Source organism: Larus michahellis, chromosome 16 (assembly GCF_964199755.1).
Source record: "Larus michahellis chromosome 16, bLarMic1.1, whole genome shotgun sequence".
NCBI classification, from domain to species: domain Eukaryota; kingdom Metazoa; phylum Chordata; class Aves; order Charadriiformes; family Laridae; genus Larus; species Larus michahellis.
Window position 1 is genome coordinate 985,292 of NC_133911.1, and position 121,662 is coordinate 1,106,953.

The window sequence follows — 121,662 nt, forward strand, 5'->3', positions numbered from 1 at the left end:
GCACCCTACAGCTGAGCTTCGCACAGCATTTCCCATTACAAACGGGGCTTTTTTATTTCTAGTTCGGATTCGTCCTCTAATGGGGCGTATTTGTTTACATTAGCCTTCATGAGGAGGTTTCAGGAGCCTTGGGATGGGCAGATCAGGCAGTGGGATTTCTAGGGAGGTCTAATCCTTCCAGTAATCCCCGAGCTTTGCAAATTAATTTATTTGGGGAAGTCAAATGGAGCCTCTCATTTGCCTCAACGATACAAGAAGATTAGCAGGTTTTGTCTCCTGTTCTCAGTCCTGAGCTGGACGGACCTCCCTAATCCCCTAAAAGCCCGTATTGGTGGGACGGTGTGCCTGTGTCTCTTCTCAAGTGTCACCTATCCTGCTCTGGTATAGCATCCCCTGGGGCAGGGCCATATCCTTCCACTCGTAGCCATGCTGATGGGCCTCACTGGTGCTTAAGAGGGGATTTTACTGAGCCCTTCAAATTGTCTCACTCACTAATTAATGACCGGGTTTCAGTTTCGGAACATGCACTTAGATAAACTGCAAAAGCACATTTCATTAATCTCAATTAATGATTTAAATGCTCAGAAGCCTCTGCTAAGGCCCTGTGATTGATGGCAGCCAGCTGGCTGTATCACCGTGCGTTGGTCCCTCAGCGTCCTCGACTGTACAGTGGGGACACGGGCACTGACCCTCCTCGCTTCCCCCTTGCCTGCTGCCTTCAGATCCAGGCTGGTCACCTTTCCGGAAGGTTTTACGTAGGTGCTTGATCAGAAAGTGAATGAGTGACAATTCATACCTTGTGTTAGACAGGACACCTTCCCTGAATTTAAACTCTGTGTGTCTCTGTGCGTGCAGCCACAGCAGCAGTGCATGCCAATAGGAGAGCTGGTCGAAAACAGGCTTTGCAGACCACCGAAGGGAAGAGCTGGGCAAACCAGGCAAGAAATTGCACTTCAGTCCCCTGCAAAGCACTGTCCACACCTGTGCAGGGCTTGGACAGCCCATGGGGCACAAAGCATGTTGCGTACCGTCCTACTGGATGTGGCACCAAGGGCATTTCCCAGTGCTGAGATGCTGAGGAAAGACCTTCCATCAGATGCACAAACGCAGCTGTGAAATTGCTCGTAAGCATGAAGTTAAAGGGGGGAAGGACCCCCCCTGCACTGCCAAAATCCTGCTGCTGAGCCTGAACTTGGAGAGCTGTGTCCTGCCTGCACTCTTTGTGCTGGAAGGGCTCTGACCAAAGTTGTTCCTCCCACAGTCCTGACTCCTGGAGCGGTTAAGATAGAGGTATACATACATACCTGCACACATACAATTAAAGATGAGAGTGTTAAAAGCTCATCTGCACACCCACAAAGGAGCACAGAGAGACAATGGCAGGATACCCTGGGGCTACTCCCAGGCTCATCACAGGAGAACCATCAGCCCATCAGAGACCAACCTCCACAAGCCCAGAGGAGCACAGGGACACAGTGCCAGGTGGGAACCCAGATCACAGATTCCCAAGGAACAGACACCCTGTCCAGGGCCCCTTCCAGAGCTGTCTCAGCAGAGCCATCAGCTCCACTGTTGAGGTGTGAAACCCACCACTATGAGTCGCTGGGAGCTCCCCAGGTCACCTTTTGGACCAAGGGAGTTGCTGCCTGAGGATGTGAGATCCATCACGGAATGCAGGGGAGAGCATTTTTGGATTTATTAGGGCAAACTGGACAGATCCACATTGTACATATATGTGTGTATGTACATGGAGAAAATATATATATTCTCACCACTGGACCTCCATCCTGCTCAGCCAGAGAGGGGAGCAGGATGAGGCCATTGGTGCTGTCAATGTTCATGGTGCTTTCATGTTCATTCTGTCTGTGACCTGTGTGGCCAGCGTGACCAGTGTGAAGTACATGTGTACATATACGGGGAACACACATCTTCAGCCTCACTGCTTGGTTGGACCCAGGGACACGGAGCTGCAGCAGCTTCGCCTCTCAGCTGTTGGATCCAGCATGTTTCCCACTAGCAATAAATACTGAAACCAACAATTTCACAATGAAGAGATTGGGAATCAGCATAGGGACCACCTGCACTTGTGTCCGCTGTGGTTAGAGGGATCCCGCTGCAGACTCTGAGAGCTGCATCTGCTGGATATACAAACAAGGAAAGAAAAATCCCCTTTTTGGAGAGAAGACCAAGAGACTCAGCCCATGATGTTGTTCTTCCAGGAGATGACCATCCTCCTGCTCCTCTGGGATCTTGCTAGCTCAGCGCGTGACAAGCAAAGCCTTTCTTTCAGCATCCCAGTTACTTTGTGGTTTGGATTTGGAGGTGAGAGAGTTTTGTCTGCAGCCCTGCAGTGATATCTGCTTGACTTCTCATTGAGACCTGGCTCCTCAACAGCAAAATTGCTGTTCCGTCTCTGGCCAATGCCCTTCTCTCACAGCAGAATCAGGAAGGGATACTCCCTTTCTTTCAGGTCTTCTGATAAGGATGTATTTTTTAAAGCCCTGCTTCTTCGGGTCATGATATTAAGCATAAAACTCAGTTTCCACCTAAAACCTAAAACCATTTTTGCCCATCTGGTGATGGAAGAGCCCCGAAACATTATCAAAATGCTGCTGTTAGTTTGGAAATCAAAAGGTGGAGTTGAGAATACAAAATCAATAATGTTTTTTAAGCCAGGCCTGATTTGGAGGTCTGGAATAAGTTTGGGGCAGAGCAGGGGGTCCACCAGCACCCCCAGGGTGACACTGAGGAGCATTTCTAAATTTCTGGGAGATGTAGAGACATAGGCTATAGATGTCACTTGGGGTGGTGGCATTTCCCCTGTGCCTCTGAGGTCCAGACGTGTGCTGAGCAGCAGCTGTGACATTCTGTATGTCCTGCGTGCTTGAGGCTGTACCTGGGGTTGGGGAGCCTTCCCTCATAGGATCACAGAGTCGTTATGGTTGGAAGGGACCTTCAGGATCATCGAGTCGAACCATTAACCTAACACTGCCCAAACCACCACTAAACCATGTCCCTCAGCACCACGTCTACCCATCTTTTAAATACCTCCTGGGATGGGGACTCCACCACTTCCCTGGGCAGCCTGTTCTATGCCTCAGGGTCCCAGGGCTGCAGAGCTGACAGCCTGGCGCTTGGGATGTGTTGCATCTCCTCACCCTTTATTAAATATCGCATTTTGCTTCAGATGCTGCTTAACTCCTACTCAAACCTGTTTGCCAATGGTCCTCTCCAAGCCCCCAGAGCTGTGCTGCTGAGGCCTTCTGTGTTTCCAGCTTCTCCAAGGCAGCATTTCTCCTGTGCCTTTCTGCCTCAGAGTGCTCACAGCAGAGCCAATCCTGCAGCTTTCTCACCCAACTTGGCAGGCTCTTCGCAGAGGAGGAACAGACAGGGCGTCCACCCCGAGGGAAAGCTGGCAGGATGGCAAGCTGGAGAGAAGCACACTGGGGCATCCATCGCCACCAGACATCTCCCTCTTCATGAGTGCTAGCGTTAAATCTGCACCAGTGCACTTCACCATGCCATCTGGCGGCTCAGCCCTGCTCTCCGGGCAACCCCAGAGCCCTGCGGGGACGCCGTGGTCTGCAAATGGTGCTCGATGGTCCTTCACGAGGTGACCCCTGGGAATGCAAACTCTCACTCCAGCGACCTAAGGAGGAGCTGCTGCTGTCTGGTGGTGCTTAGAGGGGGTGTTATTTAGATCAGACTGAAGACAGGTAAATAATCTGCATGCAAAGTGCTTTCCTCATGCACAGCTGGTTCACATGACAGATACAGGAATCAGGGAGCCGGGGAAGGTTTATTATACCTGGGATTAAGAAGTGTCTGACAACTGCTTACTGTAAGCCGGCCAGAAGTATGGGATGTGCTGCATTTTGATGAGACCCCTGCGTGAGTGAGCAGCAGCAGCAGCCGGGGAAAGGCACCGCTGGGACTTGCTTTCCTTGCGGATTCCAGGGCTTGACAGCAGCAACGGGCCAGCCTGCAGCCGGGGCGGATCGGCCGGGGGAGAGCGCGGGAGGAAGAGGCTGCTGGAAGATGGGGATGACGCCTGCAGACACCTCCCAGCCGGGGTGGGCTGTGCTGGGGATGTCGTAGCGGTCTACCCTGTCTGTGTCCGCCGGGGGACCTGGCTGCAGACCCTTCTCTGTCTCTCCCGCACCTCAGCGAGCTGCTGCCCGCGCTCCTCCCTGCCTCCTTTCTTGGTGCGGTAACCCTCCTGCCGCAGAGGCAGATGCATCCTCTGTGATGACAACAGAGGAGAGGGAGCAGAGCCAGCCCCAGCTGGGCGGAGGAGCTGGAAATAGCCTTTTGTGAACCGTTTTTAGCAGTTCATTTGGAGTTGTGTTTTGCCAGCAAAACTTCCGCACGCTGCCCATCTCTCTTATCGGAAGGCTGTTATTATTGCAAAATGAAGCAGCAGGTATGCAGTTCCTCGGCAGCACAAGGCCGGTCATGCAGCAGGAGGGACGCAGGCGAGCACAGAGAGCGGCTTCAAAGTGCCATTATTAATTCACGCTCACATTCTTTGTGATAACACCTTGAATTGTGTCAAATTTGGCTGGTGTTAACCACTCGGTGCAAGCAAGGGTCTTTCCAGGGGAAGGGGATTGTGCAAAGGAGCACGCTGGCATTGCAAATGCCACTCCAGGCCTGCTCAGCGAAGCAAGAGCGGAGCAGTACTGGTTTTACTGGTGGTGGTGGCTTTGCTTGTCCCACAGTTTCTAGTTAGTGGGCACAGAGGTGTAGTCGTGATCCTGTGGACAGGGATGGCGCGTGGACATGGATCTTCGCTGAAGGTCTCAGATCATCTCTTCCAGCCTTTGGGCCTCCCCCAGCTCTTGGTTCAGGGATGGCACTACAGGCATAGTTTTCTTTTTGGCAAGGAAGGGGTTATTTAACCCACCAGCGCACTCAGCCCAGCCCATCTTCCTGTGGGGGCTGCGTGGAGGTGGAGATCTGCACTCCCCAGCTAGGACCTGGGAGCTGCTCAGGCCAGTGGGTTGTGGGGAAAGACCGACGGTCCTGGTCCTGTGCTGACCCCAAACCCTTCTGCCTTGACTAAGGGGATTAAAAGACACTGGCAAATTGAAAAGCAGGGAAAGTGGCAAAGCAGTCTTGTTTTTCAAGCTTTTAATAGGCTTTTAAGCTTAACTCCCTGCTCTGGGTCTGATGGGAGGACGGGTCCTGAGAGCCAGGAGAACGAGCACGGACTGCAGTGGGCAGAGCTGTCTGCAGAGCACACGCACATGCATCGCGCGCAGGCACGCAGGGTGCAGCAGGCTCTGCCACGCACGGCACACACGCAGGATGCAGCATAGGAGGAAGTTCCTCCTTCCACATGAGGAGGAACTTCTTTCCTTGGAGGGTGGCAGAGCCCTGGCCCAGGTTGCCCAGAGAAGCTGTGGCTGCCCCATCCCTGGAGATGTTCAAGGCCGGGCTGGACGGGGCTTGGAGCAACCTGATCTAGTGGGAGGTGTCCCTGCCCAGGGCAGGGGGGTTGGAACTAGATGGTCTTTAAGGTCACTTCTAACCGTAACAATTCTATGATTCTAACTAGAATGTGCCCAGGGGAACAAAACATGCCATGCAAACATGAATATACCTATTTTTAGATAAATTTGCTCATACAAACCACTGAGTGCTAGTCACCTGCTACCACAGGTGGATGTGCTCTCCTTCTCCTGATCCCACCACTCCACACGCTGCCACCGTAACGGCTCAGCATCCTGCTCCAGGTCAAAGCACAGGGTGGACACGATGGGTGAGGGGAGGCCAAAGTGGCAGGAGCGGGGACAGGGAATGAGGGCAGGGGACAGCATCACTTGATCCCCATGGCCGGATGGATCACAGAATCACAGAATCACAGAATGGTAGGGTTGGAAGGGACCTCTAGAGATCATCTAGTCCAACCCCCTGCCAGAGCAGGGTCACCCACAGCAGGTGGCACAGGAATGCCTCCAAGCGGGTTGGAATGTCTCCAGAGACGGAGACTCCCCCACCTCTCGGGGCAGCCTGTGCCAGGGCTCTGCCACCCTCACAGCAAAGAAGTTCCTCCTCATGTGGAAGGAGGAACTTCTTCCTATGCTGCATCTATGGTCCCACCTATGGTGGAACTTCCTATGTTCAAGTTTGTGCCCGTTACCCCTTGTCGTGTCACTGGGCACCACTGAGAAGAGCCTGGCCCCATCCTCCTGACACCCCCCCTTTCAGTATTTATCAGTGTTGATAAGGTCCCCCCTCAGCCGTCTTTTTTCCAGACTGAAGAGACCCAAATCCCTCAGCCTTTCTTCATCAGAGAGGGGTTCCAGTCCCCTCAGCACCTTGGTAACCCTAGCAGGGCTGGCCCTAGCAGGGATGGAGGGAAGCTCCTTCCTAATCCTTTGTCTTCCCCATGCACGTGGAGGCCATGTGCTCTATGGGGTGGAAGGGAAACCATCTATGTGGCCCTTTGAGCACGGAGCCATCACTGAGCATCAGAATGGTCACTTCAAGGGCGATATGGGCAATGACGATCAGCGACCACAAAGCTCTGGCTTGGCTTGAGCTTGAGGCACCTGGAGCTGCAAGTACCTGTTTGTATAAAGAAGCTTCGCTGTGGTGGAGTCCTTCCTCTGGCACCAAGGAGGTCCTGCATCCCTTTCCTCACACAGCGACACTATCCGCCTGTCGGTCACTCCTCTCTCAGACCTCGGTTTCTCTCTGCATGAACTCTGTAGAGGTCCATGTCTTGCCGTACAGTGAGGTGGCAGAGCTCCGCTGCTGCACAAGTGCTGGTTTTCATGGTGAGCTAATTCCAGACTCACTAATTTAATGATGATTAATGACAGGTACACCACCCTTCCCTTCCTTCTTTCATTGATTGAGAAAAAAACCCCGGAGCGGAGCCAGAGATTAATTAATTCTCTCAAGCGGAGGGGAAAGTAATCAGACTGAAATCAGATCGAATTCAGGACTCCGGGGCGAGCAGGAGGATGTGCTGAGTGACGTGTAAATGAGAGATGCCCCAGCCCATGTCGGGTCGGGAGGGAAACAGCTGCGGAGCAGATTCCTCAAGAAGGGATGGCAAAAGCGTTTGCAGATGTAGCAGGCGGAGCAGCACAGGACACGGCACCCAGGCTGGACCTGCCTGGGGCACGCGGACAGCCTCCCGCACCAAACCGGAGTGGGGATGTCAGTAATTCGGTGCAAAGCCTGGCGTTCGCTTAACTAGGGTGCTCAGGGCTTACCCTCTGTCCTTTCCCCACTGCGACTCCAAAGCCACGTTTCTCTTTGCTACAGACCGCATTGCAGCATCACCGGAACCGGTCACGAGCTGCCACAGAAAGTTGCATCCTGCAAATCTCTGTGACTGTAGGTTGTTTTTTTTCTGGTTTTCGTGTTTGCTTCACCTGGGAATACCAACGTAGGGCTGATCAAGGCTGTGGGGGTTAAGCTGCCAGGTATCTCACTGTATTAAAACCACACGTCCTCCAAAAACATCTATTTCACCTTGAGAAAAATATCTCCTCCCCTTTTTTCCTGCAAATCTAGCAGGGCAGAATTGAGTCTTACAGCTCGCTGGGGCTCGGGGCTGCAGCAATCTCCCAAGTATTTAAGCATGACTAATTGGCTTGTGCCTACCATACCAGGGATTTAAAACCTGTATCCTATTCAGGTGCTGGTCAGGCCCACAACTGCTCAATTTCTAATAGCATGCACACTCAGCCATCAGCAAGCGCCTTCCCCTTTGCAGTCCTGCGCAGTGTCGCCTCATATGAAGAATGGGATCATGAGGTCACCTAAACCTGTGACCTCAGCGAAGCAGTCAGTGATACCGTGTCAAAATCTTCTGACATGATGCTTCAAAAGAGCGTCTTAAAGAAACTGAGCTGTCTTAAATAAATTCAAATAAACAGTAGTTTTTCATCATGAAGAGAGGTTACCAACTGGGCCCATTCTGGGACGTGAGCAATCAACATGTTCATAAACGACTGGAGAAAGTTTTCTGGTGACACAGATCTCCAGTTTGGTCAAGGAAGGCTGTGTGGGTCAGATCAGGTCAGCACCACAGACTTCAGTGATGAAGGCTATCCTCAGATGGGCTACAATTAAAAAAAGCACAGCCAGCACATCAAGGAAAGTCATCGTTCCCTCTACTCAGCACACAAGGAGCCACAATGTGCCACTATGCCCAGTTTTGGCCACCCTACCATATGAGATGCTAAGTCCAATGGAGGCCACCAAGATGGTCAGGAGATGGAGCACAGGACATACAGAAAGAGACCAAAGGAAACTACACCTGTTCAGCCTCAAAGAGGGAGAGATGAGTGAGACCTAACTGACTTAAGTGGTGGTTTTAAAAGAGGCAGAGCCAGAGGTGTAGAGTGAAAGAGCAGGAGGACGCAAGGACAGCATCCAGCTCAACAGGACATAATAAAAAGTTCTTCCCTATGAGAGCGGTGCAGCCTCAGGACCGGTGCTCAGGGAGCTTCTGGGATCTCTGTTCTGGGATCTCTGTTCTGGGAGGTTTTCGAAACTCAACCAGACAAGACCCTCAGAAACGTGATCTGGCTTTGACACTCTCTGTCCAGGAGGCAATAACACTGGCTGTACAGCCCAAATCACTCCTGGAGTTAGTCGTTAGCAGGATACAGGTGACACGTAAATGAGAGGTATGGGTGACATCTCCTGGACGACTCCAGCTCTGTCGGGGAGAGCAAAATCAAACACAGTCTTGGGAACTGCTGGAAAGAGAGGCAAGAGCAAACCAGCAACATAATTACTGCTCCTGCATGATCAGGAGAGACTCATTTACACACTGAGTGCCTTAAATGCCCTGGAGACAAAGGTGTGGGAGTTCACTGGGGGTCTGCGGGGAGACCTCGAGGGCAGGACAGGGAGGGGACAGCAGGCAGATGGGAGCACTTTCAGTAGGCAGGAGACAGGCATGAAGACGAGGAGAGAGGCGCAGCATTTTGTAGGCTGGTGTGGCTGAAAACGGGTCCAGGTCAGACCCCTTATGTCACATCATTTGGTCTGCCACCATCAGAGAATTGAGCGGTATTTAACAAATCGTTTTCTGCTGTGTTTTATGGAAAGAGCAGAAAGATGTATCTGAGCCAGATGCTGCTCTCCGGTCCCCAGACTGGCGCCGGAGGATGCTCCCTGCTGTGTGCCACAGGGGCGAATGGTGACAGAGGGTTGCCACAGCGTCCCTGACCTGCTCGCTGCTGCTGACACAGGAGCAGGAAACAGCTTTGAATTATGGTGCTCTCTAAGAAGGCTCAGCAAGGTTGTGCTGTCTGCTAGGTGACTTCAGCTGTAGTGGGTCTCTCGAGGGGACGCGGAGTGGCATTTCCTGAGCTGGACTTGGGCCAGGGCATGCGGAGGAGGGAGCAGAGGGGAGGGTGGGACACTGGGCAGGTGGAGGGAAGGAAGGGAGGACCATCCCTGGTCATTGCCTGATGTCAAAGCCTCCTGCCAAGAGAATGAGCTCACTTGGAGCCATGGTGCCAGGGGGCAGAAGTAACAGCCCTCCTGGCTGCCTCCTGCAGCCCTGCCCTGATGAGAGGCAATGCATATCTTGGCAAGTCTAGCAGGGAAAATGTGTCCCTGAAGCTGCTTGAAACCCACCTCCAAGGGCGAGTCTGAACCCAGAGGTGACCAGTGATGCTCTCTGAGCTGGGCTGGTTCCTCCCCAGCTATCCTGCGCTGCTTCCTCTGCCCACAGCATCCGTCTTAGCACACTGTGCGATGCCTGCGCCATGGGCAGGCAGGGCTGCCTTCCACCCCAGGCTCGGGACAGGAATAGCAATGAGTTGTCCCCAGCACCCGCAGAGCATCTCCTGCCCGCAAGAGCTGCCAGCCCGGCAGGGTGCAGGCAGGGCTGAGCAGCAGCTTCCAGGCTCCCGTCGGGAATGATCGCTGCCCGTCCAAGCAGCCCAGATGCTCTCCTCCAAGGGCTCCGTTCCCTGGGGCTTGGCACAGGAGCCTTGGCCCTGCTCAGAAGGAGGATGGGTTTATCATTTATTATTGATTGTTGAGAGTGGGGAGTGCCCTGCATGGCACGGAGGACGCAGGGAGGCACGCTGCCTCTCCCAGTGCTTCTGCAGCAGTGCTGCTTTGTGATAAAAGTTTAATAAATTGAAAGGCACAGTTTCCATTCCATTGGTAATTAACTTCTGCTGCTGTGTTCCCTCCTAATTGTCTCTATTACTCCAGATAAAACTGAGATCAATAGAAACCAAAGTCTGGAGGCTGGGAGAGTCGCAATTAATTAATTATCTCTCTCTTGCATGCATCCTCCATCTGCTGGTAATCAAACAAGACTGGCTGGTCCTCACGCAGGTCCTGGGCCCTCCATGGCTGCTGGCGTCTCGTGGGGATTTTGCAGTGGGCTGAGAGTGCATTTTGGAGCGGGAAGGCAAGGGGACAGCCCTTACTGTGCCACTGTGTCCTTCCCAGGCTCTTTGCCTCTCCAGGCTGGATTCCACAACGGACCGCTTCTCCAAGCGTGGTGGCTGCATGTCCCTCCCTCAGGCTCTGCAGTGTGTGCTGGGACACAAGCACTACTGAACACCTGGAAGGCAACAGCGCGCACACATCTTCTGTCAAGGCCCATCACTGCCTCCGGGCTGTGACTGTGAACAAGGCTGAGAAGAGCCAGGAATTCTCTCTGCATGTAACTTCTGAGAGCCTCCATCGGTCTTTAGCGTGCTCCATGACACATGGACTAAACCACCTTGCTGCCAGTCCCTGGGATGAGCTGATCTCTGGATCCTCTTTAAAGTCTGGAGTATTTCTCCCACTCCTCCCTACCCTGCTGCATGCAGAAAGTGCTTCTCATGGAGGCAGAGAGCCCCAGGCCGTTCGTGGCTGATCAGCTCCCCCAGCCAAAGCCCTGTCTACTCAGAAATGCCCTGCTGTGTGAGCGAGGACAGCAGCAAGTCAGATCTGCAACCTGCACAGCACTGACCTAGTGGCCAGACTTCTCCTGTGTCCTGGCTCGGCTGAGGATCTCGCAGGAGGCAGCCTTGGAGACAGCCTGCTCTTGAGAATGGACACTTGGTAAGGATCTGTACTAATTTATACCAGTGTTCAGAGAAAATAGTACCTTCCCCATGAAGAGGTGAACACAACAAACTTACAGAAGAGCCAAGACATGGACACCATCCGTCAACATGTGGCCAGGCACAAATAGATGGTGGGTCTTCATGACCCAGACCCCAGGCCATGAGTCCTGCCACCCCACTGCCACCCACTCTTTGAAAGCCGGAGTATTTCTTCCCCTCATGTACGAGTGGATGCTGCCACATTTGCAGACACCCAAGCGAACCTGAGCATCTTTCTGCATGCTTTGAATCGCCTGTGGTTCAGGAGGTACAGGCGAGCTGTCTGGGAGGGGTGATGCATGGTTCCTTACCCCGACATCCCATCTATATTCTCCTTGCAGAACTGCTCTCTGTGGTTTTGATATCATTTGCTAGGATGTGGGTGCTGCTAAATTGAGAATTTAAAAAGAAACTCTCTGGTGTGCTGTGCTGAATTTCAACACATCTCTCCCCTTGCACCAAGTGCCAAGGACCTTCCTCATCCGCCTCTCGGGACTTCTCCATCAGGGGCCTTTGCAGGGCGTGGCTGGCACAGAGCTGCTTTAGATCAGCTCCGCGATGCCCTGTGGGACCCTTCCCAGCACAGGAGCTCCACAGACATCGAGACCATAGCCATGTGTGAGGAGAAAGGTTCAGGGGTCCCCTGTCTTACAGCGGTCTCCGTCGACACAGTCTGTCGTCTTGTCCTGTGCGTGGTGCAGACCCTTTTAGACAAAGAGAGTTTTTGTGTCACCCTAACCATATATTTTTCCCTCAGCAAGGCTTCCCCAGCAGTATCAAGGTGATCCTTTCTAGTCTTGTGCTTATTTTGGTGTCTAATGAAGACGTGGGATGCTGATAGGAGTTGGCTGGAGTTTCAGCAAATTGCTGCACTGTTCAAGCTTCTTCTATGTCAGCTCTCCTCTTCTTTAAGCCTTAAACACCTAAACACCTTCAACATCTTGGACTGCAGAAACGATCCCTAAGGACACTGGCTGCAGCTCCACCCTACACCACCTCTGGCTGTCACTTGCCCTATCTTGTTGTCCACCTGTTCATCCCTGATTGCTTCATCCAGGTGCCCTAACGTCATCCTTTGCCCTGTCAGAAGAAAACAGTGTACCTGGATCAGGGGGTCAAGGAGAGACTGGACCACCCGAGTCAAGCCCAGATCCCCACAGTCATGGTAATCACAGATGTCGGCTCCAAAAGCACATTCCCTGCACGTTCCCGAGTCTTGTAAAATATTAAGGCAAAGGCAGGGTATTTTTGCAAAGCTAGGCAAGTATGAAGGAAGAGAACTGACAGCAGGCAATCCCTCTGAGGAAAATTCCAGCTAATCCTGGGAGAAAGAGGGAAAATCACAGTGTTTCTGCCTCTCTGGCTGGGAGAGCTTCCTTTCTGACCTCGGTTATGGTGACAGAGTTGTCAGGCCTGGCAGGTCTTATCCCGCACATCAGTCCATCCGTCCAGCTGCTTCAGTGCTCCTGCAGGGAAGAGAACCAAGACACTGAGTTATGGGGAAAAAAAAAATATTATCAGGGACAAAAGTTGTTTCTGGCCCTGCAGGTGGTCAGCAGGACCTGACAAAGAGATGCTCACAGGCAGCGATGGACCCACCTTTCCAGCCTCTCTGGGGGACATTGTTTTTCTGGCTGCATGAGCACTCGGGATGCAGACCTGCCTTTCCAACACCGGGCTCGCTCCTGCCTTGACCCTTTGCTACGGTATTAATCCCAAACCTCTTCGTCCCCTTCTCCCTGCTTGGGAAACCCTTTCCCTTTGTGTGTTTATGAATCTCTTAATTTTCCGTGTCGACGTGGTCACAGGCAGTTTATGCAGATTTTATGCGCTAACAGAATTGTTACTGAAATCGGATAATCCCTTTCCATATTTAAAAGATCGCGATCTCCTTTCTCGACCCTGGTTGCGTCAGGCCAAGGTCTCTGTGCTCCTCCAACCCCCCAAATCCTCCCAGCGCTGCTGGCAACTGCCGTAGCTGTAGATTGTAATGTAAGTAAGATCTTAACACCGCCTTGTACGTCCCTGTCTCTGCTGCAAATGCTCTGTCTGGTGCATTGTGTGCCCGCATTAGCCACAGACTATTGGGAATCAAATTAGATTAGAGGAAAAAAGAGATATCAACTACCCTTGATCTCTGAGGTTTGAGACCAATTGTTTGTGACTAAGATCTTCACTAAGCCTGATTTGAGAGGCACATATAATTTGCCTGGAGTGAAACAAATTAATGGAAAAGCCTCTCAAATGAGGTAAATCCATTTTGGGGTCTTGGTCGTGCTTGTTAGTCCATAACTGCCTCTGCTATCTTCCGATATGATAAGCCGTACTTTTAGGGCAGTACTATACTACTTTTTGCAAAAACCTAAAAATGTAAGCAGTGTTCAAAAACTTGTAAAACTTCTGCTTTGCCGTCAGCTGTATATTAAGCTGGAGAAATGCTCTTTTAAACACTGTAAAGAGGATTGCTAGGTTTTAAAAGGCTACTATGATTAAACTGGAAAGTGAACCAGTTTCTTAGAAACAAAAAGAAAGTAGTGTCCAAATGAGTAAAACAGAAATGTGCCCAGACCCTGGGAAATTAAGCGCCAAACCATAATGGGTCATATTAAATATTTTTTTAAGAGCAACTTGCTAGTACCTTAAAAGCTGAGAATGCAATTTTCCCCACAGTTTAGGAGGAGAGATTGTCAGGAGGCTGTCGTCTCTCAAAGACGACAATTTGTTACAGGAAGAGAGGAAGAGCACATAGCTCCATAGAAAAATAAAATGAAACCTTTGCAGTGGCATTTTGCACGTCTACGATCAAGGAGGTTCCCACATCATGAGAGCCTTTCCAGGGGATAAACCTGAGAAATTGCCCCAAAGAGAGGTGTCAGAGGAGGTGTTAGAGCAAAGCGAGTGCCTGAAGGGTTTCAAACCATGCAAATGACATGGCCAGGACCATGTGGGACTTGGACAAGACTTCCAGAAAAAATCAGATCAGCTACAAACTCCAGTGTGTAACCTCGAATCGGTGTGGAAGGTGACAGATGTGACACCAATCCATACAAAAATCTCTGTGGCCATCTGGACAACATATGGCCAGCAGGTCTGAATGCAACACCAAGGAATTGGGGCAAACTACAGTGAGGAACAAACTTAATAAACACCTGGATAAATATAATTCATTAAGAAAGTGCCCTGAGATTTTCTGTAAAGAGGAGTCAGGTCTCTCGGACTTTGTAGAGATCTTTGAAGAAGTCAAAAAGGACATGGAGAAGGATGATATGGTCAACACCATGTACTTGGATCTCAAAACGCTGTGCCTAAGGTGCCTCAGCAAAGGCTCTTATAGATGATATGGTGCCGTGGTTCAGTCCTGTGGACTAATAAACAACTTAAAGGAGAGAAAACAAAAGCTAGGAATTGATGTCCAGTTTTCATGATGGAAAAGCTCATCATCAGAGGCCCAGGAATTTAGACAGAGCCCTAGGCTTGTTAGCATGTTTGTAACACCCAGAAAGAGATGGTGAAAACCGAGGCAGCAATGCAAATCTATTCAAAATGTTCGGATCTGAAAGTGACCATGAAGAACTGCAAAAAGGGTCAAAATGGTGACTGGCTGGGAGATAAAATGGCACCGTGAATCCATGCCGAAAGACACAAAGGAATTCAGATAGAAACGAAACCCGAATTAGCAATGACCACACAGAAAGGATCTTGCAGCCACGTGGAGCTCCCTGATAGTATCTTGAAACTATGCCCAGCAGCAAAGAGAAAGGCAAATTTAATAAGAAAAGTATTGAGAACAGCACAGACACTTTGGTTTAGCTCCCATGAGTTGAACAGCATGTGCAGTTCTGGCATTTGCACCCAAAAAAACTGACACTTTACAACTAGAAACAGGACCAAAGGAAAGAGGTGGGATGGTGGGAGAGAGAGAAGAGCTCTACAAAGAGAGACTGAATGGATTAGGGCTGTTCAGCCCAGGAAGACGCGAGTGAGAGGGATGTGATGGAGATCTGTGCAGTCCTGCCAGGTGCGGATGCTGAAGGGCTGGGAGTTGGAAAGGGGAAGGAAAGCGTTTCTGGAGGGCAGCTCTGCCGAAGGTGTTGGGCTGGCTCTGGGCGTCCCTGTCCTGTGGATTGCTGTGCTGCTGTGGGCTACCTGCGGTGTGCGCTGCTGGTCCCCATGCCACACACAGCCCCGCTGGCTCCATGCCGGTCCTGGGCTCAATCAGCGCTGCTGCTTCATGCGAGACAGGTTGGGCAGGCAGCTACAACCTCTCAGATGCCCCACCACAAGGTGGAAAGGGACTGGGAAAACACGTGCCACGAGCAGGCAGTGCACGAGTCCAGGCCAAATCCTTCCACTGAGTTTGCTAGAAAATTTTTTCCCTGAACTGCTCCTTTGCCCCTGATAATGAAAATTAGAGAGGGGTTTGTCAATTGCTGGCAACCCAGGAGAGAAGGTCTGATTTCTTCTGCACTTGATTTGATGGAGCTTTCCAAATCCTTGCAGCCAGCCTCCGCTCCCCTCTGGGTAACTTTGGGGGTGCATTGGCATCAACCTGGACTAGCAAATACACTTGCAAGACTCCACATGAGAGCAGTCCAATCCAAGCTGAGTCACTGCTGGCACAGGACAACTTCTCACGGGATGGAAATAGGTCTGTCCAGGATCTCCATCCGCATGTGGATCCTGATCTTACCTGGGGCCAGGGTCCACCCCACTGAGACACGAGCAGAGGTCCCCCAGGCCAGGAGGAGAGGACATATCCTGTCCCTGGTGTGCCCCTAGACCCTGGACTTCTCAGGGCAAGGTGCAAGCGTAGCACAGGATGTGCTCCCAAACTTGGGAAGCTCCAACAGTTTCAGCACGGTCTGTGCAAACCTGCCCTCATCCCGCCCTTTCTCTGGCTCTGTGCAGCCACGTGGGCAGCGGCGCCAGCTGGAACACGGAACTCACACATTTAGGGCACAGTTGCCAGCATTATTTTCTTTCCTAATTTGAAAGCTCGTATCTTTTGTGCTCCTCATATCCATCACTTCTTCCAGCTGTACCGCACCACCCCCTGGTCCCCCCTCTCTCCTGAATACAGCACAGGTGATAGGGATGCTGCAGTGAATGGCTCTGCCCATCACCCCTGGTTTGCATCACCCGACACCCCACCTCATCCCTGTGACTTTGCCAGGTACTGGCATTGCGCAGCCCTCACCTCTGCTGAGGCTGCACCGTCTCCAAGGAAGACAGCACAGAAATTCTCTATTGCAGCCATTTGCAAGCCTGCTATACCGTACCTGCGTCCTCCTTTGCTCGTCCTCTGGCTCTTCTCTCACTGCATTTGCACAAATCCCCTCCTGCCCGTCTGCTGCCAGACTCTGAATTCCTCCTTGTTCTCTGTTTCCTCTTCCCTTATGGACGCTCCCCTCCTTTTGTCTCACACCTGAATCACAAACCCCTAATTACTCCCACTGTGGTCCCCGCCTCTGATCTCTCTGTAAAAAGCCCTACCCATGTCTTCTTCTCTTTCTTCCTGACACTTTTGCCTTCTCTTCTTGTACCTTTCTTCCCCACAGCCCCTGACAAATATTCCCTTCAGACCCTGGGGGTTTTGAAGGCTTTGCTTGGCCTCGACTCTCCCATCCTCTCCAGGTCCTGGCTGTGGACACCTCTTGGGGCACCCTCCCTCCCGGCTGCCCCATCCGTAATGGGACTGTTGCTCATTAAAGAAGCAGAGCTACAGTCCTGTCAAGAAATACCATGTAAAGTACTAGATATGTTGGCAAATGCACAGCGGATTCTGGAAACAGCAAAGCCCTTTGTTTTGTTTCAACGCCATAAATTAATTCCAACCAAGGGCCTCCTGGGCTGTGCTCTCTTCTCCGCCACCCAGCCAGCATCTCCCACAGTGCTTGCGGCAGTGGTGCGTGGGGTCCTGCAGAGTACCGCAGCTACCAACCTGTGTGGGGGTGCCACAGCACCCCATGAGGACCCGAGTCCATGGGGCTTAGCGCTAGCTTAAAATGAAGTGATTAATTTTCACGGCTGAAAAACCTTCCCATTTCATCTCATTTTGCAAAAACTGCTGATAAAGCCACAAACTCCACAAGGAAAAGGGTTATCTTGACAGTCAGCCTTATTCGCCCTCCTCCCAAGCAAACCTCCCCAGGTCCCCGGCAGGGCAGAGCTGCGTCTCCCCTGGCACAAACATTTTCAGCCCAGACAATGCTGGGGACGTGTCCGTGGGAAGTGGGTGCCTGGTCCCAGCCTGCCGCTGACACCGAGATGACATTTCCCCTCGGTGCCGGGCAAGGCTGGAGAACCGCAGCTGCACCCAGCCCAGCCCACCTGTGTTGGCAGGGAAGATGAAACCTCTGCAGGAAAACCGGGGTTGTTTGTTCACAAATACACTGTTTTGCAAAGGAGCTGAGCAGGGGGTGGGGGTGGGAGTACTTGAAAAGCAAATGAACTTATGTTTTATGCTTTTTAAGATGTCTAACAGAGTACAAAAGTTCATCTTTAATAGGAGGGCAACACAGAGTGCTTAGAGCTGTGGTTTGACACAGATACAGAGCTCAAATGCCTTTGAAGTATCTTCTGATTCCTCATTCTGCCTGAAGTAACTTTAGATTTATGCAGCAGATGGGAAATAGTCCCTCGTTACGTGGCTCTCTACTCCAGCGCTGACTCCAAGATAAGGCAGCCTTATTGCATCTGCACGCCTTAGAAGAGCTCTTAGACAGCGCTTTAGTCTTCAGGGGCCTGAGTCTGTAGTTTGCATATTTTTTTTCTGTTTTCCTCTAAAATTAGTCTTGATAACTCCAACATGTTGTGAACATCTTCAAAGGAGAACGAGGGGGAGAAAAGTTTGTCTGTGGAGTAGAGGTGATTCATTTCAATTCGTTTGAAAACGAATTGTGTGTTTTGGGGGAAGAGCTCGCGGAGAAGCGACAGGGAATGGCCTCGCTGTGACCCCAGCCTCAAACACACCAGCTTTGAAGAAGTCGCTAAAAAAGCTTTCCTGCGGCTCTAGCAACTGCGAACCACACCCTCGCCCGCGCCGAGGAGCCTCCGAGGGGCTGCGACGCAGGGGACGCTCCCCGGGGGGGTGCAGAGAGAGGCCAGCATGTGCCGCACGTGCCGGCACTGGGGATGGCCCGGGCAAGCGGAGGAGATGATGCTTTCAGCTTCCGTTAGCCACGTGCCTGGCAGCCAGCAGGCAGAGCCGCCCTGCCGGCACACCGGGGCTGCTCGCACAGTGGCAGTGCCGAAATCCATCTTTCTCCTCTCCAAGGGCAGGTGTAGATGTGTCAGCCTTGTGGGCTTGATTTCTCCACCCGGACCTGACACCAGCCTTTCCTCCAAGGGCTTCAACCCTCCCCGCCCCACGTCTCTTCCTTGCGAGGTGAGACGAAGCCCCTCGCTCCCCACTGCACATTCCACATGCTTGTCTCACCCGTTTTAACCCGGCCCCTATCACAGAATCCCAGAATCCCAGACTGGCCGGGGCTGGAAGGGACCTCTGGAGATCACCCCGTCCAACCCCCTGCCAGAGCAGGGTCACCCAGAGCAGGTGGCACAGGAACGCCTCCAAGCGGGCTGGAATGTCTCCAGAGACGGAGACTCCCCCACCTCTCTGGGCAGCCTGTGCCAGGGCTCTGCCACCCTCACAGCAAAGAAGTTCCTCCTCGTGTTGAGATGGAACTTCCCATGGTCACGTTTGTGCCCGTTACCCCTTGTCCTGTCGCTGGGCACCACTGAGAAGAGCCTGGCCCCATCCTCCTGACACCCCCCCTTTCAGTATTTATCAGCATTGATAAGGCCCCCCCTCAGCCGTCTTTTTTCCAGACTGAAGAGACCCCAAATCCCTCAGCCTTTCTTCATCAGAGAGGGGTTCCAGTCCCCTCATCATGAGAGAGGTGTTCTAATGCCCTGCCGTGTTTTCATGCACTGAAGCACTCCTTGTTTCATCCAGCATGGCCAGGACAGGGCTGACGAGTCCTAAGGGGTGGTCTGGCAACTGCTCCCAGGAAAGCCCAAGCCAGCCTGGCTCAGGGTGCTCCCCGTGGGGCGCTCACTGCTCCCACAGACGGTTTGGGCCACTCCTGTGCTTCCCCGGGGCTTGGGTTGGATCATGGCCTACGGGTGCTGTAGGGGACAGAGGAGTGATACTGCCGTGCTGGTTGTCACCAGGAAACCTTGTGTATGATATCGCAAATTAACTGAAGTAATTGAGGTTGTGCAAACACAATTTATCCTATCAGGATTCGCAGCTGTGACTGAATTGGCTTTGTTTTCAGCTTTGAAGTTTTCCCTGCTGACCAGCTGCTGAGGGTTGTGTTGTTTGCCCTCCTGCAGGAAGGCATCGTTTTACAGACGGCTTGGCATTTCTCTTTCTTGAAAGTTGCCCTGGAATACACCGTGCTGGAGCATCACTCTCCTCACATGCTGCCATACGACTTTTGAAGCCTCCTTAGCCCCTGGCCCCTGCCGGCGTCCATCCGGGCAGGTGAGTCCTGCTCCCTGAGACGGAGCTGCAGGAGCTGCTCAGCCCGGCCAGCTGAAGGTACCTCACACCCTCCTGAGCTCCCAGGGCTCTTATCACTGTGAAAGGCAACTGGTGATGTTTGGGAGGAGGCACCACTCCTCTGGGGCATCCACTGGCAGGCCCCTCTCCAGGGCTGCCCTGCAAAGGCTCTAGTATGTATGACATGGCTTCATGCTCAGCCTGATGCAGGATGGTCACTTCACCTCTTCATTGCTGCCCTGTTCCTGCCAGACTGTCCCTGCCTTCTGCCTTTGAGCCTCACACTGGAGAGCTGTTTCAACCAGGTACCCCACAGGCATCCCTGAAATTGCTTGTATGAGTGGGGAAGGGGGGGGGGGTTCACTTGACCGAAACAATCCTTCTTTCAATCCATCTTCTGCAATGTTTATGCCTCACGCTTTGTCTCTGATGTTTAGAGCGAGCTGATAGCCACAGTATTAATAACTTGTTTGTACAATAATTGCTGCTTAAGATAAATGATTCATAAAGTCCTATCAGTCTTTGAAATGGTGTAAACAGGGAGAGCAGCTGGAGGACAGCAGTGGGATGCTAATGAGGGACCACCATGGGGAAGTGAATGTATGAAGACTGGGGAGCAGGGGGATTAATCCAGCCCCCAACGCTGGAGAGCATCCTGGTTCCAGTGCTCACCTGAAGCACAGGGGCAGAGCCCAAGCAGGGCATCAGTCCCGAAGCGAGATGTCTGCAAGAGAGCCACAGTAAACCACAAAGGGCAGGGAGGATATGAGATCTAGAGCCAGGAGACAACGCGAGCGGCTCAGACATCTCAGGAATAAGGGGGGAGACGGGGAGACAGAGGGGACAGGGCTGGACAGCCATCCCCGGTCAGCAGGAGGCAGGCTGGCAGGTGGGACTCGCAACATCTGGCATGGAGGATCATCGACCTCCCAGCTCAGCTGAGACCCTGAAGCAGGTAAGGAGGTGGCCTGCTGTTGAACGGGAGCACACAGGCCATCTGCTCCACCGGCTCTGCGTGGCTGTCACCAGCTTTACAGCTCCAGGTTTAACCCTCCACGTTGACAGAATACAACAGATCGGGGTGGAGGGCAGAGAATAATTACAACCCTGGTTTCCAGGTGACCAGAAAAAAAAACTTTGGGAGCAGGAAGTTTTTTTTCCACGCACCAGCATACGTACTCCTGTCAATTCTACTACTAACAGCATGAGCCGTGGTGGCTGCTGGGTGGGAAGTGCTCTACTTCAGCCATGGGACTAGTCCAAGGACAGGTTACAGGAACAGCCTTCTGGGGTCGTGTTCACTTGGCAGGAGGCAAGAGCAGCGTGAGGATGGGCTCTGACCTGCCTCTGCTGCGCTGCTCTCCTCTGGGTGCCCAGGGAGAGTGGGCACTCCCAGGAGGTCTCCAGGCACCTCCTGAGCACCACTTGAAAGAGACCAGACGCAGGCCAGCATCCCAAGGCAGACACTGGAAAGAACTTTGCAGGGTGTTCATATGTGCTGAACGTCCCCCGTGGCCCCCATCAGCTCCGACACAGATGGCACCCCGTGGAAAGGCAAAGGGCTTCCTCTGCCCACTGCTCTCCAGGCACCTGTTTACTAATGAAGAGAGGCTGCAGGGAAGAGCAAACCAAGATATGGTATTATTCTGCCTCTCATCGAAATTAAAAGAGCTGAAACTGGCCACTCTCCATCTACCATAAGAACATTAGCAGAAATACATCTCTTTATACAAGCGGCCTAAGCACAGTCCTCTGCCAGCATCCATCGCTCAGCTGCTGGGTGTTGATGGAAAGGCAACACAGTGTTAGTGTGGCAGTGGATTTTTAAGGCAGATTGCTGTTGAATAGCAGAAGTTATCGAGAACAGCAGAGATCACCTGGGAAGAGCAGCTTGAAAGTGAGGCAGAAGGATGAAAATGTCGGGGGGAGGAGGGGTCACTGCCATCATCTCTGAGCCAGGCTCTGTGGGGTCCCTACGGAAGGATCCCTGTAGGGTGTGAGTAGGGTGCTACATCCAAACACAGCCAAAAACCCCTCAGTGCTCACCCACCTTCAGGCTAGCCCAGGCGCTGGATAACCGAGGGTGCAAATCGAACACATGGAGGAAGCAGATGGACTACAAATAATAAGCTCCTTGGGACACACGGGTCAGCAACACCGAATAGCAAACCCATCTTTCTGCAGCAGAGGACCTTTCCTACCTTGTGCTTCTGATGTGGTGCTCCAAGAGCGTGATTTCAGGCTGCATCCCAACAAGAGACCACACGCCCATCCCTGCAGCACCGTCCTCTGATTGCACGGCATCCAGGGACCTTCCAGCCCTCCACAGTCTCAGTGCTGTGGCCCTTTGTAGAGCAGCTGGTACCTCCCCATTCCCAAACAAGAAGCCCTTGAAAGCAGCTGAGACGCTGACAGAGCAAACGGTGAGGGTGACAGTGTTTAGCAGGGGGGCAATCCTGCTGCAGTCCACCAGCCTGGGCTGGGATGCGAGCAGAGGTGAGAAGCAAAGGAGATTGCAAAGAAGATCTTGGAAACCTGACCAGGGGTTGATCAAGAGCTGAAGTTCATTTAAACTTTTTCAGACTGATTCCCATTTCAAGGACTCAAGTGTGTGCCTGTGAGCTCCAAGGCAGAGGAAAGGGGTGAAGCACGGGGCTGTGCTCCCCGTCTGCGCTGGGACCCGGGCTGGGAGAGGCTGAGGCAAAGGTTGTGGGGTTCTCTGCCCCACGCCCAGCTGAACATGCCGGCCTCCGAGAGCACAACTCCTCGCTGCAGGCTGCCAACACCAGCCCTCCATGCCACCAGGTGTAGTATTAGGAGAGGACAAGCAGTGGCAGCAGCCCCCACCGGCACCCCTGCAGAATGGCCAGGCATCCCGGTCCAGGCCCCTCCCAAGCCCCCTCCAGCCCAGGGCCAAGGTGGGAGCCTGCTGAGAGGGGACACACTGCTGGGGGATGCCTGATGCAGGCAGGCACCAGGGCGGCGTCTTGTCCCTTTGCTTAGTGCAAGGTCTCCTTTCGAAGGACTGGAGATGATGCTGAGCTGGAGGAGCATCCATCACCCTGGGGCAGCCTCAAGCCAGGACCTGGCTGAGCCTCCAGGGATCCAGAAAGCCAGGTGCCCAGACAGCCGCCAGGATCTGGCCCGAGGAGAAGGGACCATGCATCGTGCATAGTGCTGGCTGTGCTGAACCCCCGGAGCCTTGGGACAAATGAAGAAAATGACAGACTAGAGGGAAATTAATAGAGCAGAAAATTTGAAATGATGTGGAAATAATTCCCCCAGCTTAAGGAGAGCTCCTTGTATGCTTAATTTCAGAATGCAACTGTTTTCATGTTGCTAAATTACAGTATCAAAATGAGGGGCCCTGACTGGAGTTTATGGGACATGGGGACATTTCCATACATGCGTCGAGCTCTCCCATCCAGAGCAAGGCAAGGGCTGGGGTGACCTTAGTTTGCCCAAGGGTTGGGGGTATGTTGTGGTGGTGCCTGTCTTGGAAAAGCCAGTGTGCTGCTTGTCGCCTTCATGAGGATTTGTCCCGTTAACGTTTCATCCCTAATTTGAGCCTGCCATAAGCAGCTGTGGGGCAGGACAAGGGGATGGGGGGACGGTCTTTAAGGTGTCTGCTGGCCCCAAATTCTGTTTCCCCTTCTCCATGGGGGTTTCTGTCCTCTCTGCCAAGTAAAGAGGCTGATGCATAGCCAGGCTTGGGAGCCGGATGAGCCAGGAGGGATGGAGGGAGCAGCCGTCATGGGAAGGGAGGAGACAGACACTCGTGTTTTGTGGAAACCTGAATCCACCCACTGTGCTGGGCCTGGTTGCAGTTGCAGGGATGCTGCCGATGTCCTGACCTGGCCCTCCGCCCAGGCGTTTAACAGAATCAGAGAATCACAGAATGGTAGGGTTGGCAGGGACCTCTGGAGATCACTCAGTCCAGCCCCCTGCCAGAGCAGGGTCACCCACAGCAGGTGGCACAGGAACGCGTCCAGGCGGGGTTGGAATGTCTCCAGAGACGGAGACTCCCCCACCTCTCTGGGCAGCCTGTGCCAGGGCTCTGCCACCCTCACAGCAAAGAAGTTCCTCCTCGTGTTGAGATGGAACTTCCCACGGTCACGTTTGTGCCCGTTACCCCTTGTCCTGTCACTGGGCACCACTGAGAAGAGCCTGGCCCCATCCTCCTGACACCCCCCCTTTCAGTATTTATCAGCGTTGATAAGGTCCCCCCTCAGCCGTCTTTTTTCCAGACTGAAGAGACCCAAATCCCTCAGCCTTTCTTCATCAGAGAGGGGTTCCAGTCCCCTCAGCACCTTGGCGGCCCTTTGCTGTCCCCTCTCCAGCAGTTCCCCGTCCTTCTGGAACCGGGGAGCCCAGAACTGGACCCAGCGCTCCAGCTGTGGCCTCCCCAGGGCAGAGCAGAGGGGGAGGATGACCTCCTCGGCTGTCACCTGGGACAGGTGAGGGCTGAGCTGGCCCTGCAAAGATGTCCCACCCCTTGCAGACATCTGCATGCCTGATCCTGTGTGGCTGAGCCAAAGAGGGAGAGAGCATGGGAGACCCAACTCTGCCCCTGTGCCAGGACTGGTAGGACTGGGATGAAATTCTCTCCCCACTGTCCAGGGATATGCGGCCTCTTGGGAAGAGGCCACAAAGAGTAGAGACTGCAATGACCTTGGGGAAAAACACACATCCGTGAAAATGGTGCCCCTTGCACCCCAGCCCAGGGATCCCCTGCCCAGGGCTCGGTGGCAGCCCATGGGCATGCTCTGCTGACAGGAGTTGGGGGAAGCAGGCATAGGGAAGATGCTCTCTGAGATGCTGGAAATCTGTTGGGAAGTCCCCAGGGAGCCCCAGGGAGAGAGAAATGAGCTTCTTCCCTGACAAAAGAAGTTTTCAAGGTGTCCTTTAGGCTTCACAGCGCACAGTGAGATTGATCTGTGCTCAGCCCCCCAGAGAAAATCACCAGTCTGTATTTTCTCTTTTCTCACACATAAATGGGCAGGAGCTGCCCACACGTCCCTGCCAGCAGAGCCGCGAGCAGGCAGCCCCAGGCAGCCAGGAGAAGGGGTGCAGGCAGGGCCAACCCTGCACCCGGCATCAGAGCTGCATCCAGTCCTGCCCTGAAGCCAGGGCTTGGTTTCCTCCTCTCCCTGCAGCAAACACAGCTGGCTACAGAGTCCTGCCGTGCAGGGTATGAGGGGCATGGACCGGGAGAGACACAGCCCTGGGATGTGGACAAAGGAGCAGGGGCATCCCATCTGGACACACGGCCCCAGACTACTCGGGGAGAGTGCTGGCAAGAGGCAAAGCAGCTTTTTGCTGCTAAAGCACTGCGGACCTGTCCTGTGCATGCTCGGTGCATGCGTGACCATGTAGACCTGCGTCCCTGATGGGACACTCCGTTAGGAAATCGGGGTGGCAGCTCCTCTGGTCCCTGGTGCTGGGCACCCGGGCAGCACATGCACACAGAAAACTTTCACGTAACACAGGGATGCAGCAAAAAGCCCTGACTGACGTGAGTGATGCTGGAAGGACCAGCTGGAGTGGCCTCTGTCCTCTTTCTGCTGAGCTACACCGCTCCTGGCATCGTCGTTAATCAAGCTGAGTGGAGGTTTCAGCCTTCCTGGGAAATACCTATGCCTCCCAAGGCTGTATCCACAGCCCAGTTCCTCCCTGCCTGCCCTAGTTTCATCCTGATCACTGCTGAGCACCGGCAGTGCCACGCGTTTCCCCAGCACAGGCAGCTCAACATAAGCCAGGGAAATTTCACTTTTATTACAGCAGATGGAGTCCGAAGCCTGATGTCCGGGAGAAGAGGAGTGCACCCACCATCCTCTGCAGCCACAGGCTGTGCAGGGCTCACCAGCCACCCCACCGGACCGTGCCAGGGTGCAGAGCATCTCTGGGCAGGGGACCATCCTTCTGCATCCCCCCAGGGTCAACATCTCTGCTCTGATAGCTTTGACATGGGCAACCAGAGGTCCCCCCTAACCATCCTCTTGCACACATCAGCTATTTAACCTTTGGTAGGCAAATTTCAGCAGCATGGGCTAGTGCTTCCCCTTTGGTTAGGACATTCCCAGTTCCAAAAACCCTGAATTTCCTGCCTGGACTGGGTCCTCTGCGGCATCTCCTGTGCTTGGGTGGCCACAGCTGGCATTGCCTCCACAGCACGTCTGCTGTCCTTCCCTTCCAGCACTTGTAGCATCTAGTGATGGTCCGCTTGGCAGAGGCACTCAGTCTGCCCTCAGGGGTCCCTGTCCCTCTTTACTGGAGCTCTGAGCCCCAGATTAGGCTTGATCTGGCTGACCACGGTCACTTCATCCCAGACGAACTGCACCACAGACAAATACGTAGAGGAAAAAACATATTGAACCCTCTGTGCACGTAAATGACCCCAAACTGAAATGCAAGAGCTGGAGAAATGCCCCAGGATTCAGGAACACCTGGAGGTGTTATCACCCCATGGTAGACATAGGGTCTGGTCATGCTTTAGGCTGGGTACAGCAGAATGGGTGAGGGACCACGAAGAGCTGCAGGGTAAGCGGAGACCTTCCAGGGCAGGACCATTGTAACCAGCACAGGAAGGGCCTGGATTTGTACCACCAAGTTTGGCCCACGGTAGGGCTGTCAGTCCACTGTCCGCTGGAGCTGGGAGAAGACAGACAAAGAATGATAAATTCAATTTGAAAAATGATCCATTAACCATAGTGGGCTGGTGGGGTGGCTAATTGCTTGCTATGGCTGGGATGGTCATCTCCCACAAGCGATGTTGTGGGGGGAAAGCCATCCCCATCCCCATCAAGGCTTCACTGGTGGCCTGGGGCAGCTGGACAGTGAGGACTGGAGGGGAAGAGGAAAGCAGAGCAAAGGGAGGGGAGGCAGAGCAATGAGCTGGCTCTGCTGCCATTCCCCCGGCCTCTGATGAGCACAGACCGCCAGAGCAGCACCCGCTGGCTTTGGTATGATGGCTGGGAGAAGGATGAGCCCAGGGAGCTGCAGGGGAAAGCGTGTGTGTCAGAGAAACCCCTGGCCGCTCACTGTGTTGTGCCAGCAATAGCGTGTAAAGCGCTGTCTGTGCGAGAGGAATCGCGTGTCAAGTGCTCCCCAGGGCCGCGGGATCGCTGCTCGCCGCTGCCTGCCTCCATCCCTGCCCTCCCCGCGCAGGAGGCAAAGGCAGAGCGGCGGAAAGCGTCTGGAAGCAGCATCCCAGCAGGCAGCCCACCCGCTGGGCAGGGAGGTAGCAAAGGCTGCTGCCAGGGAAGGGCTGCATCCCTGGGTGATGTACTCCCAAAAACAGATGCCCCAGGAGGGGCAGTGGGACTGGGCGGTAAGAACTAGGTCAGCCCTTTGGAGGCTGAAGCGCTGAAGTCAGTGCATTTAGGCTGCTTTACAGCGTCTCAGCTCTTGGCCCGTCACTACTCCATTTATTTCAGCAGACTGGCTTATACCTGTCATGTGTTGGAGGTCGTTCCTGCTCTGTCACGTTACCTTTCCTTGGAGCGTGGGCAGAAGAGCGTGGAAACCCCTGCGCCCTTGGCTACGGGGCAGTGCAGGGGAGGCACGGAGAGCTGGCGTAGGCGGTCCACCCACATTAACGGTGCCACTAGCATTTCTCAAACTGCACCCAAGAAGTCACACCACGTGTGGGCAGAGAGAAAAATTAGCTGTGGAGCTAACTGCTCCACCTTCTGAATTGCACCCATTGAAGGTCAATGAGTCTCTGGGTGGGAACAGAGCTGGTGGGGCACGGCTGCGACTGAAATCCACGTGTAAGAAAGAACAGAGCTTTTCCCAGGGCAAAGCAACACCAGAGAGGAAGGACTGGATTGTTCCAGCAGGGAAAGAGCAAAACCGCACAGCCCAGAGGGTCTGAGTTGCCAGGGCTGTCACGAAATGAGGCTGAGCCAAAGATTTGGGTTGCAAGGACCTCTGTGGAGGTCCACAGTCCGGCCCCCAGCTCCAAGCATGGCTGACTTCAAAGTCAGATCAGGTTGCCCTGGGGCAACTGGGAGCTGAAAATCTTCACAGACGGAGATTTTTTGTCCCCTGTCAGTACTGCCCGGGAAATTTTATGTGTGCACGTGATGAACAGCGTGGATGCAATTCAGGGGTGCAAAAGGCAGAGGGAATGTTTTTAGCTGCAGAATTACCCAGCCCTTTGTAGACACTCAAGCATTTAATTCTGTGCAAAGTTCCTGTGCCATTGATGCCTCCTGCGGCTGCTCACGTGGGAAAGAGACAACCAAGTTCCTGCTGAGCGCAAGCCACATGCTTGTGTGTGTGGATGGAGCCAGGGAGGAATGGCTGCTCTTGCACAAAGAAAGCTGAGGCAAGTTGGGATGCACGAAGTTTTAAAGCTGATGATACACACAGGCTTCAAGGTTACCTTACGAAAACACAGGGGCACAGAGAGAGACAGATGCACTATGATCTTTGCTGCGTCCCCTTCTCCCTGCCCCACAGAGCAGCTCTGGGGAAGTCCGTTAGCGCTCACATTGTCCCAGATAACTGAAAAATATGAACAGTAGGAACGTCCTTGCTAGGTACAATTAGCTGCCTGAAATAACCCAGCTGAATTCTCAGGAGCCAGGCTTATTCTGCAGGCCTGGTCATTAGGAAAATCATCAAGATCTTGCTGAAGAGAGAGCATTTATCAGCCTGTTTGGGAGCCGACCCTGTGTCTCCGGAGCAGAAGCAGAAGCTGCGTCCTTCGTGCAGGAGGAACCCGGTGTCACACCTTGACCCACGGTCTCCACACTGGGCAGGGTCTGACCAGCTCTTCCCTTAGCAGAGCTGCTCCGTGTCCGGCCGTATCCAGCCCCATCACATTGTGAGAACAGCCCTGCCTTCGGCGTAGGAAGCGCCCGCAGTGAATGCCAGCCTCGGGAGAGGGGGAAGGCCAGATGCCGGCGGCGGCAGCAGGGAGAGCAGGCTGCAGGCAGCGGGGCTGGCTCCAGAGCGGCAGGAGGTGGCGGGGTACAGCGGCGGGCAGGGGCAGGGGCAGGGGCAGGAGGGAGGGAGCGGACGGACGGACGGCAGGCAGGAGCAGCGGCAGGCAGCGGGTGGTTAATCAGCCGTCTGCTTCCGTGACTGAGCTCAGCGTTTGCAGCAAAGGGCTGTGGAGAGGAGAAAGCCTCTCGCTCATGAAAGAAACATCAGTGCTAATCGAATCAGGGTCCAGCCCAGCAGCACGCGACAGGCTGCGGCGGCTCATTCATATTTCATGCTTTGCTCCACTTGAGCAGATAAAGCCCAGTGCAAAAGGTAGGGGAGCCCTGTCCGGCGTGGGAGGGAGCCCAGGACCATGGCAGGGGGCCAGGGGAGAGGGGAGCCACGGGCTGAGCTGTGCATGGGCTGGGGCACAGCTGCAGGAGGGCAGCTGAGACTTGCCAGTGAGTCAGTGATGTCCCAGGTAAGCTCAAGTCGGTGCTCACCCGCTCTCAGGTTCTGGCCTCTGAAGATCAGCAAAGCAGTGGGTTGTACAGGGCTTTGCTCCATCTCTTCTGCTTCTGGAGGCTTTTCTTGGCCCCTGGTTGTGGGGTAGTTGCTCCTTGATGCTGCTAGTGGTGGGTGGGAGCCCAGGGAAGCCCAAGCTGGTCATGGCTGGCAAGATGAGTGTCCAGCTCTGGAGCCCTCAGCACAAGAAGGACATGGACCTCTTGGAGCGGGGCCAGAGGAGGCCACAGAGATGATCCAAGGGCTGGAGCCCCTCTGCTGTGAGGACAGGCTGAGAGAGTTGGGGGGGTTCAGCCCGGAGAAGAGAAGGCTCCGGGGAGACCTTAGAGCCCCTTCCAGTCCCTGAAGGGGCTCCAGGAAAGCTGGGGAGGGGCTGTTTGCAAGGGCGTGGAGCAATAGGACGAGGGGCAATGGTTTAAACTAGAGCAGGGCAGGTTTAGGTGAGACATTAGGAAGATGTTCTTTGCACTGAGGGTGGTGAGACACTGGCCCAGGTTGCCCAGAGAGGTGGTGGAGGCCCCATCCCTGGAGACATTCAAGGCCAGGCTTGATGAGGCTCTGAGCAACCTGATCTAGTTGAAGATGTCCCTGCTGACTGCAGGGGGTTGGACTAGATGGCCTTTAGAGGTCCCTTCCAACCCAACACATTCTATGATCCTATGATAAGACAGGACCCACGGCAGACACCAACTAGGCTTCAGTTGCCCCTGAAAAGTGTCTCTTTAGGGGCTTTGCCTTGTCAGCAAGAGACTCCAAAATCCCTGTTGCTGTGGGATGGGAGTGTGGGATGCAGATCCCATCAGCAGGCTGCACAGAGCTGCTGCCGGTCCAGGGGAAGCAGATTGCAGACCTCAGCCTGCAGCAGGAGCTGAACCAAGGTCTCTGCCGCAAGAGCGAGGGGACGTGAGCCGCTGCGTGGGGTGCTTTGCCGCAAAGCTCTCAGCAGGGACAGTGGAGGGAGGCGTGCAGGGAAGGGGAGGCTGACGGAGCCCGTGATCAATGCTGATAAGCAGGAAGAGATAAAAACAGGATTAAAGGACAGGCAAGCTGGGACTTAGACAAATGGGCAAGCAGCCATCTCCACTCCTCTTGGAGCTCTGACAAAAAGGGCAGAGGACCTAGACAGAAAATTCCCGTTTTAGCTCCAGAGGCTTGGCCCTTTACTGGTGCCCATCCCCAGCGCCCCCATCCCAGTACACCAGCAGGTAGCAGCTGGGGACCCTGTCACTGGGGAGACCCTGCTGCCTTTCCCTTCCGTGTTGGGCTTCTGTCTCCCAAAACCACTCTCTGCTTTTGCCTTTCACACGTTTCAGGGACCCAGCACGGACAAGTAACTGGGTTTGATGGAGATACTGGTGCTGGCTGAAAGCGACTTATGGGTGTCTGCAGGACACTCCATCCATCCATCCCACCAACCTTCCCTCCCTACCTCACTTCCACCCCTTCTCTGAGCCCATCAGTTTTGTCAAGAGCACATAAAATACCAGCAGTTTAGAGATTCACAGGCGGTTCAGTAGCAGCTGGTGGGTCTTGCCCTCCATGAAGCATTACTTGGCCACAGTCCAGTTGTCTTGAACCCCCCTGGCTGCACTCCAGGAGGGCAGGGGCTGCCTGCTGCTGCCATGCCAGCGGTGCAGGCTCCAGGGGCAGAGTGCAGGCAGAGCCGGTGAAAAACCTGGGCGCCCCTGCACCCCCTGCTTGCAGGCAGCAGACACTGCTGGCTCCCTGGGACTGCCTGCACTGCGCCCTGCTTTCAGCCAGAAGCCATCTCCTGAACTCCCAAAACTTTTCACCTACACCTGATGAGACACTTCAGCGTCAAATAAAGAGGTCTGGAGGCATTCCCAGGCAGCTCCCCCCAGCCCTGCCGTGCCAGGAGGGTCACTGGCAGGGAAGACACCTCCTCCCCAAAGTAGATCTGTCCTGCTCCAGGAAGATATGGAGGCAGGCTAATCCAGGCTCAAGGGCAGCGGAACAACGCAGAAGCAGAGCAATGTCCCCATGGAGGAGGAGGCAAAGGAGGGACTGGCAGCAGCAGTTGCTGAGGCTCGGGCTGGTCAGGGATTGTCATGAGGCTGTGGCACCTCTTCCCCTCCTCCCAGGGCCACAGAGGATGCTAAAGTGTTCTCGGCTAATGACCGAAAGGGTGAGACGCTGATTGAACTCGACAGGCTCCGGGCGTCCCGCAGGGTTGGGAGGTAGGGTGGCATCCTGCACTGCTCAGCCTGCACAGCAGTGTGCACGCAGCAGGTCCTGTGGTGGGACCTGTGCACAAGGAATGGTCTGGACCCAGGGACCAGCATCCCCACTCGTAGCCTGTGACAGCAAGAGACTCACCTGAGGGCAAAGGCAACCTCCTGGAGGTGACCCAGGGCAAGACACACACATTTTGGCCCCCACAAGCTGCCCGTTTCCTTTCCCCTGCTGCCACAAGGGAAGATGCTGAAACCACAACAGGGAAAAGAAAGGTTTGGGGCAAACAAGCAAAAATGCTTGCAATTTCCTGCACAGCACCTCCAGATGGAGCCTTGCCTACCTCCTCTCACCATCAAGTCTGTAAACTCACGACACGTCTGTCTGTATCTTCTCTCATCCCACGCTTCAGCTCCCAGCACCTACACAAACACACAGGCTCAGCGAGAGACAGCCACTTGGCAGAAGTGAGAGCTGTGGGCTGCCATCACAAATGCCTCCCACGGACACTGAACAGCCTTAGAAAAATGGGGAATCTCACCCCAGCTGTAATGCTGGCCCTTGAAAAACGGTCCCAGGTGCCAACCCTGTGTACCACAAAGCGGCCTTTGCTGTTGTGTCCCTTTCATCAACTACTCTTACATTCCCCTCTTTGCAATGCACTGGGATTTGAGAGGGGCTTGAAAAGTAAACGTGAACATAGAAATGGTAGTAGGCTTGGAAAAACAAGCAAGAGCAAGAGCATGCAGGACACTGGAGAGATGTACCTGGCACAGACCTACCCATCTTCCCAGGGGAGTTTCACCAGGCTGGTGGACAACTGGGGGTGGACCTGGCACGTCTCACCCTTGAGCATCTTCATTTCCCCAGTAACAGCTTGTTTGTCACCCCCAGCCTTTCTCCTGCCATTATAGGCTGAGAGAACAAAGTTTTTGCCAGGCTGCACGGGAACCCTGAGGATGCTCAACAAGAGCAGGGCGGGCAAGGAGGACTGTGCCCGGAGGGAAGGACTGAGTCCCCGTGGCAAAGGAGCGGTGTTGAGGGCTTGGCTGCCAAAAATGAGGATGTGTAAAAGCTGAGGAAGAGATTTTGTCATCAGTGGGAGCAGTCCTGGGAGAGGATCAATCTGAAGGCACCGCTTTGCAAGGGCAGAGAGTCGGCGGCCGTGGCTGTCAGCGCTGAAGCCAGAGGGCTTATTAAAGCGCAGGGAGCTCCCCGCAGCCCACCACAAGCATTGCTCAGCCCATCCACGTCCATCTGTCCATCCTGTCCTCCCGGGGATGGGCGTCTCTGACAGGCACTCTGCACAGAGAAAACAAAAACCCAGGCTCCCCCCAGCTCAGTGCCCCTCCTGGCTCCCCGGGATGCGTGTGCAGGGAATTTCAAAGAGGCTGCGACTCTGTTTTTCCCAGGAAGGAGCTCTGCGTTGCCACCTTCTCGCAGACAACACATCGTCCCCATCACAGCTGTCCTCCCTGGGCACTGCCTTGTTCAAAGGACGCAGGCAGGGGGGTGAAACCCGGAATAACCCGTGGTTATGAGCACCGTGAGATCCCCTCACCACCAAAGATGTTTCACCACCCTGCCCATTGCCCCCAGCAGCTGTGGGGCCAGCCCGGGGGACCTGAGAGGAAGGTGAAGGGGAGGTGGTGGGACGCTTTCAGGGAGAGCTGAAGGCACAGTGTCAGGAGAGCAGGGGACAAGGATAAAGTATGGAAAACCAGAGCACATGAGGTACAGGTAGTCTCAGAGGCACTTTCCTTCAGGATGGTGTCTCAGGGCTCATTCAAACTTGAAGCAAAGCTTTACCTGCAGGGACCTGTCACAGGTCCCTTTTTCATGCCTTCTCCTGGACATATGTAGACGCAAGCTGAGGCTGCCACCGTCTTGTCTGCGGGGGCACTGCCACATCGCACGTTCTTTCTCTGGCTGTCATCTATTTCCATAAAGCCTGAGGAAAGACAAGCTCCTCCGTGCTTGCTGTCCTCTGTCACATTTGTCTGAAACCCACCGCTGCTCTGGGATGGGGAGAGAGATGCAGGACAGGCTGTGGGGCGATGCTGCCTACGACTGCATCGCCGAGCCCTTGCTGATAAAAAAGGTGAAAGGCCTGGAAATGTCTCTGAAAGCTGTATCATAACTTCTTAGTGCTTCATGTACAGCATTTAAAGGTGAGATCTGGTGCTTAGAGATATTCCACTGCCTGGAAATTTCACAGGATCCATCAGGGCTGCCGAAAGGGACCTCCGAGTTGTCCTGTCCGGCATCACTTTCATGGTGGGGCCGTAGCCTGTCACAGATCAGGTTGCCCCCACAGCACCATGTTCCCCTCAGACCCCTCCAGGGATGTGGCATGCCCTTATTGCGCGTGGCTGGGGTTCTGCCAGCATCTCCTGACCACAGGCCCTTCTGCTGCCTCCCCTCTCACCAGCACCAGCCACTGGGGCTCTCTGGACAGGCAATGCCAGGGCACTGCAAACGCAGATATCTGGTGGCACCTGCCCATGGTGTGGGCAAAGGACCCGTAGGCTGGAGGGGTGAGATCTGAGCTCCTGGCTCAGGCATGGGAGCAGGACTCTCAAAGGGCAAGGGAAACCGAGGCAGGGAACAGCACTGAGACTAACGCTTCACCCCAGGCTGGATGTCTCGTACCCCAGCAAAGCCTGAGAGAGCCTGTGCTGGGAACCACAGGCCGCGTCTGTGACTATTCCCTTAAGCACCATGCTGTTGATAAAGGAGTGAACTGAAATCAAAGTGCCTGTAAGAGTGGGGATGCAGGGAGGACCGTCAGGCACCGACAGGAGGAAGGCATGGGATTTTTTCACATGGTGAGAACACGCACAGAGATGTGCCCGTGTCCAGAGAAGGGTCCATGCAGCAGCAAGTCCCATCCTGTTTTCATCTCTCTGAGCAGAGAAGCCAAACATTTTGCTAGAGGTTTTTGTTTTTTTTTCCCTTTGCAACGTTTATACTCAATAAGCCATTGCCTCTCGTCATGAAAAGCCTTTTTCCACACCAGGCATGGCTTGCCCTGGCCTCTTACTTTAGCTCCCGCCCCACTCAGACCTACCCTGTGCTCTTCAGCTCATTCCAGTTCCTCCTGCCTCAGCTCTTCCCAAGTCTCTCAGCCACATCCTAGTTGACCCAAATCTGTCCTAGTCAGCCTCCTTTTCCCACCACTCATCCCTCCATTCTCTCTTGAAGAGTCGCATCGCTCGCACAAGATGCTCCTGTATGACGCTAACAGCTCTTAGCAGGGCTCAGCAATGGAAAAGCATCGATGGAGCTGGTGGGACTTGTCTCTCCTCTGGAGCATCTGGAGTCAAGGAGGCTGTTGCTCTGCTCCTGAGACCCTACAGAGCCCAGAGATTTCCAGCTACCCAGGTTCACTGCTCCCCGCACCCCAGCAGAGAGCCACATCAAAGAGCACAGCCTTTTGTTTAGTCCCTGTTTGAAGTTTGCTGCTGATTTTTGGTATGCATGCAGTGGTGTTTGGCTTATGCTCGTTCACAGAATAAATGCTTGTTGCATTGCTCTTAAATGATTGGAGACCTCCAATTTTAATCTTTTATTCATAATCTTCTTCCAGCTCAGACACAGAAAAAAACATGTAAATTCAAAACCTGTGAGAATTGAAAATTTCATAAGTGCTGCTGACCCTTCGCTGGCAGCTCTGAATGTGAGAGAAATAAAGGAATTGTAATGAGGAACCTCATCTTTTGATAACAGGTTTAGAGGAGCCCAGAACTAAAAGGGGTTTTATCCCTCCCTGCGGTGTGTCCACGCGGGATGGGGTCAGTCCTGCTGGGCAGGTGTAACCCTGCTGCTCCTGCCCCTCCATCACCTCCTGCATCTCCATCTGCTCTCCTCTGCGCTGGGAGGCGTAAGCTCACACGGTGCCTTCGGAGCACGCCCTGCCGGTGTTGCACATCAGTCCCCGAGCTTGTGCCCCATCGGTGCACCCAAACTGCCTCCCTCACCCCACGCTCTCTCAGCTCCTGTCCTGGCACAAGATCACCGCTCACCATCGCCTGCACCGCATGCCCTCGCCTCTCCTCTTTGACACCCCCCCATTAGTTTGCACCCTTCTCTGTGTTTGGGAAGGATATCTTATCTGCTGCTGTCTGCTGAACGCTACCCCACTCACACTCTCCATCCCACCGTCCGCTCCTTACAAGGGCCACTTTTCATGATGACTTCTTGAGGGGGAGATGGGAAGGCAGGGAGGAAATTAAACATACGATGAGTAATGAGAAATCCGTATGAGTGAAAGACTCGGGTCAGGAAGAGGTCAGTGAGTGCCTGGGAACAATTTCGCCTACTTTCAGCAGCAGCATAATGAAGTGCTGTGGATGGGCATCTGGATCAACATGTTTTCAATGTCTTTACCCCTTTCACAAGTTTCCTATGCGGTGTGCAACGCCTCCATCTTTTCTAAATCAGTAAAAAAATTCTTGGTTTGTTTTGTTTTTTGTTTTTGTTTTGTTTTTGTTTTGTTTTGGGTTTTGGTTTTTTTTTTTTTTTTTACTTCCAAGAATAAACAGCACGGTGTACAAGGGAAGTTTTCACGGCTTTGCATGCAGAAATCTTCCTGGCACCTGCAGGTGCTCTGCAATTCCTTGCTGGAAGGACCAGCATAAGCAGGAGATGCAGCAATGGTGCACTGGCATTTCCCAAGACACAACTTCCAGGAGTTTTCATCCAGGACATTTGGAAGGCTCTGTTGTTTGCCTGGATATTGTGTGTATTTGGCAGCCCGCTCAGAAGAGCAGGTGTGATTGTGCCTGGGTTGCTGGATGAGGGACCCACAAACCGCTGAGAGTGCAGAGAGCCGGGGATCCTGCTCACGGGCTGCACAGCACAACCACGAATCCCAGGCTGTGCGGGCGGCGGCGGGGTGGGTCAGGGGTCCCTGAGGAGCTGGGCTGTGTGTGTCTGGGGATCTCCTGGTGCTCCCCTCTGAGTGAGATGCTTTGGGTTGCATCCCATGGACCAGTAGGACCGCCCTGGAATCAGAGGTGGGATGCATGTCATGTAACTCGTGGTACGTCGCGGTAAGTCCAGGTTCCCTTTTACACCCCAACGGAGAGAGGAAGGCACCTTCACAGGGCAGGTGAAGTGCCATCCGTTTCTGTCTTCTCCCACTGAGTGCAGCAGGTGACTGCTCAGAGGGAGACCTCCCAACCCGAGAGACCTGTGTTTCTGCTCTGAAGCCAGACCCATTCCCGGCCCCCGCGGCAAAGTCAGGGTTGCTGTGGTCCCGACTCATCCCTCCCCAAGCCCAGCCTGCTCAAGGTGGGGAAACCCTGCCCTGATTGCAAAGCAGCTACTTCTGTCAGTCTCTGTTCATCCTGGGATGAGCTGTGCCGCTATCTTGCTGCTTGGGATGGTTTCCAAGACGTGACCTATGGGATACTTCAAAACCCATGCAGAACTTAACCCATAGCCCTTCCAAGGGTTAAAACAGCAGCTGTGGATGATGTTTCTATCTTACATCAGTTTATCCTGAGTAATTTGCTTGGACATGATGCTAAACGACCGTGCTAAAGGCAGAGAGAGAAGGTGGTTTGGGAATACAGCTTTTGTTGGCAGACTAAGCTGGTATGTGATCAGACAGGAATCATATCAGTAAATACGAAGCAGAGTTCACCATCTGTTAACACCATCCACGGAGTGCATCTGACCCCTGCAAACCTGCATAAAGTTGGCACAAACTGAGCGTGGGTGCGGAGCTAAGACGGGTGGCTTCATGCAGGGCTCTGCAGGTGCTCTGCAAGTCCAGACTGCCACCTCCAGGCACACAAAGCTCGCAGAGCCTCACTTGCTAATGACACAGCCAAATCTGGCCTGTACAGCTGTAAATGAAATGCTTCGGAGATGACTTATTGGTACCTTGGGGTAATACTGGGTGTGACTAGAAAAGGAAAGCTGTTTTACTGAGGAAAGACCAGTTCCCGACGGTGCAAGGTGGAACAAAAGTATCTTGGGAGACATTTAAGAAAGTGTGAAAATCCTGATGGCTATTTTGATGAAGGGGTTTATTTGCTGTCATACATAAGCCAGTTTCCATCCCTTCTCCTCAAATGGAACAGTTTGCCTCTTGACCAGCTCCTCTCCCTGAAAAGATTCCTCAAGCCCTCTCCACAAGGTTTTCAATCCTGAGCTGGTTGCCAGCATCCCTGGTTCCCAGCCCTGTCCCCAGCCTGGCCAGCCACTGCCTGTGGTGGGGCTCAGCCTTGGGAACGTGGAGCAACGCATGAGGTCTGTAAATGCGGCTCTGTGTCCTGGAGAGACAGGAGCCCCCGATGCCTGGCCCTTGCCAGGACTGCACTTTCCTGGCAATTTCTTCCAGAAGGGGAAGAAATCACCTATTAAAAAGGACACAACCCTGTCTCATCTTCCTGGGGGTTGTGAGTGGGGTGATGCCCTGGGCATGGTCCTCACAGTCTTTCACAAGGTGATGGTGTAAGTAGCTGTGGAGCAGCTCTGAATCTGGGCCAGCCTACCTGAGTGTGTCTGCCCCTGCCTGTACCCGGGGGAAGGAGCCAGGCACCAGCATCATCCAGCCTTCCATGGATCAAGTGTTTGCTTTGGGACTGAGGAATGTAAGAAAACTTTGTACGTTTTGCAGAATGCGGACGCTGGCTTTATTCATAACCAAATTCAATTAGTGAAATGTGGGTCCTCGCTGAGCACTGTCGTGTCCCAGCGTTCCCAGGCTGTCCCACTGTGGCCAGTGCCAGCAGTGTACCATGAGCAAGGTGTGACGTGGTTGCTGTCCTTCTCTGTGTGATGAGGTGAGGGTCTGTGCAGAACCTGCACAGCTGTGTGCACTGGATATGCACATGAAGGAGCAGGATGAGGTGACCTTCAGACCGTATTTCTTGAGTCATCTGGCAGATAGAGGCTCCAGCAAGCCAGAGAGGTGGAAGACGAATGCCTAAGGATGTGTTTGGGAGGTGGTGGGGAAAGGAGGTGGGTCCGGGACAGGATAGCAATAGGAGGAGCAACGTGCATCCTGCAGTCATGTGTGTGGTAGTGACGAGAAATGCAAATACCAAAATGGGACGTGTAAGGGGGGACACAGAGTGCGGGGCTTGTGAGCTCAACCCTCAGCACGGGGCAGATGGCCCAGGAGCAGCTCACTGGGCCCAGGGGCTGGTGCTTCGGCAAAGGGGGCTCCGGAGAGAACGGTGAAAGCGGAGACTGGGCTGAAGGGCGCTCTGGTCGGGGCTGGCAGGATAACTTGGTAGCACACAGACAACTGGTGCAAGGGGGGCTGGGGTGCCTGGGAGGGCTGGGATGCACAGCACCATGGGGGAGCCAGGCTGGCCTTTCCCCACAGTGGGCATGTGGAGCTGGGCTTCACTGCGGGGACTGGGGACGGTCACCTCCATCCCTGAAGGGCTGCTAAGGCTGGGGGCATGCAAGCAGGCAGTGACGTGGATCCCACCCTGTGTTGCAGTGCCCTTTTGGTTTTATATGGCAAGAAAAATATGCTTCTTTCCTGCAAATGCTGGTCTTCTCTTTGTTCCTGCAACTCATATGCTGGTAAATCCTTCACTGGAGGGCAGCTGGAACCACAGCTAGATGCCTACAAGAAGGGTTTTGCAAGCTCACTTACAAGCTACTTCAGCTCAGACTTCAGGGGATGAGGGTTGAGGTTTTAGTGGTTTGGTTTGGTTTAGTTTTTTTTGCTTTTAAAAAAAAAATCCTGAATTTCCAAGGGAGGATAAGCCTGAGTCTGGGAAAACCTGCAAGAGACCCTCGAGGTTCAGAGAAACCTCGGCACCAGTATGTCCTGTGCTTGCATGATCTCCTGCATGAGATGCTCCAGTGTAGCAGCGACTTGGCTTTGGGGAGGCTTCTCCCAGCCTGCAGCACACCCCCACCCCTACAGGGACCCTACCACTGACCAGCACCTGTGGGCCACCCCACAGACACTCCTGCTCCCCAGGGCAGCAACCGTCATGCGTGGGAGGTTTCCTGGAGCAGAGGAAGATGGTGGCTAGGTGGCCATCTCAGTGCTGCCTCCCCTATGCCTCTAAGGCAGCCGTGGAGGCCTCCATGCTCTCTGCAAGTGGTGAAGCCGCTCTGTGCATCACAGCAACAACACCAGGCAAGAAGACGGCCCATGGGAAGAAGGAGTTTTATTGTCCAGGAGGAGGTGAACACTCTGAACAGAAAAGGCAAACCCTGCCCCACCATCCCTGCAGCCGGCAGCTGCCCAATGACCCCACGCTGCAGGATCTGACCCACGAACCACCTGGAGAGGGGCCATCTGGCAGCTCCCAACCTCAGATCCTGCAGCCCACGTTACCAGGGTTGCCCAGCAAACCCCAAGGACACAGGTCTGTGGCACTGGCCTGACCTCTGCTCTCTCCGGTTTGTCCGTGGTAGACTCACCCTCCGAGGAGTCCCAAATGTTGGGAAGAGAGGACGCAGCCAGCGCCCATCGTCCTGTGCTGCAGGGCTTGGGGTGACCTCCGTCATGCTGCTGACCGCAGGGCGGGTGTGTGACAGGTCTGAGTGCAGGACACAGGGTGCAATACAAATTAAACAACACATTGCATCTGTCCCCCATTGCAAAGAGCTTCCATAGGAAGAAGTAAAGTGCCCGCCACAGTCAGAGAATCCATCAGGACGTAAGCGCCCTGGATGGAAAGCTAAGCCAGCCCCAGAAAGGCCAGTTTAGACAGGATTATTGCAGCTGAGAAATGGCTTTAACCCTCCCCCCACCCTCCCTCGTGCCCAAACCGCACTGGGAAGAACAAACCTCAGGCCAGATCCTACCAGTGCTTGCATTTGAGTGATGCTGGATTTACGGTGCCCGTGCTAAGGACAGGATGCTGTGGGCCAGGCTGGTCCCTGGCAGTCAGCCTGGCTCCCCTCCAGCACTTCTCCTTCTCCAGCAGCCCCCCTCCCCAGCCACACTCCCAGAAGATTTTTTTTGCAGTGTGTTCAGCCCCACAACTGAGGCTTCTGTGCTTTGAGACCATTTTTGTGTATGTAATATCGTATTTCAGTAAAATAGTTCCCAAACCCATAGAAAATTCTATTTACATCCAAGAGAAACCTTCCCGGGCCACAGCCTGTCCCCCCACCCCCTGCACATCTGCATCTCTGGAGCCACCTCAGCCTCTCAGACCAGTTCTGCAAGTCTTTGGAGGCCACTGCTCTACACCAGGCAAGCTGGAGAGAAGAGATGCTCCTGTGGGGGAGAGGAGGAGTTGTGGAGGAAAGGCCAACTGCCCAGCCTCCGGGCTCCCCAGCTGGCTACTGCTGAAGACCCTCTTTGCCCAGACCCCCTGTCCCCAGCCGTAGGGCTGCGTGATTGCAGCTGGAAATGTTGCTCAGGCCACCTCCTCTGCAGATGACACGGCAGCCCTGGGCACAGGTGGGTAGCGTGGCAATGAGACAGCTATGAGGTTTCTCTAGGGCAATATAAGAACAAAGAAGAGCTTGGCAGAAGTCTCTCTGTCCCTCCATCACGTGAGATGGGAGTAATCTCTCCCACTCCTCTCTGTTCTTGTGCAGCTTTGGGGAGGACAGAGGACAGGAGATGCCTTTTCTCCTGGGGGAGAAACTTGAGTTTGTGGCCCTAGAAAATGTGCCTGGGCTGCTCCGGGCTGCCTGTGCTGGATCCAGACAAGAGCAGTTCTGGTGGGTTCAAGAGGTGGAGAATCTCCTGCAGCACCGTGGGGCTTCTTGAGGCTCCAGATAGCAGACTCTGGCCACCTCTCCTCCATGCCGGGGAGGTCTCCTCTGCACACAGAGCTGGGCATTCCTGGCACTCTCAGCTTCTACTCTGTCCCCTGCCCTCCTGGGCTTGGTAGAGGTAGACCGTGAAGTCACCTGCAGGCTGGTGCAGTTCAGGAGGTCCAGGCTGGAGTACGCTGGAACTGGGAAGTACTGGGGGCAGGGTTGTCTCTGCTGTGTGGCAGCCCGTGGGGCCCTCCTCAGTTCAGAGATCCAACAGACTCCCCAGCTGTCAGATCTAAAGGAGCTGTGTGCCGTGGCATGCCCAGTCCCGCTGCTCCTGGTATCACAGTTGCATCTGCTGCCCCTTCAGCTGCAGGCACAGTGGGGGCCATCCCGCTGCATGAGGGGTTACCACGTGTCCTGCATAGTTGTGTGTGGACCCCCAGGAGAGGATGGAGAGAGGCATGACATGTCCTTGGCCCACTTGGAAGGCTGCTCTCCCATTCAGATGGGGGAAGGAAGCAGCAGGACCATCAAGGTATCTGGAAAGCTATGTTTCTACCGACACTGGAATCAAAGACATACTGGCGGCGCTCCAGGTCCTGGTCTGGTGCCCCTTTTCCTGCTCACCACCCTGCTGCCCCTTTGCCAGGGTAAGTGTTAAGGAATGCCCAATGCGGGTCTGCAAATTTGGTGATCAGAGATGCCTTCTGGGGCCATTTGTGTTCAGCAGCTGGGATCGCATGGCCTGGATGCTGCTCAAGATCTTCTTCTGGTGGCCCATCATGGTGATGCCCAGACTCCGAACATCCCTGGGGAACAAGGACACTGTCAGACACCCCCTGGGCTGGACCTGTGCTGGGTCCCAGGGAGACACTGCTCCTCCCCGTGTGCATACCCCATGGACCAGCCCTGGACCTCACAGCGGGCTCCTCTCCGCTTGCTCATCAGCACAAGGCTGCTGCGGCTGAGGGTCCATGGGCATCCTCCCAGGGACAGAGAGGCTGCCGTTGACTTGGCACATCCTCCTGGCAGGGCTGCTGTGACAGCCCTGGGGGGAGCAGCAGCGGGATGGGGATCGCTCCTGACAGGCTAGTAGGTGACAAGATCGATGCTCTGAAATTGGATTCAGTTTTAGCAAGATGCCCTCAGATAACCCAGTCAGAAAGACGGATGGGTGATGAGCCTTCCCCACTCAAAAGCTTCCCCGATGTGCATGAGAAACAAGGATCAGTATCAGCTCAATCCCGCAGCAAAGGCCCCACGTACAGCCCCCAATCAATGCACATGACAGCCCTCTGTCTGCATCTCTCCATCTTCCTTTTCACTGGCTTTACCTCTACCTGCCCCACCTCAACCAAGGCATGCACTGTCACATCTTTCGGAGTCATGGGAGCAAACGTCTGGCAGCCCCATGCCTTTTGACAGGGAACAAATCTCCTCAGAAGCAGAGAGGTTGTTGCCAGCCCTGGCACTAATGCTAACAGCAAAAGGTGGGGAATGTAAGCCCAGGGCAGGAGCAGGTATAGTTGCCACCTTTTCTGGTGCCGCTTGGAGCATCAGCTACCTTGGAGACCCCCTAGACAGGTGGCAGCGCAAGCTCCTTACAGCAGGAGGAGGAGCATGGGTGGTGGGACACATCTTTCCCAGCTCTCCTTACTTAACCCAGCCTTGGTCGCTTGGCTATGACCTTCCACTCGCACCAAGGCCCTGGATTTTGCCTTCCCGCCTAGCTGCAGGGAGTCAGTCCAAGGCACTGGGGTCTGAAGAATCTCCATTTGTTTCCCAATGATCCCAGAGAAGCTGCGCAGTATGGCACAGCCACACTCTGGTCCAGACATGCTTTTTGCAGGGGAAACAAAGGTGAGAAGTGCAAGGAGACAGCAACCTCATAGCTGACCCTGCTTTGAGCAGGAGGCTGGACTATAGGACCTTCTGAAACACCTTACAACCCAAATTACAAATGAACCTATGATGACATTGGAAAGCCACCACAGAGCACCAGAGGTGACTTGGTACTCACACCCTCTCAGTACAGCTCCCACACCTTTTCTCAAAGGTCAGCACAGCCTTGGACATTGTCCCACGTCTCAACACCATTTCCTTAGGAGTGTGTCTCTGGCATCAGGGATCAATTAGATCAAGCAAGCCAAGGCAGGATGGTCACTGTTCAGGGGCTAGTGGGATGGTGCAGGGCAACCCAACTGATGCTGTTCGTTCTCTGGTACTCACTCAATGTTCATGCTCATCACCATGCCCAGGGAGGAGTACCCTGCCATGGCAAAGTTGTCCCGGTAGTGCCCCAGCCGGATGGAGTCCAGCCAGTCCTCCACTGTCAGACAGCTGGCCAGGTCAAGGAGACCCCTGTTGAAGGGTGTTTGGGTGAACCTGGGAGCAGGACAGAAGGGGTTAGCTCAAGAGGTGATGGCCCTAGGTGGCCAGGCTGTGAGGTCCACCTCAAAGAGCCTGTTGCCGTGCAGGGAGGGCAGGACAGAGAGTGCGCTTGCAGGCTGGTAAAGGCAGGCACGCCACTGCACAGGCACTACTGCACATGCTTGTCCAGACCTTGGCATGGGGATGCCACGGTGGTAGCAAGGCACTGAAGTGCAGAATGCTTCCCACTGCCTACCACAACCTGTGTCCATGGGCACTATGCGTGTCCATGATTGCAGGGAAGCCACTGGTGCTAGGGTGGGACAGAAATATCCCTTATTGTCTGCAACCCACGTGCTCTGCCCAGCACCAGCTGTCTAACCCTGCTCATCACGGCAGCTCAGGAAGCCCTTACCGGTTCACGGTGGCTGTGCACTTCAAGTTGTCAGGGTTGCGGATGAGCTTGTCCAGGATGCCCACAATCTGGGAGAAGCGTGGCCTCTCGCTGCGATCCTTCTGCCAGCAATCCAGCATGAGCTGGTGCAGGGCCGTGGGGCAGCCCATGGGGGCAGGCAGGCGGTAGCCTTCCTCCACCGAGTTAATGACCTGGAAGGAAGCCACATGCGGAAGTGGAGCTGCACTCCCACCCAGCTCGGAGCACCCCGGACGGCATCCCACTGGGAAGATCCCTGGTGTGTGAGTTGCTGGGGCCATTGGATGGGGAAGCAGGGGGTGTACACAAGGTTCATGCTAAATGACAAGTTCTGTGCAGTCTCTGTGGAGAGCTTGAAGCAGGCTGGATACCGCACACATACACGAAATCACTGCTATGACAGCGTATTTATTAAGTGGCCCAACAGGCCTGAAATATTGCAGCTTCCCTCCAGCAGACAAGCCACGAGAGCTGCACTCACATTTAGTTGCTCTACAGCCTGGACTTGCCAGTACTCAGCAAGGCTGGAGGAAAGCCTGCTCGAAGGAACTCTGCAGAGGAGGTAGTGTAAACCACTGCCTCCATGTCCTGTTGTCACCAAAGCCACTTTCTAAAATAATAAGTAGAGAGGGGACTCTCAGGACTCCCAGAGCATGGAGAAGGCAGATAGGTTTATAGTCCCCATAGGTAAAAAAAAAAAAATAAAAAGGAATCCTGTGGTTCTGCAGAGTCAAAATATTCATTTTATTGCCTCCTTTTGGAAATTTTCCTCCCAGGTTGTGCTTAGGAACATAACCTACATTTTCCTACGGGTTTTATGCTACTCTTGATGTAAGAGTGGCTCCCTCTGACTCTGACAAGCCGATAGCCTGCTGCCAGGTGTTGCAAGCCCGGGGTTCTCAGCAGCCTCACGTGGACAGGGGAGGGGATGGACCCCCAGCACCGGGACTAGCAGGCTAATGCAGCGGGGCTGCAGTGATCCTAGGGAAGCCCTGACTACTCCCAGGGACTGGGAGAAGCGGCACAACATGTGCTGAAGCTCTCCAGCCAGCAGAAAGGCTTTTACAGAGCAGCAAACGGGGATGGGGAGACCCGCAGTGCACACAACCAGGCACAGCCAGGAGTCATGTTGCTGCACAGGGAAAGGCTGTATGGTGCGATGATGGGTGACACACTGATGTCCCCGCTGAGGGGCAAGCACACTGTGCACGGCCCTGCGGGGATGTGAGGAGAGGCAAGGGTTGCTCTTTGGGTCCCTTTTCCCCAGCACCCCCTGCTAGGCTGGCTTGGGTGAGGGCAGGAGGAGAGGCAAGCTTGCCACCACACTGCTCTGAATCCACTCACGTCCCGGTTGGTCATATTCCAGTATGGGCGCTCGCCATAGGCCAACACCTCCCACATGACGATGCCGTAGCTCCACACGTCGCTGGCCGAGGAGAACTTGCGGTACGCGATGGCCTCCGGAGCCGTCCAGCGAATGGGGATCTTCCCCCCCTGAAAAAGTAAGCGACAGTGGAGGTTCAGAGCATGCAGGGCTCAGGCACCCCTACCTCTCTGCAGCTGGGACAGTGGGTTAGACAAGCAATAGGCTGGGATGGCATCTTCTGGAAAGGACTGAGGAGGCAATCTGCACAAGATAAGCCTAGTGGCGTACCTGAAGGGTGACTTCAAGGTATTTCCAGAAAAGTAAGGAGAAATCTGTGCTGTTTTACAAGGTCTTCTTCATGCACAATTCTGGCAGTGTTCAAGAGAGAGGAATTTGAAGTGATGAGGCAGAGTCAAGGGCTACTGGAGCACAAAGGCATGGAGTTGACGGGGGAGCAGGCAGAGAGCCTGACTTGAGCAGACAAGGAGAGCGATGGCATGTGCTCCCTGTCCATTACTGCCTTGGCAGGCAAGCACTGAAGAGGAGGACTTGTCGAATTAAAGGATCATGCTGACAAAAATCAGCAATAAATGGGCTAAGAATACATTTAAGCTGCAAATGTGGTTACCAGCCACTTGAAGAGGAAAGTCGTGGCACAGGGAACATGGGGTGGGTTTCCCAGAACAGCTGCGGCAGGTGTCACATGCCTGGGAACACCTTTCAGGTATCCCTGTCTCGGGAGAGTTGCTTCCACCCAACTGAGTCCTGCCTACTCTGGCACACTCTTGATGGGGACTGAAGATGAATGATGTGACCTTTAGGAGAGTCTCTATTGGGAAGACATCTCCTGAGCCGGTCAAGAACAACAGAGGAGGAACGTAGGACACCATCTTATCACAAGTTTCTGAACAAGAAATCATCTTTATTTTCGGTATACCCTGACTGAGACCTTGCCAGATATCTTGTGCTCCTGATCCTATCACTGCATCCTTGTGGTACAGCTTTATCCAGACTATGCACCCAGTCTTCCTACAGAGCAACGGGGTCTACTGAGTTGCACTGTGCCAACATACCTCAAAGCTTCTGCTTGCAACATGCCCAGTGGCTGCTCCACCCTCCAGTGACCTCCTTGCTTGCGCTCACACTGGGAACATGAGGCAATGTCTCTAGAAACTGGGCAGGACTGGAAAGGGTCAGCAGGTAGGTCAGTTCATGGGCTCTGGTCACTCAGGTCACCTTCCTGACCCAGTGTGGTCATTGACATACTGTTTCTGGAAATTTGTTTGCAAGGATTAAAATCACCGGGGGAAAGCTCAGAGGCTGGTTTGGTGGGAGGAAGGGCAGGCGGTATGTGTCTCTGTAGGCCACAGACAAGGAGATGGGCTGCCTGACGGATGTTGGGCCCCTTCTTACCCGTCCTCCGAGAGTCCCAAAGCCAAGATGCAGAAGATTATGTACTTGAACCAAGCAGCAGGAACCTTCCCCAAAATTAAAGGATCTGAAATATCAAGTTATTCCTTGGGAAACCAAAAGGAGCAGCTGAACACAAAGACACAGATGGGACACATTCTGTCTCCCTTCACCACCTGGCTGAAGTCAAGACAGGAGCATGAAGACCATGTTCTCCAGGCTGGGCTACTGTGCACTCATCCCTCAGAACTGCAACCACTTTGGGTCCTGCTCTGCAGTGCTGTGAACTATCCCAAACTAGCCCGAAGCTCTTTCTGCTTCCCTAGTCCCAGTCCTTCAGAAAACTGATGCTCAGACTCCTCAGCTGCAGCTCCAAACTGACCTCCATTGAGAAATGAATATCCACAACATTTGCCCCACCAGAGGTGTGCCTGGTGGGCACACTTAAGTCCTTTCATGGCCAGAGAAGTGCAAAAAGAGCACATTCCCTCAACGTATTTCATTTGCCCTCCAATGACCTCCAGTGGAAGCGTGCATCAGGCTCCAGAGCTGTCATGTTGGCCAGAAAATCTTAAAATTATTTCACAGACAATAGTGTCCTATTGTAAACAAAAATTATGTAGGTTGCAAAGCCAGTTCCTACCCTTTCCATTCCCTGAATGAGGCGGAGTCACAGGGAAAAGCTAGTGTGTGGCCACACTCCTGAGAAGTGTACGAGAACACTGACCAATGCCCCTAGGACAATTGAAGCACTGGATGGAGCTACACAGCTGTCCTGGTTTCAGCTGGGTTAGAGCTGATATTCCTACTAGCCTCTGTGTTTTGGATTTAGTATGAGAATAACATTGATAACACATAGCTGTTGGTAGGTAATGCTTATATTAAGTCAAGGATTTTTCAGCTCCCCATAGAAGCTGAGAGGGAGCATAGCCAGGACAAGCTGGCCAAAGGAATACCATAGACGTCACGTTCAGTATATAAATGGGGGTTGGCCGGGGGGCAGGAATCCGCAATCACTGCTCGGGATGGGCTGGACCATTGATCATCGGATGGTAAGCAATTATATTGCGTCACTCATTTCGTATATTCTTTTATCATTATTGTTATTATTATCTTCTCTTCCATATATTCTATTAAACTGTCTTTAGCTCAATCCACAAGGTTTCCTTTTTTTGCAGTTCTCCTCCCCTATCACACAGCAGGTGGCGGTGAGTCAACAGCTCATGGTCCTGGTTCCCACTTGGGATAAGCCATGACAACAGTCTAGGGAAGGACTCCAGCAGGGACATGAGAGTGTCCCTGTGCAATGGACCACGGGTGGGGACAGGAGCTGTTGGCTGGGGAGGTCTGATCACCTCCCTGCTCTCCCACCCTGCTTCTCTTTGTTCACCGCACACTTCAGTTCTGGAATGTCCCTGTACTAAGGACAATGCATTAAGGCTCAGAAGCTCTTTGGGTTCGTGCTCTTGGTCCAGATATCAGCGGTGAGGTGACTATTTCCACTTGTTCCCTGCCTACCTTGACTTGAGAGTGTCTAACTTGTCCATCTGTCAGTGGACCGGGGCAATCACTGTCAGTAAGGATCAGCGAGACTGCTGCGCTAGGAGCCACGCACCGTGGTGGTGTACGCAGCATCGGGGTCATCCTCCAGGATGCGGGAGAGGCCAAAGTCAGACACTTTGCAGACCAGGTTGCTGTTCACCAGGATGTTGCGGGCGGCCAGGTCCCGGTGCACGTAGCCCAGGTCAGACAGATACCTCATACCCGCTCCGATGCCACGCAACATGCCCACCAGTTGGATGATGGTGAACTGCCCATCGTGTTTCTGGAGAGGAAATAACCCAGAGTTCATGATGATTTTCACCAGCATCCTATTGATGCTGCTGTCATTAAACTGACCCCGTAGTACCTCTCATCTTTGGCTTAGCACCTCCTCTAACCCAGTGCGTCTCTCTTGTCCCCCCAGCCAACCTCCTGCCCTCCCAGCGCCTCTGACACACCGCTCCGGCAGGTGGCCCTGCCTTTGCAGTGTTGCTTCGGGGAGCCAGCCAGGATGCCCTGGAGCTGGTGTCTGCTGGAGAGGTGAGAGCCCAGAGCACACCACTGTCATGCAGGGGTCACAGCGGCCGTGAGGCTGAGGAGCAGAAACCAGCCTCTCCTCCAGTCACTCAGCCCAGGGGGATGTGCGATGAATAAAAATACAAAGAGCTCTTTACCCTGAGGAAGGTGTCTAGCGAGCCATTCTCCATGTATTCAGTAACAATCATTACCAATTTGCCTGCAGAAGACAAGGGAGGTCAAGTTAGCAGAGAAGTCACCTTCCTCCGGGAAGCCCAGTGCCAGGCTTTTACTGGGAGAGACATGAATCCAGGCCCATGGATATCCTGCAGCCCCGCAGAGCGGTCTCACCCCTGCACCACGCAGGACCGGCACAAGGGTGGGGATGTGGCAATAACCCTGACACTTACCCCTCCCTCCAGGTGCTATTGATGTGGCTAGCTCAGCTTTGTTGTCCCGCTGAAATTTGCATGCCATTAGCATAACACTTTGCATCAGAATGTGCCTTTTTGAAGGAAGGCTTCAAATTATGATTCAATACAGGCAGCCTTTAAAATAAATGCTAATGGGTAGGACATCTCCTAAACCAATAGCCCTGACTTGGGGCGCACTGCGGAGCAAGGAGAGGAACTGCCGCATGGAAAGTTTGTCCTGCAAGAGAAGGCAAGGGGGTGGGGTGGAGGGGGCCCAGGTAAACGGACATCTCACTAGTGAGCAACCGGGGCAGCCAAAGGATGGAGGGCACCCAAAGTGGTCCCTGACCCCCATCTCCCAGGGTGCCCACAGGGAGAAATGTCCCAACTCTGCCCCACCATAGGGTCCCGTTTGCGCCAGGCACATACTCCTGGTCACCACTCCCTCCAGATGGATGACGTTGGGGTGGTCAAACTGCGCCATGATGCTGGCTTCGCTAAGGAAGTCCCGTCTCTGCTTCTCTGTGTAGCCTGCTTTCAGTGCCTTGATGGCCACGGGAATCTCCCTCTTCCCTGGCAGCTTCAGACGGCCGTAGCACACCTCTCCGGACTCTCCTGCAAGGCAAGGAAAGGTGAGGGCATGGGGAGATCCTCAGCTTCTCGCACTGACCCACCAGCACCACAGATCACCCAATCTGCCAGCGTGCTTGCAGCATACTCCAGCCCCTCAGGACTCCTGGGCTCCTTGTGCATCGCTGCCTCTGAGTCCAGAAAGGATTGCCCATCCCCAGCTTCCAGTGGGTCAGAAATATCAGAAGCCACCTCTCTCTGATACCTTTTACTGAAGGCAATGGGCCAAGAGCAGTGATTACACTGGCACTTGCTTTACCAGTTTTAATGAACAAATCTGGGGGTCTCTTAGAGCAGCAGGTATGTCATTCAGCCAGGCTTCCTAACACTGCTCTGGGGTAAGCCCTTGAGGTGCTGCTGGTGAAGTTCCAGCTCTGCGTTTGCCCTATGCTTCCCTGCAAGCCCCTATTCCTATGCAAAAATCCCTTTTGTTCTGAAAACTTAACAGTTTGATTGCAATTTCTCTTGTATTTTGTCACTCCAGATGCTTGGTTCAAGGTTTGAAAGCAGGGTGGCCACCTTGGAGCACCCATGCAGGACAGGCTGAGCCATCTGCTGTGTCAGCCTGAGCCATCGGTGCCACAGTGGCTGAGCAGCAGCCCTCTGCTCCAGGATACCTCCAAAGAGTTTATTTCATGCCCTGGGGACTCACCAGACCCAATGACCTTTTCAATCTTGATCCGTGATGCCTCAATTTCACGGGTGAACTCATGCACGGCTTGGCAGGGGTCCTCATATGTGTGGGGGTCCACATAGAACTTGGACTCAGGGAACTTCACTGCCAGGTTTCAAAGGGGAGAGAGGAGATAAGCTCTTTCAGGCAGCCCTTCCAAGAAGTAGGGGCACCCAGCAGCTGGGCAGAGGATGGGCAGTTGTAGGACTTCTTGGGTTGACATGCTGAGGGGCCACAGAGGCTGCAGCCCAAAGGAAACCCAAGGCACTCTTTGGCACAGCGGTGTGCTCAAAGCAGTCCAGGATGTGGCTACCCAGGTATCCTCCGTGTGATTGTCCCCATCCACCAACCCCCCATCCCTCGCCTGTGATGAATTTTCCACTCTTCTAGCCTGCTGCTACCTGGGATGAAAGTGCTGCAGTCCCATCTCACACTGTGCAGCCCTTCAGCCCCATTACCTGGATGCCCCTGGGATCAGAGCCCCTGCTCAGCTCTCCTAGACACATCCCCAGAAGCAGTCAGTGGCCAAACCCCTTACCCCTGGAAAGCACAGCAGTGCCAGGGGGTAATGGTCCAGGTCCCTGCCCATCCACAGGGCTGAGGTCCTTCACACCCCAGGGGCAGCAGCAGGGAGGGTCCTACCTTGCCCGTTCTGATAATGCATCTTCTCCTCATCGGAGTCCTGGAAAGCCTTGCTGTACCCGCAGTGCCTGCCACAGGGAGACTAGGGTCAGAAGAGGCGCTCCTGTCCCTTGCTCCCACAAGCAGCCCTAAGGCAGGGTGGAAGACTGTGTGCCAGGGCTGTCGGCAGCCCAGGAAGAGCTGCAGCTAACACTTGGCCCTCTACCAGCAGCATCCCTGCACCTTGATGGACAGACACTTTGGCCTGGAGCAAGGTACCTTCCAGGTGCTCTCCAAGGCTTGGCAGCGCTAAAAGCTGCTGCCCTTTTGTCTCCTCTAGGCAGTAAAAAGTGTGTTCCAGATGCCTGGCTCAGCCATGCTGAGATGGAACAGCACACAGTCCTCCTTAGACTTTTCTGGTGGAGTAGAGCTCTTTCCACTCCTGACCTTCCTCCTAGCCCATCCCTTCAGCCCTCATACTGGTATAGGTATTGCCATGGCTATCGCTATTGCTATTGCTGTTCAGCCTTCTGGCATGAGGAGAAGGTCTGGAGACGGTTCTGCCCCAGGGAAGGTGGAGGCACAGTGACTTCTAAATGAAGTCTCCTGGTTGCTTATTAACCGCTGACCTATGGATGCTCTGGACAAACTGAGAGGAGCCAATTTGCACCCAAGTTCTCCCATCCCTCCTGCCCTGCTTGGTGACAAGCTGCACTGACCACCAGAAAACACTTACCTCTTCTTGCAGATTAGGACCACCAGCAGCGCAACGAGGCCAGTGATGAGCGTCAGGCAGATCCAGACAATCGTCATCGTGTCATACCGGAGAGACACTGGAAGAAGCAGGGTAAGAAGGAGGTGAGCTGGAGTGAGGAGCGCTCTGCTGTGCTCAGAAACTCACCTGCCCTACTGGGGTCGTGTTCTTCAAAGATAAAGCACCATTCCCCATCCAGCCCCAGCTTTTTTGTACAGGAACCATTTACACATGGGGAAACCAGGCACAGATCTGGGAAAGCCGTGGTGATACAGCAAACCAGCGCAGAGAGGAGTCTGGAGCCTCAGGACCCCACCAGGTCTTCCCCACCCTAACTGCTATGTCCTTCCTCCCCTATTCTTTCTAATGTATAAGCACATCTCTGGAGGGCTACCTCAAGCAAGCCCTGCAGCCTGAAACCCCAGGAGGTGTGCCTCCACCCTCCCTCCTGGCAGAGGAACAATGGCCACAGACAAGGAAATCGCCATCCCCCGTGCTCCCTGTCCCATATTTCCCACATCCCACAACTGCACACACTCACCTGGCTTCCCCGTTTCCACCTCCACAGTCTGGCTGAACCTCCCGCAGCCGGCAGAGGTGCGAGCCCGAACCTGGAAAATGTAGCGGGTTGCAGGCTTGAGCCCGGAGATGGTGGCAGTGGTGCCCTTGGATTTCAGAGTGGAATAGCTCTGCATTTCCTTGTCCTGGGGAAAAGCAACACCAAAAGCCTTGCTGCATCAGCACAGCAACACAAAGTCTTCCAAAATCGTCCTTTGTGCAAGGCTGGCTGATAGCAGCAGTTGCACCAGCAGGATTTAAACTGTATAAATTCACCACGCTGGGACCGTTTGCGGCAGCAAGCTCAGCATTACCTTCTCGTAGTACTTGATCTCGTACTCCAGGATGATGCCGTTGGGCTGGTCTGGCTCTTGCCACAGCAAGGTGACACTGTTCTGTCCCGTGCTCTCCTGACGGACCACCACCACCTGGGACGGGGCTGAGGGTGCAGACAGCAGGGTGTTAGGTGCCTGCTGGTGGGGTCCTGCAGGGGTGAAGGCAGCAGGACACAGCAGCAGGAAAGGGTGGAACCGGAGCCCCATGCAGGACCCCTGGTGTAAACCATGTTTCTGTTTTAATTAAAGCCGCGTGGACATGAGTGCTTTGAAGGACGGGAGAAGAGGCTTGCAAGCGGGCTCTTGTTCACTTCAATTGCCTGGATCTCTTTCCCATGGAGTGAGCAGTCTCCAAGGACATGAAAGAGGAGAGCACTGTCCCAGCACACACAGGAGGGGGACACTGGTGCTTCGTGGTGATCTGAAGCCAGAAAGGAGAAGGGGCCATGGGTCTGGAGGCCATGGAGTTCCCTGGCAGGACCCTCACCCCTCCTGCCCGACCTGGGGAAGGGGGAGAGGGAAAGGGGAAGAGGGAGAGGGGAGATGACAAAGGCCCAGTGGGGTGGTCAGGGTGCCTAAAGGTCTAAAGGTGCCCTGGGGGTGCTCTCCTGCCCTGAGATACTTGTCATTTGCTTGGGCCTGGGTTGGTAGCCCGTGAATCAGTCCTTGTACCTACCATGTCCGAATTGGAGCTGCCAGGGCTGGAAGAGCCAACTCACCAACCTCTTTTCCCGCTGGGAAAATCCACTCTGGAAGGACCCCAAAGAGTGCCAGCTATTGGGTCCAACTTACGGGAAGGGGTCAGGCACCCTTTACGACCGTAACTGCCAGATGAAAAGTGGGATGTGGCAGCTCTGGGGAAGACAGAGCTGCTCTCTGCCATGGCTGCAGCAGCACGGAGACCAAAAGGGGCCGCAGGGTTTGCGGCAGCAGTGGGGCACCCAGGGACTGAAAGGTGGCAGTTTTAGCTCAGTTCATCTTTGGGCTGCCTCCTTTAAGAAGCAGAAACCACTGTTGGCACACAGAACCCCGGGGGAGCTGGGACTGGGTGGGATGGAGGGGATCAGCTAAACCCTGCAGGAACCTGCAAACCATCTCTCCAAACAGCCCCAGGGCACCTCCGCTGCACCTGCGCCTGCCCTGCTCGGCCACCTGTGGCTGGGGGGACAAGAGTGACCAGCACCCAACATGGGCAAGTGACAGTGCAGTGCAGCAGGGGTCCCTCAGCCCCTCCTGGCGGGCAGGGATGCTCTGTCATGTGCAGCAGCTGGAGCACCACGTAGGCATGGCAGCTAAACTTCAATCACTACCAAATTCCCAACCCTCCTGGTTTCACAGCACTGCTCAGTATCCACTTTCCAGCAGAGAGGTTCAAATGGGAATATTCATCACTTCCCAAGAGCATCCCACTACGAGGCATCACGCTGATGCCGCTCGTCAGCACTTGGAGGGATCAGGCAGGAGTGAGCCGGCAGGACCGAACCGTTTCCACGTGGGCTCGGTGGAGGGGTGAAGAAGTGCCACAGGCAGGCATTGGTAACAAAAGGGCCTTCTTCTCGTGCCAGCCATGAGCTAACCCAGCGAGACTCCCCGGGTTTCTCCTGCTGGCACCGCTGCCGTGAGAGCAGAAGGGGCTCGGCATCACAGCAAGTTCCCGTGGGCTCGTTTCCAACTGGGAGGATTAACAAGAAGGGTCAGTCCCTGCCCTGTCCCCTCTGCCTGCAGCATTCTCCATGGAACGGGGCTTAGCTGGGCTCTGCTCCGGGGAGATGCCCAGGTGACCCTGGAGCAAGGTCCTGGCCCACCTGGGAGTAGAGCATTGCTCAGAAGTATTTCCCGGGGAAAGAGCATTTCACAGCAAGGGATTTGCAAAGATGAGACATGCATGAGAGAGGCTTTTCCCAGCAAACGTTGCTGTCACCTGCCAGGTCCTGGCATTGGTGTGAGCTAAGAGCAGACCATGAACTGCTGCTTGGCCCTTTGGGAAGGGACAGAAGGCTGGAGGAACAGCCTGAAAGATTCATGCTCCACTTAGTGTTCCTGTCAACAAACAAGTGTTCTCCGTGCCCCCTGTCTCCTGCAGAAAAGGAGCCTCCACCAGCGGCTGCAGGCTGGAGTGGAGGGAAAGGAGAATGAAAAAGGATACCATGAACCAGAGAAGGGTAAGAGTTGCCTTGGGCAGCAGCTTGTCTCCACCTCCATCAGCAGAGAGGATAGGGGTCCCATCTCCTGGGGGTCCCATGCCCATCACCAAACCAGCCCTTGGCTGCTAATGGAGGTTCTGCCTCCTGCAGATACTGGCTGGGGCAACGTCGGAGCAACATCAACATCACCCACACGGGCAAAGCCTGGGGGGGTGTCTGCTCCTCCTACCTGCCTGGTTTGTCGTGATGTTGGCGACTGCAGCCCTCCTGGACTCCAGGCTGAGGTCAGAGACGCCGTTGACCGCCTCCACCCAAAAGGAGTAGTTGGTGTGGGCCAGGAGGTTGGTCACCGTCAGCGCTCCCTGCACCAGGCTCATCTGCTGGGGCACGAAGCGGATCCCGCTGCCGCACGCCTCGCACTGGCCGGCGTCCCCCGCGCAGCGCCTGCAGACCACGTTGTACACGACATCAGCGCGGCCGCCTTTGTCCAGGGGCGGGCCCCACTCCAGTGTCACCGAGGTGCCATTGACACTGGAGATCAGGTTCACAGGAGCAGAGGGGGGGCCTGGAAAAGAAGCAGAGGTTCAGGCAGAGCCGCGGCTGCCGAAGTGTGTTGGGACTGGCGGGGCATGGGACCAACGGGCAGATGCACCTTGGGCAGCATGTACCTGCACGTACAACAGTGCTACAGGGAATACAGAGCTGCCCGGAGGGGAGAGTGCTCCAAACAGAGGGCAGCAAAGACCCAGACAGGTCTCAGGATGAAATGCCGTGGAGGTAAGATGCTCTGCATCAGGCTGCCAAATGCCAAGCAGGCAAGAGCTGATGTTTGTTCTGGGGGGAAGCAGGAAGCCATGGGGCTGCATGAAGCTTTTGGGGGAAGAGACAGGGCGTTGATGGGCTGGACGGTAGAGAACAGGACCTGCTCACCTAAAGGGACGGCAAACTCACATTCTCTGGGGAGATTAACAATCTTGGGTGGATATCCCCGAGGGAAGCACAAGTCAGATGTTGCTGACCTGTCTTTCACCCTGGCTTCAGCTAGCAGCCCCACACCTTTCTGCCCTCCTGGAACAACTACAGAGAGGATGACTCCTCCTGGGATGTTCTTGTCCCTTTTTAATAGCACCAGGCCCCTCAAAGCAGCCTCTTGCAGAGAGCTGAACTGGAGCCACATGACCAGCCCTAGTGCCACCGTCCACCCACAGTGAAGGGGAGCACAGCAACACTTGCATTGCCCCGTGGGCCCCCAGGGGTCCGACCACCCGTAGCATTTCTGCAAAGGACAGCAGCCAGCAAGTGGTCGGTGCGCTGGCTGGTGCGTGAGCAGGCAAGCTTGCCGTCAGAGCCATGGTCTCACCCTCTTCTGCTCCAGCACAGGAGAGAGCCCCAGGAGGGAAGCAGACTCTGGCCAGGGTTGCTTGGAGAGCAGCAGGATGAGGACGAGACGGAGGGCAGCGAGGGAGCGCAGCTAAGGGCGTCTCAGCTCTTGCGCCAAAGAGAGACACGGGGTTGAAATGCTGCCACATCGCCTTAGTGGGCATGCAGAGAGGGAAGGGGGCACGCTGGCCTCAGCCAGGGAGCATCTGAGTGTCTGAGGACGCGGCGCCTGCCCTGCTGCAGCGCAGACGGGTGCCTGGGCAGCCGGGGTACTCACGCGTGCAGGCAGCCGAGGGGGGGTCCTGCACCGCCCTGTAGAAGCTGCTGTCGCAGCGGCACACGCGGGCCGCCCGGCTCTCCGAATGGCTGTGCAGGGGGCACTTTGCACACAGCTGGTCCCCGGGGGCTGACTTGTAAAATCCCAGCTGGCAGGCTGCAGGGGAGGGAAGGGGCAGAGATCAGTGGGATGCGCCTGGACGAGGAGCATCCCACGACTCAGTGGATCCCACCAGCACAGAGCTGGACCCCACTCTCATCCCTTTCCCAGCGCATGAGAAACCAGCCCTTCTCCCCAGTGCCTGGTCCGGCTGAAAAACGGGCTCTGTGAAAACTGCTTTAGTCTCCCCCAGGATGTACTTGCTGCCGTCCTGGTACCCATTCCCCACTGTTTCAGAAGCGGACTTGGGTGCCTCCAGTTTTCGTGAGCTGCAGAGCTCGAGGTGCCCTCCTTGCACCGTGCCGGCTGCCCAGAGCTCTCCCCACTGCAGCCACCCCGATGGGCCATTGCCTGGCCCCGGGGCACTGCAAAGATCCAACCAGGCAGTACTGGAAATCACCTCGTTAATTATTCTAAGAACCGTCATTTATGGGTCAAATTTACGGCACAGTCCTCACTTCACAGCGCTCGCCGCGCCATTCATGCTGGCTGCGCCCAGGTGCCCCAGAGCACCCGCGTGGGTGGTTTCAAGAATTAAAAGCTCCACGTCTGGGACGTGGTGCGCATCCCTCTGCAAGCCCCTGACGCGCTGCTGTACAAAGCAACAAGTTTCCTTGCACAAAACAAAGGGAGAACACCCTCTCTTGTTTCACGTTTCGGCAAACCGGCAGTGCACGCACGCTGCCTGCTCTCTGCGGAGGACAGCAAGGCCAAATGAGCCAGCCTGAGCTTTTTCTGACAGCACGACCCGCCTTCGGTTGCTCTGACACCTCCCGGTGCTGGGGGCTCTGCGGCAGGAGCACACGCTCATCCCACGCCGGGGCTGGCATCGGTCTGCTCCATCCTACCCCCACCTCTCCCGGCAGCCCCTCGGGTGAACCATTTGTCACACAAACAAGCAACTCGTATCTCATTAGGAAAATTGATTAGCTCAAGAGTGACATGTGGCATGTCAGGTATCTGTCTGGGGGTGGAAGGATCTGTCCTCTCTTGCAGATTTTGATTCCAAGTAAGGAAAAACAGGCTCTGTCTGTGTTCCCGTATTTATCAAGCACTTCTAGGACCAGTTCCAGTGATTCAAGCATTAATCCTGGCTCTGAGTCATTTCTGTTTTCCCCTACTGAGGTAGTAATACCTTCATTTTCCCGTCTTTACCCCCAGTGGCCAGCTCTGCATACAGCCTCAATTTTTGCTTCCAAGCATGTAGAAGGGTTTTGTTTGCGATCCAGCATCCCCGGTGGTCTGGGTCCCTCTGTGCTGTCTGTTTGTTCTGCTTCTAGGTGCCGATTTGTTTTCTTATATAATAACACTCTTTTCCTTGCCTCGCCACAGATCTCCTTGGCGTGATTGCTACCGAGATATTTCACATATCACACACTGCACAGTAATACAACGGCCTCTTTACGGCCAAGCTACTTCCAGCAATGGCAGCTGAAGGCAGTGCTGCAGCCACACACGTCCCTGGTGGCTTGCTGGTCCCTCTGCAGACTCTGTCACCAGCTTCTGTGGCAGTTTTGCACCTAACACTACCTTAAAGACAGGGCAGCAATACCCCCAGCAGGACGTACACGTGCCGCACACGCCAGAGATGTTGGTATCGCAGGTTGGTATCATCACATCTTGGTACAGCAGGCTGGAAAAAGCCAAGGCCAGCAGCTCTGGAGTTCATTCCTAAATTCGTCATTCTCCAGTGCCCAAAGGGCATCAGAGCAAGGAGCAGAAATGCCCAAACTTGGGGGTGGAAGGGAAGGAGGCTGTGATGCACGGGGAAATTACAGCAGCTCGGGGTTTGCTTTGCTGCGCAGCTCTCTCCACACCTTTCACCCCATCGATGGCATCAGAAGAGGAGCCAGGGACTCTCTGCCTTTACCGAATGCCCTCTGCCTGATGCCGCAACACTCGTTAGTCTGCAACGCCTTCTTTTTGGGTGTAAGACTGAGACGAGTCCTGTTACACCCTCTTCTCAGGTGGGGACAAATTTGGGAGGTAGCCAGCTGCGGGGGGAGGGGAAAAACAACAAAAAAAAAAACACCAAAAAATATCTCAGAGAGAAAAGTTCCCAGTTTTACTGTGTGGGAAAGGATGAAGACACGGCACGAGCACAGCCCCCCAGGTGGGAACCGAGCAGTGAGACAGCCCCGCTGCCTGCGCTGGGCAGCGTGCATGGCAGGCTTTGCTGCCTTCAACTCACGTGAATCCCCCTTGGACCTGCGCGCCACCACCACCTCTACCCGTGCAGCAACCAGCAGCTCTTGATTCAAGAGGCACTGGAGTGGTTCCCCCCACCAGTATTTAATTAAGGGCAGAGAAATCAGTACCACATCAGGTATGGCGAGACAGGCCAGCAGGAAGGACAGGAACACAAAGCTCAGCAGATTTGCACCAAGCAACTGTAATCACTTAGCATTTAATGCTGTAAAAAAATCCCTGTTAATTACCTGTAGCAATGATTCACAATTATTTTAGATGCACTCAGGGGGAAAATTACCCTAAACAACAAATTGCAGGTGAATTTGTGCACCGGGGCAGAGCCGTCGGGAGCTACGTTCCGGCACCTGGACAGCAGAAGCACGCGAGGAGGCCTGGAGAGCCGCTGGGGCCGGGGCAGACGCTGCCCTGGATGGGGTCACGCACCTTTGTGCATCTCGGTGCTTGCTTTAGACGCAAGCAGGACACATGTGCAAAGCCTTTCACAGGCATGGGAGAGGGCACCAGCTAGGAGCCTGCGCAAGATAGGAAAACCCTACAGTACAGGATGACAGGCATGTCCCGCTCTGGATTGAGCTCTGTCGTGCCAGGCCAATGGCATGTAGAAGACAAGGACCTCCCTCGTTAGCTCTGGTAGGAGCAAATTGTCAGAGAAGTGGCCAGCGAGAAAAATTCAATGAAACGCACCAGGTCTAAAATCTACAGGGCTCCACAACTATGGTTGTAGCACACACTGAAGCTGCCAATATCTGAAGCCACCCATCAGGGAGGCGCAGAACAGTTGTCCTGCTGTCTTCACTGCAACCAGCTACTGCCACCCGCCAGAAGTGCCCTCCCAGGAGCCCTGCGGAAGGTGGTGATTTTTTTTTTTAAATTATTTTATGCAATTGATCCCCTTGCTCTCTGTCTGAGGATCTCGGGTCCTGCCTCCTTGTGGACAACCAGCAGTCCTGCTCCTGGTGTTCTCCTGTCCCCAGTGCCGTTCCCCCTGCAAAACCCAGCCGAGGCTGCCTGTCCTTGTAGTCTCCTCTCACGGTGTGGTTCTGCAGCGCACAAGGGACGGCAGCAGACCTTCACCCACAGCCCCAGCTCAAGACTTGCACATCTACACTGGGCTTGCTGCCCAGACACCTGGCTGGTCCCAGTATCACAAGCAGAGCCTACAAAAACCAACACTAAACCTTGTGCTTGGCACAGCACATCTCCAGCCCTCTGTCGCATAGGTGGGTTCCCAATTATCACCCCAGCCTGTTGGGGTCAATACCAGGGGGCTTCCACTGATCCCCCCACCCTGCACAGCACACCTTACCTGTTTTTCCCAGCCCACCAGCCCCACTCTCTCATGCGTCGCCTGCCCAAGGGACCCTGGAGCAGCAGGCTTGTCTCAGAAACAGCGAGCTCTGCCAGCCATCTGTAGTTCGGTCCATTTGTTTCCCTCCCTCTCCGTCCTCTGGGGACAGGACAACATCTGCTAATAAGCTGGCAGAGCTCGGGAGATGATAGATGAACCTGTCGAGGATACACTAGCCGGGAACAAGCCACTCTCCTCAGGCTGAAGTCACCGTCTGGGACAAGTGCTCTGCAGGTGGCCCTGGCGGGACCACCAAGGGCTACTTCAGTGGGGCTGCAAATGCAAGCATTGACGCCGTGTCACTCCCTCTGGGCTCCATCCTCAGCCCAGGAGGTTTGGGCAGGGCAAGTGCGCAGTTGGGAGGGTGCCGTGGGGCAGTTCTGTGGCAGTGGTGCCACCAATTGCCCCCTTCCCTGACCCTGAAATAAAGCTGGGCATCAGCAAGCACCAGAAGAGCAGCCATGTACCTCCCTTTGGCAGTGCTGGGATGAGATAGAGATGGAAATAAGGGCGTCATAGCCACTGTGACAGCCAGAGACAGGCACCGGTCCCAGAGCCCTCCAGGCTGCGAGAGAAGCTAACACACAAAATCCCAGCTCCTTTCGATCCAGTTTCAGCGTGATGCCTCCACTCTCAGCTCCCACATGACACAGGCACTGAAACAGAAGCACGTTATTCACAGTTATGTCTGAAAAAGAGGTATCCACCCGATTTCCCCAAACCTCATGTTTTTGCAATGCTGTGTTCCCCTTTCCCTGCAATCCCAGGTCAGCCCAGGCTTTGTCCCCAGGTTGGCCGGTCTGGAGGGGGTTCTGGGGGCTGGCTGGGCCGGTTCTCTCGGGCAAAGTCTTATTTCCCACGGCTGATGCTCTGTACATCCTTTGGGTGCTGCTTGCCCCTACACTGTCTCACACGTCTGACCACTGTCCTACCTCCCATGCCTGAGCACCACCTTACAGCCCGTCACACAGCCCACTTCCTACCTTGCAGACCCTTTGTATAGCTCACAGCCCTTCCCACCTCCAACACTTACTGACGTACAGCCCGTCACACCACTCCGCACACCTGAAGTCGTCTCATATCACCCCAGGCTCCACCTCATAAAATCATAGAATCACAGAATGGTTTCGGTTGGAAGGGACCTCAAAGCCCACCCAGTGCCACCCCCTGCCCTGGGCAGGGACACCTCACACCAGCCCAGGTTGCTCCAAGCCCCATCCAACCTGGCCTTGAACCCCTCCAGGGATGGGGCGGCAACAGCTTCTCTGGACAACCTGGGCCAAGGGCTCACCACCCTCACAGCAAACAATTTCTGCCTCAGATCTCATCTCAATCTCCCCTCTTTCAGTTTGAAACCATAACCACTCATCCTATCACTACACTCCCTGATCAAGGGTCCCTCCCCAGCTTTCTTGTAGGCCCCCCTCAGGGACTGGAAGGGGCTCTAAGGTCTCCCCGGAGCCTTCTCTTCTCCACGCTGAACACCCCCAACTCTCTCAGCCTGTCCTCCCAGCAGAGGGGCTCCAGCCCTTCGATCATCTCCGTGGCCTCCTCTGGCCCCACTCCAACAGGTCCATGTCCTTCTTGTGCTGAGGGCTCCAGAGCTGGATACAGTACTCCAGGTGGGGTCTCACCAGAGCAGAGCAGAGGGGCAGAACCACCTCTCTGGATCTGCTGGCCACGGATCTTTTGATGCAGCCCAGGATGCAGTTGGCTTTCTGGGCTGCAAGTGCACATTGCTGGGCCGTGTTGAGCTTCTCGTCCACCAGCATCCCCAAGTCCTTCTTCTCAGGGCTGTCCCTGGCCCTTCTTTCCCACAATTCAACCCATCTCACCCTCCTTCACACCCCTAAATGTTGCAGAGTGGGAAACAGGGGGAATTTTCACCCACCAAGGTTTTGCAAAGCTGGCAAAATCCTACACATCAGGCTGCGAGCAGATGGCACATGCAGCAAAGGGCACTCTGCACAGCTTCTTGCTCAACGCCCAGCTTTCAGGCCTGCCAGGACAAGTTGTATAAGGAGGGCCCTGCACTTCCCAGTGGAGTAATTCCATTTGTGGTTCTGGGCAAACTGGTAGCATGGTGGTCCAGACCGGCAGCATCCCAAACTGGACTTGTGCATGGTGCACAAGAAAAATCAGCCGGTCTCACTTCTTGCCATGAAATCAGCACTGTTGACTCTGCCCTGCTCTTGGGGGCTGGACTAGGTGATCTCCAGAGGTCCCTTCCAACCCCTGCCATTCTGTGATTCTGTGATTCTTCTTCCCTACATCTTTAAAAAAAAAAAAAAAGAAAAAAAAGAAAAAAAAAGCAGGAAACATCCAAATCCCAGTTTGCTGCGAGTGCTGCTTGGCTGCCCGGTGCAGACATCCTTCTGCAGGAGCAAAGTCGAGGTGACACTGTGCAGGCTTATGTAGGTGAGACAGCCTGGCATGCTCTCGGAGCAAAGGCTTTTTTATAAAGCTTATCTGGGGAAATGCTACAGCTTGCAGGAGTCGGATGGAAACAGACGGCCTAACGCTAGAATTAGAAAAAAAGCTGTTTCCAAATCTCAGACTTGTCGAAGGATTTTAGACAGAACTATCCAAGGCTTCTGGAAAAAAAAAAAAAAAACAAAAAAAAAACAGTTTTCAGCAGACCAAAAACAAACCCAGAAAACGCTGTGTTCGGGAAGGAGCGGGGCTGAAAGGGAGCCCCCCCTGCAGATGATGGTGCTGGAGGTAACCCTGCATCCCTGCTGCAAGGCTTCCGGGAGCAAAGACGCATACATGTAGAAAGGACACACAAAACACCAAGAACTTGATCCCAGCCCCTGCAGGAACCAGTATGCAGCTTTGGAGGGTTTGTGAGCCCTCTCAGCGCATGCTTATCGCTGTGGATATATACAGGGGCTGAGCTTTGTAACAAGGGTGCCCAGCTCTGGGGCAGAAGCAAGTGAAGAGCATCGCAGGGGCCAGCGCAGCCCTCGCCCTGCACAGCTGAGCGCCACCAGCTTTTGGATCCCTTTCTCCTTCATAGGGAAGTGTCAGCAGCAGCATGTTGTTTTCGGGAAGGGGGGAGAAGTCGGCACCCAAGGAGCAGGGACATGGCTGGGATCTGGTTCTCATGCCAAGCACAGAACAAATTTTTGGCATAGTCTTGATGCTCTGTGGGAATGAGGAGCATCTTCCCCATGCAAGGCGGCGACACCAAACCTCTGAACGTGTTGGCAGAGAATTGAAGGTCCCCAGCCTCCCATTGCACTGCACCATCCCCCGTGTAAGTACTGGTGCAAAACGCTGGGTCTTTCCCACAGACTTTATTTCTAAACTTCCCAACAGCAGTTTCCCAGGCACCTGCACACTCTGAATCCAGAGCAACAACCTGTGCTCATGACCTGAACCTGGCCAAATTCTGTGGAAGAGTTCAAACAAAAAAACCAAACAATCCACATTCCAAAACTGCTGAAGGTCTTTGAATGCTGCCAGATCCATCTATCACAGTCCAGCTGCTCTTCGGCGCTCCTTATAGGGGCTACAGAGATCTACCAAGCACAAACGAAATTTGTTTCATCCCCATCAATACCCTGCACTCCAGTCTAGCATCATTCTCACCCTTCATCTGTGTCAGTGACTGAACGCAGCAAACTCAGGGAAAAGTGGCAAACAATAAAATATTCAGCCAGGGACAAACCCCATCTTGTTCTGTTGGTGGGGAAAGGGCGGCTCTGCAGTCATCTTTGTTCTTTTTGTTTCTTCCAAACCAGAAATAAAAATAAATGGGTTTAGGTGTTGGTGGGGGTGGGGGGCACTGCTTGGTTTTGTTTTCCTAGTAAATGCAATTGGTCATTTGCTTGAATTTTAGAGGAGGGATTGAAGGTGCTGGAGATACTGAAAACACCATGTCCTGCGCCCTGCCTTCTCCAGCATGCTCACTGTGCTGAATTATCCACGTACACACAGCGCAGCAGAACGGGGATCCAAACGGACCGATTAGCAGCCGGGTCTGGGACCGTAAGCTGGAAGCCCTGGTATGAGGCAAGTATGAATCCCGGGATCCCATCCCAGGGCTGGATAATCTTCCCGGGGAAGAGGTTTTTCCTAATGTCCAAGTAATTTGGACAATTTCCTAATTGCAAGCAATTTGTGGCTCTGACACATCTTCTTTGCAGTCTGTTCCCATCTGAAGTCTGACACCTGGATCCCGAACAGTCTGAGCTTATGTGGTTTGGAAAACAAACTGTTTTCGGTTTTTGTGTGTATGACGCGGGGCTTTGCATGGGATAAACAGAAGGCGATATAATCTTACCAGTCCGTATTGCCTGTATTTTAAAAAGCAGCTGACTGGCTGGCAAACCAGCAGCGAAAATCTTGTGAGTCGCTAAGTGTCTTTGATTTTCTTGCCTGGCAACGCTGAAAGGACGTTTGCGTAACTCCCATAGCGCATTATTGAAAACTATCCCTGCTCCTGCCCTTGAACGGTTGATTTCGGTTGACCCACGGCAGAAGCCGTCGGCGGTGGGCTCCCGGGGCATTGGTGCAGCCTAGCACGGGGTGTGACAGCCTGGACCCCTGCCGGCAGGCACGGGGGTGCTCCGAGCAGGCGTCCCCGAGGTGCAGCACAGCCACCAAACCTGCAGCTTGGAGCTGGCACGTGCGCGCCGGGACTCGCGTGGGGAGTCTCCTTGAGACCCACACCAATTTGCAAAGGAGCGTGAAACACTCCAACGTGCTTGCTTGGAGTCGCAGTGACAGGGTCTTTTGACACACATTTATCTGTCAGCTTGGTACGTGGTACGCGTGCTTCCAGACAGGACCTAAGGCAGGTGGAGCCCAGCCTGGCAATGGGTGCCCGAAATCCCAGATTTGCTGGTTGACAGAGGCATGTGTAACACCCACACACACACATTTTTGGGGGCCCGGTGTAGCCCAGAGACAAGAAGATGGAGTGTTCTTGCAGTCAGCCCAGCCAGACCAGTGTCCTGTTTCCAGCTGAGCAGCCTGTATTGGCAGTTTCCCATGAAGACACAACACAAGCTCACGGTCGCACCCAAGCCCAAGGAGTGCAGCTCACGTGCTTTCCTCCCCTTCCAACACCGGCATCTGGACCACATCTGCTCACACGGCTGCAAAGGTTTGCTGCCGTGGCTGCAGGTGATTGCCCAGCCCAGCACAGCTGGAGTCCGAGTCTCTGACCTGGCTTCCCCTGCCAATGGCTTCCCCTGTGTCGTTGTGTCCCCCGGTGCTTCTAGGGCTTGCCCTGACCCTGTCTGGCCAGGGCTGTGCTCACCAGCACAGTACACGGGTGATGGGGTGAAGCTAGGTGGGGTTTCCCCTCCTCTCACGCCACGTAGCTCTGCTCCCCACTTCCCCACCAGCTGGAAAGTCAGTCTCCACTGACTTTCTTCATAAATGTCCATGGATGCAAAACTGTATTCACAAGCACATAATTGCCAAGCTGGGTATTTTCTCCTCTTAATTAGCAATGCTGTGGTGCTTTAATTGCTCGATTAAAGTTGCCCACAAGGAAGGTTTAAGGTACATTAAATTTGCTGATTGGTTCATCAGCATGAATCCCACCAACTGAAAAAAATTAACTGGCTTCCAGATTGCTATCCAGACTCTCCAGATCGACTTCCACCAGCCGTGTGCCACAGGAGGCAGGAGAGAGCCCAGCAGCAGAGGGGATTGTCCACAAAGGGCCAGCAGCCCTTCTCCCCATTTGGGAGCTAGAGGGGAAAGGGTCCCGGCAGCGACAGCCTCCCTCTCTTCTCCTTCTCCAGAGGACACGGGCCTTTTTTCAGCTTAAGCAGAGCTGGGTAAAGTCTGCTCCACATGCATCAGATGCCTGTTTGGTAGCTGTTCTCGCTCGGGCCTGGCAGGCTACAAACACCCATCCTCATGTGCAAATGGCGGGCTGACGGAGCAGCAGTTGCTTAATTGTTGCTCCTTCATCCCTGTTTTCCAGCCAAAGGCACCAGCCAAGCTGCAGCCTCTGAGCACCGCAGTGGGAAAGCGGCCAGAGCATTCAGGACACCCAGAGGCTAAGATGCCTGGTCCCAAACTTTTGAACAGCGAGTCCCGCTCCTGAAACCCATGGATATACTGCAAAGGTGCTCTTTGGGAACTGCATTGCTGCCAAAGGCTCATCCACCTGCTCTGACGGCTGGGAAGGGGGCCTGTCCCTTCTGTTTTACTCTTTTTCACTTGTTCATTAAAGAAAAATCTTCCTGGGAGATTCTGCACTCCTGGAGGTCTCCATGGCTGGTGGCTGGCTGGCTGGATTGTGTCAGCTCCCAGAGAGCAGCACCATGATCCATAGCCGTGACTCTGCTACCGATGGCCCAAACCAACTCTCTGCGCGTGTGCAACTCGCAATCAGCTAAACAGATTTTAGCCCAGCTTTCCAGTTTTGCTCACTGGTAGCTGGTGACAGGCACAGCCCAAGGAAGAATTCAGATCTGCCCAAAAAGGAATTCAGATCCATCCCAAAAGGCTCACGCCGACGCCAGGGCCACAGCCCCAAAGCCTCGCTGGCTCAGGACCCCAGCAGCCCTCCCCAGAGAGGTAGGAGTGGGGTGGGCGAAGAGCCGCTGTCGCCACCTGATCCTCCCGGTACATCTCTGCATCCACCCAGGGGACGGTACACCTCTGCATCCACCCAGGGGACGTGGTGCACGTGTCCCAGCCCTGTGTGAGGGGGTGGCTTGTGGGTTTCTTCCCTTCCCACAGAAGCAGCCCCAGGGTCAAAGTGCTCCCCTTTCCCATCTCTCTAATTGCACTGACCTTATTGAAATGGGTCTCTGTTTGTCCTGTACAGCAGCTGCATGTAAACAAGGTGAATTATACTGATTGTCTTCTTATCTGATAAATTGCTGGGACAGATCCTTTTCACCCACGCAATTGCTTATTCTGCTATTCAGGCAGAGCAGTCGCTGTTTGCTGTGTGTGAGAGATACTAACGTGTCTTGCTGTGGGCTGATAGGTTTCAAGGAGGAAAGCGCAGCACATCCAAGGCTGGATGCGGGTGACAGGGGATGAGGGAATCAAAGTCCTTCAGAGCCTTGAAACCAGAGGGGAAAAGCGAGTGGGGCAGCAGGACTGCGCTGCCCGGGGAGGGGGACCCCGAGGGGTTTCATCCTTGGGGTGGCTGTGGCAGAACATGCCATGGGACCAGAAGCTGGGAATGTTCGGAGCCAGCAGACCTCAGGACCCCACCAGCAGCTGTGGCAATTCATGCTCGATCCCAGTTTCTGCCCAGTAAGGGGGCAGCTGGAAAAGGGGGTCCTGTGCCTCTGAGGATGAATCAGGCAGATGCATGAGGCACAGACGCAAGGGACAAATGTCTTGTGCGATGCAGGGCTGTGACACATCTGATGCCAGGCTTAGCGTGGTCCTGACCCCCAACGCCCGTGGGCTGATGTCTGGCCCCCTCGTTTCCATGGGAAGTGCCCCTCACATCCTTATGGCAATCACCAGTACATCCCAAGAAGATGAAACGTGTGGATCCCGCCCAGGTAAGCGCAAGGGGCCAGAGATCCCAGCCAACACCCCTCTTCCCAAACAAAGGGACATCCGAGGTGATAGCGGAGAGTACGGGGGATGAGAGGCAGCAAAGTTCCCTGGATCCCTACACATCCTCCAGCACGTCCCACCTCTCCCCGTCCTTCCCAGCTCTGTGGCACAGCCTGCCTTCTCCTCCGAAGGGCTGAGAACAGCTCTGGCCATGATCTGGTTTCCTGAGCTGTCTTCCATCACTCTGGCAGGTCCTTAGAAAAATGAACGTTAAAGAGGAGGGAGAGAAACCTCCACTGTTCAAACATCTTTAGCTTTGACAAATAAGGCGTCCGGCTGTGAAAGGCGAAAGGAAATTAATTTGGAATCACATTTTAAACACTGCCATAGAGGCAAAGTATCTTCTCTTTAATTTTTTTCCCCCCAAGCAAAAAATGAATTTCCCTGATATTTATAGAAAGATTATTAGGGCCACAAGGAGTGATTTATATCATCTCATCCCTCTGACAGAGAATGAAAAATTGCTGGGGCGACAGCCACTGGAATCCTGCTTTTGTCCGCCTGACAATTAAAACGGCTAATTTCCAACTCCGACGGATCCGCTGGGGTTATAAATCATTCCGGAAAGGCACTTTTCACTGTGAAAAATGAACTCTGCCCCAATCAAGCACGAGAGGCTTAGATCAGAGATTTGCATCTGTTTGCTTTCCTGTGTAAATATATGTACTCTGGCTCCACGTCCACCCACCAAAGGAGACGCCAGGAAGGAGGTGCTGCCCCTGCTTGCTTGATGCTGAGCTATTGAACTCCCTGTGCTAGGAGCTGCTAGGGATAAATGGGACAGGGAAGGCAGGGGGGCGAAATGACACTGAGGTCAGAGAAAATCCAGTGACATTTCTGTTCTGACGCCACAAGCCCTGGAAAGCTTCACCCGAGAGCATTGCTGGTTGGGCAGCGGGGGCTTGAGTCTGCGTGCATGCAGAAGGGCCAGCTTCTGCCCGTGTCCACCCCATCCAGGGAGGCAGGTTGGACCACGCTGCCTCCTGCACAGCACCTACGGCCGGGGCAATGCCACCAGGAAAGGGCAGGAGGGCGGGGAAGGATCTCTCCTACAGCTTCGCTCCCAGGAGAGAGAAACGTGTCCAAGCAAAGACATTTTCCTAAATGAAGCAGATTTAGCACAACATGGACCCCGGGGCGTCCCTCTGCCTCCAGGCTTTGGGGTGGTGATATCCTGGGGCAGAGTCTGCTGTACAGGACTGCAGGAGGCAAATACAGGGAAGAGATGTTTGGCCCTTCTGAACCAAACCTCCCACTCGCCGCTCCCTGCAGTGATGGGGCTGGGACCCAGCTGTCCAGGTGGCCCATGCCAGTGCCCCCTCCCACGGTAGCACGTGCCTTGCCCCAAGCACACTTTGCACCCACTTTTTAGCATGGAAGGAGAAGACACTTTCTGTATTATCAGATCTATCTCAGGATGACTTTCAAATCAATGGTCGCAGACAGGAGGAGTTTCTGATAGAAGCATTTATCCTGCCCATCCTTCCCACTCTGCGTAGCTGGGAACCCACTGGGGCCGGCACAGGTCCCAGCAGCACCTGTATCCATTCCAGTCTGGCGTCGGACGCCCTAACCTTGTGTCAAGTCTCCCTAAGATAAATGCTCCACTTGGCGTTTCCACGAAAGTCAAACAAAGGCCCCGCACTCTTATTTGTGCTGCTCCCCTGAACACGTCCCATAAAGAAACCAAGAGCAAACAAACCTGTGCAGAGGGCTCTCACGGGGAGCCCCGAGCGCCGTGCTCTGTACACACACATCCCCGTGCCTGCTGCACGGCTGCTGCTGGTCACCCCGCTTCCTTATCACAGTTTGTACAGTCGACAGTTTGAAGTCTGCCCAGCGGCACAGAGGACCCCGGGGAAGTCTCTCTGCACCCCGGGATGGCAGGGCTCTGCAGCAGCCCCGGGGAGGGGCGATGGATGGACGCAATAACCTTGTTTCATAAAAGCTCGGTGTTTTACTTTGTGCTTTCCTCACTTTCAAACGCTCCGCCAAAGGGAAGCGAGCAGTGGGGCATGTTGGAGAAGCCAAGTTGTGCTTTGCTGGAGCACACCAGCAGAGATCTCAACCAGAGACACCAACCAGAGCTGCTGGGGGCACTGGGCTGGGATGTCTGGGACATGCGCTCCATAGTAAGGAAAGATGGAGCCAGGGCAGCCCCTGCCCTGATGCCAGTCCCCGTCGCAAAGCCAGTCCCCGTCGCAAAGCCAGTCCCCATCCCAAAGCCATGCCCTGTGCACCAGGATCTGTCACAGTCAGGCTCACAGGAGCTCCCAAGGAGCTTGCCGGTGGTACCAGCGACACATTTTGGAAGCATGAAGCCAGCCCAGCAAAGGCTTGAGCAGCCCCTGGCCTCCACAGAGGCTGTCCAAGTTTTTGCAAGCAGGCTTCTGTCCTCAGCCCTTCCCCAAAGAGGCAGGAGACCCTTGCAGCCACCCCTCCCTTGCAGGCACCACCAGGAAGAAGCAGGGACTCACCCATGCAGGAATCCCGCTGCTCTTCGTAGCCAGCACTGCACACGCACTTCCCGATGGGCACCAACCATTCTCCCTCGGCACTGCAGTACATTTTGGGGGTGTCCCTCTCCTCCGAGTGGCCCACGCACTCTCCCCGCACTTCCACCAGGGAGGACGAGTCCGCCCCAGTCACAGCCTCGGAGAAGGATGCCAAGTTCCTCACCATTGCCGGGCACTTCTTGTAGTACACCCGCACCGAAACGATGGCGATGCAAGCACCTATGTCCTGGAAGGCCAAGTAGAAACCCCTCTTGCTCAGCGGCCCTACGCCCCGTACCTCTGTGTTCAGCTTCAGGCGCCTCACCCCCAGGTCCACGTTGGTGAAGCTCTCATCAGCTGCGATGGTGTCGATCTTCATAAACTGGCTCTCCCGCGTGCTCGTGCCCAGGTCCCGGTCGGACTCCAGGTAGTAGAGGTTGAAAGTCTCTTTGCAGGTGCCCAGCACGCCCGGCATGCTGTTACAGTCCCGCAGTGTGAATTTAATCTCTGCATAGACCCGCCGCGCGCCGTCCCTTTGAACCCAGTTGGTCCGTAGCCAGTTGTTCTGGTTGGGGGTCATGACATTACAGACCTGGTAGGTGTGGATGGGGCTGAAAAACTCATCCATTTCATTGATCGAATCCCACTGTGGGACAGAGAGAGAACAGGTCATTCCAGATGTCCCCAAACACCGGGTGAGCACAGGGCAGGCAGAAGTCTGTGCCATCACCCACCCTGGGATGAATTCCCTCTGCTCCTGCAGCTGCGTCTGGATGAGAGATCACTGCTGCCACAGGCCAAAGGAAAATGAGGATGAACAGACTTAACCCGGCACTAATACGGGCAGTAACTGTCACAGCCCACCCTGATGCAGAGCTGGGTGAAGTGCCCCCGTGTTCGCAGGCGGGAATGCTTGCACAAGTCGGATCTGACAGCAGAAACTGATGGCAGTGTGTGTTTGGGAGGGCTCCAAATGCTCCAGACCATGTCTGCAAGTCCCTTCTCTTGCTGCTCAACCTGCCATTCGCAGCCACAGTGGGAAGGCACCTGCACAGTGCTCCCCTGGGTCTCTTCTGGCTCATGCAATCTCCATGCACAAGCTGAAGAGGCTGCTTTCCAGCTGGACAATGAGCTTCAGAGTGCATACCACGGGGTGAAGGGGAAGCATGCAGTGAACAGAGAACTTCCAGCAAGAAACAGGGGTCCGCGAGGGCTCAGAGCCCCCTTCTTCCCAGGCAAGGTGAGGTCAGTGTGATTCCTCGGTGTGAGCCCACCGTGCTCAGCCCAGCTGAGAGGCTCGGCTGGGGGCCGGCTCTGGGAACCCCGCCTGGGTAAGCCCCTCTTACAGGTTGACAGGTCTGGGGTTAAAATTCAGTGGCAGCAGGGTGAGCCTGGGGAGGAGATATTGGGCAAAAGCAGGTTGCAGCAAGCAGAATTGCAATGGAGGGGTGGTCTGGGTGAGTTCAGAGGAACAGGGACATTTGGATCATCCAAGGGATGGATGTTAAGTAGTTGTGACTGATTGGAAGTGAGAAGTAGTGAGATTTCGGATACAAGTGAGCTCCATAGCTGAGGGACAAGTTGACCTTAGTTGGTGGGGGCTACAGGACGCTTCTTGGGGGCTCACTCTTGCCTCACACATCTCCCTCTCCAGACCCACCTCACCAGGACACATGAACCTTTCCTTCTCTGGGGGCTTCCCACCACCTCTTCATCTCACATTCCTGTCCAAACCAGGCACCCCGATCACATCTCCCATGCACAGGTCTGGGACCCCTGAATTCTTCGTATGGGAGAAGGAGGAGGAGGAAGAGGAGCAGAGGAGGACTTAAAACCTTCTGACTTCTCCCTGGACTTAGCAACAGGCTTTGAAGATGCCTGAGTCCCACCACCATGCCCTTGTCCAGCTGTGAGGGGCAGCCCCAGATGCAGCCACGCAGAAGCTGGGGAAGGTACTGGCACCCCTGCACCACTTGCTGCTCTGCCTACCAAAGCACCCCCCGCCTGCACCTTCCTCGGGTTGCCAAAAATGGTGTTTTCTTATGCAAGTGGTGACCCAGGGTTCATTGCGGACCCAAAACCAACAGCAGCCCAGAGTGAAGGAGCCTGATGCTCAGCTCAGAGGGGATGAGCCTGAAGACATCACCCCCGTGACTGTGGGAGCTGGCAAGGACGCAGATCTGCCGGGACAGGCACCCAACAGCCTCACGATGTGGCTGCCAGCACTGCAGGGACAGGACGTGGCTAGGGGATGGCATCACATCTCCAGAGTGTAAGAGATATTGGAAAGATATTATCAGTGACAGGACAGCCCGCTCCCTTCTCCCCTCTCAGATGGGAAAGTCCTTCCTCATTTAACCTCCTTGACCTGCAGCTCCTGGGGAGGAGGTTTTGCTGTGCCTTCTGCTAGTGCTAGGGTGATCAGAGCAGTCATTTCAATGATGTACATCTTCAAAACTCCCCCAGCATCTTGCATTTAGGCGAAAACTCTGCTTCTCACTCCTAAAGAGCTTAAAGCAACCTGGAGAAGGCATCAGCTCCGGGTGCAAACTTCAACGAAAGCTCATTCAGAGGGGAATTAGCAAAGGGTGTGAAAGTCAAGCCACTGCCAGGAGAGAAAATATTTCTGGTTCCTTTAAAAAAAAAAAAAAAAAAGTCTTCTGAATTCCAGAAATGCCCAGGTTTGTCCTAGGATCCCTGAAGACCTGCTCTTCACCCCAGCACTCTGGTAGATGACATGGAAAGGTGCCAGGTTACCTGTGTGCTTTGATGGAGGGGTGAGCGGCAGCACCCCTCTTATTTTGCCTCAACTTCCCCAACCACAGAGAGGAGCCCGTAGGAAGCGCTGTGACAGCCAGGATACACTCCTGCCGCTCGGCTGAGGGGTGCAGGGGTGCCCCGAAGTGTGCGCACAGCTCCCTGCACACCCCTGCACCGGGGTGGGAGCCAGCCAGCTCCCCACTCCTGCGCCAACCTGCGCACGCGCCGCGGTGCTGCGGAGGGTGTGGAAGCCGTTGTCGAAATTAATCGAGCACAAATTAACACAACAGCTGTTCCCTGTCTTTTCCCTGCTGAGTTCCCTGGGGGGGGAGTGAGGCAGAGCCGTGCGCAGGAGGAGACGCGGGGCAGGGGCAGGGCTGCGGGTGGTGGGCAGGGATGCTCCTGTGCCTGTGGGGCTCGGGGCTCTGCAGGGCTGTCTGGCAGGGGAAACATGAGGTTATTGTGTGCACCAAAATGCCTCGGCCTCCAGCTAGTATGCTTTCTTTGGGTCTCCAGGCATTCCCTTCACTCCCAAATCTGGCAGAGGAGACAGTGCTCACGGTGTCCCCACACCCCTGTGGCACTGCCAGAGCTGGCAGTGTCCTCACCGCTGGCAGAGAGCTAAATGCCCATCTCCGAACACTGGCAATGGTCACCGTCAGCCACAGGGGAGAACTTGGAGGGTTTGCATTTGCAGCGTCACACTTTCAGACTCGGTGCTTTTTTTTGCGCAGTGGCTGGACTGTCAGGTCGTACGCAGTGCCCTGGGATCCCAGTCTGAGACTAGCCCAAAACACCACACCCGCACCACTCGCCTACAGGGCAAGTGCTCCACTATCACTGGAAATGCAGGGAGGGAAGGCAGGCCACATGGCTCAGATGCCACAGGTGCATCTTCCCAGCGTGTCACAAGGCAACACGGGTCCCACGAGCTCTGCCAGATCCCAGGACCTACCGGGCAGTTGGGATGGAGGGACCTGCTTCAGGAATCCCCATGACCCGAAGGGTTTTTCTGTTTCGCTTTAATTACAGGTTTTTACAGCCAGGGAGAGGAGTCTCCGACGCTGGGTACCACCAGTTCAAGAGTGCAGGCAGGACGCACGCACCCCGCCTCCCAGCATCGCCCGTTCTCGGCTGACGGCTCGAAGTGGCTTTTATTAAACGAAGCTCAGCCCAGCCCCCGTCACTGCGATAAGATCCCCCAGCGAGACGGAAATGAGGACATCATAATTAACGTGGTGAGCGCACACTGGGGGGGGGGGGGAACATGATTACATCTGTATTCAGGGGCTTGCCTAATAGTTTAAATTAAAGTCAACACCAGTTATAAAAAAATTTGCCAGATTACGAAAGGAGAAAGATGCGAACGCCAGATATCTGGGCAGCTGAACGAGGTCTTAGAAGTCTCCCAGGGCCTGTGCGGCGCAGCAGAGTGGGGAGGAGGAGGAGGAGCAGAGGGGGTGAACACGCAAGGAGAGACCACGTCCTCCTGCAGCAGCAGCTCAGCCTCCCACCACCCTTGCCATGGCCGTGGAGGGAGCCAAGGGACGGGGTCACGCCAGCCCTGGAACAGCTTCCAGGAGGGATGCCAGGTCCGCCTGGTACAGCAAAGCTTTTGCTGCCACTGGGACATCCAGCACTTTCCTTCCTCCCGAGAGCAAGCACTAAGCTACAGCACCTCCCAAGGAGCTGCCAGGTCCCTCACACCACTGTCACTGGGTGAGGTGGGGGGGGGAAGAGAAGGACGTTATTGCAGCTATAAATCATTAGATGGGAGGCGTTAATGGAGATAATCCCCATGAAATCAGTCACTGCTGTGGCTAAGGAGGGATTTGTCAGGCAGTTAACTACCATGAGCTTCACTGCAGGTGATTAACTCCTGGTAGTGACCAGCATCTGGGGAATTAGCAATAACCCAGCATTTACTGAACAAGCACTGGGAGATGAGCTTTTATCTCAATTACTAGTCTAAATCTTTATTTTCCAATGCTCCATTCCTACTCATCTTTTTTTTTTTTTTTTTTCAAAGAAAATGAGTTTCAATGCAGCTTGCCCTGTAAGTTGCTGGTATTTCTGTATCCAGGCAGAGGATCGGATTGGAAGAGAAACCCAAGGAATGGCACAAGAGACAGAGGGCAGAAGACATGGCCTGGGCAGGTGGGAGAGCCCCAATACCTGTTGGTGCTCCGAGGAGAAAGACGTGACCCTGAAGGGGGTTGAAACGGCAAACCTGCAGCACGGCTCGGACCGGTGAGAGGTTTTTTGCAGACTGGGGTTGGGGCAAAGAGAGACCCAGCCCTGTAACAGCGCTGGCGTGTCAGACAGGCTTCACCCAAGCCATGAGCTGGCTGTTGGCCGCAGGACCAGAGCCAGGCAAAACAAGTCCCCTGCTGTGTGGGCTTTGCTCCGCAAACAGTTCAGTCCCGAGATGTTTATGGCAGGACTGCACACCGGCATGAAACCCCCACCTCTGACGGGCAAACACTGTTGGGAGACCACCCTACAGGCAGAAATGTGTTGTCTGTGCTCTCAGCCGGTGGTTTAAGCAAATCTGGTGCCTTTCTGCCAGTTTTCTCTCTGAGCTGCTGCAGAATGAGGGGAGAGAACTCTTGGCTAATCGTGCCCAGGGCCCCCAGGGTATGTCCCTTCCCCAGGAGTGGAAGGGCAGAGATGGGGAGGCGCAAACCACCTCTGAAGATCTTTCCTGGTGTTCCCACCAGCAAAGGCAACGTGGAACATGCCAGGTATTGGGGCGGCTGCCTGGGTTGCAGACGCCCACCAGCTCTCTGGGCTGACCCCAGCCCCGGGTGGGGGATGCCGTGGGGCCGGATGGCGGAGGCGCTGGTGGGGGGCAGGGAGGGAGGGCATGGGCAGCATGGGGGGGGCCTTTCTCCGGCACTCAAGGTGCTCCCATTATAATTAGCTTTTGCGAGGCATCATTCAAGCTCCTCAGATACCCTGTGTCTGAACAAAATCATTTCCTGTTTGACTTTGTAAATCAAAGTAGACGATACAATAATTATTAATAATATGTTGACTTATCTCATCAGCGTTTTAATTAGTCAGTAGAAAAGCAATTTGCAAAGGGGCCGATCAGGCCCCCTCTGATCCAATAGGTCACGTGCCAGGCAAGGAGAGGGGAGAGAAGGGCACTGGGGCACTGGGGCGTTGTGCTGGGGAGAGCTGGGAAACCGGAGGCACAGAAGGGGAACGGGCAGCCTCTTTGACGGCACTGATAAGAGTTTAATTTTCAATGCAAAGGGAATTGTTCTGGAGATGGAGTGAGCTGCAAAGCTCCTGGGAGCCCTTTGATGTTATAATTGAGAGGAGCCGCAGCCTGCGGGACAGGGATGCTCCTGGTGACCCTTCCGCTTCCTGCACGTGTCTCCGGGGTGGAGGTGAGGGGGGGACGCAATTAAACCCCTGAGCGGCAATTACAGGCAATTACCCCTCAGTTAATTGTCTGGCAAGAGGAAATGTCAAAACAGGCCATGCATGCCTCCCTGACGGCTTGACACTCCCCAGGGACAATGGCGCTGCTGACCCCCTCTGTGCCCCTTGCTCCTGGCCTCCTGCGCCTCTGCTCTTGCTGGCCACAGCAAACCCAGAGAGTCAAAAAACTGTCCTGTGAGGCAAGTTCACCTTGCCCACAGGTGTGATGAAAACATCGGGACTTTGCAAGTGGTACCCTTCCAGATTTGCACTGCTGATGGTTTGGACTGTTTCCCTGGCTGCGCGGGCAGCTCTTAGGTTTCCCAATCCGTAAGAGGAGACCTCTGAGGCTGCCGCCTTTCCTCTGGCACCCCCAGGAGCCCCCGAGAAGTGGGACAGGACCTGCAGGTGCTGGAAAAGCAAGCTGTAGGGCACTAAGGACTGAGCTAGTGGGCACAAGTCCCCTTCTTAGGCTCCTCAGGCTGGGGACTGGGGCTCTGTGCCATGCAAAGACCCAGCCACAGCTACTCACCTCCCCACTGTCACACCTGTGGTGGCCCTGGGCTCACACAGGGCTTCAAAGTGTGACTTCAGCTGGGGAGCCAGGGTCAGCAACGCCATTCCTGGGCAGGAGGATGCTGTGACAGATGTGTCTGTCCGTGGATGGAGCAGAGACACCGCAGGGAAATCCTGCATCCTCCGGCTCAGGCAGGACAGCCAGCAGGCAGCAAGGGAGGACAGCACAGAGGGTGTGCTGCCACCTTTTTTCCAGCAGGATTATCTGAATCAAGGAAATGGCAGCAAAAATAAGGGACCCCAAATGAAATCTGGCTTAACAGTACACCAGCAACTGGGCTCTACCCAGCCCGGGGCTACCGGAGTTGCAGTGTGCCGCAGTGGGCAGGGACAGTCCCAAGGACACCAGCAGTACTCCTGAGAGGGCGACCAGCAAACGCAGTCCCTTTCCCAGAGCAGAGATCACACAAGGCTTGGAGCCATGTGGACCCGAGCTACGAAGCCTGTGAGTCACCCAGCCTCTCTCCTACCTGGATCTGAACCCTGCAGCCAAATCATTGGCACTTGGAGTAAGTGTCTCACAGCAGCTCCTCTGAGACACCAGCACCCCATCACACCTCCAGTTCACTACCCAAAGGCAGCTGAAGAACTGGTGGGAGGGTAAAGGGATGAGATGCTTTTTCAGGATGAAGCAATGCAATGGCCCACGGAGGAAGAACCACGGTCCAGAAAACTGTTCAGAGGCGTCATCGAAACATCCAGCTGGAAAAAGATATGCAAAGCTCTTTGTGCGACGAAGTCATGTTAGAACCCAGGCACCCTCCTTGAAGGTGTCCAAGCCAGTTTGCACCCAGCTGCACGGTTGTCCTCTTGGTAACAAGGCCATGAGTTGGGCAAAAGCACAGGGTAAGCAAAGAGTGGTGTGACCCCATGACTTACCTAAGACTTGTAGGAGGACACAGCATCATAAGATGTCCAAGATGTGGCTTTGGCGTTAGGCATTATAGAAGTATTTTTATTTTTTTGTCATCCAGTAATAACTATTCTTAATAAACACCACCAATAAAGTGGAGACTTCAGACATATATTTGGATTCAGGAGCTGCTGGGTTCTTGGTGAAGGGCTGCTGGGCATCTGCTGCAGTGCAAGAGAGCAGCAGAGCAGGGACCGCCCTGCAAGCCAGCTCCAGCACTCTGTGGCCACCTAAGGCACTACACCTGACAGCCCTAATGGGTCAGGGCCCAGGATTCTTCCCCTGGATTTGCAGATGTACTATACAGCACCTTAGCTGGTCATGGAACTCCCTGATGTGGTGAGAAAGAGGCACCTGTAGGCTCAGTCCCTTGTCTGCTGTGGGAGTGCAAGGTCCTGCCCAGCCATGCCCATGTGTCCCCAGAACAGCCAGCTCAGGTGGATTCACCTTCATCCAAGCCATCTAGGTGATGTGATGGATCCCATCTGTGTGTCTGACAGCCAGGCAATGGGCCTGGGGATGTGATCACACAGGTGTCGGGAGAGCTGGACTCATGGTGGAGAATCCAGAAGAAGGAGGGTTATCCAGAGGAAGGGCAGCATGTGAGCAGTGCAGGGTCTGACTATGGGGAGGAATTGCTTAGGATGCGGTGAGGAGCAGAGCAGTGGAAGTGGACAAAGGAAAACAGCCGTCACTCCCAGAAACATCCTCCCTCCCAGGGGAGCAAAGGAAGCCCTGGTCCCTGACCCCCTGAACATGCATCGGGCCCCTCCAGGATGCCAGGACTTGGCAGCAGGGCCGGGATGAGGTGGCAGCAGCAGGGTGACAGGACAGGGATCCGCATAACTAAGGGCAGCCTGTGCACGACCACAAAGAGGAGGACATCTCCCTCACCCAGGCAATGGCAGAAGAGGGTCCGGTGGCTGGAAACAGAAGCCAGGCAAAACCACGCAGCAACGGGCTTTTACCAGCCGCCTGTTAACAACATCGCTACGGGACCTGGAGGATTTACCACCGCTGGCAATTTTGTTGTCAAAAATGTTTTTTTTCCAAAAGCTGGGCTTTTCTGAGATGCAAGTGAATTGGCAGGTCTGAAGGCCTCTATTTATGCAGGACATCACATCACATTAGCTCTGCAGCCCCCTCTGACCTTGTAACCCTGAATCTATTACATTCCAGGATAGTCATCATTGCAACAGCTAACTGCTAAAATTAGAGCTGAGTTAATGATTTAATATATTTACATATATGATAATGTCTGATATAAATCTGATCATTGTTATTATTACAAATTCACCGTTCTGATCACTCCCGCTCAAACAGCGCGGGGACCAAAAGTCTCAAGCAACAGATCAATGAAAACGATTAGAGGCCTGGGAAGACTTCTGTAGGAGGCAGAATTGAAAAGATTAGGACCGTTTAGTTCAGAGAGGGGATGAAAAAGAGTGGACATGAAAAATCAACACAGCAGCAAAAGCCAGGTGGGCACCCCGATTTTGCACATCTCCTGCGTGTAGCAAGTCCCACTGTGCCCCGCAGTTGGTCCTGTGTGTATTTATGGGATTGTTTCCGTTCGCTGAATGAATGAGCAAGATCTTTACAGCCAGGTCACCGCCGCTATCGGAAACTGACAATTTCCAGAAAGCTGCTGCAGCAGGAAAAACTGGCCTTGGAAATGCAAGTGAAGGGAGCGTGCCAAGAGGATCCAGCCAGCAGAAATGTCAGACTCGCATGGGGGTCACCACCCCTACATCCCTCCCACACGCACCGCAGGGCTGTGCGTTTACAACCCCATCCCTCGTAAGAGACCATCCGCAGGGATTCCCCCTTGCCCCCCTTGCCCAGTTCCCACAGAAACTCCTCTGATAACAGGAGGTTGAGAGCTTTCCAGCCATTTTGGGATGTTCCTCCAGATGGTCCCCTGGTGGAACAAGGAACAAAATGCTTCTCAGCCCACGGCTGACCCAGTTCTTGAGTTCCCTCAAAGCTCAGGACCTGGTGACAACCTGGTCCCTACCAGGGGAAAGGAGCAGTTAAATGGCATTTCCAAACCAGCCGCATCCCACTGCTAGTCTTTCAGGCTGTCATTTTCCAAACAGAGAGGGTCTCTTTGCCCCGTCAGCACTGATCAAGGCACAAGCCTGGGCCTGAGATGTCCACCCACCCTGCCCATGGGGACCTGTGGTGACCCGTGCCACTGGGGTCCCCCATGTACCAACAGTTCATACTTACCCCGTGCGAGGGATAAGCCATCCAGCCCCAGTCCCCCAGGATTGTCGATGTGTCTAGCAAGTTCACTGAAAAACACAGGAGCAAAACGCTGCATTAGAAAGCTTGCTCCCCCTCCCCGAGGGGTGGGGAACCGAACCACCAACAGCAATCCCTCCTCTCACCCCACTTACTTGACTGTCCCCTGTGCCCATCGATCCATGGGGCTGCTGCCAGGGACCTGCCTGCCTGCGGCTGAGGCAGATATGGAGTGAGGGGATGGCAGCAAACGATGCTCCCCAGAGCTGTGGGGTCAGGGTAGAGTTGAGGTGGGGCTGTATCAGTACCAGCCATAGGAATAGGAGCAACGTGTCCTTTTGGAGGCAAGGGGGCTGCAAACAGCAGGTTGGAGGGGATGCAGAGCAGATCAGAGGGGACGTAAAGCAAGGGGGAGCTGGGGAAACAAACTGCAAGCATCACCTTGTCCACCAGTCCCACCCTGGGCCAACACTGAGGCAACCAGAGCATCGTTCCTTGCTTGGACACTTCTCTTCCGGAGGCTCTTCTGAGCCTTTTACGCTCACATCCCTCCCAGCATCATTGGTTTGAAGCCTGCACTCCAGCAGCCACTCTAATTACGCACCACGGTGCCTGGCTCCAGCACAAAGTGACCCCCCCATGGTCCTGGCTGACACCCCACTGGAGAGGCCAGAGCATGGGGGACAGGCTACATGAGGAGGCCCATCAAAGCCAACCATTCAAAAGCCCTGCCACCACTGGAAGCCCAGCTTAACGAGGAGACGCGGGCAAATCTGCAAGGAGAGGGGAACGGCTTCTGTGGGGGGAGAGGGGAGGATGCCTTTGAACGTGCTCAGGAGCTTCCCGTGGAAACCTGTGCAGTGTCAGCAGGGAGGAGAAAGCGGGATGCCACGGCATTGCTGCATGCACAGGGTGAGCTGCCCCTGAGTGTCATCTGCTGCCCAGGAGCCCCACCGCCAGCGCCCGCAGCATCAGGCGGAGGAAAGCCTTGCGTCTGCCTGATAACCCCCAACTTGCTCAGCACCTGGGGAAGAAGCTCAAGCCCCAGCTCCAGAGCGCAGATCCACAGGGATGAAGGCTCAGGAGAGGGTGCCAGCAAGGTGCCCTGACCCTTGGGAGTGAGCGCAGTGGGCTCCGACACCAGCGCGCCCATGCCTCGTCACCCCTCGTCAGCACCGGGCTCCCCCAGGGACTTCCAGTGCCCCCAGCGCTCCCCAGCACTCCGTCCTGCAGACACCCTGTAAGCTCAAGCCCACACGGGACGCTGCGTCCGCGCTGTCTGCTTTTCCTCACTCCCGAGCAGCGCGTTAAACTGGACCTCGAGGCAACCTGGGGCCAACGTCCCTGCTGTGGCTCCAGGTCTCGGCTGGTCCCCGGGCTCTGGAGGGATGGTGGGCACGGCACGGACGGGGCACATGGGGACAGCGGCTCCAGCCCTGGCAGAGGCTGGGCTCGGCGTGATGCTGGTCCCCACAGCCGCAGGAGCGGGTGCCACTTTCATTTACCGTTACCAGGCAGGGAAGGAGAGCGGGGGGAGAGAGGAGCAGAGACGTGAGCTGGCTGTGAAACGCCCCGACGTCATGCTCCTGACAGAGCAGATTAGGAGCTTTTGAGGCATTTATTAATGTTAGCAGAACAATTTGAAAGAATTTCCAGGGTTTCTTGTGTGACTCCATTGGCCCAACAGCAGGCCAAGCCCCTCCACTCCCTGCACGACGCTGCTCCCACTGCTAAAGAGGCCCCTTGCCCTCAGCACGGAGTAATTACCTTGGAGATCTCAAATCCATTTTTATTTGTTATTGTTAATCTGAAGATTTTCTGCCTATTTTCCCCGGGTAATTCACCCAGCAGGAGCCTGGGCTCGGGAGTTTCCCTGCTCGCAGTGCAGGAGCGCGGTCCCAGTGACCCTCAGCGGGCAGGCTGCGGGGAGGGGACCACTTTCGCAGACCCTCTCTCCCCCCCGCCGCGGTCTCTGCACCTTCTTTCCCACGCCGAGATGCTCAGTGATGGATGCGGCTGCCTCTCGCTGCTCCCCAGGCAGCACGAGAAGCCTGCACAGACTGGGGTCCAGCTGGAGCACCACGCTGTGGGGAACCACGCTGAGATAGGAGCAGGCACGGTGGGACGCACTCCAGGCTTGCCTGCACAGCGGTGTGTGGGACCTGCAACCAGCTTGCTACGCCCCATCCCATCGTATGGACCATATGGTTGTCACCCAACCGCATGTAGACAAAGGAGCAGTCTCCTTGCGGGTGCTTTGGTGCACAAATAAGTAGACAAGTTTGCATTCCCTGCAACATGCCCGTGGAGCAGGTTGCTTGTGCGTCTTTGTAGGAAGAGGGCTAAGTTATTTCTTTTATTCCTTAGCCAAGCGCATAGGAGTCCGACGCATTAAGCCCACTGCAGTGGGCATTGCACAAATATAAAGGCATTGCGTGTCCAAGACCTCTTGCGTTAATTCATGGTACAGCACACGTCTGTGGAGATGAGTATCCACCTAGAAGCACAATGTCATGCTGTGCTCAGATATGGGGAGACCAATACTCTCCTGAAACCGAACCGTCCATGTCAGGGAAAGGCTACGGACCAACACCGAAGGGAAACTGCCGTATTGCAAGCGACAGCTTCCCCGTCCAACCCCTTGCAGGTGATCTCACGGCTGCGTAACTCCTCCCGGGGCGATGCTCAGGAAGAGCCTGCCCTTGATGCCGGAGGGTGGGCAAGACCGCCACAAAGAACCCCTTTCAGCTGAAACGTTTCTCATAAAACGTGCCGGTTTGGGAGACCTCTCTCCTACAGCTGTGCAATTCTGTTTGATGTTATGGACTGTCTGCACGTATCAGTCTCAAACTGCGAGCTCCATTTTGTTTTCCTGAGCACCATTTTGTATTTCCCCTATTCTGTGCCTTGGCCTTGGCTCGGCGTATTGAGCCAAAACACCAGGAGGTGTCAGGGGAAATACTTGCACTGGTGGAAAAGCTGTCAAGCCTGATTGCCCGTTCAAATGGAAGCACCTAGGAGCAAGCAGGTCGCTTCCCCAGCGCCAGCTGGGCTCTTGAGACGGAGTCTCGCACAAGGCGGACCCGCTTGCTCCTTTATAAAGTTGCATCACGTAATCTTGCGTGAGTAGTGCACATTGCAATCTCATAGATGCAGATTATGCAGGCGTCAAAGACTAAGTGTATGTATGTGTATATGTTTAATTTATTTATATCTACGTCTTTATTTTTATGTCTATATATCTGTATCTATATCCGTATCCATAACCGTATCCGTACCCATATCTACCAAATTCTAAGCACCGCTCAGGATGAGTGAGGAAGACGAGGCAGGGATGCTAATCCAGAGGATGTTCATTTTGCCTGGGTCCATATGTCTCTTGCCATATATCTCTATCTCTATCTCTATCTCTATCTCTATCTCTATCTCTATCTACTATATCTACTATATCTATATCTATATCCATATCTATATCTATATCCATATCTATATCTACTATATCTACTATATAGATATCGATATCGATATCTATATCTATAAAAAGTGAGCGGTCAGAAACCCTTCCCAAAACTTGAGCTGGTGGCTGCGTCTCCTGCAGAGGTGTATAACATCCCTACAAACGGAGGTGACGGCACCATGGGGTCCCACATCCAGGCATCCTGGGCTCAGGAATGGTGCCGTGGGAGCCACGGCTGCCCAGCCCAGGGGAGGCTGTGGACTCCCCCAGCCCACCCTGGGGTGTGAGGTGGGGGATGTCCTGAGCCCCATCGTCTAGAAGAGCAGTGGGGGACAAAAGAGGGGTCTGAGCTCCCTCACTAATTGTTAACCCACTGCAGTCCTCACTCTAATTACTCCGCCATCTCCCTCCCAGGCAGGGGCTTTGTAGCTGAGGCGTGGGGAGGAAGGGTCAGTGGGAGCAGCCCTGTTCCCTTGGGCTTCAGCTCCTCTCCATCACAACTTCAAAGGCCTCCCAAGATTCACAGCAAGGCTCCCCCCCGTCCAACAACGCCTTTTGCATCGATAATTAAACTCTTATCAGCACGCTTAGGAGCTCCTGCTCCCTGCTACCCAAAGACCGGCAGGCTCAGTCCCCGCAGCCCCACACGGGTCTGCACACCCCGTGCTGGCCCCACAGCCCCAGCCCCACTCGGTGGGGGCACGACATGGGGAGGGTTATCCGCAGCCGGAAAAGAGAGTTGAGTATGGGAAAGGGGCAGGGAGAGGCTCCCTGAGAGGAGGGAACAAGGGCCAGCGGCATTCATTTCCTATAAGCCCAGGCAGGACTTTGAAGGGGCAGGTGGGGCCGGGGTGGGTCAGCTATTTGTGTCCCACCATTTAATCCAGGGGCGTGCTGAATAGCCAGCCGCAACCTTTCCAACTCGGGATGCAAAGCCGAGCAAGAAAGCTGTATCCTACTGGCCTCGGAGCATCACGAGGGGATGGGACGGGATGCTTCGCTTTCAGCTTCCCCCCTCTCCAGGGCAATATTTACCTTTAAAAAGAAAGAAAAAAAGTCATTTATTGACCAACACACGGGGCCAACCGTTGCGGCTTTGAGGTAAAAGCAGCAAGCCTGGAGGGCGGGTCAGCTCTCCCCCGTCAGGAGCTGTGCGCAGGGGATGCGCCCCACGGATGCGGGTTGGGGCCGCGGCAGTGGGGTGACGCACACCAGCGCTCTGCTGCGCTGCCGCCGTATCCAGGCAGGCTGTGCCCAGCAGCTGCTGGTCCTGGGGGCTGCGTGTACGAAGGGCACAGCGGGGATGGTGCTCGCATCGGCGCCCGCCGGCCTCAGCCGCCCATAAAGGAAATATCGGAAAGCGTTGCGGGTAAATACAAAAGATGTCACAAAATCCAGCAGGAATGCGGGATTTCCACATTTCTGGAACTGCCAAAATCAGGCTGAAGAAAAAATATAAGAATTAAAAAGCAACATTTTTCAAACAACTGCCATGAAAAAGCAGCGCTGCTTTTCAGATATGCCCGAATTCCCGTTTCAGGATTTTTTCTCAGACCTCTGGATTGTTGCCGTGAACTTTCTGTATTTAATTTTATATCGCTTTGTAATGCATCAGGAGTGGTAATACCTGTAAGGATCGGCCCAGAGGGTCACCCCTTTTCAGTATACCAGGAGCAGGAAATACTTTGAAGTAGGAAGAAAGATTGTTTGTTCAATCAGTGCTAACAAAAAGCCGTAGTTCGGGTTTTAGAAATAAAATGATCAACCTGATCCTTCCAGGCCCTGCATGATATCATGTAAGATAATGTGCAAGCGCAAGAGCATAACCTGTGGTAAGACTGAGATGTCGTGAAATAATGTAAAAAATGAAGAAAACAAAACAAAACAGCCCGAACAAGGTATTTCCAAAGCTAAAAACCTTGAAATTACAGGGCAGAAAAAAAACACCACACATCAAAAGCCGAACAACAAAAAAATGTTCCCTCTCAGAAATATAGATGAGAAAATACAGATGTAAAAGTGCTCGTGTTTCCTACTTTGTTTGAGACTCCTGATGCTCATGTGCGGTGGGACAGCCAGGGCGAATTGGACGCGCCGGTTTGGCGACCCGAATTAAAGCACGAACACTACCCACCGCCGGGCAGGGTGCCGCAGCACCGGTGTGCATCTGCACACCGTGGCACCCGCAGGCTTCCGTGCCAATGGTGCGTGGCCAGCTGGACATAAATAACCAACTGGACATGTTAAAAACACACGGGCTGCCCCAGGGCTCGAGGACAGGGTGTGCGGGGCCAGACCCCAGGCTCAGGAAAAGGTCGAGCACACGTTTCCATGTCCCCAGTCCAGGAGCTTGTGTCGGTGGGGAAGGAGCTGTTTTGGGCTCAAGGGGCGTCTGGGCTCGTTGTAATTCAGGGCAGAAGCCAGAGGAGGAGGTGGGAAGGCTCTGGGGATGGTGTGAGGGAGGGAAAGGTCAGGGAGGCAAGAAATTCCATGGAAACATCCGATGCGAGCAGGACTGCGGCAAGGCCGGGGAGGGGGCAGGAGCTGGGGAGCACCGAGGACAGCTGGAGGGTCCCTGCAGCCCCCGAGGAGGGCTCTGCTGACCTGGTGTCCCCAGACCTGGGTTTGGCCATCTAGGAGTCACGCCAGTCCTTTCCTTTGCAATGTCCCCAGCCTGAGGGACAGTGAGACGACACGGACCCATCCACCGGCAGAGAGGAGCTTGCACCGTGCACAGCCACCTCTTGGCATCTAAAGCCCTGTGTTCAACCCACACACCGTCAAAGGACAGATTCTTGCATCCCTGACCAGTGTCCCCAAACCCAGAAGCTCGAAGAACGGCACCCGGACCAGGACTTCCCTCTGACCACCAAGCTGCAGTCCCAGGCTCAGGCACGGGCTGAATATCTCATGCAATATCGTGGTATTCTTTAAAAATTATACAGGAGAGTTTTCTAACCACAAAATACGCCTCTTCTGCTTGCAGTAAGAGAAACCTGCGTGGTACAGACTCGGGGATATGGGAGCCGTCTCCAGAGGAGCTTGTGCCGGTGGCTCCTTTGGTGTTCTCTGTGCTGGTCCTTACGCCAGTCCTGACTCCCTCTTCTCTTTTCTCAGACACGTTGGGTTTAGCAAAACAGACAGGAATGTGTTTTCGGCATTAGCCGCTGAGGTTTCAGACTTCTGCTGCATTTTTTGGGAGTTGAAGCTTAGCCTAGGCAAGCCCCTAACACCACCCCAGGTCCTTAATCCCAGAACATCTCAGCGCTTCCAAATCCTATCTGAACACCGCATGCCCGCTCGGTCATCTCCCGCCTGCCTGGGATTTTGACGGTTTCTTACCCAAAATTGGGACTCCCTGGTATCACTCCCAGGCTCTTCCAATGCCAGCCACAACGGACTCGGCTGGAAACCAGAGCCCATGAGTCCATCAGCAGGACAAACCCCACAGCACTCTGAGAAAGACACCCTGCCCTTCCCACTGACTCCTGCATCCCAGGAGTCCTGGCGAAGGTTTGAATTTTATCCTCTCTGGAGGAGTCACCAGGAAAACGTGGATTTTCATAAATGTGCTTGCTTATAATCACCTGGATTGTCTGACGGGGCTTTGGATGGCAGTTTTTCAGGCTGTCGGATGATTTTTCCCTAATTTCTCCGAGAACGTCTTTTACTCTCACACCAGTTGGCCACCCTACACCATGCTTATCTGTTTGCACCCCAGTGACATTTTTAAAGCAAGTTAATTTCTTTTTAAAGGCAATTTCTTTGCCTTGTTAAAAATAGCCTCCTAAAACAGAACATTTTCACGGACAAAAATACCAGTACTAAAAACATTTGAAGGGACGGGCTGAATATCCCAAGCGACCAGTAATGAAATATGGTGGGTCCTTAAAAATTGCATGGGAGGATTTGCTAACACAGAAGGTATCGCACCGAAGGAAGGATCCAGTGACTTGTGCGCGCCCTTGATGCTGGGATGGAGCTGGCTCCATCCACCTGCAGCCAGCACTGTTGTCACTCATGTACGTGGTTAAAGCGTTTTAAATATGAGAAACCGGAGATGGAGAAGAAGACACCACAGGCACAACCACGACACTAGGGCTGGAGGTAAAAAAAAATAGGAGCGAGGGGGACCTGCAGAGCCCAATCTGCCTGTGCCCAGGAGGGGTGCAAGGCACCCAATTGCACTCGGCGTACTTTCACGGCAGAAAAATACGGGCTTTTTAATCTAGCAAGAAAAGCCTAACAAGAACAAATGGCTGAAAGGTGAAGCCAGGCAAATTTGTGTTAGAGAAAAGAGGGGTCCAATTTTTTTAAGGCTGAGGCTGGTGAGCCATTGGAACGAGTCATTAAAGGCAGGGATGGGTCTGCCTTTGCCGACGTCTTCAGATAAATGCTGAATACCTTTCTGGACGGTATCCTTGGCCAAACATGGTTCATTAGTCTTTATTGGCGTGGCTGGACCTGATTCATAAAGGAGTTATATACTTCGTGTGGTTATTTATGACCCTAAGCGCCGCACATCTACACGAGTAGGACATGGGGTTTTTTTTGCTCCTTTTGGAAGCAAAATGGGACTGCACGATCCCGCTGCTCACTTTTGAACTACCAGGGCCGAAGGGGTTAATCGCTTCTCTGTGACAGAGGAATAATTTTGAGTGTTGGTCATGCAAGCACGCTGGGGCTAGGAGAATGAACTATCAAAAACCATCAGGGGATGAATAGAGTTATCATATGAATGGATTTGCCCCCGGAGATAAAGGCAGCACCGAAGGCTGTCAGCGAGGCCAGCAGAGACGTACGAAACACGGGACCTGACCGAAACAAAGAGCAGAGGTGTCAGGACGCCCTGATGAAACCGGCGCTCCCCGGGGTCTTGCCCACCGGGACCCGCGTGCGCCGATCCCAGCGGGATGCGTGGGACGAGCCGCTCTCCCTCCCTCCCTGGCAGAGCGTCTTTTGGGGCTGGGATTCGTTGTTTTGGCTTGTTTTGTTTTGGTTTTTTTCTTTCTTTTGGGAAAAATATTTTTCTAAGTATTCCTCAGCAATCGAAAAAATAGGGAATTCCTTCGCCCCTGTAGTAATTCATGGGGTTTTCAGTTGTACTTAAATTTGGACTCATCAGATCTATTTCCACCGTCACCAAAATGGGTCCCCATTTATTTTCACTGTAAATAAACCCATCGTGATTTCAGGAAACAAGGATTCAAGGAGAAGGAAAAAAAGCTCACGGAGTAGGTACATTTTGTGTGCAGTTGTGTTATTTTTCGGAAAATTTTGGGGTTTGATTTTTCAGAGGTTTTATAAGCTACTAATACAAGAAGGATGGAAATTAATATGAGACCAGAAACATATCCTCACGAGCCTACCCAAAATCGTGCAAGTATTTGCTTTATATCAGCGTTTTGGGAGCAATCAAAAAATTACACACTCCAAAATTTTTTTTTTTTTCTGCAAAGGTAGCCCAAATCAGTTCCTTGTTTTAAACTAATATTTCTCCATCCCCCCTTCACCAAAACTCCGTGTACCTAAAGCCTCTTGTTTCCTGTTCTTACGGAGCAGCACGCCATCCTCACAGCCTTTTTACAACCGAAAAAGCTATTTCCTCTCCCTTTCAGAGCTTTCCTTCTCCTGCAGCCCCGACTTCAGCATCGCTGCGGAAGGGGTAGAAAAGTAGCGCTGAACAGACGCGCAGACGAGTTTTTACCTCTTTTTCTGTTTGAGCAGAGGGGCAATTAATGAGATTACAATCGAGAGATTAGCAGGGGGAGGTTACCACAAACCCTTCCTCTGGCCCCCGTTTCGGCAGCGCAGCAAGCTGCTGGCTTTTCCCAAGGACCCCGCTGCTCTCCCGCGCCCCATCCCTCTCGCGGGGAGGAACAAAATGTCTCCATCACCAAGCCCATGGTGCGGGGAAAAGGCGAGCATCCCTGTGTCATCGGCCCTGCGTCCTCCCCGGTGTGCTTCCCGTACATCACCCTCTCCCCGTCACCGGCTGTTTCCCTCAGCCGTCCCTACGTGCCCTGAAATGCTGGGGGAGATGTCCCCCATCCCCATTCCCTGCCGCGCCATGTTCCCCACCAAGGTACCACCCAAGCTCACCCGCAGGCCATGGGGTCTGTGTTGTGACGGGCAGGAGGGTCGCCCACCTCGCGGATGGAGGGCAGAGCCGAGCACCACCTGGGAAGACGCAGACCACAGCGGCAGCATCCGAAGTGCCATTTTCTGGCAGAAAATACGACTTTGTCACCCCCCACCCAGGCCCCAAGTGTGGTAATTTCTGCTCATCTGATTTTCTTTCAATGCAACAAAAATAATTCATGTTTTATTATTTAACTTCTATTTGTGGTGTCATATAAAATATCTGTTTTAATATTTTTGCCTATGCAACTCGGTGTGTAATAATGTAAATCATAGAATCATAGAATCATAGGGTTGGAAGGGAACTCTAGAGATCATCTAGTCCACCCCCCCTGCCAGAGGGTTTTTTTCCTATTTTTTTAGTCTATCACTATCACTAATATTTTAGTCTATCACACTATCTCCGTATTATTGAAAATAACTTTTCTGTCTCCCTGCTCTAAAGCAATTTAACAATTCCAGACAAAATTTTTTCGGTGCTCCAAATGAAAATTTTTCCCACCCTGCAAATTTTCACCCACCTAGAAAATATTTTGAGTTTTGGCTTTCAATGCATTTTGCAATGGCTGCCGCACTGAAATGTGGGGATTTCCCACAGAACGGCGATTCCCTTTTCCTCCCATTTCCAGGGCACCCACTGCATGCAAGACTGAAAGGAATAAAAATTATAAGCTCAAAACTTCCTGGAACAAATTTTTCAGGAAAGAGAAAGGCACTGGGAGCTCTTGGAAGGGGAAGAAAATCAGACTGAAGCTTGTATTCAGTTTAATACATGTCTTTATATACCGATTGCCTCCCGATACGCACACACAGAGTGTGGCGCACACCGGCCTTAAATTTGCTTTGCAGCTGGAATTTTCTACCCCGCAGCTCTCAAACGAGCACTGGGTTTGCTGGGGAGCGTGGCCGGAGATGCACGGCAAGAAGCAGAGCGTGGCTGCAGCAGCCGGCAGAGGTCACGGTCGGCGGCAGCGGGGCACCTTTGTGCACCATGGCTACACCCTCACACCGTGCCCGCACGTGCCACGCGCTGTGGAAACGGGGGTAGCAAAGCCCAGCACAACCGGAGCGCAGGAGACTCCAGGGCCGGGCTGTGTTTTGCAGGATCTCTCCACATCTCCAGTCCCATCCCCATGCCAGGGCGCTCAACGACCGGCGCCGCAACCGCCCCGGCAGCGACGCTGCCACCAGCCCGTCCCAGCAGCCCTGGATGCCGGGCGCCGGCGGGATCCTGCAACCACATCCCCAGGTCCACCACCCACACTGCGGGGCCCGGCTGGCACCCAGCTGCCCCATGCCGCAGCAGTCCCCCAGCACCCACTGAGGTACGAGCATCCCTGGGGGCGGCGGACGGAGCACCGCCAGCTTTCTGCGGGTTCCCACACTTTGTCTGATGCCACCCAGCACCTTCTGCCCAGTCTAACCCAGACCTAGCCCGCTTGGTCTTCCCCAGAGTCCGGCTCATCTCCAGCCCCACGCAACCCCCTGGCAAAGGCTCTTATTGAAACTAACTTTCCTTTCCAAAAGATCTTGCGGGAAACACAGGTCTTTCCCAGCCAGGGACAGGCAGACAGCAGTCCAGGGCCTGGCTGTCCATACGGAGTCCATAAAACCTACCCCAGCAGCCAGCAATCTCCTCTGCAGGGGAAAGCAGAGGGGTCCCAGCCTCGCCTGTCCATGCCCAGAGTTAGCCGAGTTCAGGCTGGGCTTTGCGGGGCTGCAACGCCGAGAGCCCGGGGCAGCGCGGGCAGCGCCATGCACTGCGCTCTGCCCGGGGCACGGGACACGGAGCAGCTGGTGCACTGTGGAGCGGACGGCGAGCAAGGGCTGGGGGTGTCGGGGTGCCGGGGTCCCACCCTGCACCCACTGAACCCACCCCCAGCAGCGAGAGCCCAATGCATCCCCCAGCAAGGGAAGGAAAGCTGGTGGGGAGAAGAGCAGGGGGAGTGCTGGGAAGTGGACAGCTGGCAGAAACCAGGGCTAGGACCAGCAAATAGCTGGAAAAGGTAATACAGGTGAGGAAGACAGGCTGGGTGGGAGTGGAGGTGCGGGTGGGTGTTGGAAGATGGCAGTAGGCACAAGGACCTGGCCCAGCAGGGTGCTGCAAAGTGCACGAGGCATTGCGGTGCCAGCCCATGGGCCTTGGCATGCCGGAAGGATGGCAGGGATGCAGGGGCAGGAGAAGGGAGGGATGCCACTCGCCAGCAGGTAGGGACATCGGCACCGGGGCTCGCTGCAGACGGCTGTGCTGTGCTGGCCGCGGCTCTCAGGCATAGCAGAAGGGAGGAAGGATGCTGCCGCCGGTGCCAAGGACACGCTCGGGAGCGGGAACGGCAGATCTCCGGGTGATGAAGATCAGCAGACCTGGGAAGCAGCCGTGCCACCGCTGCCAGCGGGGACGGAGGCAGGCGAGCGGGTGGATGGCAGGCAGTGGGAGCAGCGCTGCCGAAGCCGAGGGGGGCCTGGGACGCCCGAGTAGGGTTGCACTGCCGACAAGGGCTGGGGATGAGTGCCGCCGGCAGCAGGGTAGAGTGGCCGGCTGGAGGGAGCAGGCCTGAGGTGGCTGACACCGAGATGCAGCCCTTCTCTCCACTTCAGAAGTTTCCAGCCCTTTCCCTCATGATAAGTTTCCCACCTGAGTGCCCCTCCAGCTCCCCGCATCCTCTGCACGCCTTCCCGTGCCCACCTACTCGCTCCATCGCAGCCCACACCACCCGGCCGGAGAGCACAGCCCCGCACTGCCGCCAGCCCCGGGGATGGGGATCACCACGGCTGAGCCGGTGCCTGTGTCCCTGTCCCCTCTGCAGCCACCCTGCGTGCTGCAGCAGAGCCCTTGCAGGGAGGCCGGGCAGAGCTGGCAGGCATTGCTGCAGAAATCGAGTCCTCCTGCCCAGCTCCGAAGTTTAGCCTCTGGTGCAAAAGCTCCAGGATCAGCAAACTCAGGCAGGCAGGAACCTGGAGCTGCGCTCTGCCGGGAGCAGGGAGAAGCTAAGCCCAGCAGAGCAAGGAAGCCCACGCGGACACATCCAAACAGCCACAGCAATCCTGCGTGTCCCCCCGACACTGCCCTGTCGCTCCAGGGCCACCCCGGTTCCTACCTTCGCTGGTGGTGGCGGAGAGGCAGGCAGCCAAAGCGATGACGATGGAGAGTGAGGATGTCAGATCCCCCTGTGCCCATGCCATGGTCTGGCGGGGCCACCAGGCGTGGGACGGGGCCACCTCGGTCGTCCCAGCACCTCTGCGAGCGAGCGCCCAGAGCTACGGCGCTCAGCGGCTAATGCAAAGGCACTTTGCGCACATTGCTCGCATCCACACAGGCGAGCGGCTCGGCAGGGAGGGAGCAGCCTGCCTGTCACCGCTCACAAGCCAATGGGGTGGGTGGGCTCTGCAGCGAGCCCCCCTTCCCGCGCCACACGCGCAAGCTGTACCCAGCCCGAGCATCCGGACGGCGGGATCCTGCTCCCCCCTGCCACCCGTCCTCCCTCCCTTGGGATGCTCCAGCAGCCCCCCTTGCTGCTCGCGCGCCTCGTCCCTCTTCGCTGCTCTCGCCCGGCTGATGTGAGAGTCAAACTTGCAGCCTGAGCCGTGGTCTGGTGGGGGGGCTCCGTGCTCGGTCAGGGTCAGGTGTGAAGGGGATGGGGGTTGCCCTTCAGTCCCTGCGTGCACAGAGAGGAAAACCCCTTGCATGTGCTCCCCTTGCATGTGTGGGGCCGGGGAAAAGAGGCAGAATCCCCCCCACCCCCTGCCCCCAATGCTTTCCCACATCGTCCTGGGACAGACACCCTCCGCTCGCCCTTGAGCTGGGGCAGCAGGAGCAAGGGACAGCACAGCCAGGGCTCACAACCCCCAGCCTGCTTACAGCCACGCTGGCTGAGGCAAGGCCAGCTCCTTCAAAAGCAGAGTTTGGGAAGACGCAGCCGTCGTCCCAGGGTGGGCAAGGCCAGGCGCTGGGCAAGGGAGCCCAGCGACAGGGGGCTGGGCTGCCTCAGGAACACAGAGCATCCTCCCCACAGCACTGCTGAGGAAGCCTCTGCATCACTCTTGCTTGGCGCCGCCAGAATTGCCGAGCCGGGTGAGTACCTTGCTCAGCATTAAACACTCGGCATCTGTCAACAGGCCCCCTACAGCGGCCATGACTGTTTCCCCATCTAAATGCTGAACGATCACTAATACCTGCCCACGGTAACCACAGATGCTGACTCCCACCTCTGCCACACGCGGTGGGGTTATTCACTCTTCCATGCGCTCAGGGCCAGGGGACCGACATGTGATTGCAGCCCTCCCCTGTCCCCAGCAACTCACCCCAGGAAAAGGCACGTGGAGAGAACGGACATTGATCTCCATCGGGTAAAGCTCACCCCAGACTTGCTCGGTGGGCCCGGGGCAGGGGAGCAGAGTGTCGCACAGCCTGCATCCCACCCTGGGTCCCACTCTGTTCCCTGGAGATGCTGAACCACCCCACGGCACTGCTAGTAGCTTCCTACGTGCTGGGGTGAGGGGGGGCTCCCTGCCCGTCGCACAGCGCGTGGTGGCAACAATTCCCCATTCAGAGCGGATGAGGATTGTGCCTGCGGGGCCGTGTCTGCACCACTCATCACCAGGACCTGGGAACGGCCCAGAGCCTCGGGTCTCTCCGGGATTTTTGCTCTGCCTGCCTGGGAAGCCATCCATTCCAAGACAGCGCTGGAGAGATCCTGTCATCAGCAGTATCACAGGATGGGCTTGCAGAGGGGCTCAGGCGGGGACAGGGCTGTGGCTCTGGGAGGACTCCGGCTGGCAGCTGGCAGAGGCTGGGGGGAGCTGTCAGGCCATGGGTGCAGCCGAGCAGAGGTCTTCGCAATGGGCCTTGGAGCAAAGGGGTAAGGGCTGATGGGTTCCTGAATACCCCCAAGTGGGTGGGAGAGCTGCTCTTCTGCCAGCTATTGCATCGCTACTCCGACCCAGCAATCTCCTTGTGCCAAAAGGGCTTGTCACAGCCCAGTGCTGGACGCCTCAACTCCCTGTCACCCAGTGACCAAGCAGAGCCCGGCATGCCAGACAGACGCCATCCGCACCACCTCAGTCCCAAGCTCTGGAAATGAGCCTCTGGCCTTGCAGTGCTGAGTGGTGTGATGCTCCAGGTGTGACGCTCTAACGCAGGGGGTTCACCCTGCAGACTTCCAGCACAAACCAGACACCCACCTGGGCTCTCAAGTTCCCTGGTGCCATCCCAGCCCCAGATGTCCCAGGAACGTGGGTCCTCCAGGTCTTGCAGAGGAACCTGCGCCTCCCTGCAGGTTTTGGCTTTGCCATGGCCCAGGATCCTAGAGAAGCTGCAGCGGTTGGGTACACAGAGTGTAAAGGGGCTCTGCAGGAGCCAAGACACAGTGACCCCAGAATAGTGTGCCCCAACTCCCCCCGAAGGAATGGGAAGCTTCTCAGACAGACTGCCAGCTTTGGGGAGGAGAGAGGGCGAACTGTACTTGGGTGCCTGTGTGCAGGGCTAGGGGAAGCGGCGTGCTGTGTCCTGGTGGAGGGCTGGGCTCAGTGTGAACTGCGTACCATAACGCAGCGCACGCACACAGAGCACTGGAGGGGTGTGGGAGTAGGGGCAGGCATCCTGGTTTCACTGGACACTCGGTTTTAGGTTCGGGATGTGCCGTGTGTGCGTCATTAGCATGTGTGCCTGGAGGCTGGGCACTGCCGGGAGTGTTCGAGGTGGTACAGAATGCAAATGCATGCTCCTGTCGGGAAACACCAGGACATGGTCCTGCAGCCCAGGAACGCCAAACAGCCCAGGAACCGGATGCATGGAAGGCATCACGCCAGGCTCCCCGGCCCTTCTCCCCACCCACATCCCTCCCCCAGGCCCCCAGTCACCCCTCCTGGATGGGGCACGACGCGCGCCCGCCGGCTGCCTCCCCCGTCTCACTGCGTGCCGCTGCCTCCGCTCCTCGGCGAGTCTCCTGCCGTCGCCACGTCCCTCAGAAGTGGTCCCGCACCTGGCTGTCACGGAGATGGGGAGGATATTTATAGATGCTGGAGAGAGAGGGAAGCGCAGCTCAGACAGGGAGGATCAGTGAAGGAGGGGACCCAAGCCTGGCTATACCCTCTCTTAGCACCACCCAGGTTAATGTGCATTTACCAGGGAGCCCACAGTCTCCTCGCTACCTCAGCAGCTCAGGCCGGAGTGGCTGTTGCCCTTTTCACCCAGCTTTGCACCCAGGGATTGTCCGTCGCAGCCCTGCAAGACTGAACCTGTGCCTGGGCTAGCGGGGGGGGCAGCGCTGCCTGTCCCCGGTGCCCCCTCTCCTCCTGGGTCAGGAAAGCAACATCCAGGCACTTCTGCTCTCCCGTAGCATTTGCAGGGCTGGGTGCCTGCAGGTCAGGGCTGGTGTAGGCAGCATGGGTGACAGTCATTAAGGGGGGTGGCAGTCATTAAGGGAACAGTACCGACTCCAGGACCCATGCCACTCCGTGTCAGGCCACCAGCAGACCCAGGAGCCCTCCTCTAACGCCCACAGAGAAGGGGCTGCTCAGGGCAGAGATCAGAGCCGTGCTGCAGGTCTCCGTAACCCCCTGACACCTGCCCATCCATCTGTCCCCTGCTGTATGTCCCTTTCCCAGGAGGAGGAGGAGGGCCAAGAGAGGATGGGGCGTGGGTGTCCTCTCCCAAGCCCAATGCGTGTCCCTGTCCCACTCACAAGGTGTCTGTGGGAGGAGGAAGAGGACGAGCTGAGTATTTTCCAAGCACAGGCAACGCTGCGCAGAGATGTGCCACCATGGGTGGTGGGGATAGGAGTCCTGGGCGGCTCTGCCCACACGAATGGCCATGCACAATGCCCTCTCCATCCCTTGCCCAGGCAACAGCCCCGAATCTGAAGACCTTTTAAAACTGGGATTGAGTAAACAAGTCAGGGCCCTCCCTTTTTTCCCCCTGATTCCTCTGCCCTGGCCTCCCCAGCAAAGCCCTGGGGGTAGCAGGACAGGAGCGGGGTGCTGGACCCACGCGGGTGGTACATCCCCACTCTGCATTTTCACGTGGCTGTGGCGTCCACCAGCAAAACTTGTATTTGGTGCCCCAGCCTGAGCTGTTAGCAGTAATTCCCACTGAACGTCAGTGTACCACATCTAACCATGCACGTGGAAAGAGCTTTAAACTGGCACCTGCTATATAAACATGCTGACAAGTTATCTACATCGATATAACAATTCATCTGGAGCAATACCCACGCCACATCGGTGCCACTGTAAGTCCTCGTGCTGTGCCAGGGCTGGGACAGATCGCTTGGCAGCAAGGTCGAGCATCACAGGGACGGCGTCTCACCTCCTCCCTGCCTCCTGGGGCAGCCTGCACGGGGCTCTTTTCCCTCTCCAGTGCCCCTGGGTTTTCCCTTTCCTAATATGTTGGGCTTCTCTTTTGGCAAGGAGCCTGCCCTGTGGAGCAGGCAGAGCGCTGCCTTCCCTGCTTGCCCCAACACTGCCTGAGGCTCGCCAGTATCCCCATCACCACCTGGCTTTCGAGCCAGCACCTTTCACGAGGTGCCATGGCCGAGCATCCCACCCAGCCCCTCACCACCGCCAGGCAGAGGGTGCCGCTTCCCTCCCCGTCACCGCAGGCGGGCGACCGGTTTCTTCCATTAATGCCAGCAGAGAGGGTCAGCCCTTGGCATCAGTCGCGATGAGGCACAACTGTGGGAGGCCCTTGGCCAGCTGAGCAGTCAGCACCCGATTAATTCAGGTCAAGGCTGGGGAGGCCTGGCATGCCTTTCTTCCTTGTCGTTATCAGAAATGTGGTGTATTAATATCCTTTATATTAAAAAAAATAATCTTATCATAATTTTTCCTCGTTGAAGGAGGTGGTTTGGAATTGGAATTGAGACAAACACAAGCCAGGAGCAACGGCTGCAGAAGGGGAGAGTTTAAAAAAGGCCTTTTGGTAATATCCATCGTTCCCTTATCAGTGAGGATATTAAACGTATTGAAATGCTAAGCAGCTCTTTAATGGCTGTCTCTGATTTTCATTAAACAAGCAGGGGATGAGCAGAAGGGAAGGGGATGCAGCACTGTTCTCTCTCTAAGAAATTCTGATTGCTGGATATTAACGGCATTAATGTTCTTTTATCCAAGAGCGCCGGGGTTGTGCTTGCCTTCTTGCCTATTTTCTGTCTTGCTGAAGTGGAACTAAGTCCCTGCTCCCTCAGGTGGGTGCACAGTTGCCATGAAGCTGTTAGGGACCAGGGTTGCACAGAGATGCAAAGCAGGGGCCTCCCAGGGAACATTTTTTTGGTACCCTCATCTCCAAGCCCCACCACATCTATGCTGCCCAAAAGGAGACATATACTCATGCCTTGACAGGACAGCCTGGTCCTGGAAAGAAGAGGAGATGGGCAGTCAGAAGTTTAGCCAAAGTGAAATCACCACAACACCCTCAGGCCCATATCGGAAGCATCGCCCGTAAGCCCAGCAATAGCACAGCCCTTATCCTGAGGGGTGGGGAGGGATGTGCTGCCCCTTTGACATGGGCATGGCAGTGAGTTCTGGCGATCCACAGGCACCTCCAAGCATGGAGAAAAGGGCATATGTGTCTGGAGGGAGGTCTGGGGAACATCTCTGCCTCCCTCTGCACCCAGTGCTGTAATGACCTCAGGGACCATTCCTCAGCTTCCCAAAGTGGACATTGCTGTGGGGAACGTTGGAGGAAAGCCATCACAGCAGGTCATGCTGGAGCATGAGCACACAGCAAGGCTGGGCCCACACGGGGTCCACGGCAGGGGCTTTGGGGTGCTCTGCAGAGGGTCTCAAGCCTGGCCGCAGCGCAGTTGTGGCCAGATGAACACTTGCAGGAGTTCCAACCCACACTCAGCACTCTGACACCCAGACAAGGCTGTGGTACCCTCTGGATTTCTCTGCAGACAGCCCAAGCAATGATGTTTCACTGGCTGAAGAAGCAGAGATGCAACGCAGCCAAGCCCAAGCACTTCAAAGACACATCAGGAAACAAAACCCGTCAATCAGGCACTAAAATGGCACGAGAGCCACAAATACACCCCTCCACTCTTAATATCTCTCCTTTGCCTTCCAGTTTCTAACCTTGGCACGCACGTGGCTCTGTTCTGCACGGTCACAGAGGCCAAAGGCTTTGCTGTTACAATCATATGCCCCCAGGAGCCGGGGCTTGAAAGCATCCAAAAATAACACAAGGCAGCCCACGGTATTGTGAGAGCCAGCAGCCGTGGAGGAAAGCAGTGGACCAGCAGGCTGAAGTCCCCCTCATCATCCAGAGCACATGCATTCTGTAAAGAAAGGGACACACGGGCAGCCCCGGCTCTCTTGGGAAAGTCTGGTACAAACAAACAAAAATTAGCCGGAGCTAATAAAACAGTGGCCACTAGCATAGGCAGCACTGCGTATATTTAATCCCAGTCCCCAAAGAGCAGCGGCTCTGATATCGCCGGGGGGCATAGCTTTGTGGGCTAAGCAGGTGGTTTGAAACACTTAGACTTCGGGACAACAGAGGGTCCCTGCAGGGCAGCTGAGCATGCGACCCAGTTCACTACCTCTCTGCCCCACGGGACCCCGGCATCACCCAGCTCTGGGGCATCCCTTGCATTTCTTGAGCCCACCTTGCGCTTCTTTCCTCCCAATTTATTCCACACCTTTTTCTTCTCTCCCCTCTGTCCTTGCTCTTTCCTTTCATGTGCATGGCTTGTTCCCTTCTGTCTCCGAGGCTTTATCCCGCACGGACAGATGAACCGCTTTGTGTCTGCCAGATGGCGGTGGCACCTCAGTCCCCATCCCCTGCCACCCACCGCCGCCTCCTCTGTTTGCACAGCCGGTCACCGCTTTGCTCCCTGATACCGGCTTTCTCTTTATCCCATCCGCACCATCAGGCTTCTCCAGCAGCAATGAGCCAAGGCACCCAAAACCCCTGTTAGTTGTGTTATGGGACACAAAACCTCCGTAGGATGAAAGGGGGCACTTCCATGGTTGTTTCTTCTTGGGGTTCCTGGACCAAAACTCAAGCTTGTGTCTGGACACTGGTGGTGAGATGGAAAGTAAAGCAAAACAACCCACACCAGCCATCTCCAGAATCCTGCAGCCTGCCTTGGAATTAAATTACAGCCAGTGTTAACACCCTCCAGCATCCCTAGTCTTTCCCATCCCAAGCGAAAGATCCCTGCTTGGCGCCAACCCCCCGGTGCCAATGGCATAGCCACAAGACCGGCAGAAAAGACCTCCAGCCCCACTTCAGGCACCCTTTGCACTGCTGACAAAACGCACCGATAGCTGCCTAAACTGCCGGCTTTATTTCAAGAGCTTTGTTTCTGCTGGAAGTGGAAATCTCAAAGAGACTTAATTATAGAGCTGGGCAGACACAGGCGTAATCCTTTTGAAAGCTTACAATGAGAAGCTCTCCAAAATTAATTTTGACGCTGCAAAAATAACCAAACAAAGCTCTATTTTAAACGGGGTGAGCGATGGGGGGACAATAGTGAAGCGAATGGGAACACCCGCAGCCACTTCAGAACTCAGCCAGGGTCGGCCCTTTGCAGAGAGGGGCACCCCTCGGGCACGAGGCGCCAGCCCGGCAGCTCCCTGCCAGCGCGACCTGGGTCCCGCTTGCCTGGGCTGTGCTTTCACAGAGCTGGGCTCTACCTTTGTCTTTTATTTCCTCAAGAATTTGGGAACAGGCCACCAGCGTGCAAAGGTGGGGCTGGCAACAGCAAAGCACAGCCCCAAGCCAAGATCTTCTCCTCCCGTTTGCATATCCCAGGATCCCCATCTGCAGTTTCATGTTTAATATTTATTCTTTCTGGTGATGAAGTCCAGCTGTATCAGTGACCATGCCACCAGCTGGGACAATTTATTACCCAGCATAAGTCTCGGCATACATAGTTTGGAGCCCGTCTCCTGCCCAGGAGCCGTGTTCCTTCGTGTGGGATGTTGGATGTAGGACTATTTAGGAAGAAGTGGATCTACCCACCCAGCCCTGGCTATTATACAAAGTTATAAATAACTTGGTTACCTTGGATAACCTTGTAGAATTGCAGCCTAATTTCTTCAAACATCCACCTCTTCACTGAGATTTAACTCCCAGTGGGGTGTGAGGGGTCAGTGAAAAACCCTTCATCGGTTCAAGGGTCAGCAGAAGATGAGCAAACAAATTGAAATTTTGTAAAGGGGGTGTATTTAATTAACGCTGTCTCAGGAACTAATTAACAGATTCACTTGGAAATTGTCAGGGATATAATCTATGTTTCAAGGGTAGGTGGCGAAGGGTCAGGGAGGACAAGTATGTGTTTCACACGAAGCGAAGGACTCAGATCTGGGAATCAGACGTAGACAAAATCCAGTCTTTGGCTGGGAGCTGGGGCATCGCTGCAGGAAGGACCATGTGTGACCAGCCAAAGCCAAAGCCTCGCTGGCTCAGGGTCAGCAGGAGGCTGTTTGCTGCTCCCAAAGGTCAGTGCAAGCAAGCCCCAGTTGCACAGAAGAGCAAAGAACCTTTTAGCACGGTCACTGTGCTTCAGAGAAGCCAAGGCTGGCAGCATACAGCATCACTGGGTGGCTCTGGCTGCCAACCCACAGCCTCCTCACAGCTAAACCAGCCACGATGCTGCTGTGTCATCTCACAGCGCTGGGTTTAGATCTCAGCTTTGCCCCTGGATAGTCTTCGAGGGCTTGCCCAAGATGTCTTAGGCTGCTGCCTGCTCACCTGAAGACCAGCAGGCAGGTCAGGAGCAAGAGGTCACGTTGTCAGATTCTGGCGTCACTCTTCCCCATGTCACATTTTCAAACATCATGAGATTTACCTAGCCCCCAGCATAGGTGACATTTTTTTGTCCTCTGGTTTGGAGAATTTGGGATAAATTGAAGTCAAGCAGCTTCAGAAGGGAGCTTCATCAAACCCCAGATATTACAGGGACTGAGACAAGTGCACAGGAATTGGCAGGACAGCCACTCAGTGGTGATCTTTCTCTTGCTTTGACTGACAGCAAGCTGTCTCTAATTTTTAAATATATACAGGTCTTTGGAAACAGTCTCTCCATAAGGCAAAGTAAAATGAGCCCCAGGAGGAGCTGTTTTAATGACCCCAGTGTTCCCATGGATTGTTCTCCTCTTCAGTACCCCATCCTGAGGACATTACCTACTGCTGGCAGCCCCTGCATGGGCTCTGCTGTGTTGTCTGAGGTCCCATGGGACACCTGGCATTCACAAGAGACCATCCAAGGCTTCGGTATGCCTGCAAGTCGGGACACTGCCTCATACCTGGGCATCACAGCCCACCAAAGCACCACCCCTAGGATCACACCTTCTTTCCAACCTATCTTTAGAAATACTTCTCAACAAGTTAGTCATTCACCTTCATAGCAGTGTGGCCGGGGTCTCAGTGTGATGAGTGGTGTTCCCCAGGGGTCAGTACTGGGTCCAGTCCTGTTCAATATATTCATCAGTGACCTGGATGAAGGGACAGAGCGCACCCTCCGCAAGTTTGCTGGTGGCACAAAGCCGGGGCTGGGGGGGGGGGGTGGCTGACACAGCAGAAGGCCGTGCCACCATCCAGAGAGACCTGGACAGGCTGGAGAGTTGGGCAGAGAGAACCTTATGAAGTTCAACCAGGGCAAGTGCAGGGTGCTGCACCTGGGGAGGAATAACCCCCCACACCAGGACAGGTTGGGGGTGACCTGCTGGAGAGCAGCTCTGTGGAAAGAGACCTGGGAGTCCTGGGGGACAACAGGATGCCCATGAGCCAGCAATGGGCCCTTGTGGCCAAGAAGGCCAATGGCATCCTGGGGGGCATCAAGAAGAGCGTGGCCAGCAGGTGGAGGGAGGTCATCCTCCCCCTCTGCTCTGCCCTGGGGAGGCCACAGCTGGAGCGCAGGGTCCGGTTCTGGGCTCCCTGGTTCCAGAAGGACGGGGAACTGCTGGAGAGGGGACAGCAAAGGGCTACCAAGGTGCTGAGGGGACTGGAACCCCTCTCTGATGAAGAAAGGCTGAGGGATTTGGGTCTCTTCAGTCTGGAAAAAAGACGGCTGAGGGGGGACCTTATCAACGCTGATAAATACTGAAAGGGGGGGTGTCAGGAGGATGGGGCCAGGCTCTTCTCAGTGGTGCCCAGCGACAGGACAAGGGGTAACGGGCACAAACGTGACCATGGGAAGTTCCATCTCAACATGAGGAGGAACTTCTTTGCTGTGAGGGTGGCAGAGCCCTGGCACAGGCTGCCCAGAGAGGTGGGGGAGTCTCCGTCTCTGGAGACATCCCAACCCCGCCTGGACGCGTTCCTGTGCCACCTGCTCTGGGTGACCCTGCTCTGGCAGGGGGTGGGACTGGGTGATCTCCAGAGGTCCCTGCCAACCCTTGCCAGTCTGTGATTCTGTGCCCTAAGAGAGGATTTAGGCCCTAGACTCCCTTTGAAGGCAGCTCCGCTGCCAGTTGCACTTGTGCTGACTGAGCCATGTACAATCTAGCCACTGAAGCTCTGCGGTAGGCTCCATGCCCCTTGTTCCTCTCATCTGGCCATGCAGGAGAACATGCCCTAACGTCTTCCAGTCCTTTGGTCCTCCAGTCACAGCACTCGGGTCTTGGGACACTTGACTGGGTGACGATGTTAGCAGAAATAAGTTCTTATCTGGTCAGCGGCACACTCAGGTGATGTCCACATGTAGCAGAAAGAAGTCTCTTCATCACTGTTAGAGGCAGCTCCTTTTGTAGAGATACTTTCAAAGTAAAGCAAGTTGCCTTGGTCTGGAGATTTAGAGTCCGTTTGCCTTCTGCTGCAGCACGGTCCTTCGCGCCTTTGAAGAAATCATCTCAGCTAATAGCATGGTGACCACCTTCTTTATCCTTCCTGTGCATCTGCTGGTGCTTGCAAACTCCTGCATTTGCTGCCTCTCCCCACAAGGCAGGGCGCTCTGCTTTCCCCGCTTATCACAGTACACGCAGCATCCAGGTGCTGTGCTGGCTTCATTCCTGCGTTCAGATCCACTCTCATCTCTGCCGCGGGTCGCTCTGGTGGTGTCAAGTGTTTTCAACCGTGTCTATGAAGGTTACGCGCTACTCACCCTTCAAAGTTGTCACCCTGGACAGGGTGACTTCTGCTGCCCGGCAAATTCTAATTGCACTGCCTGGAGTTAGCTCTGCGACCAGACTTCTCTCACGGCCGCTGTCTCTCTCTCAGTTGCCTGTTCTCCAGCCGCAGATCAGTCGCTAGCTCTTCTGAGATTTTGCTTCCTTTCAATCCTCTCTGATTAAACCATGTCTTTTATATGTTCCATTTTTTTCCATGGTGTTCCCGCGAGCCTCAGATTTCTGTGCCACACTTCCGTAATTATCTTCCTCGGCCTCAGTCAAATGAAAGAGAAATCAAATGCTTCAAAACCGGCCAGTGTCAAAAATAAGGCTACTGCCTTGACACGTTACTTTTTGCTGCAACATATGGCTTACAGTGGCTGTGAGAAAAGCTGCTTGAAGCTCCTTCACCGTGTGGGGGTAGTCCAGCTCCGGAGGAGCTCTAGCATCCTCCCATGGACCAGTCTGCACCCAAGCAGATGGAGGAGCGGGGCAAGAGGAGAAACACTCCTGGTGTACAGGAGCCGCACAAGCGACCAGCAAACTCACCCGTGGTATGGGACAGGAGCACCACACCTCCCTCTGCCCAAGGGGATTAAAACCCCACCTTTTGCCTATCCAGATTGTGCCCCAACCTTTGGCAGGAGATGTTTCTCCCAGGGTGCGTGGCTGGGCACCCCTTGGTCAGTGCTGGCACATACAGATGTGGCTCCTGAATACAGACCCTCTTGCAGCAGACCAGCCTCCTGCAGGGCTTGGAGACACAGATGTTGTCCCAGCGAGGTCCCTGAGAGGTCAGGCATGGAGACCAAACTGAGAAGATGGCTCTGCAGTTGGTATCATACCTGAGAGGTGTGCCCCAACCTTAGAGAGAGTGGAAATTTTGTCTCCTCAGTTTTTCCCAGCCTCCAGAAGACACGTTATATCAGGTGCCTTGAACTGTGAAAGTGGATTGCACCAACCAGGCTGGTTTTGTGGCGCCAAAATCCCACTAAAGATGTTGCCTACATGGCTGAGGCGCTTCAAAGTGAAGTGTAATAGGCTCTAACCAGCCAAGTAAAACTTATATCTCCCTGCTTATTTGGGAAGCTCAGTCTTTCACAGCAGAGCGTTCGTAACGTGACTGAGGCTGAGGATTTCCAGACCATTTTTCTCCTGTACCCAGAAGAAAATGCTGCTGCTCCAGAGGCTATTAAATAAAGTGATTGAAGATCTAAGTGCACCGAAAAGGAGGGAACAGGACAGAGGTCAGGGCTGCCTTTGCACAGCAGGCGGACACCTGGGTCCTGTTCTCTCCTTTGCTTGCAGGTTTACACCCCAAGTCTACCCTTGCCTCAAAGCCCAGGCAGGCAGATGTCTGGCCAGGCTACCTTGTCTCAAGTTCTTCCACATGCACATTCAATGAAATGCCCTTGTCCTGCCCTTTGGGCAAGGCCTGAACCACGGGGTTGGAAAATCATCTCATACGCTCCCAAAGACTTTGCAAGTACGCGCAGCAGGAGAGAGGAGCTAAGGACAATCCACACCCAGGGGTGGCAGATGTCCTAAAGCCTGAGCTCCAGCCTGGCGCAGGGGAACTACACCACAGTCTCCCATGCAGGGGACATCCTCCTGAATGGCCATGCTTGAGGAGACAGGTCCTAAACCTAAGCAGGAAAGTTTCTCCTGTCTAACTCATTTAGGGAATGTGGATAAGATGTACGCATCATCAAGGAAAAGACTCAGAAATCAATGGGTGAAGTCAAGGACTGGGCCAGGAATGAGCTGCATGGGCCTGATGGATCCGCTGGTCACATCTCCTTCCCTCCAGCAGAGTTGACGCCAGCATCCCTCCCCCATCATCATCCCGGGGCAGCATGAAGGCACTGCAGTGGGTGTTAGCGTGCGTAGAAACAGCAACAGAAAGCAAACAGCTTTGGACTGAAGTCAGAATTGCGATTTGGAATCAGTATGAATATCCCTGTAGCTCTGGGATTATCTTCAGTCTGTCCCACTTTGGCACAAATCCGTTGACCTTCCCACAAAGGCATTCCCCTCTCCAACAGGCAGACGGGAACAAGGACAGGGGCTGCTGAGGCTCCTTGCAGACACCCCCACAGCGTTTCTGAGCCCCCAGGAAAGCAGAGCAGCACCCCCACAGCTCAGAGCAAAGTGTTTCCAGAAACCTGATGTCCCTGGTGAGCAGAGGAGGTCACGTTGGGAGGAGAAAGCAGCACATCAGGTGGGCTGGCGTCACTGAGGGTTGGCTCGGGGTCCGCCGAGTCGTGCCGTGGGTGCTGAGCTCAGCTCACAGCATCCCCATGGGTTCAGCGAGGTGGGGGGTCGGGGATACAAGTGGGATGTGGACAAGTGCTTCAAGCACCGCGGTAAGATGCCGTGCCTCCCCCCCATGCCCCCTTCCCCTGAAACGGGCTGTCAGACCTCCACTGGAGAGACTTGTCAAAGGCAGCAGGCTCCGGTGGCAGGTCGGGGCAGCAAAGCCCCCCAGGGACAGCCTGACGGACAGGCGCTGGTGTGGATGCCGGGGACAGACCTCCCGGGGTGTGTGCCAGCATCGTGCCGGGGCTGCGAGCCTGCCCTTGCTGGCCCCATGGCCGGCGACTGCCCGCCCGGGGCTGTCAGCAGCACATCAAGCCATAGCACGGGCTGGGGGTGATGCTGGGTCTGGACGTGCCTACACTCACTGAAAGACTCACCAAGCTCCTCCTGGTCCCACAGAGGGGATGAGGTACCTCGCACAGGGGTGCCCGGGCACTGGGGATGCTCCCAACCCCATCTGTGGTGTGGTACCAGCTGCACCCACTTGCCCTCTCACTGTCCTTCACCTCTTCACACACAGATGCTGAAGGTCCGGCTCGACATCGACCCACCGACGGGTTTGCCCCGGGGCGCTGCTGGTTGCCCACCCTGGGGCAGCCCAGGAGCTGGGAGGTCTTCGTGGGATGCTGCCTCAGAGATGATAGGCCTCCAGCTCAGGTTAGGGAATTATCCCTTCTCCTCTTTGTGGCTCAGCCAGCAATGAAGAAGATAATTACAAGCGATAATTTATTCATTATTGGTTATCCCGTTTAGTCTGCCTAATTAGAAAACAAGGACCAGGCCGCCTCTCCTAGGTGGTCTCTTTCCCTAAAGAGGCTTTTCCACTAGCAATGCCCACTGCCGAGCGGAAAGGGAGCCGGCGGGACCCCTGCCCTCCCACAGCCCGGCGACGCGGCAGTGAGGAGCTGGGGAGGCGGGATCGAAGCCTGCCCGATTCAGGGAAGCCACCGGCAGGACCGTGCCCTGCATCGGAGGGAGTCCCTGGAGTTACCGAACGTCATCGCAGAGGGATGTGCAGCTACTCTGGGATTTGCCAACAGGAGAGGCTGAGACAAGGCCTGTCCCCATCACCGACACGCTATGCCAGGGCGGTGCTGAGCCCCCCGGGCCAGAGCAGCAAAGCTGGCATGGTGGCAGCTGGCTGCTGCAACCAGAGCAGAGCCTGGCATCCCATCCAAAACAGCGCCTACCTCCCTCTCCAGGAAGAAGGAGCCGTCCCGGAGCAGTGATGCCCAGGGCAATGCCGAGACTCCCTTCCCTCGTCCGTCCGCCCGCAGGACGGCGCTGCAGGGATGGCTGCGGCAGAGCGGCGAGGGGCAGGGGACGAGGGGTGAGGGCAAGCTTCGCGTGAGGCCACCGCAGTGCAGCCTGGCCAGGAGCGAGCTGCACGCAGCTGCTGCAGGACTGCCGGGCCTCCCACTGGGCACCAATCTTCATCTCTTTGAAATACGCATTAAAATACATGAGCCACACTCTCTGGCCAGGGCTCCCAGCACTGGATAATTGCTTCTTAAGTGCTTTCTAAATGCAAACTGCATGTCATTCTTACCACCGCTGCCACCTCCCCTGCACCCAGCCTTTGATCTTCTACATGTCATGACAATATTGCAATTACCCCGTCAGTGTCGGGAAGTGGAGGCGCTCCCGGCTGGAAAGCACGGGGATGCGCTGGACCACAGAGTCCTTCCCTCCTGATCGATACGTATGAGGGGCCGGCAAGTGTCCTTCGAGCCATGTGCTGGCCAAGCCCCAGCCTGTTGGTGGCTCCAGAAGAGCACTCGGGAGTCACTGGAGAGGCGCACCGGTGCAGATCTTGGTTAAAGAGGTGATGTGCAGCAGGCTGTGGCTGGCAAGCCAATGCAACGCACCCCCTTGCATCGCCTGCGGTGTGAAACATTCTGGGTGTGCGGTCCCCTTCCCTCTGGCAGGGCGTCTGCAAAGCCCACAGCCTTTAAAACTCAACCCCAGCTCCCTGCTTGTGTATCCTTTTTTTTTTCTTGTGGGCCTGAGCCTTAAATGATGCTGAAACCCAAAAATCACTCACAAAATATCACCCCAAAACCAATTTCTTTCTGACTTTTTGATTGTGGGAAATGCTGGAGTGAAGAAAGAGAAAGAAAAAAGAAGAAGAAGAAAAAAAAGGCAAATATTATTCTGGATGGGTCCCAGGTGTTAATTTAAAAGCACTGTTTTCAGACTTGGCAGAAAAGCTGAACTCTGATCCGCCTGCCTCATGGTGGGGAGGTGCAGCTTTGAAGGCGGCAGCAGCCGGCGAGGCTTCCCCACAGCTCGCCCCGAGCTCTCCACGAGCATCGCTCCTCCGTGCTGCTGGCGGGGACCTGCCCCTGCCGCTGTCCACAGCCCAATGCCCGTGCGCCGGCCGGGCCACAGGGCAGGGAAGATGCTTCGCGACAAGGTGAGAGAGCAAGGCGGTGTTGTTTAGCAGAGCGTGGCGAGGAAAACCTTAGGGAATGCCGTGGGGATGCAGTGAGGAGGAGCAGCCCTCAGGTCTTTCCCATCTCCACCTGCTCTGTCTGGCCCAAATGGGGACGACAAGGCTGGGATGCAAGCAGTCCCCAGCAGGGGACAGGAATTGGGATGGAAATGCTGTGAAAAGCACCTCCCCGTGGCGGCAGAGCCTTTTGGAGTGTCACGCCAGCAGCTCCAGGGAAAAAAAAACAACAAAACAACAAAAAACCAAATGCGAAATTATGTTAACGAAGCTCTGCGGGAGCAGCGCGCATCGCACATGCACCACGGCACTGTCCACAGCATCACCATCACTGTCACCGAGCGGGTCCAGGGACACAGGGCTGTGGATTGGCTCCTCCAGCAGCCCGGGACCGGCTTCCAGTGTGCCCCGTGTGCCCCGTGTGCCCTGTGTGCCCAGCAGAGCAGACCCCAGGGAGAGGGCGCAGAGACCTGACGGCTCCCATCCCCGCAGGGACAGGACAGAGCGACTCCCCCATCCCACCGTGAAGCCCCACGAGCCACATTGCTTCCTGACACTGGGGAAAGGTGACAGAAGGGACATGCAAAAAGATTGTATTAGCGCTGCTTTCCTTCCCCGTTCGCTCTGGGTGGGTAACTCCCTCCGACCACTCCGGAACCCTACAGGAATTCTCTGGGTATCAATGCCCACATCACGCCCTCCGCTGAGCCTCCACACATGCAGCTCCCCATCACCCACCACCTTTAATCTGGAGTACCCATCAGCATCTCAGGCAGTATTTTCCAGTTTCCATAGCCCCCTGCCCAGTCACACATGCGCTAAGTGGCCAGGACTCAGCAGGGGACGGCCCTTGAACTCACCCGCATTCACTGCCTTGGGGTGGGAATGTGCAGCTGGGGTGGGGGACTCCAATCCCTCCGTCTGTGTCCACCGTTTCTCAGGCACTCAGTCATTTCTGAAGGCATTTGATGCTCCCCCCCCGCTGCCCAAGAGCTGTTGTCAGAGGGAATCCGGGCATTTCATACCTGGCCAACTCATCTGCAAAGCCTCAGAGCCCTGCAGCCATCACCACGGCCTTCGTGCCCACGAGCAGCCGCAGCCACAACCTGCTTGGCGTGACACCAGAGGGAAACACCACGCTGACGAGCTGCTGGGGATCACTGCCGTTTTTGGGAGCAAACAGAGCGTATCAGAGAGATCCTGCCTTGCTGGATGCTGGTGGGAAGGTGGGGGAGATGGAGGCAGATGCAGGCAGCTCCAGCAGAAATGAGCTGCTGCTTTGCCCTCTGCTTCCTGCTGTCCTGGATCCCATGGACAGATCACTCGAACTCTGCCAGAAAGCATTTTCTTGCATCCATTTGCAAGAAGGGCCCTTTCAGTTCCCCAGACGCCTCTTGCTTTGTCAAGGGTGACTGGTGGATGTGTCTTCCCCGTCCCATTCATTATTATCTCCATCTCACCGTGTTCTCTCTCGTTCATCCCCTCTCAAACTAAATAGCTCCTTTCTTCTCTCTTCTCATGTGGAAATCGTTCTCCACCCATTATCGTTTTCATGATTTCACTTTCTGCTGTATCCTCTGTGATGAGACACCAGGACGCAGCAGTTCCCCATGCATTTCTGGGCACGTGGAACATCTTCCTTCACGCTGGCGTGTCTTGTCTTAATGCATGTGGAAAAACTCATTTCCTCCCTTTTAGTGGCAATACCATCCCCTGGTGAGAGCTCATTGCTGTGGTTCCCAGGCCCCATGTCGATGCAGGGGCACCAGAAACACATTGTAAGGGTCTTGTTCCCACCTTCAAATGATCCTCTCTTAGCTGTTGCATTGCCCTCTTTAATTTCCTTCTTTTCATCCTCTCATGTCAGTATGAGAAGATGCACCATGTGTCTCTCCATGGTTCCCCACCAATTTATTCCTGGAGTATCAGCAGGCCTCGTCAGCATGGGTTTATGAAAGGCAGGTCCTGCCTGACGAACCTGATCTCCTTCTATGACAAGATGACCCGATTATTGGACGAGGGAAAGGCTGTGGCTATTGTCTACCTAGACTTTCGAAAATCCTTTGACACTGTTCCCCATAGAATTCTCATGGAAAAACTGTCTGCTCGTGGCCTGTATGAGCAAACGATCTGCTGGATCAAGCACCGGCTGAATGGACGGTCCCAAAGAGTGGTGGTCAATGGAGTTAAATCCAGTTGGCGGGCGGTCACAAGTGGTGTTCCTCAGGGCTCAGTGTTTTCTCATTTCTGTTTAACATCTTTATTGATGACCTTGATAAGGACATAGAGTGTATCATCAGTAAGTTCACAGATGACACCAAGTTAAGTGGGAGTGTGGATCTGCACGAGGATAGGGAGGCTCTACAGAGAGACTTGGATGGATTGGATGGATGGGCCAACGCTAACGGTACAAGCTTCAACAAGGCCAAGTGCCAGGTCCTGCACTTGGGCCACAACAACCCCACGCATCACTACAGGCTTGGGGAAGTGTGGCTGGAGAGCTGCCTGGCAGAAAAGGACCTGGGGGTTCTAATTGACAAGTGGCTGAACATGAGCCAGCAGTGTGCCCAGGTGGCCAAGAAAGCCAATGGCATCCTGGCTCGTATTAGAACTAGTGTGACCAGCAGAAGCAGGGAGGTGGTTGTCCCCCTGTACTCAGCACTGGTGAGGCCACACCTTGACTGTTGTGTCCAGTTTTGGGCACCTCAATATGAGAGAGATCTCGAGGTGCTGGAGCGAGCGCAGAGGAGGGCAACGAAGCTGGTGAAGGGCCTGGAGAATAAATCTTATGAGGAGCGATTGAAGGAGCTGGGACTGTTTAGTTTGAGGAAGAGGAAGCTGAGGGGAGACCTCATCACTCTCTACAACTACTTGAAAGGACATTGTAGAGAGGTTGGGGCTGGTCTCTTCTCACTGGTAATTAGTGATAGAACAAGAGGGAACGGCTTCAAGCTGCAACAGGGGAGGTTTAGACTGGACATTAGGAAAAAAACCTTCCCAGAAAGAGTGGTCAGACACTGGAATAGGCTGCCCAGGGAGGCGGTGGAGTCACCATCCCTGGATGTGTTTAAGAGTCATTTAGATGTGGTGTTGGGGGATGTGGTGTAGGGGAGAACTTTGTAGAGCGGGGTTGGTGGTTGGACTCGATGATCCCAAGGGTCTTTTCCAACCTGAATGATTCTATGATTGATTCTATGGATATCAAGGCTCAGCACAGCAGCTCAGAGGTGTTTCCACCTGTGGGTCATGCACAGTGTGGTCCTGCCTCACCCACCACAAAACTGCCAGCATTGTGCTAATGGCACTTCCTTCGGGCCAGGCTCACGCTGTGTGGATCCGCCTCTCCGTGACACTCAGCGGAGCAGTGCTGGGACTCGTCTCCACTGCAGGGCAGCATCTCTCCTGTCCGCAATGCAGCGGGCGGCCTTCCCCCGCCACCGCCAACCTGACCACTTGCACAGCCAGCTGCTCGCAGAGCTGAGCAAACACTCAGGCTGGCGCGTTCCTGATAAGGCTTTGTTTTATTCTACAAAACAGTGTCACGCTTCTTATCTGACACGAATCCTCAGTGTTAATCCAGTAGTTCTCCAAAGCGGTAATTTAACCCCGGACACGTTGGTGTGAACTTGGGTAATTATATCCAGAGCTGCCTCCAGCTCTGTGAGGTCTGTAGGTGTTACAGGTGCTCTGTCTCAGCGAGGTTAGTGGGATTAGGTACATCATCCTCCCATGAGATGGTAGCTCAGTCCTGGAATATAAATCAGCCTCTTCCCTCAGCTGGTATGTCACCTTTTTCACGTGACCCCCGGGGCACGGTACAATACTTTGCACCACATTTCCCCTGTGACTAAGCAAAGCATTAGCAATTGCGGCCCGTCGGTGGGGTCTTCCAGTTCATGGCCAAACGATTATTGAGTGTAGTCTCCAGATCGTGGCCATGTGTCACAAGAAGCCTGAGCAGCACCACCAGCAGAGCCTGGAAATGGTGAGGCTCGCAGTGACTCCCCCCACTACCCTCCTACCTCTCAGCAAAACTGAAGAAGGAAAGCACAGGATCCACGCTTCCCCACAGAGCCAGGACAGGTAATGAAAGGGCCACCACTAGCTGACCAAGCAGAAGGAAAGTGTCGGCTTTGAGGACAGTCCAGGGAGATGCTGCTCTCCCCGAAGGCTTGCTGGGCTCAAGAAGCCTTTCTGAAGCACAGACCTTACAGTGGTGACCGTTATGGCACTTCACAGGTGATTAACGAGCCTAACGCTTGCCCCACTTCCCACGAACAACCTAGATGGCCAGTGCTGTTTGTTCCCACCAGTCCCCCCACGCCTAAGCCTACACGCACCATGGGCAAGTACCTAAGCTGGGCACAGAGAAGGTGACCAGCCTCACACCGCTGTCCTTGGCGTAAGCGTAAGGGGCAGTGACATCTGCAGTAGCGTTGCCCCACTTGGCCACCCAGCTCAGGGCCACAGGCAAGGGGAGCAGCGTGGGGTCACGCTGGCTCTGCCTGCAGACCCACAGTCACGCAGGCACTGGCTCCTGGCAGGGGCAGAGGGGGATGTGCCCAGGCTGGAGGAAAGGAAGAGATGACCACGGTGCCACAGTCAATGTTTGCAGACCAATCCCAGGACCCTTCTCAAATCCTGATGCATCCCGTAGCCACCGTCTGGTGGCAGACCTTGCTGCTGGAGAGAAAACCCACTCATCCCCCAGGCTACGGTAGAGAAACAGGAATTTCCCAGGGCTGAGGACAAAAGGACAGATGAGGACCCCGAACATCAGCATTGTGCAGAGGGCTGGGGCAAATTTCAGGTTTGATCTCTGCATGTCTAATGGAAAGAGATGCCTCCCCGCACAGGCTGTTCCACTGCAGCGGGGACAAACTCAAATGCACACGGAGGGAGGCACACAGATGCCAGCATAATTAGCCACAAAATAGACTTTTCAGTATCACACAATGACAAAGAAAAATAAAAAAGGCCTGCGTGCTGATAATTCCTCAGCGCGCCTTGGTGACAAGGAACTGGGACAGACCTGAGCTTCCACTGAGCCAGAGGAAAATGTATTTTTAAAAAGCAGATTATCTGGTTAAACAGAGGGCAGGGGGCTGAGCCGAGAGATAATGGGGGTGTCTGTGACAGCTTTATTAGGAAGTGCCTAATGTCGGAGCGATTTCACGGCGGATCTCAGAGCGGCGGGCTGCGGTCCCCGCCGCAGAGCCTCAGTGGCACTGTCAGACGGGCTTAGACACCAACTGACCCCAGCTTTTTGCTGCAGGAGACAATAAAAGCGGCAGGGATGCTTTGCAGGGGGTCGCCAGCCCGCGCAAACTCCTGGGGTACCACCTGAGGGGTGGGATGGGCGAGCGCCGTATTCGTTAGCCGTCATTAGCAGTGGGATTTGCCCTCCTAACCTGAGAAGAGGGACATGCTCGGAAGCATGGGGCAGCTCTACCTGTACCGGCCTTGGCCCCGATAGCTCCTGGGCTCAGCAGGCACAGGGTATCACCCTGCCTTTGCCTTGCAGCTGCCTTCCAGGATGCTCTCACCTGCCCAGTTCCCCTTGTCTTTTTTCCAGGGTTTCCTCACCTCTCCTGTCTCGTTCCTTGCTGTGTCATCTTCCCATACAGTACAAAGACTCCTGCAAAGCTGGTAGGGCATCTGTGCAGCCAAGGATGGTCCTCATCACTCCCCAGCACCGTCTGCATCCAGGTCGCACGGAGAGATGCCACCTCCATCCCTCGGCGTCCTGTTGCCTGGTCTGGCAGCACGCCACATCCCACACGAGCACCCGCTGGCACTGACCCCTGCGAGTGCTCCAGGATGGGTGCGTGTGCGTGGGGCACGTACTTTTCTTCTCTGGGCTCTTCTGCCAGAGCAGGAGCACAGCCTGGCATCAGCATGGGGTGAAGCACTAGCAGGATGCTCACCACTAAGAAACCCAAACTGGCAGCATCCCATTCCCAGGGACCAGCTAGCAATATAGGCTACCAGAGAGCACGCGTGAACCGAGGCTTTGCCAGAGTGACTCCTGGCCTAGGTCTCTGGGAGCAGCTGTAGTTGGGAACAGGGGGCACTTGAACCAGTCTCTAATCCCAGATTTTACATGAGCTGAACAGGTCCTGATCAGCTTGCCTGGGGCTTACGGTGGGATTGACAGCCTCTCCCATGCCCCAGCCAGCCAGAGCAGCCCCGAGTGGCTCCCGTCATCCGGGCCAGGGCTTCCCTGTGAGAGGAGGGCAAGCTTGGATGCTGGGACCAGAGCTTAAACGCTCTCGGCCGTGGCTCTGTCCATGGGCATCAGACAGAGGATGCAAATCCGGGTCTCCAGGAACAAAAGGCTGCGGCGCCTCTGCCCCCAGAGCTGCCAGCTCGGCGTGAGAGGACTCCCCAAGGCGCAGGGGAGCCAGCGATGAAGCTGTCTCTGACAAGGAAAACTAAAGATGTAAGAGGGAGCATGAAATCACGGGTGACAACCATAACAGGGGCAGCTCCAGACATGAGAGGGGGAGCAGGAGCTGTGCTGCATCCCCCCGGGAGGCTCTGCTGCCTTTGTAGAGAGCGGTGCCGCCGGTGGAGGACCAACGGGTGAGATGGAGACAGTCCCCACATCGGCCCCACTGCCTGCTGGTGCCCTGTCCCCTGTCTCTCACCAGCACCGGGACTGGGTGACACGTCCCAGTCCTGGCCACGCTGCAGTTTGCAAACTCCAGCCGCTGGAGCCACCCGCCTGTTGCTGCGACCCCCACCGAAATGCGTTGAACCACGAAGGGCGTCGCAGCGCCCGGGTGCAGGTTTGCAGGGGGGCAGTTGTTGACAGACGAGCCCAAAACCCGCCTACCATTTTCCCCTGCTGCAAGAGCTCATCTCCCCCGGGCTGCTGGCCTGGGCAGCCGACTCAGACAGAAAAAACCTTCCTAATTTCCCCGTGAAAGCATTTTCTGTGTCATTATCAGTTTAACCTGGATTGCCTGAGCCACTACACCCTTTTGTCAGCACCCTTGGCGCTGCCTGTGCCGGCGGGGACGCTGCCCGGCCGCCCCCCATCGTCTCCTCCCACCCCCCAGCGCCACATTTCCCCTTTGTCCGCCTCTGCACAAGGGCGCCAGAATTTACCCACCCTCTCTTTCAACTTTTCCCCTCTCTCCTTTCCCCCCCTCTGTAACAAATCAGTGAAAAGAGGGAAGAGAAGAGGCTCCAATGACAGATGGAGCTGGCGCTATCATCGCTCTTAACTGTCACCGAGAAAATCACACGGCAGCCACTGAAATTCAAATTAGAGTTTTGCTGAAGCTGCTAAAACTCATCAAAAGATATCTTTGAAGTCCACTGGCAGGCTGGTCATTTCTTTTAAATTAGTCCCTGTTGAAAATGAAATTGCAGGGAGTTGGTGTATTAGCATATTGGAGTGCGAGAGACAGCACAATACTGCCTTTCCAGGGAGCAGAGACAGTTTGCTCCTGCACAAAGACCGCGCTCAAACCGGGCTCTTATTGCATTAGGATAAATGAACAAGTCATTTCAAAGCTCCCCATTAAGGGGGACAGGCTGGCACTCGGAGAGAAGGCGGCAAAGACAGGTCAGTGCTGTCCCCGCGTTCGTGCCCTCGGAGCCAACCTCCCGGCCGCGGCATCGCCAGCCCATGCAAATGAGGAGCTGCCTCGTTAGCAGAGCCAGCTTGGTGACGAGGGGAGAGGGGCCCTCTCCCATCCCGATCCAGGGACCGGTGTTCCCAGCGTTGATGTGATGTGCAGGACGTGCGGCTCATCACAGCCCTCTGGGGATGAGAGCCCCTCTCGGATTGAGCCAGGGATCAAGCCAGGTTCGATCCCACGAAACCACATTCTGTCCCCTGAACGCCGTTTTTTTCCACCCTTTGCTTTCTTACAGCACATTCTAGACAGACCGGAGTCAGCATCCCGCTGCCCCAGAAGTAGCTGAGCCCCAAGGAAGGGCCCTGGAGACCCCCAGACCATCCCTGGGTAGCTGCAGTGGGAGCCCAGGACAGACCACCTCTGATCCGAACTGGTCTGAAAATGAGCGTCACTCCCAGTGCCGGCTCCTCTTAATCCGAACCCCACAGGCCTTGCATCTCAAAGGTGCCTGTCGGAGCTGAGCGCAGGCATTCATGGCCTCCAAGTTCCTCATGAGCCAAAGAGCGTGGTGGGACCAAGAGAAATGCACCGAGCCACTGGAAACCAGTGACTGGCCACAGTGGGGTGGTGGCCAGTGGCCCCGAGAACAGCTGTAGCGTCTCCCATTAGTGAATATTTCTTAACATGGACAAAATCGGGTTGACATCCAGCTCCAGTTCAGTCCAACCCAGGCATCTGCCCAGAAATAACAGTCTTTAGGATGAATACCAACCCTCTTCTCCCAGGCTTTGCACCACACCGTCCTCCCCTCTCCCAAGGGGCCGGGCAGAGCGTTGCTGCCTACACGGGAGGCAGAGGGCTCTTCACCCAGCCCTGCCAGCCCAGGGCATCCAGTTCCCTCTGCCTGCCCTGAATCTCCACACAGAGGTTTCCCCATCACCCTGAAACCTCGAGCTGTCAGCTGCTTTTGGATAGAGCTGTTTCCTTCATTACGGAGCTGATGTGATGGGATTTTGAGTGGCACTAGTTACACTCCTGTGTCTTTACACATAATGTCTTCGGGCCAAGAGCTATCGGCTGCAGATTTCACATGGCTCTGAGAGGGGTTGGGAGCGGGTCAGAGGTGGGAAGCGTGGCCAGTTTCCCCCTGAACAGCCGGAGAAGATGGAGCAGAACTTGCCCCAGAGCACGTAACCTGTGACATTTTCCTGGGCTAATGCAAATCTCACCAACACAGATGGGGAGATGAGCTCCTGCCATCACAAGCACTTGCTGAGCAGAGGTTTTCGCTGCAGGTTTTCTTAGAAAGGTCACTACAGTCCAGGGCTGAATGTCTCTTCCAAATTTTTAGCTGTTTACCGTGGGTTTGCCCTGGATTTCTGACAAAGGGGCACAAGGAAGCTCACACCCAGTCGAACAACTGCACCGTCAAGGTTCAGAGTGAGGGTTTTTTTTCTCCACCGTCTTGGTTAATTCTTGGTGTTTGGCTGCATTTCCCAGCCTTGGTCGGGTCCAACGCCAAAGTGTCTGGATGGGATGGGTGGCACTGGGGGTCATGCAGACTGTGCTGCATACAGCCCACCACCTCAATTTCCCAGGCCAGAGCAGCACGCAGGGAAGCTGGTGCCAGGGTTATGGGCATGTGTTTCTGCCATGCAACTTAAAATCCACTGGGTGGGAGGAAGGCTTGAAGCAGCGACGTCAGTTTGCCAAAGGTCATTAACCTCCCACTCGGAAGGAGAGGCAATGCCCAGGGATCACTGGGCACATCTCACCACTGTTTCTGTTGGCAAGAGGGTGGCCAGCTGGTCTGCAACTGGTGGTATCACACCCTGGTCACCTTGGGCAAGGCTTCTGATCCTAATTTTCAGTGTCTCACCTCATGCCCTTGCATCCCCCCCAGAACCCTGTCACTTTGACTGCCAGCAGCCTGGATGGGAAAGTAGTAGGACGGCCAGAAAGCCATGCCAGAAACAAATTTCTTGCAGCTCTGGGCTGTTAATCACCCTCTCCCTAAGACGATGCCAGAGGCTGGGATGCCGTAGGTTCCAATTCCTTTGCTTTTCCCATGTCAGCTCAGCATCCCTCTGCAGGCACCGGCAGTGCCAGCGGCTGTGCACCTGGGGCAAGGGCAGCGCCATGCTATCCCCAATGGGACACTCCACTGCTCACCCTGAGTGCATCAAAACCACCGGGCATCAATACTAAGAGCTGCCATGCTCCTTATTACTGCTGTTGAAACGCTGGGCTCCTGAGACACCAGCTGCAACAGGAGAGGAGGAGGCAGCGCAGGGGCCTCTGTTCCCATATCAAACATTCGGAGGATTGCCCCTTTCATCTGCTTCGTGCAAGGAGAGGAGCAGCTGGTGCCTCCTCTGATCCATCCCTACCCTGCTGCCTCCTGTCTTGACAAATGTGCCCTGGCCCGGCCATCTAGCCGGGGCATTAATTGGGGAACGGAGAGGATGGCAGGGAAGGGGAGAGCCCAGACTCTGCAAGGCACAGTCACCGTCATTAAGTTAGGGAGAAAAGTTTTAAACGTCATCATTTTCTGCCTCAATGACCGAAGAGGCACCTAGTCCTTGCATTGCAAGCCCAAGTCTCCCCAGGTTTCCAGCTCAGCCCTTGCCAGTGGAGACGGCAAGAACAGACAGGCTCCCACCAGCTGGGGTGTCAGCTCGCCACATATCCCCTTTCACGGAGCCCAGAGAGCCTCCCGTGTCGCGGGAGTCTCTTTTCAGGACATTTGGCAAGCTCGTGAGAAAGATGGGATCATTCCCCTGTGGGTCACATGGGGTCAAGAAGTGGCTTGGAGGAGGGAGCAGGGACTGCGCGTCCCAGGCATGGACACATGTCAGTCCAGGGACCGGTACGATGGCAACAACATCCCACTCATCAGGAAGTGATCTTGAGACTTCTCCATTTAAACGTGCTTGTTCTTACTAGAGAAGACCCCCTTGATAAGCTCAAAATGCAGGAAATGGATTTAAAAACCTCAGTGGGAGACTGCATGGATGGGAAGGGGATTTTATTTAATGTCATTTCCAAGATGACCTCACCCACTCATCCCCAGCACGACACGAGTGTCCAAGTGGGCTGTCCAGGATGACTTGTTCATGGCAGCAGGGACATGGGACATCAGTCAATGATCTTATCTCCAGCATTAGTGTTAACACCCTTTGGGAGGCAACGGTAATTACAGGGTGATGTCTCCCCTCAGGACCTAGCTTACTTCAGCCCTTGGAGATCATGCTCCAGGTTGCTGCCCATTTCTTCATTAGTGTTTCTTTGTGTCCTCATTCTGCGTGTCTATGGCCTTCCTTCTTGGGGTCTTTCCCAGAACTAGCTCAACTAACCTTGTCTGCTGCGGGCTCTTCCCCAGGGCAGGGCAGAAAGGCTGGTTTTGCAGGACGTGTATGGAGGGAGAAGCCCAGGTCATGAGGTGTTTGCGGGTCTGTGCCCTGTGGGGAAGGGAGAACTGCTCCGAATTTCTGCAGGCTGGTGAGGATTTACTATCTGCTGCTCCAAGGGGGCCTTCAAACCAACACATACTATCTGTAGAGAGCATGCCTTCAATATCATGCTCAAAAGCTTTATCATCCATTTAGGTTTGGCATCAGCCTTGGTGTCTGGTGGTGAATAACCCAGGGTGCACCGGGGCAGCTTGAGAGGCAGAAACTGGGTGACTGCACCATGAATGCAGATATGTAACTAGGAAACAAATATCTCTTTAGTGCTACCCAAGAAAGGAGGCACATTCTCCAGAAGGATTAATGGCACGAGTAGCTCAGTCTGTGCCGGGCAGAGGGAATCACGTGCTCGCCTCTCTCTGCTGGGGGTCTGGCATTTTCTCTGCGTAGGGACAGTTGGGTCTGGCCTGATGGATGGCCTTGCAGCAAGCTCCCAGGGCTACGTGTCTCTTTGGGCTGGATCCCTGTAATGAAGTCTGACAGCACTGCTCAGACCCGCTCTCCTGCTCGGCATTATGTTAATGAGGGGGCAGACGAAAAAGAAAACTACATATATCTTATTTGCCCATTCAAGAGATAAATAAACAAGCCACCAACTCGAGCGAGCAGAGTTTGGGAAGGCTGGTGCAGAGCCTGATGCCATATAGATAGGCTGATGCAGCACATCATAGCTCTTCTCGCATCTACTGGGTCATTGTGTTCCTTCCAGAAGCAGAAATAACATCTGCAAACAGCACGGCCCCAGCAAACACGCCCCAGACCCCACAAGTGCATGAAAGACTGTGAATGAGTTTTTCATCTCCAACCAGGAGAAGAGGAATCACCATTTACCTGTCGAAGCACAGACCATCTCTGAACAAAGAGGTCCTGAGCTTCTCCAATCTGACAGCATCCAAAGGGGTCACTGCAGAAATTCGGAGACTCCTGAATCCCATTTTTTCCAAAGAGATATTTTTGCCCAAGCCAGCCATTTCATACTAATGGCTTTGTGATTAGCAAATCAACACTTTCTATGGAAAAAAAATAATCACTGTCCAGCCCCAGTGATCCTCCTGCATCCTTGATCTCACTGAAGACGCTGAAGTCTATCAAATCCAGCAGGCACAAAGGATGAGCTGGAAGGGTCCACACTTCTACCATGTGCCCATGGTAAGCTCACCAGACGGGCTCACCAAACGCTTCCTCATGTCCTGAATCCGTGGACACAACACCATCTTGGTCTTCTCCTTCCCCCTTCTGCGCTGCTGAGGGTTACCTCAGCCATCCTCATGGTCTGGCTCTCTGGAGCGGGAGTTGCCAAGTGCGACCAGGAGCCCTGGCCCTGCTGCACCTGGGAGATGGAGACCTTGGTGGCCCTTGATGCAGCCAACATGTGAGCAGACTGCTAATGCCGGAGGCTGTTCACAAGAATACATCCCTCAAGCAGTGACAGGGACAATCAATACAGTGGCTGCTCTTTAGCAGTCCCTGGCAGGGAGCGGCAGCCCTCCCGGCGCTATCGGCCAGGCAGGCAGGCAGCCGCTCGTCTGCGGGATGGATTAGGGGACAGACTGACAACGGGTGGCTCTTCCCCTGCCGCTGCCACCCACCCACCCGCATCGCAACCGCGCTGCACGGCTGCAGCGGGGCAGCCTGGAAACAGGTGGGGATGAGGCGCGGGGACCAGGTCACACATCCCGGGCACGCAGCTTCACACCCACACGCGTGACGCGTGGGGACATGCTGGGCTTTCACAGGGCCCCCCTGATCCTGCGGCGGCCCCACATGCTCCCTGCATGCTGCACAGCGCCACGGGAGCTGTGCTGGGCCAGCAGAGCAGCCCTGGACACGTGGTAGAGGGCTCACGGCACGGTCCCACCAGCATCCATCCACGCACATCGTGCACAATCCCACTGCCAGCGGAAGGGAGATGAACACCAGAAAGCAGGCATCATGGCCAGGAGCGAGAAAAGGTTTTAGCTCAGCACCCTGGGTTTAAATTGGCGCAACCTGTCTTGCTGCAGGGCCCGAAACAATGAACTCCTTAGAACAAACTAAAGCTGCAGAGATGCAGACAGCTGGGCCAGGCGTTGTTCCCAGGAAGTCCCATGCCCGCCCCGC

General features: G+C 54.8%; 1 protein-coding gene across 1 annotated transcript; it reads right to left on the reverse strand.

Moving 5' to 3' along the window:
- Positions 1-39,387: 39,387 nt before the first annotated feature.
- Positions 39,388-93,003, reverse strand: EPHA8 (EPH receptor A8). The gene is made up of 17 exons (XM_074560394.1): positions 92,773-93,003; positions 80,062-80,126; positions 70,131-70,794; positions 56,382-56,537; positions 54,954-55,289; positions 52,560-52,684; positions 52,229-52,391; positions 51,670-51,766; positions 50,955-51,022; positions 50,292-50,417; positions 49,439-49,624; positions 48,755-48,816; positions 48,154-48,363; positions 45,107-45,256; positions 43,745-43,935; positions 43,189-43,344; positions 39,388-41,768 (listed from the first exon to the last, which is right to left on the reverse strand). The coding sequence occupies exons 1-17, from the start codon at positions 92,855-92,857 to the stop codon at positions 41,654-41,656; spliced, it is 2,955 nt and encodes a 984-aa protein (XP_074416495.1). The 5' UTR covers positions 92,858-93,003; the 3' UTR covers positions 39,388-41,653.
- Positions 93,004-121,662: the final 28,659 nt, after the last annotated feature.

Excerpts from the sequence above, each read along its gene's own strand:
- EPHA8 (XM_074560394.1), bottom strand. The coding sequence starts at position 92,857 with ATGGCATGGGCACAGGGGGATCTGACATCCTCACTCTCCATCGTCATC. Across the intron at positions 51,767-52,228 it reads GGTGGAAACGGGGAAGCCAG|TGTCTCTCCGGTATGACACG; the intron begins GTGAGTGTGTGC and ends TGCTTCTTCCAG. Across the intron at positions 48,364-48,754 it reads CGCTAGACACCTTCCTCAGG|AAACACGATGGGCAGTTCAC; the intron begins GTAAAGAGCTCT and ends TTTCCTCTCCAG.